General features: G+C 43.3%; 2 protein-coding genes and 1 non-coding gene across 11 annotated transcripts in view; 2 read left to right on the top strand and 1 right to left on the bottom strand.

The window, feature by feature from the left end:
• LOC144501818 (C-Jun-amino-terminal kinase-interacting protein 4-like) overlaps window positions 1-57,073 on the bottom strand; it is a 274,627-nt gene extending 217,554 nt beyond the window's left edge. For all 8 annotated transcript variants that reach the window (XM_078225869.1, XM_078225866.1, XM_078225865.1 and 5 more), the window contains exons 1-2: window positions 56,546-57,073; window positions 11,300-11,420 (exon numbers count right to left, since the gene is read on the bottom strand). In XM_078225869.1, the coding sequence (XP_078081995.1) occupies window positions 11,300-11,420; window positions 56,546-56,842 (418 nt within the window). In that variant the 5' untranslated portion in view covers window positions 56,843-57,073. The remainder of the gene's footprint in view (window positions 1-11,299; window positions 11,421-56,545) is intronic.
• Window positions 28,165-28,238, top strand: trnat-agu (transfer RNA threonine (anticodon AGU)). The gene has a single exon. It is a non-coding gene; the product is annotated as a tRNA-Thr (tRNA).
• Window positions 57,074-77,360: 20,287 nt separating the features above from the next.
• On the top strand, window positions 77,361-139,179 carry mbtd1 (mbt domain containing 1). 2 transcript variants are annotated; one of them, XM_078225858.1, is made up of 17 exons: window positions 77,367-77,450; window positions 90,097-90,298; window positions 93,309-93,442; window positions 94,624-94,741; window positions 96,732-96,814; window positions 98,850-98,967; window positions 101,458-101,592; window positions 102,820-102,908; window positions 103,398-103,632; window positions 108,749-108,804; window positions 113,375-113,479; window positions 114,310-114,457; window positions 116,256-116,338; window positions 119,009-119,243; window positions 127,226-127,300; window positions 134,469-134,554; window positions 136,277-139,179. In XM_078225858.1, the coding sequence occupies exons 1-16, from the start codon at window positions 77,430-77,432 to the stop codon at window positions 134,504-134,506; spliced, it is 1,875 nt and encodes a 624-aa protein (XP_078081984.1). In that variant the 5' UTR covers window positions 77,367-77,429; the 3' UTR covers window positions 134,507-134,554; window positions 136,277-139,179. The 2 variants fall into 2 exon arrangements, with proteins under 2 accessions (XP_078081985.1, XP_078081984.1); XM_078225859.1 differs by lacking the exon at window positions 93,309-93,442 and having other exon boundaries at window positions 77,361-77,450.
• The last annotated feature ends 5,000 nt before the right edge of the window (window positions 139,180-144,179 follow it).

Raw genomic sequence — 144,179 nt, 5'->3', positions numbered from 1 at the left:
GTTCAGGAAATAGATAGAGAATCTGGTGAACTGGTGCGGTGACAATAATCTCTCCCTCAATGTCAATAAAACAAAGAAGATAGTCATCGACTTCAGGAAGCGTAGTGGAGGACGTGCCCCTGTCTACATCAACGGGGATGAAGTGGTCGAGAACTTGAGGTTTCTAGGTATCCAGATCACCAACAACCTGTCCTGGTCCCTCCATGCTGACGCTATAGTTAAGAAAGCCCACCAACTCCTCTACTTTCTCAGGAAGCTAAGGAAATTCGGCATATCCGCTACGTCTCTCACCAATTTTCTACAGATGCACCACAGAAAACATTCTTTCCAGATGTATCACAACTTGGTATGGCTCCTGCTCTGACCAAGACCGCAAGAAACTACAAAGGGTTGTGAACGTAGCCCAGAACATCACAAAAACCAGCCTCCCATTCATTGACTCTGTCTATACTTCCCGCTGCCTCGGAAAAGCAGCCAGCATAATCAAGGACCCCACGCATACTGGACATACTCTCTTCCACCTTCTTCCATCCGGAAAAAGATACAAAAGTCTGAGATCACGTACGAACCGACTCAAGAACAGTTTCTTCCCTGCCAACATCAGACTTTTGGATGGACCTACCTTACATTAAATTGATCTTTCTCTACACCCTAGCTATGACTGTAACATTATATCCTGCACCCTCTCCTTTCCTTCTCCTCTATATTCTCTATCATCGGTATGCTTTGTCTGTATAGCGTGCAAGAAACAATATTTTGCACTGTATACAGTACATGTGACAATAATAAATCAAATCAAAAAGACACAAATTTAGCGTAATTGGTAAAGAAACCAGGGGAAATTTTTCTCTATTCAGTGTAGCCCAATAAATTTCTTCCTGAAAGGTGCTGGAGGCACCGTCTATAGTAATATTTAGAGAAGAATTAATATATATCTAAAAAGAAGAAAGCAGAGGAGTGGGACAAAGAGCTCTTTTCAAAGAGCCAGCACAAGAGGTTGAGCCAAATTGACTCCTTATGCATTGTATGTAGACAGACTTGCATTTATATGTATTTTTCATGACCACCTGACACCTCAGTGCGTTATAACCAATGAAGTGCTTCTTGAAGTGTAGTTAACTTTTGTAACACAGAGAACACGGCAACCAATTTGCACACAGCAAGCTCCACACACTCACAAGGCAATGTGATAATGACCAGTAAAACTGCTCTATTGTGATGTTGATCGGGAGATAAATTTGGCCAGAATTTCAGGAACAATCCCCTGCCTGCCTTCAAAATACTGTCACAGGATCTTTGAACATTAAGGTTAGGGTTGTTTTCATTGGAACAGAGGAGACTGAGAGAATTGAGAAGTATAAGATTATGTGAGGCATAGATAGACAGGAAGAAACTTTTCCCCTTGGTGGAGGGATCAATGATGTGGAGATGCCGGCATTGGACTGGGGTGAACACAGTAAGAGTTTTAACAACACCAGGTTAAAGTCCAACAGGTTTATTTGGTAGCAAATGCCATTAGCTTTCGGAGCACTGCTCCTTCGTCAGATGGAGTGGATCTTGGGTTTATGTCACAATATCGGTAACCCCCACAGCTTGCCTCCTGGACTTGCAGAATCTCACTGGCTGTCCTGTCTGGAGACAATACATATCTCTTTAACCTGTGCTTAATGCTCCCTCCACTCACATTGTCTGTATCTTTAAGACCTGGTTGGCTGTAGAGATTCGCATTCTAAATCAGTATTCTGTAACTTGATTTTGTGTCTCTGTGCCCTGTTTGAGAGCAGATTTCCACTCCATCTGACGAAGGAGCAGCGCTCCGAAAGCTAATGGCATTTGCTACCAAATAAACCTGTTGGACTTTAACCTGGTGTTGTTAAAACTCTTACGGAGGGATCAATGGCCAGGGATATAGATTTAAGGTGAGGGGCGGGAGGTTTAGAGGGGATGTGAGGAAAACCTTTTTCACCAAGAGGGTGATGGGAGTTTGGAACTCACTGCCTGAAACGGTGGTGGAGGCAGAGACCCTCATAACATTAAAGAAATATTTAGATGTGCATTTGCAATGCCAAGACATACAAGGCTATGGACCAAGTGCTGGAAAATGGAATTTGAATGCCTGGGTTGATATTAGAGTCATGAAGGTCTACAGCACAGAAAAGGCCCTTCAGCCCATCATATCTGCACCAGTCAAAAACAACCACCTAACCATTCTAATCCCATTTAATGGTTTAATGTCTCACCCAAGAGGCACCTCTGACATTACAGTGCTCCCTCATCACTGCACTGAAACATCAGCCTTGATTTTTATGCTCAAGTGCTGGAGTGGGACTTGAACCTGGAACCTTGTGACTCAGAAGCAAGAGTGCTACCATAAGACCATAAGACCATAAGACATAGGAGCGGAAGTAAGGCCATTCGGCCCATCGAGTCCACTCCACCATTCAATCATGGTTGATTTCAACTCCATTTACCCGCTCTCTCCCCATAGCCCTTAATTCCTCGAGAAATCAAGAATTTATCAATTTCTGTCTTGAAGACGCTCAACGTCTCGGCCTCCACAGCCCTCTGTGGCAATGAATTCCACAGACCCACCACTCTCTGGCTGAAGAAATTTCTCCTCATCTCTGTTCTAAAGTGACTCCCTTTTATTCTAAGGCTGTGCCCCCGCGTCCTAGTCTCCCCTGTTAATGGAAACAACTTCCCTACGTCCATCCTATCTAAGCCGTTCATTATCTTGTAAGTTTCTATCAGATCTCCCCTCAACCTCCTAAACTCCAATGAATATAATCCCACGATCCTCAGACGTTCATCGTATGTCAGGCCTACCATTCCTGGGATCATCCGTGTGAATCTCCGCTGGACCCGCTCCAGTGCCAGTATGTCCTTCCTGAGGTGTGGGGCCCAAAATTGCTCACAGTACTCCAAATGGGGCCTAACCAGTGCTTTATAAAGCCTCAGAAGTACATCCCTGCTTTTGTATTCCAAGCCTCTTGAGATAAATGACAGCATTACATTTGCTTTCTTAATTACGGACTCAACCTGCAAGTTTACCTTTAGAGAATCCTGGACTAGGACTCCCAAGTCCCTTTGCACTTTAGCATTATGAATTTTGTCACCGTTTAGAAAATAGTCCATGCCTCTATTCTTTTTTCCAAAGTGTACGACCTCGCACTTGCCCACGTTGAATTTCATCAGCCACTTCTTGGACCACTCTCCTAAACTGTCTAAATCTTTCTGCAGCCTCCCCACCTCCTCAATACTACCTGCCCCTCCACCTATCTTTGTATCATCGGCAAACTTGGCCAGAATGCTCCCAGTCCCGTCATCTAGATCGTTAATATATAAAGAGAACAGCTGTGGCCCCAACACTGAACCCTGCGGGACACCACTTGTCACCGGTTGCCATTCTGAGAAAGAACCTTTTATCCCAACTCTCTGCCTTCTGTCTGACAGCCAATCGTCAATCCATGTTAGTACCTTGCCTCGAATACCATGGGCCCTTATTTTATTCAGCAGTCTCCCGTGAGGCACCTTGTCAAAGGCCTTTTGGAAGTCAAGATAGATAACATCCATTGGCTCTCCTTGGTCTAACCTATTTGTTATCTCTTCAAAGAACTCTAACAGGTTTGTCAGGCACGACCTCCCCAACTGAACGACCTCCTACCAACTGAACCATGGCTACATTGAGTCTATGAATCAGCTTTGTTTGTGATTCTTCTGCCAGAGAAACATCAGAAGCTTTTCTGCATCTATTTAAGAAGTTGTTATGGTGACAGTTTGAGTGTCAGAATATTGCTGCTTAAATTATCCACTGTTTCTGGCTTTAAAAAAATAGTTTCAGATGGTAAAAATCTCACACACATATAATCACAGAATGTTACAGCACAGGAAGCATTCAGCCCACTGCACCTGTTCTCTGAAAGAGCTTTCCATTTAATCCCATTTCTTCTTTTTCTCAAATATTTATTCAATTTCCATTCACAATGATTATAAATTCTGCTTCTGTAGGATTTTTGAAAGGGGCATTCCATCACCTCATCTCTGCCTCCTCCTCTTGGTTACCTTGAAATTTATACCTTGAGTCACCAACATGTTATCGAGAGAAAATAGGTTTTCCCATATTTAGCTAATGTTTTGCCTTAATTATCTGCTGTTTTGAAGCATTGTCATCTGAAACATGGCACTTCACTCAGTGCCACACCGAGGTGTCAACCGAGATCATGTGCTGAAGGCTCTGCAGTGAGACTTGAACCCACAAACTTTCGCATCAAAAGCAAGAATGCTATCACTTAAACTCCTTGTTATGTCCCTGAACTAAATCTCTTTGTTCTTCCAAAGTTTGATAATTTAGTGCAAATTTATTTTCTTACTTTTCTTCCTTCTTTAGCCAACAGGGTCAAGGAGAATCCCATATATTGCGAGCAAGAGGGTAGAAACAGCAGGCCCACTCAATGGAGGGAAGTCATGCGTGGACCCACAGGAAGTGGGCGAGATCCTTAATGACTACTTTGTATCGGTATTCACCAAGGAGAAGGACATGATGGATGTGGAGGTCAGGGATAGGTATGTGAACGCTCCTGAGAACATCAATATATCAAAAGGACCAAGTGTTGAGTATCATAAATTGCATTAAGATAGACAAGTCCCCAGGGCTGGATGGGATCTATCTCAGGTTACTGCGGGAGGCAAGGGGAGAAATAGCTGGGGCTTTACCAGATATCTTCACATCTTCTTTGACCACAGGAAAGGTTCCAGAGGACTGGAAAATAGCCAATGTTGTTCCCTTGTTTAAGAAAAGAAGCAGGGATAATCCAGCAAATTACAGGCCGGTAAGCCTGACATCAGTGGTGGGGAAGCTTTAGGAGAAGATACTGAGAGACACGATATATGTACATTTGGAGGAAAATGGACTAGTTAGTGACAAACAGCATGGTTTTCTATGGGGAAGGTCATGTCTCACCAACTTGATTGAGTTTTTTGAAGAGGTGACAAAGATAATTGATGAGGTAACAGCTGTGTATGGACTTTAGTAAGGCGTTTGACAAGGTTCCACCCGGCAGACTGGTACAAAAACTAAAATCACATGGGATTTGGGGTGGGCTGGCTAGATGGATGCAGAACTGGTTTGGTTATAAAAGACAGAGTAGCAGTGGAAGAGTGTTTTTCAGAATGGAGATCTGTAGCTAGTGGTATTCCAAAGGATCAGTGCTAGGACCTCTGTTGTTTGTGGTTTATATAAATGATCTGGAGGAAAATGTACATGGTCTGATTAGTAAGTTTGCGGATGATATGAAGATTGGTGGAGTGGCTGATAGTGCACAAGATACAGATAGATTGGGGACTTGGGCACAGAAATGGATGGAGTTTAATCTGGACAAATGTGACTTGATGCACTTTGGAGGATCAAATTTAGATGTGAATTATAGTGTAAATGGCAGAACCCTTAGGAACATTTATATTAATGATTTGGATGAGAATATAGGAGGCATGGTTAGCAAGTTTGCAGATGACACTAAGATTGGTGACATAGTGGACCGTGAAGAAAGTTATCTCCAATTGCAATGGGATCTTGATCAATTGGGCCAGTGGGCTGACGAATGGCAGATGGAGTTTAATTTAGACAAATGCGGGGTGATGCATTTTGGTAGATTGAACCAGGGCAGGACTTACTCAGTTAATGGTAGGGCATTGGGGAGAGTTACAGAACAAAGAGATCTAGGGATACGTGTTCATAACTCCTTGAAAATGGAGTCACAGGTGGACAGAGTGGTGAAGAAGGAATTCGGCATGCTTGGTTTCATCGGTCAGAACATTGAATACAGGAGTAGGAATGTCTTGTTGAGGTTGTACAAGACATTGGTAAGGCCACACTTGGAATACGGTGTGCAATTCTAGTTACCCTATTATAGAAAGGATATTATTAAACTAGAATGAGTGCAGAAAAGATTTACTAGGATGCGACCGAGACTTGATGGATAGACTGGGACTTTTTTCTCTGGAGCGTAGGAGGCTGAGGGGTGATCTTATAGAGGTCTATAAAATAATGAGGAGCACAGATCAGCTAGTCAATATCTTTTCCCAAAGGTAGGGGAGTCTAAAACTAGAGGGCATAGGTTTAAGGTGAGAGGGGAGAGATACAAAAGTGTCCAAAGGGGCAATTTTTTCACAGAAGGTGGTGAGTGTCTGGAACAAGCTGCCAGAGGTAGGAGTAGAAGCAGGTACAATTTTGTCTTTTAAAAAGCACTTGGATAGTTACATGGGTACAATGGGTATAGAGAGATATGGGCCAAATGCGGGCAATTGTGATTAAATTAGGGGTTTAAAAAAAAAGGACGGCATGGACAAGTTGGGCCGAAGGGCCTGTTTCCATGCTGTAAACCTCTATGACTCTATAACATTAACTTAGAGGGATCTGGGCGTGCAGGTCCACAGTTCCCTAAAAGTGGCAACACAGGTGGCTAAGGTGATTAAGAACCTTCACCAGCTGGGGCATTGAGTACAAGAGTTGGGAAATCATGTTGCAGCTATATAAAACCTTGGTTAGGCCGCATTTGGAGTATTGCGTGCAGTTCTGGTCACCACATTACCAGGAGGACATGGAAGCTTTGGAGAGAGTGCAAAGAAGGTTCGCCAGGATGTTGGCTGGTCTCGAGGGTGTTGGCTACGAGGAGAGGTTGAATAAACTAGGATTGTTTTCAGTGGAAAGACAGAGGCTGAGGGGAGACCTGATAGAGGTTTACAAAATTATGAGAGGCATAGACAGGGTGGATAGTCAGAGGCTTGTTCCCAGGGTTGAAGTGTCACTTACAAGGAGGCACAGGTTCAAGATGAGAGGGGAAAAGTTTAAGGGAGATGTGCAGGGGAAGTTTTTCACAGAGTGGTGGGTGCCTGGAATGCGCTACCAGAGGAGGTGATGGAAGCACATTAGCAACATTTAAGAGGCATCTGGATGGGTACATGAATAGGGAGGGAATAGAGGGATACAGACCAAGGGCAAAAGGGTTTTTTTAAGTTTAGTTAGGGCATCATGATCAGTACAGGCTTGGATGGCCGAAGGGCCTGTTCCTGCGCTATATTTTCTGTTCTAAAATACCTTACCTCACATTTTCCTGCACTACACGTCTTTCAACATCCATCTCCCCAACTGAACTTGGTTTCCTAAAGTAATTTGATAACCATCATTACAGTTAATCACTCTCCCTATTTTTGTATTGTCTGCAGAATTTGATATTCCATCCCCTGCATCAGAATCAGAAAATGTATACATTGAGTTTGTGGTCATGTAGTATTATTGTTTACTTGTGATAACCTGCCTCTTCAATTCTGCCTTTAGCTTCTACTCACAATCCACCGTGACTGTGTCTGATTGCTTTTACCTCTGAAGTACTTTGAGATGTTTCACTATAATAAAAGACACCAACAGGTAGCTGTTGTTTAGGTCAGGTTCTTGTGGAATTAAGCATGGTGGTGCACCAGCTAGGTATTACTGGCATACATATAAAATTAACTTATGATAATATCACTAAATAGGAGAGGAAAAGGATGTAAAATTGGTGCTAACTGGATGTGACTTTGCAAAAGGAAACATTGTAAGAAATGTGTAAATTGTGCTGGGATAGGTAAAAATGGAACCAGTAGCTGGCAATGCAATGAAGACAGCATCATTATACTTACTCGCATATAGATTATCTATTCTGCTTACTGACAAACTATATCCACTCTACATAGCACCGTCCAACTCCCCAAATTCCACACTGTTTTGAAAGTACTTCAACAGCTATGAAGCACTTTGAGAAGTCCTGAGATTGTGAAAGGTACTGTATAAATGCAACTTCTCCTCCTAAATCAATATTAATTGATTTATACATGCATAATAAACGTACATATATTATAATTTCCGAATAATAAATGAATCGTGTCTATAATGTCTAATCTTTCCTCTTGAAACCACAACTTATTAAACGAAACATACATTTTATAATCATCAAACAGGATGTTTGTGCTGTAAATCAGGAATAAGTACGCTGCTATCGATCAAAAATTAATTTGTAAAATCCCAATGACTTATGTTGAACAGCTGGCTGGCTTGTCACACATGGAAGACCATAAATCATACCCAAAGTCTCAAAATTCAGTATGATAACAATCTACATTCACCTACAGTTTAAAGTTTATTCATTAGTGTCACAAGTAGGCTTACATTAACACTGCAACGAAGTTACTGTGAAAATCCCCTAATCGCCACACTCCAGCACCTGTTTGGGTACACTGAGGGACAATTTGGCATGGCCAATCCACCTAACCTGCTCATCTTCGGACTGTGGGAGGAAACCTGAGCACCCGGAGGAAACCCACGCAGACACGGGGAGAACGTGCAGACTCCACACAGACAGTGACCCAAGCCGGGAATCGAACCCGGGTCCCTGGCACTGTGAGGCAGCAGTGCTAACCACTGTACCACCATGCTGCCCAGAGCTCCTGTTCATCCTATATGCTGTCCCCATTGATTTACAACACCCAGGTACCTTAAGGATAACATGGAAGAGCTAAGGCTTAGGAACCCTCAAGTGTGCATGTATCGCTGGAGTTTAATCAGCTAAAACTGCTGAATATGAACAACAGAGAACAGAGACATGGTTTTAAACACAGCTGGTTAAAAGGTGCAAAGGATAGAGGGGCGAATACATCCCAGCGCATGCTCTGTAATTCGGGGAGAGCAATAAGCTCCCAACCCATAAAGTTCAGCCCACTGATACACAGAAGGTAAAAAAAAATGGGCAGCCATAGGAGCCAGATCCTTTATAAATTCTGGGAGCAAACCCACAAATACGAATGTCCCAAATTAAACATTAGTAACGTAGGAGCTTCAATCATAAATTTATAAATTATTTGGGAATGCAGAACTTAAAAGATCACCAAAATATCCACATTTTCTTCAATATGCAAGCACCCTTCACAACTAGTTGATTTCTTTGTTCCCTCTGACACTAAATTTCACGGAGGGTAAATTCCAACAATCCAGCACCTTAAACAGCGGCCAGCAAATAGCAGTGGTGGAAGGAACAGAAAGAGAAAGATAGAGAGAGAATGGAGAAGAAAGTCAACAAAGGTTTCTTCTTCCTGATTAATGTCCAACAACTACTACTGGAAATACAATGTGGGACATCAGTTGAGAACAAGCTTGAGCTTCACTCTCAGATAACCATAGCCAATATTCACCATCAAAACCAATGCAATGTCCGCTTCAGCTAGAGGAGGATACCGGAGACCGTACCAAGGCATCAACTCCTCCCACATTGCAGGAATAGGATAGGACAAGACAAGATAGAAAGAGAAAAGACTATCAAAAGAAATTAGTGAGGAACAAAGACTTGTTTAACTATACCAGTGGGAGGAGGATGGGAGAGCACAAGGCTCACCTGTAATGTTTACTTCATTCACCCCATCAAAAGAGGCACAATTCTCAACAAGAACTCAGATTTCTTGACTGTTTTTATCTTCATAGGGAGCTTGCACTAATTGCAGAATTAACATTTCAAAACAAATAACTGCAGATGCTGAGATCTGAAATAAAAACAGAAAACACTGGGAATAAGTGATTGAGTGTCTGGATGAGGGTAATGCAGTTGATGTAGTTTATATGGATTCTAGTGAAGCCTTTGACAAGGTCCCACATGGGAAACTGATCGAGAAGGTTGAAGCACGAGGAATTTAGGGGAACTTGGCGAGATGGATTAGAAACTGACTTAGTAACACGGGTGGTGGTAGAAGGCTGTTTGAATGTCCAGTGGCGCGTACCACAAGGATCAGTGCTGGGTCCCTTATTGTTTGTTTTATACATAAATGATATAGATGAGAATGTGGCGGGGATGATAAGTAAGTTTGCAGATGACACCAAGATTGTAAGGTGGTTAATAGTGAAGAAGATGATCATAGGTTACAGGAAGATATGGATGGATGGCAGATGGTATTTAACCCTGATAATAATACATGCGAGGTGATGCACTTTGGAAGCAGGATAAGGACAAGGGAGTATTTAATGAATGGCAGGACACTAGGAAGCTCAGAGGAACATGGGGTACTTATTCACAGATCCCTGAAGTTGGCAGAGGTGAATGGGGTAGTTAAGAAGGTATATGGGACATGTGTCTTTGTCAGTTGTGGCATAGAGTACAAGAGCAAGGAGGTTATGTTGGAGCGGAACAGACCGCTGGTTAGGCCACAGCTGGAGTACTGTGTGCAGTTCTGGTCACCTCACTATAGAAAGGTTGTGACTGCATACACGGTGACAAAGTGGTTAGCACTGCTGCCTCACAGCACCAGGGACCCTAGGTTTGATTCCCGGCTTGGGTCACTGTCTGTACGGACAGTGTCTGCGTGGGTTTCCTCTGGGTGCTCCGGTTTCCTCCCACAGTCTAAATTCTCCCTCCGTGTACCCGAGCAGACGCCGGAGTGTGGCGAATAGGAGATTTTCACAGTAACTTAATTGCAGTGATAATGTACTTGTGACACTAAATAAACAGAGGAGATTCAACAGAATGTTGCCCGAGATGGAGCTATAAGGAGAGACTGGATAGGCTTGGATTATTTTCTTTAGAGCAGAGAAAGCTGAGGGACATGATTGAGGTTTAAGATTATGAGGGGTTTGGACAGGGTGAATAGGAAGCAGCTGTTCCCCTTGGTTGAGGGGTCAATCACAAGGGAGCATAGTTTAAGGGAGAGGGGAAGAAGATTCAGAGGGGATTTGAGAGAAAAAAAACATTCACTCAGAGGTTGGTGAGAATCTGGAATGCACTGCCTGAGAAGGTAGTGGAGACTGGAAACCAAGTATCTGGATGAGCACTTGAAATGTCATAACATTGAAGGATACGGGACAAGTGCTGGAATTAGTGCAACTTTACTGGTAATTTTGTTGGTGCAGACTCGATGGGCCAAAGAGCCCTTTCTGACAAGAGACATCTGTGGAGATTAAATCACGGTTAACATGTCAGGTCTGTACTTTCAGCAAAATCAGGTTGAAAGATCACGGATCTGAAACATTAACTCTGTTTCTTCCGCCACAGCTGCCGCCTGACCTATTGAATATTTCCAGCATTTTATTTTTTATCTCAGCATAATCTTTTCCACGCAACAAATGATAATCTTTATTTCCTACAATTTCCGTCTTTATTTTGAATCCACCCCAACCTGAAAAATCCAAACAACATGGAAGTCTATACTGCTGAAATATTAGTCTGGGTGTCTGGATTACTGGCCTAAACTCTCTATTATTCCACAATACCAGCCCCTGTGTACTTACTCTGATCTGCATAATTTTTTGCTTTGAGTTCAAGCTGCCGTGTCTGCGACTCCAACACCTCCACACGAATCTGCAGGTCCTTCTTCTCCTGCTCTTGAGAATCCTCAAACTCGATGAATTTCTAGGATGACAGAGGAAATACATTTTACATTTTTAATTGCTCAGTAGATATTCTATTTCCGATATATTAGAATAACGCAAGACAAATTTGGGTGCCAGACCTTTTTTTTAAATTATTTATTCACAAGATGTGAGCATCACTGGCAAGACCAGCATTTATTGCCCATGGCCAAATAACTGAGTGGCTTGCTAGATCATTTCAGATGGCAGTTAAGAGCTAACCAGATTGCTTTGGCTTTGAGTCAAATGTAGGCCAGACTAAGTAAAGGCAACAGATTGACTTCCCTTAAGGATGTTAGAGATCAGATTTTTCTTGTAACAATCTGGTAGTTTCATTGTCACCATTACTGATAAATCTGGAATAAAACTGAATTTAACTACCTCAGCTGCCATGGCAAGATTTGAATCTCCGAATCATTCATTAAGGTCTCTGGATACTTGTCCAGTAAAAGGAACGCTATCCCATCATACCCCTTATTAAATAAGTGAAAATACATAAATCTCAGAGTTTTACAGAAATGTACGTGGACTGGGTACAGTATTTAATCTTCTTGGTGCCCTGGTAGTAATATATAGATCCGATTCTGTGCCAAACAAGCTTGTCAGTCACCAGAAAAGAGAAGGTATTTCCCCAATAAAACTGGAGATATTGCAAGGCACATCAATGACCCATGGGAATGTAACGTAAAACACAAAGTGATGTCTGGATGCTTTTAACCTTACAAAGTATTACTTACTGTTAATCCATTCCCAGCTGAATGGATTGATAAATTGAAAAATTAAATCAGCCAATAAATTAAACAGAAGATCACCAGCAAAAACATATCTAATGCTGCAAAGTTGAATAGTTATCCAAAGATAGGAAAGGGAGCATGCAAGGCAAATAAATATATTTTTCAACCATCATAAACAGTATTGACCAATTCACAATTTAGGTGCAGTAACCCACACTAGATACTGAAAGCAGAAAGTAGTCATTTTCATTGTAGCAGCATGTATTGCCATTTCCCTCCCAAGGGAACAATGTTGTATTCTATTTATACATACATGTGGCAACTCTGCACGACATTATTAACTGATTTACTCATGTGCTGCATACCTTTGTAGCCAATGATACGCAACCCCTTTCAATTATTCCCATTTAAAGACAATAAATTGGGCAGAAATTGCTCCCATGCCACAGTTTGATTCATTCCTTCCCTTAGGCTAAAGGCATTAAAAGTGGAAAGAAACTCAAATACTCTACCCACTTCCAGAAGACATTACTTATGCAACTTATGTGCACATACTTAGTGCAATCTGCAATCAAATGGTAACATTTCATCATAAAATTATGTCCAGAGATGCACCTTGTGCCGGGTGGGGTAGAGGGTGGTGCTTTTTGAACACCTCTGCAAAAACACAGCAATTCAAGTTTAAAGTTTATTTATTAGTGTCACAAGTAGGCTTACATTCACACTGCAATGAAGTTACTGTGAAAACCCCCTCGTCGCCACACTCCGGTGCCTGTTCGAGTACGCTGAGGGGGAATTTAGCATGGTCAATGCATCTAACCTGCACATCTTTGGAGTGGGGTGGAAACCGGAGAACCCGGAGGAAACCCACATGGTCAGGGGAAGAACGTGCAAAGTCCATACAGACAATGACCCAAGCTGGGAATCGAACCTGGATTCCTGGCACTGTGAGGCAGCAGTGCTAACCACTGTGCCACCCCAATAAGTGAAAACTGGGATCGCTACTAAAAACTCCAGACACTCACAATATGACTTCTGCATTCATCACAGAACATCCAATCATTGGATTGTACAAAACAAATGCATCTACACTTTGTACAAAAGTTCAATGGGGAAAAATGTATTTTTTTGCTTTTCAAGGGCAGATTATGGACTTTAGGAACATCAAAATGTGCCCTTTTTAAAACCTACTAAAGCAAAGCACTTCCAGGTAACTGATTAAGAGCTCAGGTGTCCCTCTACTTTGCCGAATAATGCATCTTACTCCAAACTGCAAAAACCATGAAGGAAAACATACAGTTTGTCATGTTAACCAAGTTCACTGGCTCTCCTCACAGCTCTATAACATTGTCTGCTTCCAGCATTTCTCTGGCTTTTTATTCGTTCACTTGGGTCTCACTGACAAGGCCAGCTTTTATTGCCTTTCCCAATACCCTGCAGTCCTTGTGGATGATTCCTTTAAAAGATGACAAAACATTCTAAGCTTCAACAACCTTACACATACATTTTTTTTTAAAGTTCCCAATTTCTCTCCTAAGTTAATGATCCATAACCATTCACTCCAAACAAAGGATGTCCATACAATTCCTACAGTGCAATAGGCCATTTGGCCCATTCATTCTGCACCAACTCTCCGAAGGAACATCTTACCCAAGCCTACCCGCCCCACCTTGCTCCATAACCCCACACATTTACCGTGGCTAATCTACCTAACTTACACATCTTTGGACTGTGGGAGGAAACCGGAGCACTCGGAGGAAACCCATGCAAACACCACAGTCACCCAGTCACCTGGGTCCCTGGTGCTGAGGCAGCAATGCTAGCCACAGTGCCATCCTATTCAAAATATCAAAACCCTTCATAATGTATAAACTATTAAATCACTACAGTGGTAATAGTAACAGCATCTCAAATCTCTCCATGTAATGATAGTCCCTCAGCTGTGGCTTCCTCTAGGTGAATTCACATTGTATAACTTTGGTCTACTACACATTATAAGTAATAACCAAATGAATATACCTGCAGACCTTAGTTGAAAGGTCAAGGGGGCATAATTTTAAAATGAGGGGTTGGAGGAATAGAGGGGATTTGAGGAAAACCTTTTTCACAAAGGGGGTGGTGGGACGATGGAACGTAAGTAGAATATAGGCGGGAAACTTCACGACCTTCAAAAAGTATGTGGATGAGCACTTGAAATATTCAAGGCAATGGGTAAAGTGCTGGAAAGTGAGATTAGTGTAGATATAGTCCAGTTTTGTCAGTGCAGACTCTCAAGAAGAGAGTCCGAGAGGAAAGGGAGGCTCTGCCTGTGTGTGTGTGTGTGTGTGTGAGTGTCTCTCTCTCTCTCTCTCTCGAGGGGAGGGACTGGTCAGGTCACCCTCATGCCTGCATGGTGTGGGGGAGGGGTGATGTTTTTTAAGTTTAAGTTTATTTATTACCGTCACAAGTAGGCTTAATTAACACTGCAATGAAGTTACTGTGAAAATCCCCTAGTCGCCACATTCCAGTGCCTGTTTGGGTACACTGAGAGAATTTAGCATGGCCAATGCACCTAACCAACACGTCTTTTGGACTGTGGGAGGAAACTGAAGCACCCGAAGGAAACCCACGCAGACACGGGGACGTGCAGACTCTGCATAGACAGTGACCCAAGCCGGCAATCGAACCTGGATCCTTGGTGCTGTGAGGCAGCAGTGCTAACCACTGTGCCACCATGGCCTGCTAATGACATTCAAATGATCAGGTTGTCGCCTGCTCTGGGTGGGAACCTGATCGGGCCAGCCGGACAAGCTGAGTGAATCCCGAGAATCCTCACGCCTGACGGGAATCCCAATTTTCGGCCAACACCCATTCACGGGGACATTGGGATTCCCATGGACCACCTGAAGAAGTCGGGAGAATCAGGCCTTCAATGTGTCAACCAGCCATCAGAAGAACTTCTTTCTGGCATTAAATCAAATTACTGAAACACAAGATTGAGCTCAAAATACAAATATGTTTTTCTTTCAGTTTAACTGGTAGTATTTGTTGCAAAGAAATCGATAAATCAAAAAACACTGCGATCTACACTGCTGAACGTCGACGTTTAATTTTATGTTGTCATTTAAGCAGCGTACCTTGCTTCAAACAACAAATGTAAAAAAGATCTGGTGAGCAATGGGTAAAATGAACACTTTTATTCCCTCAAACAAGCGATTCAAATCCTGAGGGTGGGTTGCACGCAAGCTGTAATCCAGCACAGGCTGATTTTAGCACTTTAACACGTCATGGAAACCACACCATGCTTCTGCAGGGTGCAGAGCTGCACAACATTCATAAGAACCGTAAGAACTAGGAGCAGGAATAGGCAATTCAGCCCTCGGGCCTGCTCCACCATTTAATGCGATCATAGCTGATCTCATCTCAGCCTCAATTCCACCTGTTCACCATAGTCCTTCAAACCCTTAATAATTAAAAATCTGTCCACCTATTCCTTAAATTTATTCAAAGTCCAGGCATCCAGCACACACTGGGGTAGTGAATTCCACAGATTCACCACCCTTTGAGAGAAGCAATTTCTCCTCATCAGTTTTAAATTTGCCACCCCTTTTCCTAAAACTATGAACTCTTGTTCGAGGTTGCCCTACAAGAGGAAACGTCCTCTCCATGTCTACTTTGTCAATCTCCTTATCATCTTGTAAACCTCAATTGATCTCCTCTCATTCTTCTAGACTCCAGGGAGTATAGGTCTAAACTGCCGAATCTATCTCCGTAAGACAAAAACCCCTCATATCGGAAATCAACCCAGTGAACCACCTCTAAATCAACTCCAGTGCAACTACGGGGGTGGCACGGTAAGCACACGGGGCAGCACTGTAGCACAGGGGGTGGCACAGGGGCACAGTGGTTAGCACTGCTGCCTCACAGCGCCAGGGACCTGGGTTCAGTTCCCGGCTTGAGTCATTGTCTGTGTGGAGTTTTCACGTTCTCCCCATGTCTGCGTGGGTTTCCTCCACGTGCTCTGGTTTCCTCCCACATTCTGAAAGACGTGCTGGTTAGGTACATTGACCTAAAAAGGCGCCGGAGTGTGGCGACTAGGTGATTTTCACAGCAACTTCATTGCAGTGTGTGACTAATAAATAAACTTTACTTTTACAGATAAAAGCAAAATACTGCAGATGCTGGAATCTGAAACAAAAACAGAAAATACTGGAAAATCTCAGCAAGTCTGACAGCATCTGTGGGGAGAGAATAGAGCCAATGTTTCGAGTCTAGATGACCCTAGATGGCTCTGATGAAGGGTCATCGAGACTCAAAATGTTGGCTCTATTCTCTCCCCACAGATGCTGTCAGACTTGCTGAGATTTTCCAGCATTTTCTGTTTCTGTTCCAGTGCAACTACATCCCTCCTCAAATAAGGGGACCAAAACTGTGCAATATATGAGCGGTCTCATTAACGCTTTGTACAGTAGCAGCAACACTTCAGTACTTTTATAGTCTATTTCTTTAGCAATAAATGCCAAGATTCCATTTGCCTTCCTTATTACCTGCTGTACCAATATACTAGTTTACTGCAATTCATGCACAAGGACACCCAGATCCCTCTGCACCAAAGCGCTCCGAAGTTTCTCTCCATTTAGATAATTTGCCTTTGTATTTTTCCTACCAAATGGATAACCTCACACTCATCCTTGTTAAACTCAATCTGCCAAATTTTGCCCTATTCACTTAACCTATCAATATCCATTTGTAAATTTCTTATTTCATTATTGCAACTTACTATCCCGCCTATTTTAGTGTCATCTGCAACTTTGGCCAAGGGACCTACTATCCCTGCAGCCAAGCCATTAATATAGATTGTAAATAGTTGGCATCGAGGGCTGAACCCTGTGGCACCCCACTAGTTACATCTTGCCAACCTGAAAAAGACCCATTTATCCCCACTCTCTGCTTTCTGTTGGTTAGTCAATCCTCCATCCAAGCTAATAAATGACCTCTAATCCCATGTGAACTAACCTTGTATATTAATCTGTGTGGCACCTTATCAAATGCCTCCTGGAAGTCCAGATATACTACAGCTACAGGATCGCCATTATTCACTTTGCTTGTTACATCTTCAAATAACTCTAGCAAAGTAGTCAGACATGATTTACCCTTCATAATACCATGCTGACTCTGATGGATTGCATTTTGACTTTCTGAATGTCCTGTTATTCCTTCCTTTATAATGGATTCTAACAATTTCCTAACAACAGAAAACATTTGTTCTTCTTTCTTCCCTATTAAAAGAACAACTATCTTCCCTCATTTTAAAGTTGATAAGTTGAGACTTTTTATCCTTTTAACTCATTCATGGCTGTTTACCAATAAGACTTTTTCACAGAATCATTAAATCAGATTCAGATGATGGCTGCAGTACAGTTCATAAGTCAAACTTGTAGCATAATAATGCATACATATATTGCTTTAGTGTCATATTCGATCTGCAAAAAACCACTTTGTAACAAGATCTTGGCTGGGGTTCTCTGACCTCAGCCGCTATGAATGGAGATTTGGCTAATCTTCAAGTTCTCCATTCTCACTGGCAGCGGCTGCGGGAAGAACGAGATTGGGGAATCAGGAGCTTGTTTTGAATTTTCAAATCCACAGTTTATATGCATTAACCAATGAAAATCTAAGAACAGGCTGGAAATTTTGGATATCTCACAGATCAATATCAATTTGGAAATGTCACAAACGTTGTACCGATTCTTGGACTATTCTGATTTCAGAGGTCCTGAAAAAGTACTTCAACTTGCATCTATGCACCAACCATACTTCAAGAGTTGATGTGGTTAGTCCTGAACACTTACGCTACTTTCGCACCTTTACAGGCAGCCAAATATGTTGGGGAAACGGTATGAAGCATTTGTCATTACTGCAGACATCAATAATAAAGGCACCCCTTAAACTGGATTAAACATGCAGGTTATTTCGGCTAAGTTATGATGCTGTCTGCTGTGAGGGTGACATGGCGGCACAGTGGTTAGCACTGCTGCCTCACAGCATCAGGGACCCGGGTTCGATTCCCGGCTCGGGTCACTGTCTGTGCAGAGTCTGCCCATTCTCCCAGTGTCTGCATGGATTTCCTCCGGGTGCTCCAGTTTCCTCCCGCAGTCCAAAGATGTGCAGGTTAGGTGCAATGGCCATGCTAAATTCTCACTCAGTGTACCCGAAAAGGCGCCGGTATGTGGCAACTAGGGGATTTTCACAGTAACTTCATTACAGTGCTAATGTAACTTAATGTGACACTAATAAACTTTTGAACTTTTAAGATTACATATCGTTCTAAATTCCCAAACGAGGACAAACAAGTGATGTTAGTATTAGGAAGTAGTTTCCCTGCCTTTTAAACTATCAGTAACCATGAAGGAGGTGGCTATTGGAAAGGTGGCAACTTGTGTTACAGTTTTCGCCTGATTCAGGGTGACCTTTCATTCACCCCAGTCACAGTTCCCAATGCTGGCTTCTAAGGTTTCACCTTCAGCAAATGCAACAGATTCATTGGTGCCTTCTTATCACTGTTGGAATAAATTGTTTTGCAGGAATGATGGGTAACACATGTTCGTCAATGATATTTGTTTTTACGATACGGGATTATCAGGTACAAAAATGATCACGTCGAATGCCCTGCCTACATCAATCAAATTGTATTAATATAAAATAAGTAAAAAAGTAAAGTTTATTTATTAGTCACAAGTAAGGCTTACATTAACACTGCAATGAAGTTACTGTGAAATTCCCCTAGTTGCCACATTCTGGCGCCTGCTCGGGTCAATGCACCTAACCAGCATGTCTTTCAGACTGTGGGAGGAAACCCACGCAGACACGGGGAGAACGTGCAAACTCCGCACAGACAGTGACCCAAGCCAGGAATTGAACCCAGGTCCCTGGTGCTGTGAGGCAGCAGTGCTAAACACTGTGCCCCCGTGCCACCCATTTACCACTTGCTAAATGTGGAGGCACTTTCAATCTTTAAGACTAAACTAATGATTTGCATTTATGCAGTCATTTTATGTAGTGGCATGATGTCAGCCATGGCTCAGTGGCAGCTTACTTACCCAAGTCAGAAAGCTGTGGGCACAAGCTCCACTTTGAGCACGTTGGCCAACCTCGTCTGTAGCTGGGATTCTCCGGTGCCGCTGCAGTGAATGGAGATTTGGCTGAGCGACAAATTCTCAATTCTTGCTGGCAGCGGTAGCAGGTCTTGCGAGACTGGAAAATTCTGGCCATTATTCATACTGTCGAAGCAGCCTTCTATCAGATGAAACATTAAACCAAGAATCTGGCTGCTCTCTCAGCTGGATATAAACAATCTCATAGTACTACTTTGAACAGGACAAGAGCTCTTCCACTTTCCTGACTGGGGTAGCTTCAATGGGAATCCTTATTGATAGGGGTGAGACCAGAGGAACCCGCCGCCAGTGAACGGCGTGCTGTCTCCCGCCGCCAGTGAACGGCGTGCTGTCTCCCGCCGCCAGTGAACGGCGTGCTGTCTCCCGCCGCCAGTGAACGGCGTGCTGTCTCCCGCCGCCAGTGAACGGCGTGCTGTCTCCCGCCGCCAGTGAACGGCGTGCTGTCTCCCGCCGCCAGTGAACGGCGTGCTGTCTCCCGCCGCCAGTGAACGGCGTGCTGTCTCCCGCCGCCAGTGAACGGCGTGCTGTCTCCCGCCGCCAGTGAACGGCGTGCTGTCTCCCGCCGCCAGTGAACGGCGTGCTGTCTCCCGCCGCCAGTGAACGGCGTGCTGTCTCCCGCCGCCAGTGAACGGCGTGCTGTCTCCCGCCGCCAGTGAACGGCGTGCTGTCTCCCGCCGCCAGTGAACAGCGCGCTGTCTCCCGCCGCCAGTGAACAGCGCACTGTCTCCCGCCGCCAGTGAACGGCGTGCTGTCTCCCGCCGCCAGTGAACGGCGTGCTGTCTCCCGCCGCCAAGTAAAACAGAGGAGAGGCCAAAGAACAAAGAAAATTACAGCACAGGAACAGGCCCTTCGGCCCTCCAAGCCTGCACTGACCATACTGCCTGATTGAATTAAAAACCCCTACCCTTCTGGGGACCATATCCCTCCATTCCCATCATATTCATGTATTTGTCAAGACATCCCTTAAAAGTCACGATCGTATCTGCTTCCACTACCTCCCCGGGCAGCGAGTTCCAGGTACCCATCATCCTCTGTGTAAAAAACTTGCCTCGTAAAGCTCCTTTAAACCTTGCCCTCTCACCTTAAACCTGTGCCCCCCCAGTAATTGACTCTTCCACCCTGGGAAAAAGCTTCTGACTATCCACTCTGTCCATGCCCCTCATAATCTTCTAGACTTCTATCAGGTTGCCCCTCAACCTCAGTCATTCCAGTTTCTCCAACCTCTCCTCATAGCTAATTTGTCCGGATTAAACTCCATCTGCCATCTCTCCGCCCAAATCTCCAACCGATCTATATCCTGCTGTATCCTCTGATGGTCCTCATTGCTGTCCACAAATCCACCAACCTTTGTGTCATCCGCAAATTTACTAATCAGACCAGTTACATTTTCCTCCAAATCATTTTTATATAATACAAACAGCAAAGGTCCCAACACTGATCCCTGAGGAACGCCACTTGTCACAGCCCTCCATTCAGAAACGCACCTTTCTGCTGCTACTCTGTCTTCTTTGACTGAGCCAGTTCTGTATCCACCTTGCCAGCTCGTCTCTGATCCCATGCAACTTCACCTTCTGACCCAGTCTGCCTTGAGGGACTTTGTCAAAGGCCTTACTGAAGTCCATGTAGACAACATCCACTGCCCTACCCTCATCAATCATCTTCGTCACTTCCTCGAAAAACTCGATCAAGTTCGTGAGACATGACCTCCCCTTCATAAAACCGACCTCCCCTTCACAAAGAATCTCACCCACTGTCTAATTGTGGGTTAGACACAGTCAGTGTGTATTACTTCACAGCAATGAAACAATTGATAAAAGTGCTAGAAAAAATGCTTTGAGAAACAGCTTTACAAAAAGTGACAGAGGCCAAAGGTCCCTTCAGCATTGCTGTAATAGAGAGGGGCTGCAGTAGGGAGCATGACAAATTGAAAATATGCTCCCAATTCATGTCATATGCAGATATTATCGCAGACTTGGTTCTTGTCATGCTTAGCTGGGGTTTAAGAACAATTCCCACTGCCTGCTGTGAAACATGCCTGGTCCCAAATAAACAGCAGAGAGCTCTGAAAGGTAAAGTGCTGAAATATCCCAATATCAACAGCCTTTGATGCTTAATTGGACAAGGTAATTATCATTTTTATTTGCTTTGAAAATAGAGACAGAGCTAACTGCTCACCAAGCAAAAGAAGAATAACCAAGGGCCCAATTCTCCTGAATCGGCACTAAGTGCCCACACCAGTGGGAAAGCCAGTGTTCCCGCTGGCACTGGCAGTGTTTGTCAATGGGATTCTTCCACCTGGTGGATGCAGATTCATGCAGCCTGCGAATCACAACAGCCACCTTGACTTTTCAGAGATTTTTTGAAAGGCTGCCCTGATTTCTGCGGTCTGAGACAGGTCCCCCTCTCCCCAAAAGTCAGAATAGCAACTTTCCAGCTGATCAGGGTAGGACCCGTAACCCATCCTCCCCCTGCCCTCACCACTCAAATAACATGAGTGGTGGAGGATCCAACATGCCAGGTCCACACTGGTCAGCAACAAAGCACACCTGCTGGGGAAGTAGGAGAATGGCGACAATCCAGCCCGATAATTGTTTTATTTGGTGGGAATCCGATCAGGGCCAGTGCTGCCGAACTCCCACGCCCCCAAGAGTCAGGACATCCAATGTAAGTCTGAAACAATGTGCAGCCCAGGTGATGGGATGGAGAGAGAGGTCATTTGATTTTTGATTTGATTTATTATTATCACATGTATCAGTACACAGTGAAAAGTATTGTTTCTTGCGTGCTATACAGACAAGGAACACCGTTCATAGAGAAGGAAACGAGAGAAGAGTGCAGAATGTAGTGTTACAGTCATAGCTAAGGTGTAGAGAAAGATCAACTTAGTGCGAGGTAGGCCCATTCAAAAATCTGATAGCAGCAGGGAAGAAGCTGTTCTTGAGTCGGTTAGTGCGTGACCTTAGACTATCTTTTTCCTGACAGAAGAAGATGGAAGAGAGTATGTCCCGTGTGCGTGGGGTCCTTAATTATGCTGGCTGCTTTTCCGAGGCAGCGGGAAGTGCAGACAGAATCAATGGATGGGAGGCTGGTTTGCGTGATGGATTGGGCTTCGTTCACAATCCTTTGTAGTTTCTTTCGATCTTGGGCAGAGCAGGAGCCATACCAAGCTATGATACAACCAGGTCAATAGCCATGACCACACAAACTATTGAGTAGCCTACATCATTTCAGTTGGTTTCTTGGTCAAATTGAGGAGGAATTTCTTAATTTAAATCCTGTGTTTCAGATACAAGTCCAGATTCAGTGTTATTAGAAAAGATATAGAAAGTTTGCATTCTCTGTGTTTGAAATTGGGAATTGTTAGTTGTATGTTGCAAGTTAATGAAATTTGCAGTTCCAGCTTTATTATTTATGTTAATAAACCTTTTGCATAGATTACAATCTAAATTATAGTCTGCCGCAGTCATTATTCTTTTACGATTCAAACTGTGAGGGAACAAGAGAAGATGCGAGTCATTTCCAGTGAACAGATGATAATGGAAAGAGAGTTCTGTTCAACGCCTAGACAACTCAACCTGATATTATGTGCATATGGTAACATTTCAGTTTGTAGTGAACAAAGACTCCCTTACAAGAGAGCATCTTGCTAATTGGCACTAGAGAAATATCTGGTACAGAACAAAAATCATCTGTGTTCCTCTAGTGGATTACTTAACATATTTGGAGACTAATGGGGAAAGCATGAAAATGCTGAGGGTGGAAATATGGATAAAACTATTCCCTCTAGTTACTGTTCAGAGAATCTACTAGAATGCGCACTACTACTGGCATCAGGTAACAACTGGATCAGGCTCAGCAGTCAGAATATCTACTGGTGAATAATTTGCCAACTGTCATCTCTTTAACTCAATAACTTGCATTTATGTATTTTTTTTAATAAGTAAAATCCACAAGGAGCTTCATAGGAGCAGATAAAAGTTGATGCCGAGCCACTTGAGATATCAGGACAGATGAGTAAAAGCTTATCGAATGGAATCATACAATGATTGCAGTTCAGAAGGAGGCCATTTAGTCCATCAAGCCAGTGCCTTCACTCTGCAAGAAGAATGCCACGAATCCCACAGCTTTCCCTGTAGCTCTGTAAATTCTTTTATTTTTAGGGCAATTATCCAATTGCCTGCTGAAAGTCACCACTGAATCTGTCTCCACCTCACTCTCAAGAATACATTCCAGATTCTAGCAACTTTCTGCAGGAATCGTTTTCCTTCATGGCATTTTTGGTTCTTTTGCCAATTACCACACATATCTGTCTCTTGACCATTCTGCCAAATTCCAAAGGGAATTTTCTCCCCATCTACTCTGTCTATATCCTTCACGATTTTGAACACCTCTATCAAATCTCCTCAACCCTTCTCTTCCCCAAGCAGAACCACCCCACCTTCTCCAATCTACTCAAGTGATTGAAGCCCCTCATTCCCGGGAATCTTTATTCCACACTCTCTAATGCCTTCACGTGCTTACTAAAGTGCAGTGTCTAGCAGTGGACACAATACTCCAGTTGAGACCATACCAGTCTTTTGTAGAAATTCATGATTACTTCCTTGTTTTTCTACACCATGCCTCTATTTATAAAGCTCAGGTTCCTGTCTGCCTTTTCCAATCACTTTTTTGATCTTTATGCCATCTTAAATAATTTGTGCACATTTACCCTCACCTCTCTCTTTCTTGCACCCCCTTTAGATCTGTACCCTTTATTTTGGATGGCCTCCCTTTTCACATCCTACCAAAATGTATCACTTCACATTCCCTTACATTACATTTCACCTGCAACTAAACTGCCCATTCCACCAGCCGGTCTACATCCTTTTGAAGTCTATCACTAACCACCTCACAATTTTTCCAAATTTACAGTCATCTGCAAATTTTGAAATTGTGCCCTGCCCACCCAGGACTAAGTAATTAATATAATTCAAGAAAAGCAACAATCCTAGGACTGAGCCCCAGGGAAAACCACTGTATACCTCTCTCCAATTTGAAAACAATTGTTCACCAATACTTGCTGTTTCCTGTCACACAGCCACCATAATGCATGCTGCTACTTTCCCTTTTATTCCATAGGTTCAACTTTGCTGATAAAGCTATTACGTGGCACTTTATAAAATGCTTTTTGCAAGTCCATAAGTACAACATTAACAGTATTACCCTCATCAACCCTCTCTGTTAGCTCAGCTTGATGGGAGGTAGGTTATAAGCAGTCGTAGAGAGGAAATTCCATAACTGTACAGATAAATGTTCCATTATTGATTGCTGTGCAAAGTAAATCTTGCATGCACAAAAGACTAGAGTTGGAAGAGTACAGTGATGTCAGAGGGCTGCAGGACTGGAGGAATGATGTGGAGATGCCGGCGTTGGACTGGGGTAAGCACAGTAAGGAGTCTAACAACACCAGGTTAAAGTCCAATAGGTTTATTTGGTAGCAAACGCCACTAGCTTTCGGAGCGCTGCTCCTTCGTCAGATGGAGTGGAGGAACTGGAGGAACACAGGAAAGGTGTGGCAATGACTGAAGCTGAACACAAGGCTGAGAATTTTAAAATTGAGGCATTGACAGACTGAGGGCCGGGGTAGGTCAAAAAAGGCAGGGATGATGGGTGAACAAGTGGAGCTGCAAATTATGAAAAGCGCAGGAGTTTTGGACGAGCTGAAGTTTTTGGAGGTAGACATCCACATGTAGCTGTCAGTACCCACTGAACCATAGCCTAGCAGAAGTCACTATCTTTGGGAGAGAGGGAAGAAAAAAACGGCAAAACTAAAGTGGCCACTTCATCACATGACAATATTGCTGGTAATTTGAAAAATATGTTTTTAATTTCATTATATAAGAACATTGAGGCAGCCAACAATGAACAGTCCAACCCAAAAAATAGTACAGTTAATACATTCATATTAAGTTAGTAAATTGGGAGAAAACTATTAAAAACTGGTCATCTGTAGAGGTTCATTTTTATTCACTTAACAGAAAATAGCATCAAAATCACTAGCACATATGCCTATAGGACTTGCACAAAGATGACTCAAGAGCACTTTTCCAGGAATGGAGAGGCAGGGAAGGGTGGCAGTGGAAAGTAGAAAAACAGCAGATGCTGAGCAAGAGAATTAAATGATAACAAGAGTTGAGAGAGAACACCCGAGAGGCAAGATCAAATTGCAGCGTTTTTGAAGGAGGGTTTGAAAGCAAGGAGGAAGGTGGTAACACAGAGCGCAGCACATACTGGTTACTTGTGATAGGGTGGAGACTAAGAGGTAACTTGGTACCAGAGAAGCCAGGCTTGAATGCAAGTCATGATTGTTGGAGATCCTTTCGGAAAGGTTGGTAATGATCCTTGTCATTTCACTGGAAACCCTGTAATATTTTCAAGGATAAGGAAGAGGAGAGTACAAGGCCATGAGAGTGTAGGCAATAGCAGACTAAACCAGCTGTAATTTTGGAAAGTAAAGGCTGGGAAGCCAAATGAGAAACTGTTCCACATCCACAAGTTAAAAGTCTCCCAATCAGCATTCTCATTTTTAAGTTTATTTATTTGTGCCACAAGTTGGCTTACTTTAACACTGCAATGAAGTTAAGATGAAAATCCCCTTGTCGCCACACTCCAGCGCCTGTTCGAGGATACTGAGGAGAATTTATCATAGTCAATGCACCTAACCAGCACGTCTTTCAGACTGTGGGAGAAAACCGGAGCACCCAGAAGAAACCCACGCAGACACAGGGAGAACGTGCAGACTCCGCACAGACAGTGACCCAAGCCAGGAATCGAACCAGAGTCCCTGGAGCTGTGAGGCAGCAGTGCTAACCATTGTGCTACCATGTCGCCCACATCTGCACTCCCATCATTTACTGAACCGCATTGTTTCCTGGGCCTGAAATTAACTTCAAGCTTCTTGCCTTCACTACAAATCCAATGCACCCTAGTGGAGTCTTACTACTAGTCCCAAAAAGAATCAAAATGCCAAGTTGCAAGACCACAGTTGACCACATAGACAAGACAGTAACTGCTCCATGCAAATCTTCAGCAATGACCATAAACTTTTATCACAAAGAGCATGTAGTTCCATTAATGGTCAGGTCAGGGTGAAATATTTCTAAATATCTTCAATTTGAAGTCTTCTGATCATGTTGCAAATTTTGCTGCTGGAAATTTGGAACCAATTAACATTCAAGTTAAAATCTCTTTTAGCAGACCAAACAACTCAGATTCCAAGTATGCATCATATGATGGAATGGATGCAATTCATAAAATGTGTCTGCACTGATCACTTAAACCATGCCAGGGCAGCAGAGTTTAATCACAATATACTTTATTACCTTATAAAGCAATTGAAGATTAGATTAGATTGAAATGAAGCTTGGACACCCTGCAGAAAATAAAACAAAATTCAAATAAATGCTAGGATTCTCTTCAAATAACTGAAAACAGCTGATCTCCATCAGCATACCGCTGTATCTTAATCAAAGCACTTCATCAAAGATTAACACAACAGGACCATACAATGTACTTCCTTACTAACCTTATTAAAAAAAAATCATGTACTGTACAAACCTATGGTCTAAAGTGTATGCCATAGTTAGGATCATCTACTTTCCTTCTTTTATGTGCCTCCAGTTTACCTCTTACACAGTAATGATATCGGAGGCAACTTTTAAACTATTTCCAGTAGATATTTGAAATTGCATTTTCATGAGGTTTTGTCACTTAACTGAATTTCTGAGTTCAGACACTTTGCTATGGGATGTGCCAGAGATAGTTCACTTTAAGATTTGCATGCATGAATACAGTAACTAACTGGGACCTGAAGCTCAGGCAAGAAGTGTAATGGAGTATATTAAATCAACAGACGGCCCTCTATTCTAACATAAAGCACAATGGGATGCTTATGGTTCACATTGAAATAACCTTTTATTTGGTTCATTTCAACTGCTGCTAAATTAGCTATTTTCATAGTATCAATCTTTATTTAACTCTGAAATCAACTGCTGTGTACGACCACTTTTATTTTGCTCCAGTTTTGCACCAGCCTCCCAGCACTTCTCTTTCCAATTTATCACTCAATATCACTCTCCCAAGATACGGGAATCAATTTTCAATGCAGAATTATGGTTTTTATATCAATCTGTCTCTCTTCATCGGTACATTTTTAAAGACTTTTCGCCTTACTCTTGTATATTTTTAAAGATGCACCAACTTCTTATCTGAAATCATAAATAAATTTTATGAACAAACACAATACAAAATAAAGTTTTCCAGTATGTTTATCTTAACATCTTGAGAACCAACTAGCTCATGATAAGGAATTACATTGCATGCTAGATCTGAAAAGCAAGAGTGCATTCAGAATGCCTGGGATGCTGCTTTCTTTGACCTATGTAGGCTTTTCATCTTGGTTGAAAAAGGCAAAAGGGGAGTGATGGTTGGTAACATTTATTTATTCCGAAACAAACTAGCAAACAACCCAAGTAGCATCATGGTGTCAAATGCCCAAATTCAGTTCTATAAATGTAGCTGCCGAGAAGCAAAGATGGTCTCTGCTGTCACTAGAGCAAAGCTAGAGTCCATTTTATATTTCTAAGTGCAGCCAATGGATGTAAAATGTGCATTTGTTATTAGTTACAACACACAAACACATCAAGGGAGTATTCCAGATTTCCACTGCCCTGTGTGAAAACAGCATTCCTAATTCCACTCCTAAATGGCCAAACTATAATTTTAAAAATCATCAGCCCAAAAAACTCAATTATTAAATCATATTATGGTCACTATTTCCAAGACATTCCCTTACCATCAGATTAACAACTAATTAGTTGGCACCGTGGCTTAGTTGGTTAAAATATCTGTCTAGTAAACAGGAGATCCTGAGTTCGAATCTCAGCGATGTCTTGGCCCGGGAGATCTTTGTGATCGGCACCGTAGCACAGTGGTTAGCACTGCTGCTTCACAGCACCAGGGACCCGGGTTCGATTCCCGGCTTGGGTCACTGTCTGTGTGGAGTTTGCATGTTCTCCCCGTGTCTGCGTGGGTTTCCTCCGGGTGCTCTGGTTTCCTCCCACATTCTGAAAGACGTACTGGTTAGGTGCATTGACCCGAACAGGTGCCGGACTGTGGCGACGAGGGGAATTTCACAGTAACTTCATTGCAGTGTAAGTAAGCCTTACTTGTAACTAATAAATAAACTTTAACTTTTCTGGTTCATTTATATAATTCATATTGTTCTAGAAAACTGAATATATTCTAGAAATCCACTGCCTTTATGACTTGAGCTGTTCTACATCAATAAACAATAGTACAACACTGATTTTGCTACATATTTGCCTGATCTCTGTATTCAGAGCCATTAGTTATCTTCACATGTCAATTTAAAACAGCAGACAACTGAAATGTTGGGCTCAGGAAGAAGTTTTTAAAAATTCATGGCATCCAAGTTCAAACCTCACATCTGTTGCACTTAGGTTATGGTGCAATAAGCTGGAAACTACACTTAAATAGTCAGGTGTTGTTAAAGTCACTACCTCACAAAACAAAGTAGAATATCAAACTGCAGAACCTCAAAAAGGAAATATTGTAAAACAACTTTCAATGATAAAATATTACAGTGAAAGAAACCAAGCTACAAGGGTGAAAAAGAAGACACCAAGCCAAAGTAGGCGACATTAGAAACAGTTATTAGAAGCTTGGTCAATAGGGTTTTAATGTGGGACAAAGGATGAAGGCAAAGGGGTTTGGTTTGGAATTCCAAGTGCAGCATATGGTGGCACAGTGGTTAGCATTGCTGCCTCAGCGTCAGGGACCCGGTTCAATTCCCAGCTTGCGTCACTGTCTGTGCAGAGTTTGCACGTTCTCCCTGTGTCTGTGAGAGTTTCCTCCGGGTGCTCTGGTTTCCTCCCACACTGCGAGAAATATGCTGCTTAGGCACATTGGCCATGCTAAATTCTCCCTCAGTGTACCCGAACAGGTGCCAGAGTGTGGCGACTAGGGGATTTTCACAGTAACTTCATGCAGTGTTAATGTAAACTTACTTGTGACACTAATAAATAAACTTTAATCCTGAACTGGAGCATTGGGAGGAGCAAAATAGTGAAGGATTAAGACCATAAGACATAGGAGCGGAAGTAAGGCCATTCGGCCCATCGAGTCCACTCCACCATTCAATCATGGTTGATTTCAACTCCATTTACCCGCTCTCTCCCCATAGCCCTTAATTCCTCGAGAAATCAAGAATTTATCAATTTCTGTCTTGAAGACGCTCAACGTCTCGGCCTCCACAGCCCTCTGTGGCAATGAATTCCACAGACCTACCACTCTCTGGCTGAAGAAATTTCTCCTCATCTCTGTTCTAAAGTGACTCCCTTTTATTCTAAGGCTGTGCCCCCGCGTCCTAGTCTCCCCTGCTAATGGAAACAACTTCCCTACGTCCATCCTATCTAAGCCGTTCATTATCTTGTAAGTTTCTATTAGATCTCCCCTCAACCTCCTAAACTCCAATGATTGTAGTGCTTAAATAGTTTGCAAGGATAAGGAAGGAAAATGCCAAGGAGGGATTTATATACAAGCATAAGAATATTAAACAAAGTCCAGTGGATTAGTGAGCTCTGCTTCCAACAGTTTTAACTCAATTTTTCAGCTCATTGCCTGCTATGAGGAAATGATGCTCGACTTTCTAAGTAAGTGATTAGATGCCAATTCCACGAACACACTAATATATGGCTCATTATTAGTTTAAATCATTCCCAATATAAACTCTATATGTTAATTCACCCCCCCCCCCCCCCCCCCCCCACTACGCTAAAAAATCAATGCAGTGGGATGGGAGAATCATGCCCCAAATATCATAGCATGGAGCAGACTCCATGATCAAACAAGTTACTTAAACTACAGTAACTGGGCAACTGCATTTGCTACATATATTACAGTATTGTGGAATAATGTTTAATCTTGTCATCAGAACTTCCTCTGCACAGTTAAAAACAGTTCCTAATATTTAATTCATTTCGCACCAGACATTGCTAAGCTGAAGAATATCCTTCAAAATTTTCCAACTGGACATTAGATATTCAGAAGAAAAACTCAACGACAGCTCCCAGAGTTTTCATAAGTGCTGAAGATATTTTTTGTCCTATTAATTTGCCAAATATAATTTCAATTGTTTTAGACAATGTGATCTTCCAGTTTTACATAACTGTAAACAAACTTTGTGATGCCAGATTTCCCCAGGGCAGTAGTTACAATAAACAGGGATGCGATAGTAACCTAGCTGCCTGCTTTTCATTAAGAATGATTAGTCCCTGCTGCTAAGTGCACATTTACAGACACCAAGCAAAAACTAAATTGCGTTCTGCTGTAATGTTCTCAGAAACGACTAACCTACCAACATCCACTGACTGAGCTAACAAATTAAGAAAGGTTGTTTGGGATCATACCCAGGACAACTGACATCCAGCATAAACACCCTCAGCAGAAACAGTGGTAACAAAATAAAATGTTCGCCTGGCTAACTGCATAATTCCCATGAAAAACATTCATATTTTCTTTATTAGATACTGAACTTAAATATGACTTTATTGAAGAACACACACCCCAGCTTGTTAGTCCCCTTGATATTTCAATTTCTTCAAATACTGAAGCTTTCAGAATCCATGGAAATTTTAAAAATTCAAATCTCAGTAAAGTTTTGCCAGATTGACTGACCTCTGTGACAAAGAAGATGTCACAGAGAGATTAAACCTATCAGACTTCCTAAAGCTTGACATGCAGATGTACAGAATTGGACTGCAAGCCTTTAAGGTGAACGGCTGAAAGAATAGGCAGAAAAAAGCATTTGTAAGGATCTCCTTGGCTCCCTTAGCCACACATTTGTGGGAATGTAGGTCAATCGATATAAAAGCCACAGTTTTGAAGGATGAAAAATTTCAAAGAGAAATGTTTTTTGAAATCACCTAAAGCAAATGACGTCGAAGTAGAAGGGAAGCTGTGGAGGTTAAACAAATGTTTATGGATTAAATGATGCACTGAGGGTATAGTATTTCTCAGTTAGGTCTGTCTTGCTGAAAGTACGTTGTACTCAGTTGAAAGCAGAAACAGCAATGTTCTACTGGTATCACAAAGACAAACTTGCAGGCATCTTTATGATGCATGTCAATGATTTTCTGTAGGGAGGTTCTGCAAAGTTTCAGCAATTTATTATAGAACATAGAACATAGAAAGCCACAGCACAAACAGGCCCTTCGGCCCACAAGTTGCGCCGATCACATCCCCACCTCTAGGCCTATCTATAGCCCTCAATCCCATTAAATCCCATGTACTCATCCAGAAGTCTCTTAAAAGACCCCAACGAGTTTGCCTCCACCACCACCGACGTCAGCCGATTCCACTCACCCACCACCCTCTGAGTGAAAAACTTACCCCTGACATCCCCCCTGTACCTACCCCCCAGCACCTTAAACCTGTGTCCTCTCGTAGCAACCATTTCAGCCCTTGGAAATAGCCTCTGAGAGTCCACCCTATCCAGACCCCTCAACATCTTGTAAACCTCTATCAGGTCACCTCTCATCCTTCGTCTCTCCAGGGAGAAGAGACCAAGCTCCCTCAACCTATCCTCATAAGGCATGCCCCCCAATCCAGGCAACATCCTTGTAAATCTCCTCTGCACCCTTTCAATGGCTTCAACATCTTTCCTGTAATGAGGTGACCAGAACTGCACGCAGTACTCCAAGTGGGGTCTAACCAGGGTCCTATAAAGCTGCAGCATTATCTCCCGACTCCTAAACTCAATCCCTCGATTAATGAAGGCTAGTACGCCATACGCCTTCTTGACCGCATCCTCCACCTGCGAGGCCGATTTAAGAGTCCTATGGACCCGGACCCCAAGGTCCTTCTGATCCTCTACACTGCTAAGAATGGTACCCTTCATTTTATACTGCTGCTCCATCCCATTGGATCTGCCAAAATGGATCACTACACACTTATCCGGGTTGAAGTCCATCTGCCACTTCTCCGCCCAGTCTTGCATTCTATCTATGTCTCGCTGCAACTTCTGACATCCCTCCAAACTATCCACAACACCACCTACCTTGGTGTCGTCAGCAAACTTACCAACCCATCCCTCCACTTCCTCATCCAGGTCATTTATGAAAATGACAAACAGCAAGGGTCCCAGAACAGATCCCTGGGGCACTCCACTGGTCACTGACCTCCATGCAGAGAAAGACCCCTCCACAGCCACTCTCTGCCTTCTGCAGGCAAGCCAGTTCTGGATCCACAAGGCAACAGCCCCTTGGATCCCATGCCCTCTCACTTTCTCAAGAAGTCTTGCATGGGGGACCTTATCGAACGCTTTATCGGAAAGAAAGATTGGAAGATTGAAAGTCAGGCTTCAGTGGCCTTTAAGTACATCGGGTTAGGTATGAAGCAGAATAGGTCAGAAGTAACATTAAATCAACAATCATGATTAGAAATGGGGTGAGATTCTCACACAGATGATTGTTTATTCAAAGAAGAAACAGAGTAGTTAAGAAGCTTGATTGGCCAATTAAACTGGTTATGCACTGAGACAAGACCCAATGCCAATTATGATGTATTGGAATTTAGTACTATGATGAGGAGGTTATGAGGGTAAATAAAACATTAAAGACATTAAATCTGAAAAAAATAAGCACTCAAGTTTCCAGCTCTGGATGACTCAAAGGACATGAAATTTGTCCTTTTCAGTGATGCTTCCCATGCCAATTATCCAGATGGATATTTGAGTACAACAACTAGGTTTATCATATTTTTGATGAGTGAAAATGGAAAATGTTCCTTGGAAGCCAAAAAAATAAAAAGGATGGCTATATGTACCTTAGCTGCAAAAACACTGGAACTAATGGAAATGATAGATATGGGATTGTTCTTCCCTAACATTCTGAAGGAAATCCTATATGAGGGGCACTCTGAGAAACGTGTTCCCATGGAATGCTATATGGACCATTATCCTCTTTGGGGTAATGCGTATTTGACAAAGAATGTCACTAAGAAAATTTGAAGGATTGGCGTTGCACAGTTGGATGAATTGCTTCCTTATGTGCTGCCAAATTCTACAATTCTACCTTGGGATAACTTAGGAGGTTGTTTTGGCCTAGAGACTTTTCCTCCCACTCTACATTCCTCAGACAACCTCACCTTTCCACAACACAAAAAAACTTTGACATCAGAAGAACATTTTTAGAATTGGTTAGGAAAATTAGTACGATTTGATGTTTTTTAATACTTCCAAGAAGTTTACAGAAAACCATGTTAATAAAAAGATGGAAATAAAGTACTCCAGTGGAAAACTGCAATCAAATGTTGATAAAACAACAACTGTAACCTGGCTATGTTTTTTAAAAAGCACAGAATCAGTAGAAGAACAGTAGCATTATCTTTAGGTGCCCTTTTTTTCCCAGATGATTCTACATTCTCTGGCAAAATTTAAGTTAGATGATCCAGTGTTTGCCCTGACATGCTTGCTTTTCCAGTCATCAGGTTTATGTCCAATGACTCAAGTTATTAGTCAGTCAAACATAGAAGTCAGCTGCTGAGTTCCTGCACTGTTCCTCCTTGACTTGTTTACTCTTAATATTAACAGTAGGAGACAACACCCAATATTGTTGCTGCAAGGAGGGAAGCTAATTATAACATTAAATATTGCTGTAATACCACAAGCAACTTTTTAAGATACAAAAACTGTAGATGTTAAGTTAATAAAAGCAACAAATACAGCTATATACCATCACAAAAAGCTTACTCTACTTCTCACACTATTTTTGTAAAACTGAAAAAAATCAAACTAGATGAGGACGTCAAACTTAACTCCAGCCTGATCTGGCTTCTGGTCTTTGGTGTGGGTCACATTCAACAAATTTTACTGCACATGCTAGGTTAAGATTTAGAATATATTTTTCTCATTCACTGAGTGCAAGACAAACTTGATGTACATTAATTTCAGGGTATGACATACTAGCCCTAATTTATACAGTAGCAGATTAAGTCCATTTGTACAAAAACATATTGGTCCAGATTGTTTTTAAAGCATGTTTTGTAGCTGCCTGAAATCAATATTGGATCAATTTAAATATATAAACAAGGGTCTCGGGCCTCTTTCAGGAACCTTTTGCAAAATGGTTTAAAAACCAGATGCAGAAACTCTTATGCAAGTTACAACTAGTTTTGCCAGTGATGAACCAACCTAAACTAAGAAATGATGGGGAAATTTTAAAAATCCCCTGTCGTGAATGAGTACAGTAAGAAGTTTAACAACACCAGGTTAAAGTCCAACAGGTTTATTTGGTAGCAAAAGCCACAAGCTTTCAGAGCCTTAAGCTCCTTCTTCAGGGGAGTGGGAATTCTGTTCACAAACAGGGCATATAAAGACAGAAACTCAACTTACAGAATAATACTTACAACTAATCAAGTCTTTAAGATACAAACAATGTGAGTGGAGACAGCATTAAGACAGGTTAAAGAGCACAGTGGGCTGCTGCAAGCCTGTACTCAGCCATTCTGCATCTCACTCCTCCATGTACATGTATGCAATGTAAACTTAGCTTACTCCCTTATTCTTAATTCCTTCAGCAGTGGAAAATATTGTTTCATTATTGTTTTTTATTCTTTCATGGGATATAAGCATTGATGGCAACTCAGCATTTGTTGTCCCATCCCTAACTGTTCTTAAGAAGATGGTAAGTTATCTTCTTGAATCACTATAGACCATCTGGTACGGGTACACCCACACTTATCCACAATTTTAATCATCCCTACACCTCTGGAAGAATTTCTCTGCACCATTCCCAAACATCACTCAATTTCCCAGTAATCTGTCCCTTCTTCTACCCCAATGCCCCCACTCCCAATCACATCATCCTTGCTTTCTACTTTTGTTTTAATTCATTTGTGGGATATGGACTTGGCTGGCTGGCCAGCATTTATTGCCCATCCCTAGTTGCCCTTGAGGAGGTGATGGTGAGCTGCCTTCTTGAATCGCTGCAGAGCCCTAATCTCATGACCCCAAAGAGGCAGATTATCAAGAAGTATAGGGAGATGAGACGTGGGGTAAGGAATTCCATAGTGCTGGAACATGACGACTTTTGATTCTGCCACCAATGATAAAAGGCAGTCACACAGCTGCAGAGAGGTTGACTGGGTAGGAATAGATGGGCAGAGGATAGGAAAATACTCTGAATGATGTACAGTCAAGGATGAACATTTTGAAATCCATGTACTGGAGATAGGAAGCAGTGCAGGTCAGGGTGAGAAACAGAGTTAATGTTTTGAGTCTAAATGACTTTCTCTTCACAGATGCTGTCAGGCCTGCTGAGTTTATCCAGCATTTTCAGTTTTTATTTCAGAATTCCAGCATTCACAATATTTTGCTTTTAAATTGAAATGTAAACACAGTTTCCAACCCCTGAACTAATACTGTTCAGGTGGAATAGTTTATCCAAGCTACTATCACTGAATGCAACAGAGTTCACACCAATACTTCACACAGCAAGTTGTTTGTTGATGCAAACACCAAATTAAAGTCAGGTGATTCCCCAGAGCAGGAGAGAGAACAATGAATCATACTTCCTGTCCAATCCCACCATGTCACTAAAATTAAAATAATTGTATTTTCTTCAATTCATGCTGCCTTCTCTAGCTCATGAAGATGATACTAATGCAAAGTTGTCTGATGAATATTAAGTCGACATGTTGAAATTGAAAACTTGACACTGACTCGCAACACTGTCTCTATGGTGTCCGAAGCAAAGAAGAAACTATATTCTCGACCTGTAAGGCAGGCAACGTCTGCAATGATTCACTTCACTTGGTTTAGAAACCATGCCGCTTTTTTACTTCTATCCACAGTGGGGGGGAGAGAAAGAGAGAACAGAATAGAATGGGGAAAGAAAATCCATGTACTAAAAACTTTTCAAAAGAAAGAAAACTAATACAAAAGTCAACTGTAATCATTAATCAACACTTGCAGTAATTTGCAATACTAAAATTGGATATCAGGCGCATGTAGCAGCACAATATGGGAACATCCTGCACCTCAGTAAGCAAACTGTGATGTGATGGCTCAGCAAAAACTGATCACTAGCAAGTGACAATGAAATGATGATATACAACAGGCTTTTAGAAATAAGAAAGAAAAATTATAACTAAAGGATTATACTGGCAATTGTTTGGCATTCTCAATATATGAGGCCCACCAAGTTCAGTGGAACAAAGGGACCTTGGCATGTTTGTCCACAGATCTCTGAAAGCGAAAGGGCATGTTAGTAGGGTGGTGAAAAAGGCATATGGGACACTCGCCTTTATCAATCGGGATGTAGATTACAAAAGCAGAGAGGTCATGTTGAAGTTGTACAGAACTTCGATCAGGCCATGGCTAGAGTACTGTGTGCAGTTCTGGTCGCCACATTATAGAGAGGATGTGATTGCACTGGAGGGGGTGCAGAGGAGGTTCACCAGGATGCAGCCTGGGATGGAACATTTAAGTCATGACGAGAGATTGGATAGGCTTGGGTTGTTTTCATTGGAGAAGAGGAGACAGGGGCGAGGTGTTCAAGATTATGAAGGACACGGGCAGAGTGGATAAGGAGCAGTTGTTCCCCTTAGTTAAATGGTCAGTCATGAGGGGAAATGCGCTGCCTGGAAGGGTGGTAGAAGCGGGTTGCCTCACATCCTTTAAGAAGTACCTGGGTGAGCACTTGTCACATCACAACATTCAGGGCTCTGGGCCAAGTGCTGCCAGACGGTATTAGATGGGAGGTCAGGTGTTTCTCACATGTTGGTGCAGATTCGATCAGTAGACGGGCCTCTTCTGCGCTGTATGATTCTATGATTTTTTTTCCAGCCAAGTCTCAGCTGCCTGCTTTTTCAAAAAAGTAAAAATGACCAGATTGTGTGTTTTCAATATATTGCACTCTTAAAACAATGCTTTGGGATCTTTTATATCCATTGGAACATGCAGATGAGGCTGCAGTTTATTTATTGTGTCAACCGAAAGATAATGCCTCAGAAATTACAGCATTCCCTTGGTACTACACTTGTAAGTGCCAGTCTAGATTGTGTGCCAAGTTCTGGTGTGGGGCTTGAAAACATGACCTGATTCTGAAGCAAGAGTGCCATCACTGAACCAAGTTCAAATACATTTCTCCACTTAAATTTTTGCTATATACTGAATAAAGAGAGTGAGCAGAGGCCAGGAATCTCTGCATATTGAAAAGGAATTTAGAAACAGTCACCTGGTCATTTCCGGATACCAACGTTGCAAAAAGCAATGGTTTAGCAATAGGCTGCAAGCGCTAACTTCTACCACAATAAACTGTTAGCCCATCAAAATATAAGAGGGTAAGAGAACAACTGAGTGAGAGAAAATTAAGAAACAGTTTAAAATTATGCCTTGCAGCCTTTTCAATTTGGTGATGTGTTTTCGTTCAGGCCATAAATGGTGATTTCCTATCATCCAAATCCTAGTTTATAATGATCTTGAAAGATATTCTGCAATCTGAAAGCCACAGAAGGGGAGAGAAAAATTCATATTTAACAAACTCAATGGTATTAATAATTTACATCTAAACTGATTAAATGTTAATTGTCATCAAATTAATTCAATCTATCAATCTGGCATTCATTTCACATTCTAACCCAATGTTGCATCTTCTCTTCTGAATGTCCCAATAGCTTAAAAGAAAGATTTAATTCCCTCAGATTTCATTGCTATTACCTACCTCAACCACAACTTCTATTTTAAAGTGGCTTTTACAGAATAAAACATCCCAAGACACTTCACAGGGGCGTTTTCAAGCAAAATTTTATTGTGCTGCCTATGGAAATATTAGGACAGATGACCAAAAAAAGGGTTGACCGAGCATCTTAAAATAAGGAAAAAGAAATATATTTTTCTCGTTCTGGCTATGGCGTTTATGATTTTAAGATATTGGAAAGTTGCAGATGTATAATCAGAACACAGGAGTGATATTAATTCTGAAATTAAAGTACATGACTTTTAACACCAGGGTGTATTTTGTTAAAAATGTTTTACAATGTTGATTCTTTGTCGGTACTCTGTATTTCTCTTGTTGCTGGACAGTGAAGATGATGTCCATTGTGCCCCTTAGTGGACAGAATCCATATGGACTCTGGGGGGAGTTCTTCAGCCACAGGAAGGCGGCAGTTAAGGAGGACTCTTGCGATGGTCTTCTCTGTGGCCGACACCAAGGAAATGCAGATCAGCAACAGCCCTTGTACATAGCACTTCTTTGGCCTCACAAAGGCCTTCAACACTGTCAACTGTGAGGGATTATGGAGTGTCCTCTCTGTTATGGCTGCCCCCAAAAGTTTGGCACAATTCTCCACCTGCTCTACAATGAGATGCAAGCTGTGATCCTGACCAACGAATCCACCACAGACTAAATTCATTTCAGACTGGGGTCATGCGAGGCTATGTTATTGCACCAACACTCTTCTCGATCTTCCTTTCTGCAATGCTCCATCTCACCCTCAGCAAGCTCCCCACTGGAATGGAGCAAAATTACAGACAAATGGGAATTTGTTCCACCTCTGCCACATGCAGGCCAGATCCAAGGTCATCCCATCCTCTGCCATAGAACTACAATATGCAAACGAGCCTTGCGCTGAGCTCCAAGCCATCATCAACACTTCCATTTGAGAGCATTGATCTTACACTCAACATCCGTAAGACAAAGGTCCTCTACCAGCCGGCCCCCTGGTTATCAAAATCTACAACGTGGCCTTTGACAAGGTGAACCACTTTCCATACCTTGGAAGCCTACTGTTAACAAGGACAGACATCAACAACGAGGTTCAACACTGTCTTCAGTCATGTGAGGAATGGAGTGTTTGAAGACCAGGACCTCAGGCCTATCACCAAGCTCATGGTCTACAGAGCAGTAGTGATACCCATCCTCCTATATAGCTCAGAGACGTAGACTATGTACAGCAGGCACCTCAAAACTCTGGAGAAATACCACCAGAGCTGCCTCTGCAATATTGCATATCCATTGGTGCACCAATGTCAGTGGTCCTGCTCAGGCCAACAACCTTGAACATGTCATCGATGAAGACGAACATCTCGCCAAGGCCATCCCCCACACCCCCACTTCTTACCTTAAACAACCGCACAACCAGGTACACGGTACATACTCTTGCAACTCAGCCAACGTTGTCTACCTGATACGTCACAGGAGAGGATGTCCCGAGGCATGGTACATTGGGAGACCATGCAGACGCTACGATGGCGGATGAATGAACACCGCTCAACAATCACCAGGCAAGAGTGTTCTCTTCCTGTCGGGGAACACTTCAGCAGTCACGGGCATTCGGCCTCTGATCTTCAGGCAAGCATTCTCCAAAGCAGCCTTCATGACACACGACAACGCAGAATCGCTGAGCAGAAACTGATAGCCAAGTTCCGCACACGAGGACGGCCTCAACTGGGATCTTGGGTTCATGTCACACCATCTGTAACCCCACGACTTGCCTGGGCTTGCAAAATCTCACTAACTGTCCTAGCTGGAGACTATACACACATCTTTAACCTGTGCTTAACTCTCTCTCCACTCACATTGTCTGTAACTTTAAGACTTGATTACCTGTAAAGACTCGCATTCCAACCATTATCTTGTAAATTGAGTTTATGTCTATATATGCCTTGTTTGTGAACACAACACAAGTCCTCACTCACCTGAAGGAGGAGCTTGTGCTACCAAATAAACCTGTTGAACTTTAACCTGGTGTTGTGAGACTCCTTACTGTGCTTACCCCAGTCCAACACCAGCATCTCCACATCAGGCCAACATACCCAGCGTTGACCACGTTCAATAATCTTTGCTGGACAGGCCACATTGTCCGCATGCCTGACACAAATCTCCTGAAATAAGCAATCTACTCAGAGCTTTGACATGGCAAACAAGCCCCAGGAAGGCAAAGAAGATGCTTCACAGACACCCTCAAAACCCCCTTGAAAAAGAGCAACATTCCCATCGACAACTGGGAATCGCTGGCCTGAGATCACTCAAAGTGGAAGAAAAGTATCTGGGAAGGAGCTGAACACCGAGTTTCATCACCAAGAGCAAGCTGAAGGAAAACTTTGACAGCAAAAGGCAGCCCGGACACTGCATCCACCCGCCCCTCTGGAGGTCACACATTGAACTCCTCAGTCACCTGAGGATTCATTTTTAGTGCGGAAGCAAATCATCCTCAAATCTGAAGGACTGCTTAAGGAGAAGAAGAAAAAGCTCTATTTAATTTCATCCTATACATACAAGAAAACTGCAATAGTAATAAAACTACAATGTTAATGTTTAGTTATTAGTGTGGGGTGATGCACATTGATAGGAAGAATAGAGGCATAAACTATTTTCTAAATGGGGAGAGAATTGAAAAATTGGAAAACACTGCCAAGAAGTTACTATGAAAATCCCTCAGTCACTCACTCCGGCGCCTGTTCAGGTACCGAGGGAGAATTTAGCATGGCCAATGCACCTAACCAGCACATCTTTCAGATTGTGGGAGGAAACTGGAGCTCCTGGAGGAAACCTACGCAGACACGGGGAGAACATGCAGTCTCCACACAGACAGTTACCCAAGCCAGGAATTGGACCCAGGTCCCTGGCGATATGAGGCAGCAGTGCTAACCACCGTGCCACGCCATGGCTTAACTATATCACAGAAATATCTCTGTCATACATTGGATTTTGTTTAATGTTTTCTGACTGATCGCCAATCTCCTAATGGTGTAAATTAAGATTTTTTCAATCAAGGAACACAAATGAGAATTCTGATTCTATTTCTAAACAATTAAAAACTTTGACGTCGAGAACAGGAAACAAAAGCAGCCAGAATTCCAGCAGTCCATTACTCCCCACTAACCCAGTTGGAAATACAAGTCTGTAGAATCAGCTACCTAACATCAGCCAAATAGTTTTTGAAAATCCACTGCCCAAATCAAGTTCGGAAGAACTGGGTGAAGCACCGGAACTCCTGGAGTCAGAAGAAACAACAAACAACTGAAGTAATGTTCATTCTGGAATCTGACAGGATTCCAGCAAAAAATAACTGTTCACAGATGAAGACACAAATAACTTCCCAGAAATGCTAAAAAATCAAGGATATAGTGTGTGATAAGGAGGAATTGAAGGAAATTAGTATCACTAGAAAAATAGGGTTGGAGAAATTATTGGGATTGAAAACCAATAAATCTCCAGGACCTGATAATCTACATCCCAGGGTCGTAAAGGACATGGCCATGGAAATAGTGGAAACGTTATCTTTCAAAGTTTCGTAGATTTTGGAACAGTCCTGGCAGATTGGAGGGTGGCAAATGTAACCACGCAATTTAAAAAAGGAGGGAGAGGGAATTACAAGCCAGTTAGCCAAACATTAGTAGTAGTGTGGGCGGCACCGCGACACAGCAGTTAGCACTGCAGCCTCACAGAGCCAGGGACCAGGGTTCAAATCCGGCCTTGGGTGACTGTGTGGATTTTGCATGACCTTCCAGTGTCTGCGTGGGTTTCCTCCAGGTGCTCCGGTTTCCTTCCACAGTCCAAAGATATGCAGGTTAGGTGAACTGCCCATTCTAAACTGCACCTTAGTGTCCATCTAATGTATGGGTTAGATGGATTAGCCATGGTAAATGTGTGAGGTTACAAGGATTTTGGGGCGGGGGGGGGGGTACCTACTCTTCTTCAATTGTGAGGGCAGATATTCAATGTCTCATTTGAAATATTATCTCAGTGCTGCATGGTAACACCAGCCAGCATTTTGTGCACAAGCCTTTTGGAGGAAGACTTTGATCCATACCTTCTGAGTAAGAGGCAAAATTGCTATCTACAACTGAACTAAAGCTGACCATTAAACAGATTAACAGCTAATTTAGTTAAAGGGAATATTTTTAATTTGACAGCCGGACACAAAGGTTACTTCTGTCTTTCAGATACTTGGGTAAATATCAATAATTTACCACCCAGCTAACTGATAAAATAAAATCAACTGTCTAAACCCTCATACTCTGCCCTTTCTCCTCCAGCAGAAAGAAGCCGAGATCATCCTGTGAGGTTAGAGGTATAAGGATCTGAGAGGACCCCTGATCCCCTGATTGATCAAGAACCTATCTATCTCTGTCTTAAAGACACTCAATGACCTGGCCTCCACAGCCCTCTGTGGATGAGAAGATGGTTAGAACCACAATCGTTGAAGTGATGCCAGGTACCAAAGAGTTGCAAATGAATGGTAAAAACAAGGTTGGAAACAGATTTGAAGCCAAGGATGAGGATTTTTTTCAGATATCTAGAACATAGAAAAACTACAGCACAAACAGGCCCTTCGGCCCACAAGTTCTGCCGAACACATCCCTACCTTCTAGACCTACCTATAACCCTCCATCCTATTAAGCTCCGTGTACACATCCAGGAGTCTCTTAAAAGACCCTATTGAGTTTGCCTCCACCACCACTGACGGCAGCCAATTCCACTCGCCCACCACCCTCTGTGTGAAAAACTTACCCCTAACACCTCCCCTGTACCTACCCCCCAGCACCTTAAACCTGTGTCCTCTCGTAGCAGACATTTCCACCCTGGGAAAAAGCCTCTGAGAGTCCACCCGACCTATGCCTCTCAACATCTTATACACCTCTATTAGGTCTCCTCTCATCCTTCGTCTCTCCAAGGAGAAAAGACCGAGCTCCCTCAGCCTATCCTCATAAGGCATGCCACTCTATCCAGGCAACATCCTTGTAAATCTGAGGTCATGTACCAACCGATTCAAGAACAGCTTCTTCCCTGCTGCCATCAAACTTTTGAATGGACCTACCTTGCATTAAGTTGATCTTTCTCTGCACCTTAGCTTTGACTGTAACACTACATTCTGCACTCTCCTTTCCTTCTCTATGAATGGTATGCTTTGTCTGTATAGCGCAAGAAACAATACTTTTCACTGTATGTTAATACATGTGACAATAATAAATCAAATCAAGTCAACAACAGCTATCTGCATTTATACAGCACCTTTAATGAAAGACATCTCAAACAGTTTCCCAGGAACATTAACAAACAAAATCTGCCACCGAGCCGCATAGGCAGTTATTAGGACAGGTACCCAAAAGTTTGGACAAGGAAGTAAGTTTTAAGGAATTTAGGGCCTTGGAAACCAAATACATAACTGCCAATGATGGAACAATTGCAATCAGGGATTCACAAAGTTGGAGCACACTGTGGGATGTGGCGCTGGAGAAGTTACGAGAGTCACTGACTTGCTGGAAAATCTGCATATGAACTTCAGGCAAGGTCAGAATTCAGATCAACTCTGATTTCTTTGCACCAAAAAAAAGTCAAAACAGCCCAAAGATACTCAATGGCTAAAACTCATTTTGAAGAATGATGTCATGGACATTGTACTTGAGGGCCGTTGCTACTCATGCAACCAGATCCAGCACAAAAAATATCCTCAAAAGAAGAAAGTAAATGACATAACATTCAAAACACAAAAGATTGTTGTGGTTCAAACTACTAAATCCTCATTTTTTTATTCTAATACAAATTGGCAGAATCACAGAATTATTACATTACAAACCATTCAACCCATCGTGTCTGCACTGGCTCTCTGAATGAGAGTAATTCATCTAGTTCCATTCTCCTGCCTTTTCCCCCATAACACTGCGCATTTTTCCTTTTCAGGTAACAATCCAATTCCCTTTTAAATACCTTCATTGAACCTGCCTCCACCACACTCATGCACTCACAAAAGGTTGTCCTCATGGTGGTTTTGCTTCTTTTGCCAGTTACTTAAATTCTGTGCCCTCTCGTTCTCAATCCTTTCATGAGTGGGAATAGTTTTTCTCTCCACTCTGACCAGGTCCTTCAAGGTTTTGAATACTTCTATCAAATCTCCTCTCAATCTTCTCTGTTCCAAGGACGTAGTTCCAATTTACTCATCCTGGAATCATCCTTTCAAATCGTTTCTGCACTCTCTCCAATGCCTTCACATCTTTTCAGTATGGCATCCAGGACTGGACCACACATTTGATCTTATTCAGTGGTCTTTACAAACACTAGCATATGAATAGTACTGAAAGAATGATGCACCACAGTGATAAATCACAAACAAGAATGCATCTTACTTAAAGATTCAAATTTAGAAGGAAAAATAAGGGGATATACTGCAATGTGCAAATGTCTTAGTTTCACAATTCACTATCTAGGTCCAGAGTGAGTACAAACATAAACCAAGTTGCAATTTTATACCTTCAAGTCTTGGTTAAATATTTTCAAAATGATTTGTACTTTTTTGATGAGTGCTGATTAACACAGGTCAGAAGCGGGGATGTTCGCTGATGATTGTGCAATGTTCAGCACCATTCAAAGCTCCTCAGAGACTGAAGCTGTCCATGTCCATTTGCAGCAAGACTTAGAAAACATTCAGGCTCGGGTTGATGTGTGGCATGAATGTTACTTGCCACTTAAGTGCCTGGCGATGGCTATTTCCAACAAGAGATAATCTAACCATCTCTTCCCCAACATTCAGTGCTATCATTGAATCTCCCACTATCAACATCCTGGGGGTTACCATTGACCAGAAATGAAACTGGACCAGCCATATAACTAACTTGGCTACCAGAGCAGGTCAGAGGTCAGGACTCCCCAAACCTTTCTACCATCTACCTACAGGCACAAGTCAGGAGTGTGATGGGAAACTCTCCACTTGTCTGGATGAGTGCAGCTCCAAAAATGGTCAAGAGGCCCCACCATCCAGGACGAAGCAGCCTATTTGATTGGCACCCCACCCACCACCTTCAACATTCACTCCCTTCACCACTCACGCACAGTGGCAACTGTGTGTACCATCTACTACCTGGAAGTTCCTCTCCAAACTATACACCATCCCAAATTCAAACCACATTGCCATTCCTTCACTGTCACTGGATCAAAATCCTGGAACTCCCTCCCTAATAGCACTGTGGGTGTACCTAAAACACATGGACTACAGCAGTTCATGAAGGCAGCTCACCACCACTTTCTCAAGGACAATTAAGGATGGACAACAAATGCTGGCCTTGTCAGTAACATACATCCCTTTAAAGAATATTAACCATATTGTTGCTTTCTGGCATCTACCAAGATGGGTCGGCAAATCTACATGGGACAAATGGCAAAGGAACTGCCAACTCAGAAACCGATTATTTTAAAATATGTTTCAGAAACTTAAAGCTGTTAAACAAAATAAGTTGAAAATAGGTAGATTTAAATACACAGGAAATGACAGAAGCATTTAATACCATACTGTATAATTTATCAGACATCAAAATTATAGCCTAGTGAAAACTATTTGCCAGTCACATTATAGGTTAGAATTCTGTGACGAATGAAAACATTTGATTTCCTTGAACACGTGACAAGGTATTAAGACTAAGGCACAATAGATGGTTGTCTTTTTTTGCTTGAAGGCAGAGTGAAAACTAAAATTATCAAAGGCATATTTTCCTGTGGATAGCCCAACACACTTTCCACATAAAGAAATGATTTAAGATGTGCTTTCAAATACTGCTTGAAGTTGATTATGGATATGTTATTTTCTCAAATCTATTCAGAATGCAGTATGCTGCAATTTATGAAATTACTAAACTAGCTGCAGAAAAATTGTAATGATTTGAAAGCAAAAAGTAGGTTATGACTTCACACCAAATAACTATGTTATTGAATACTTTCTTCAGTCAGTAACAAAATTACATTCACTAGGTGATTTTATATTGTAAGTTACAATATAAACCATGCAATGTCAGTATGAACCCATGGCTCAGATTTGTAATGATCTTCCAGAGACTTCATTAAGAACTGCACTCCTGCCTTAAAAGGCGCAGCACATTAACACAATGTTTCTGTCACTGAATTTAACCCAAATACAATGCATTGTATTAGTAGTGTCTTTCAATTACACAAAATTCCAACATAAATTTAAATTTAACAAAAGAGTTAACTACTTTATATTTTACATGTCTACAAGAGGAATTAAAATCAAGTTGTAATCAGCACTGTAGATAAAAATTAAGACAATTGTCGATCAATGTGAAACTGAGCTTGTTGTCTAAAGAGCCAGTCTCTTGACTTAAACATTAACTAGGTCAGACTGCCTAAGAAAGAGGAGAAATATACAGCAATCTATCCTCTAGAGTGCACATGTTAGAAGGCAGAGAAATTCTGTTTTAATGGAAGCAGACATTTAAGAGGGGGAAAATGTACTGTTATTTTTGGGCAAGGGTTTCCATCACCAATAACTTGATATCCTTCAGTTGTACCAATTGCATATTTATTCCACTATATGTAAACTGCATTTTACTTTAACGCTGAACATCAGATAAATGAAATCTAATCACAAACTTGCACTTTCAATGATATAACTATCAACCAATCATTGTGCTGATTTAACAAGTTACTGAGAATGACGTTTGCACATTACATGTTTAAAATTGGTTCCAGTTACCCTATGTAAGTATATAAATAAAGCAGGAGGAGTAAACTAAGGCCCATTATTCTGCCACTCAGTAAAATCACGATTGAACTTCTACACCTGTACCAACTCCTCTTTTCACCCTCTCTCTAGATTCCTTGATTCATGATCTTAGCCTTGAATTTATTCATCATCTGGGCATCTGCAACTCTCTGGGGTAGAGAATTCCAAAGACTTACAATCCACTAAATGAAGAAATTTCTCCTCATCTTGGTCCTAAATGGCTAACCCATTATCCCAAGACTGGTACCTCAAATTCCAGACTCTGTAACCAGGAGAAGCAGCCTCAACAAAACCACCAAAACAGTTCATAGTATTCCAGGTGTGGTCCCACCAAAGATTTATATAAACTGCAACAAGATTTTTTACTTATCCTCCAAGTCCCTTGCAATAAAGGCTCATATACATTTACTTTCCTAATTGTTTGCTGTACCTGCATGTTAACCTTCGAGTCTTTGAGTTAACCAAAAGTCTCCGTCCTATTCAGAAGATTGGGATATGAATTAATTAACATCCCAATGTACTCTGAATCTAATCTATTCAAATCGATTCCCTTTTACATTAATAAGCAGAGGAAAATAATATGCATTTATCCAATCTAAAACATAGAATAACATCCAAAGGCACTTTAAAAAATGCATAATCAGACAAAGGAGATATTATTCTATGATTAGAGGTGGTAACTGGAAAATCTTCAAAAAGTTAGATTTTAAGGAGAGCTTTAAAGAAGGAAGGGTGGCAGAGTTGGGTGGTTTGGAAAAGAAATTCCAGAGTGTGGCACTCATCCAGCTGAAGGCATGGCCAGGATACCTAAAGAATCTGAACCAACTGTTGAAACAAAGATGATGTGGGTAAAATGGGAAGATGCTGCTTGACCTGCTGAGCATTTTCTCTTCTTATTTTGCAAAAAGGTGTGTTGTAGGGCCATGGGTCAGTTCACCTACAGCTTAAATCAGTGGTTCGCAACCAACATGCCAAGCACTAAGCTAAAACTAACCTTTGTTTTCAGCTCTATGGTCAGCATCTCCAATATCTGACGAACATCAGGCCTCCCGCATATGTGCTGGCTGGGAAAGACACACACGCGCGGTTTAGCTTTTTTTTTTACGTTGGTCAGGCCCATGTGCATAACCAACAGGACTTGGAGCTGAAAACAAATGCCTCATGTGCCCTCACAAAAAAACAAACTCAAAATGGGTGCAAAATCCCTGGGAGAAGCGAGAGATGATGTGGAGATGCTGGTGTTGGTGTTGTAAGCACAGTAAGAAGTCTCACAACACCAGGTTAAAGTCCAACAGGTTTATTTGGTAGCACAAGCTTTCAGAGTATCACTCCTTCTTCAGGTGAGTGAGGAGTTGTGTTCACAAACAGGGCATATAGAACATAGAACATAGAAAGCCACAGCACAAACAGGCCCTTCGGCCCACAAGTTGCGCCGATCACATCCCCACCTCTAGGCCTATCTATAGCCCTCAATCCCATTAAATCCCATGTACTCATCCAGAAGTCTCTTAAAAGACCCCAACGAGTTTGCCTCCACCACCACCGACGTCAGCCGATTCCACTCACCCACCACCCTCTGAGTGAAAAACTTACCCCTGACATCTCCTCTGTACCTACCCCCCAGCACCTTAAACCTGTGTCCTCTCGTAGCAACCATTTCAGCCCTTGGAAATAGCCTCTGAGAGTCTACCCTATCCAGACCTCTCAACATCTTGTAAACCTCTATCAGGTCACCTCTCATCCTTCGTCTCTCCAGGGAGAAGAGACCAAGCTCCCTCAACCTATCCTCATAAGGCATGCCCCCCAATCCAGGCAACATCCTTGTAAATCTCCTCTGCACCCTTTCAATGGCTTCAACATCTTTCCTGTAATGAGGTGACCAGAACTGCGCGCAGTACTCCAAGTGGGGTCTAACCAGGGTCCTATAAAGCTGCAGCATTATCTCCCGACTCCTAAACTCAATCCCTCGATTAATGAAGGCCAGTACGCCGTACGCCTTCTTGACCGCATCCTCCACCTGCGAGGCCGATTTAAGAGTCCTATGGACCCGGACCCCAAGGTCCTTCTGATCCTCTACACTGCTAAGAATGGTACCCTTCATATTATACTGCTGCTTCATCCCATTGGATCTGCCAAAATGGATCACCACACACTTATCCGGGTTGAAGTCCATCTGCCACTTCTCCGCCCAGTCTTGCATTCTATCTATGTCTCGCTGCAACTTCTGACATCCCTCCAAACTATCCACAACACCACCTACCTTGGTGTCGTCAGCAAACTTACCAACCCATCCCTCCACTTCCTCATCCAGGTCATTTATGAAAATGACAAACAGCAAGGGTCCCAGAACAGATCCCTGGGGCACTCCACTGGTCACTGACCTCCATGCAGAGAAAGACCCCTCCACAGCCACTCTCTGCCTTCTGCAGGCAAGCCAGTTCTGGATCCACAAGGCAACAGCCCCTTGGATCCCATGCCCTCTCACTTTCTCAAGAAGTCTTGCATGGGGGACCTTATCGAACGCCTTGCTGAAGTCCATATAGACCACATCCACCGCTCTTCCTTCGTCAATGTGTTTGGTCACATTTTCAAAGAACTCAACCAGGCTCGTAAGGCACGACCTGCCCTTGACAAAGCCGTGCTGACTACTTTTGATCATACTAAACTTCTCTAGATGATCATAAATCCTGTCTCTCAGGATCCTCTCCATCAACTTACCAACCACTGAGGTTAGACTCACCGGTCGGTAATTTCCCGGGCTGTCCCTGTTCCCTTTCTTGAATATAGGGACCACATCTGCAATCCTCCAATCCTCCGGAACCTCTCCCGTCTCCATCGACGATGCAAAGATCATCGCCAAAGGCTCCGCAATCTCCTCCCTCACCTCCCACAGTAACCTGGGGTACATCCCATCCGGTCCCGGCGACTTACCAACCTTGATGCCATTCAATAGTTCCAACACATCCTCTTTCTTTATGTCCACATGCTCGATCCTTTCTGTCCACCGCAAACCAGCAGTACAACCACCCAGATCCCTTTCCACCGTGAATACCGAGGTAAAGTATTCATTAAGCAGCTCCGCCATTTCTAACAGTTCCGCACAAACTTTTCCCCCTTCACCTTTTAAGGGTCCTATGCCTTCACATCTCATCCTTTTACTCTTGACATATTTGTAGAAAGCCTTGGGATTCTCCTTAATCTTACCCGCCAAGGCCTTCTCATGACCCCTTCTCGCTCTCCTAATTTCCTTCTTAAGCTCCTTCCTACATCCCGTATACTCCTCTAAATCCTTGACACCTCCTAGCTCTCTGAACCTTCTGTACGCCTCTCTTTTCTTATTCACCAGGTTCATCACAACCTTCGTGCACCACGGTTCCCGTACCCTACCAACACCCCCCTGTCTCATCGGAACGTTGTCATGCAGAGCTCCAGACAAACATTCCTTGAAAATCCTCCACTTTCCTTCGGTACTTTTCCCCAAGAATGCCTCCTTCCAATTTACCCGTCTAATTTCCTCCCTGATGACACTGTATTTCCCTTTACTCCAGAGAAACACTTTCCTAGCCTGCCTGATCCTATCTCTTTCCAATGCTATCGTGAAGGAGATAGAATTATGATCGCTATCCCCAAGATGCTCACCCACCGAGAGATCCTCCACCTGTCCAGGCTCATTAGCCAGCACCAGATCAAGTACAGCCTCTCCTCTAGTAGGCTTATCCACATACTGTGTCAGGAAACTCTCCTGGACACACCTAACAAACTCCTCTCCATCCAAACCCCTAGCCCTAGGGATATTCCAATCTATGTTTGGGAAATTAAAATCTCCCATCACGACAACTCTGTTATTCCTACATCTCTCCAGGATCTGTTTCCCCATCTGCTCCTCAACATCTCTGTTACTATTGGGCGGCCTATAGAAAACACCCAGCAACGTTACCGACCCCTTCCTGTTCCTAACCTCCACCCACAGAGACTCCGTAGTCAATCCCTCCACGGCGTCCACCTTCTCTACAGCCGTGACACTATCCCTGATCAACAGTGCCACTCCCCCCCCTCTCTTGCCTCCCTCCCTGTCCTTCCTGAAACATCTAAAACCCGGCACCTGAAGCACCCAGTCCTGTCCCTGAGACATCCAAGTCTCCGTAATGGCCACCACATCACAATTCGAAGCAGCAATCCACGCTCTAAGCTCATCCACTTTATTCACTACACTCCTGGCATTAAAATAGACACATCTCAGACCTTCAGCCTGAGCACTTCCCTTCTCCATCACTCGTCTAACCTCCCTCTTACCCTGTTTACATTCCTTATCTATTTGCGAGCTAACCTCCTCGCTCTCAGTCCCCTCATTTCGATTCCCTCCCCCCAACCTTTCTAGTTTAAAGTCTCTCCAGTAGCCTTAGCCAACCTTCCCGCCAGGATATTGGTCCCCCTGGGATTCAAGTGCCACCCGTCTTTTTTAAACAGGTCACACCTGCCCCTAAAGAGGTCCCAATGATCCAAGTACCCAAATCCTTGTCCCTTGCTCCAGTCCCTCAGCCACGCATTCATTCTCCACCGATTCATGTTCTCACTCTCCCGCGGCACAGGCAGCAATCCCGAGATTACTACCTTTGCATTCCTCTTTCTCAGCTGTCTACCTAACTCCCTATATTCTCTTTTCATGACCCCTTCCCTCTTCCTACCTATGTCAGCAGTACCTATATGCATCACGACCTTCGGCTCCTCTCCCTCCCCCATCAGGATTTCTGGGACTCGACCAGAGACATCCCGGACCCCTGCACCAGGGAGGCAAACCACCATCCGAGAGTCCCGTCTGTGTCCGCAAAAACGCCTATCTGACCCCCTCACCGTAGAGTCCCCAATTAGCACTACCCTCCTTTCCTTACCCTTTTGCACTACTGGGCCAGGCTCAGCTCCAGAGACACTGCCACCGCTGCTTCCCCCAGGTGGGCTGTCCACCCCAGTAGTACTCAGACAGGAGTACTTATTATTAAGGGGCACATCCACCGGGGTGCTCACCATCAACCGAGCTTTCTCCTTCCTCACTGTTACCCAGTTACCCTCCTCCCGTGGTCCCGGTGTGACCACCTGCCGATAGCTCCTGTCAATGACCTCCTCACTATCCCTAACCCGGCGAAGGTCCTCGAGCTGCAATTCCAGTTCCCTAACATGGTCCCTTAGGAACCGCAGCTCAACACACCCAGCACAGATATGGTCGTCCGGGAGGCTAGGAGCCTCCAGGACCTCCCACATCCTACATTGGGAACAACAAACTGGCCTCACACTCATAATTGCCCCTTTCAACACACAGGGAAAAAAAAAAGTGAATGAAAATTTTAAACTTACCTTTCCTCCTCCTGTTTTCTCCAAAGCCCTGCTCTCACTGGGTCTTTTTTTTTTAGGTTAGAGGAGGAGGGAGGGTGGGATACTCTACAAGTGTAGAGTATCGGGATTCCTCTCTGTTCCAATTTATTGGGGGAAAAAAAAAATCTCTCTCTCCCAGACCTCCCTGCGCGACCACTTCCGGGTTTAGATATTTTTTAAGAAAAAACCCGCGAAAAGGTAAGTTAGAAAATAACAGCGCTTACCCGCAGCACTCCTCTCGCGAATCTCTCCCTCTCTGCTGCACTTCCAAGACGCAATGAGGCCGATTCACTGAGGTGAGTAACTTTTTTTTAAAAAAAATCTCTCTCTCCCAGACCTCCCTGCGCGACCACTTCTGGGTTTAGATATTTTTTAAGAAAACACAAACTCAATTTACAAGATAATGGTTGGAATGCGAGTCTTTACAGGTAATCAAATCTTAAAGGTACAGACAATGCGAGTGGAGACAGGGTTAAACACAGGTTAAAGAGATGTGTATTGTCTCCAGCCAGGACAGTTCGTGAGATTTTGCAAGCCCGGACAAGTCATGGGAGTTACAGATAGTGTGACAGAACCCAAGATCCCGGTTGAGGCCATCCTCATGTGTTCGGAACTTGGCTATCAGTTTCTGCTCAGCGAGAGAGACAGTGAGATGTAAAAACTAGCATAAGCTGTTCTGAAAAATCACAGCACTGAAACTATGCCAATAACTTGTATCTATAGTTATGTTTAGCTGATGCTTAAATATGAGATTAGCATTATGCTGAGACTTCTGTCCTGCACTTCCACTTTCTGCTCATGTTCCCATTTTTCTCTTATTCCTCATTTTTCTACCTGAGGTAATAGTGCTCCAAATATTAAAAGCAAAATACTGCAGATGCTGGAAATCGAACATAAGAAGAAAAAATACTGGAATAACTCAAGATAATCAGACAGCATCTGTGCAGAGAATCAGTCGACATTCATTTTTATCACCATTTCAAAATATTAAACCTCGGATAAACTGGGAACATCTGTGAACTGTGTTTATGAGGAAATCAAGGTACCCGTTACACAGTTACATTTATATTGTATTGTTTACATTTTTCCAAGTCAATGGCCCAGGTTGTGTGATAGCTGGAACTGAAGCTAACCATGCTCAGCAATATTGTAGTGAAAATCAGATTTTTGGCATCTACACATGCACAGTAAAACATGGAAACCTGCGTTTCCCCATTCTCTCCGGATTTCCCACCCACATAGTCATTCTCTCCGATGGCGAACATGGGCTGAAAATCGCTCCAAAAGGTAATTTGCTAGAGGGAAGTTCAGAGAAAATAACTTTGCGCCTGAAAATTTTGTTATAGCATAGAGGTGTGCCGTGACACATGAAAGGTGGGGAACCACTGGCTTAGGTACTCCAAAGTTCCAGAATCTCCAAACAAAGGAAAAAGACCCTCAGTATCTACTCAGTGAAATCCTTTAAGAAAAGTCTGTTTCAGTTACATCAGTTCTCATTCTTCTCAACTCCAGTGAGCGTAGGTCCCATTCTAAATCAGTCTCTCCTCATACGACAGCCTTCTCATCCCTGGTATCAATCTAGCAAACCCTCGTTGTACCCGCTCTAAGACAAGTAATGCAAAGATCAACAATTAAACCTGCACATCAGAATTAGATGATGTATGAAAAGTGTTGCATATGTTGAAGTGTTGTATGAAAAATCACAACAGTAGTTCAAATAGCCTTTCTGGGTGATAAAGTGCCGGGTTCTGATAATCTGATTATCACCTGCAGTAAATTAGCAGGTAAGCCGCATCCTATACATTACTGAAGGTTGGCAATAGCACATGGAACATAGTCCAGTGGGCCAGAGCTTAAATCTATCTAGGGAGAGGCAGAAATATAGAGATGAAGGTGTCTAATTTGGATCTTTAGCTCATGTTGAAAGCACAACGCCAAAGCAGTAGAAGTTTAACAAATGACCTCAAAGGTTACCCACAAGTTGTTGCAGCACTACTCCAGCTGCAAGTGAAAAGGTGACAGAGTTAGACCCATCCACAATGACCAACCACCTCACCAAACTTCCTACAAACCCTCAATGTCAAGATACATAATCAGCTGTGTCTCAGTGGGTAGCATCCACTCCAATGAAGGCTGTGTCTTCAAGTCCCACTCCAGCGCACAAAACCTAAGCCGATACTCCTAAGGAGCACTGAACTGTCAGCGCTTTCAGAGATTATATTAAACTGAAGCACCACCTGCCCTCTCAGATGGATGTAAAAGATACCACAGCATTATCTGAAGGAGAGCGTGGGATTTCACCCAAGTCTCCGGGTGCATATTTATTTCACAACCCACATATTACATTGTTGTTTGGATATCAGGCATCAGAGAGGTTAGGCAAACTGACTTGGTACGACTTAAAACACATGCAGAGTTTTGGATGACCTCCAGTTTTGCAGAGGGTAGAACTTCCCAAACGGGCCAGCAGTGCATTGAAATAGTCAAGTCCAGAAGTAAAAAAAGCCCTGCACAGAGTTGGTCGATATTACAGAAGTGGAAATAGCTGGTCTTACAGGTGATACAAATATGTGATAAGCAGTTCCAAGTTGTGGTTAATTATGACAGCAAGGTTGCAAACAGCCTGGGCCAGCTCCAGACAGTTATACCAGGGAACGCAATGGAAATGGTGGCCTGGGAGCAGTTTCTGGTGGAGACCAAAGACAATCTGTGGAATTTTCCTGTCTCGCCCGCCACGGGAATTGAATCAGGTTGTGGGTGAACCATGCAAAGGTCCATCAACCTGAGGTGAGATATTCTGGTCTTGGGGTGAGCACGGCTGGAAAATCCCACCCAATGGCTTTGTTCTTCCTCATATTCAGTTGGAGGAAATTTTAGCTCATCTGATACTAGATTCTACAAGCAGCCCAACAATTTAGAGACTGTGAAAGATTTGAGAGAACTGGTGGTGAAATAGTGCTGGACAATGTCATTGTGCATGTGGAAACTGGTATTGTGTTTTCAGAGTGATGATATATTAATGAAAAAATTCTTCTGGATGGGTGATAGAAGATGATTATTTTAAATGAGAGGCAAAAGTGTGGAACAAAGGAGGATGCTCTAAAGCAGAGCAAGTGTCAGTAGAGTAGAGGGCAAATCAACATGCAATTTGATAACATACTATCCAAAAAGATCATTTAATAAATACTAAAGATGCAGATGATGTCATATTACAACCTGGAATTTCATTCAGCATACCTGTATTTGTGCATGTCTGCTATGATACTGTTTACTCAACACCACATACATCACCATTGGAAGATTCTGAACACCAATACCGAATTTGATGTTCTAAAACAACTCCTAAGTCACAAATATACCAGGAAAACCACAGCAAGCATATTGTTATAAAACTACAGAAACTGTCAACATGGTTTAGTTACATAATTATTTTCCTAGGAAAAAAATGCTGCACTTCCAAATCCTGCCAAGTCTCCTCAAGAATAACTCCATGATCATTGAAACATCTCATGAAATGCAATACCTATAAAACAAGTATAACTACTTCGCTCATTTTGTTTCCCTGTGCTCTCAATATCCTGTTTTAGACAGGATATTATTCTTAGGACGAAGTCCCAAGACCTTTCCTTTGGAATAAAACTAAAGAGGCCATTAGACTCAACATCTTAACAGAGGGAAAAAGGGAGGTCCCATTTTAAGCTCTTAACGAATGCCTTGGTGAACTATGTTTGCCGTAGTTTTGGGGGGGGGAGAGGGGACGGGGAGAGAAAGTTCTACAACATAGACGAGGAGCTAAAAGGCCAAGTAGATTTTATTGTTCGTTTTGGCCGAACAAGAAAGAGTTCAACACTTGAAGATCTTGCTTTTAACCCACGTCCCATGTTGCGCTTATTCATGCAGGATGACATGCAGGAAAACACTACGCCAACACATGCCAGAAGATATTGTAAGGCAAATACAGGATCAAAACAGGTCAGTGTCGGAGCGGCCTCCCGGGGTAAATAACCCCCGCTTCTTTTTAAAGAAAGAAAACACACAAGTTGGACTGTTTTGAAAACTGGGGCCCGTTAGCTTGTCACCCAGTGCAACCTAACGCGCTGGCGGGCTGTGAGTGACAGGTCAGTCAACCAATCAGCGTGCAGGACGGGGAGTGGCGGTCTATAAGTGGAGGTAACTGTCCAATGAGGGCTGGGCTCGGCCCGGAGCCGGCTGAGGTTCGGTTGAGAGGTCTGAGCGGGAGCCGTGCCGCCGCTGGCGGCGGCTCAGTGCGGGCTCGGCCCGGGACACACACTCACCTCCTCGGCGTGCTTCCGCAGGGCTTTCTCCCGCTCGTACTGGGTGATGAGCTGCTCGTTGTCCTCCTTCAGCAGCTCCAGCTCCACCTCGTGCTCCTGGTTCTCGGCAAACACGGCGTCCAGGTTCTCCAGCACCCCGACCACCAGCGGCATTAGGTCCTTCACCACGTCCTCATCGTACTTGCGGATCATCCGCTCGAACTCCCGGTAAATACTGGCCGCCAGGCCTGACACCCGCTCCGACATAACATTAGTGTTGGAGTCATCCTGGTAAACCACCCCATCGTCCAGCTCCATTTCTAAATTACTGCTTTGGATGGGAGTGAAGCATAGAAACAGATCAGTGATTCCCGCCGGAGGAAAGTATTGAGGAATAATAATCTCTATTTCTCCTCAGCCTCAGGTGCTTTCTTCCCTCGGCCGCCTTCAGCTCTCTCCCTGTTGACGCCGCCGCTCGGCTCGAGGCCACTGGCGCCGGCCACGCCCCCTGCGCGCCCCCGCACGCAGGCCCCTCCCCGCCTGGGCTGCGCGCTCCCGCCGGCCGCGCCCCCGCACGCAGGCCCCGCCCCGCCTGTGCTGCGCGCTCCTGTCGGCTGCGCGCCCCGCTCGTGGCCCCTGCCCCGCCTGGACTGCGCGCCCCCGTGCTTCCTCCACCGCCAGGGACAGGAGTCAGGTGACTGTCAGGTGCTGAGATTGGCCTTGGCTGGCTGACTCCTTCCTCCTCCTCCTAGCACATTCTCTTCCACCGCCCCCCTCCTCCTTGTAGGACCAGAGAGAATGTGTGACTTGGGTATTTGCCTTCTTTAAAGCTGGACCCACAGTTTAAGGACAAGCAGGAATCACAAAATTGTTACGGTACAGAAGGAGGCCATTCGGCCCATCATGTGCGCACCAGCTCTCCAAACAAACATCATGACTTAGTTTCATTCTCCTGCCTTTTCCCTGTACATTGTTTCTATTGAAATAATCATTTAATGCCCTCTTGAATGCCTCGATTGACCTACCTCCATTCTGCACTCTCGTTTCCTTCCCTATGAATGGTATGCTTTGTCTGTATAGCGTGCAAGAAACAATACTTTTCACTGTATGCTAATACATGTGACAATAAATCAAATCCTCCTGGTCCAGTGGCTGGACTGCTCCTTTTGATCTAGCAGACCTTAAGATCACTTCGGTATAGTGATTATAGACATCTTCCAATCAACATCTTCATTCCTGCCTAATTCCTATTACTAAAACCCAGAATTCAATGTGCTTTAGTAACTGCTCTCTCCACCTGACCTGCCATCCTCAATGATATCTATGTACATATAAGCCCAGTTCCCTCTGCTCCTGCATCCCTTTAAAAAATGTATCCCTTATTGTATCATCTGTGCTCTTCCCAGCAAAATGCATCACCTCACACTTCACATTGAACTTCATCTGCAACCTATCTGCCCACTCCACCAAATTGTCTGTCCTTTTGCAGTTGTACACTGTCCACTTCAGTTTACAATACTTCCAAGTTCTGTGTCATCTGCAAACTTTAAAATTGTCCCCTACACACCAAGATCTAGATAATTAATATATATTAGGGAAAAACAAGAGTCCCAATATGACATCTGGGGAACACCACTACAAATCTTCCTCCAGACTGAAAAGATATCCATTGACCATTACACTCTGCTGCCTATTATTCAGTAAGAAGTCTCGCAACACCAGGTTCAAGTCCAATGGGTTTATTTGGAATCGCGAGCTTTCGGAGCGCCACTCTATCAGGTGAGCAGAGGTAGGTTCACAAACATGGCATATATAGGCAAAGACACAATTGCAAGATAATTACAAATTGGAATGTGTGTCTCCACCTCATGCCTATTATTCAGCCAATTTTCTATCCTCATTGCTATTTTCCCTTTTATTGCATTAGCTATAACTTTTCTTAGTCTGTTGTATGACACTGTAACAAATGCCTTCTGAAAGTCCAAGGGCACCTCATCAACCCTTTCTATTACCTCCTCAAAAACACTCCACCATTTACTCTTTAAAAAGCTATGCTGGCTCTTCCTGAACATCCTACAATTTCCATGTGACAAATTCTATCCCAAAGCTTACCCATCATTAATGTTAAGCCAGCTGGCCTGTAATTGCTGGGGCTATCCTTGCAACCTTTATTGAACAAGGGTATAACATTTGCAATCCTAAGCCCTCTGGCCCCTCACCTGAGTCTAGGGTCAGCACCCTTTCAATTTCCATTCTCACTTTCTCCAATATCTTTGGATTCATCTCATCCGGCCCCAGTGCCCTGTCAACTTTCAGTACCGATGTGGAGATGCCGGCGTTGGACTGGGGTAAACACAGTGAGAAGTCTCACAACACCAGGTTAAAGTCCGACAGGTTTATTTGGTAGCAAAAGCCACTAGCTTTCGGAGCACTGCTCTTCATCAGGTAAGTGGGAGTTCTGTTCACAAACAAGGTATATAAAGACACAAACTCAATTTACAAAATAATGATTGGAATGCGAGTCTTTACAGGTAATCAAGTCTTAAAGGTACAGACAATGTGAGTGGAGAGAGCTTTAAGCACAGGTTAAAGAGATGTGTATTGTCTCCAGACAGGACAGTTAGTGAGATTTTGCAAGCACAAGCAAGTCGTGGGGGTTACAGATAGTGTGACATGAACCCAAGATCCCGGTTGACTTTCAGTACTTTCAGTAGCAACAGTCTATTCAACACTTCCTCTTTATCAATTTTGAATTCTCCCAGAGAAAGGGATTCCTCATCTGTCACCATGACCTGAGTAGCATCTACCTCCTTGGTAAAGACAGATGCAAAGTATTCATTTAATATCTTAAGTCGTGCCCCAAGATCCTGACTTTATATTCCCTCCCCAGTATGGTGTTCGGGTCTTAAGAATTACTGATGGAAAGTAGACCATGATTTTATCTATTTAACCTTCTACCAGACACAGTGGAGCTCCTCCCAAAAACTCTACCGCATGTATCCAGTTAGTGTCACCTTTAGGTCAATTGGTAGCATTCTCCCCTCTGAGTACTAAGGTTTTTAATAGATGTATTCAAAATCATGAGGGGTTTGGAAAGAGTAGATAGGGAAAAACTATTCCCACTCTTGAAAGGATTGAGAAGGAGAGGGCACAAATCTAAAGTAATCAGCAAAAGGTGTGAAAGTGATTTGAGAAAAAGCTTTTTCACGCAAAAAAAACCAACAGACCATCTTCACATTGCTGTTTGTGGGAGATTAGTGTATGTAGATTGGTTTACTATGTTTACTGTCTTCCTACATTTCAAAAGCTCTTTTATTTGTTATAAAGTGCTTTGGGGGAAGTTCTGTGATCAGGAAAGAAGTCTTGTATGCAAGTCTTCTGACTTGTGTGTTGGCCCAAAGTCACATGTTCCTCACAAGCACAGTACGTTCGCTGCACCATGCCTCAATTCATATATTGTGTCCCGCAGTGTTATTTTCTGAAATTAATCAAACTAATTAGCATTTGAACAAATTAGTATTAAAAGTTTCACAGGTGAGCTGGCTATTCACCTCACAGCTGTTGGTAGGGTCTTGTGTACAGAATGGTTGCCACGTTTGTCAATATAACAACTGTGACTGAACAACAAAGAACAATACAGCACAGGAACAGGCCCTTCGGCCCTCCAAGCCCGTGCCGCTCCCTGGTCCAAACTAGACCATTCTTTTGTATCCCTCCATTCCCACTCCGTTCATATGGCTATCTAGATAAGTCTTAAACGTTCCCAGTGTGTCCGCCTCCACCACCTTGCCCGGCAGCGCATTCCAGGTCCCCACCACCCTCTGCGTAAAATATGTCCTTCTGATATCTGTGTTAAACCTCCCCCCCCCCCCCCCCCTTCACCTTGAACCTATGACCCCTCGTGAACGTCACCACCGACCTGGGGAAAAGCTTCCCACCGTTCACCCTATCTATGCCTTTCATAATTTTGTACACCTCTATTAAGTCTCCCCTCATCCTCCGTCTTTCCATGGAGAACAACCCCAGTTTACCCAATCTCTCCTCATAACTAAGCCCTTTTGGGGTGTGATAACTATAGAAGATTCAGCTCTTTCTTATCTGAAACATTAACGTGTTTTATCTTTCAAGTTCAGAGGGATAATCTTTTACTTAGAATGTCCAACATTGGCAGCTTTTATTGTTTCTGCTGTAGGGATTTATGTAAATACAATGATAAACATGCTTTTAAGAGTGCCCTGAATTGTGTATGTGGAATTAAAAAGTAAATTGTATATTTTTCTGTTAAAACACTTTGTTTGTAGTGTTTTTCTCTCCTCTCGTATGTTGGTGTAGAAATCAATGGTGTCCACTATTCCCCTGGGAGCTTGTCCAGCTGAACATTCCTAATATATTAACTGTAACCTTTATTTGCATTTTGTTGCAATATTCTCAATCTCCACAGTGTCAAAGTCATGAAATTTCTGCAGATAATCTGTCTTGAATTAACTCCAATTATTTTACATTTTTAATTATCTTTTTAAAAATCTACAATAGTTTAACATTTTAAATGCAACCACAGGATGTGGGCATCATTGGTGTTATGACAGCTGGATTTTATATGACGGTTATATTTAAAAATGTCTATTTTAAGTTGAGGTGGAGTGGGATAACGGCATGAGGTTACAATGAACTCCAGATAACAACAAGCTCAGTGACCTGATTGCAATGGGGACAGAGGCTTGGGTTAAAATGTATTCAGAGTCTGGTCTGGGTTTTAACACCTGGACACAAACAGAACGGCAGCTGGCCTTGCTACAGAAGATTCTCCAGAGGCCGTCAGACTGAAGGAATTGTGGAGGGAAAAGAACACAACGCATGCTGCCCTGCCAAGAAGGAGTAAAGGTCTGGTGAGAATTGAATCCATGTTCAAAGAAACAAGAATTGTGAGAAGTTGGAGACCATGGAATCCCCAGAGAGATCCTTTCAACAAAGAATCTGTTTGATTATGTTCAAAGGGCTGAGTGAAGAGGTCTTGGCTTTGAAGGACACTGGAAGATTCACCTTGGCGAAGCAGGGAGAAGGATTCCTGTTAATTCTGGAGGAGTTGGACTTCAAACTTAAGACTAGAAGTTTATGGAGAGTGCAGTATAATATATAACTGGGGCTGACTAAGTAATATTTAGTCGATCTTGACTTTAGTTTGTTACAGTAAATGCCTTAATATGAAATTTTGCTGCGTGATCCTTTGAATTTGTCACTCGGAGTATTTGTTGTCCATTACTAATTTCCCTTGGGAAGGTGGTGGTGAGCCGCCATCTTAAATATAACTGAGTGGTTTCTAGGCCATAGGACAGTTAAGCTTCAACTACATTACTGTGAGTCTGGAGTCACATGTAGGTTAGACCAGATAAGGACAGCAGATTTCCTTCCCTAAAGGACATTAGTGAACCAGATGGGTTTTTATGACAATCCAGTAGTTTTTTTGGTCACCATTTCTGATATTACCTTTTTATTCCGGATTTATTTTATTGACTGAATTTAACTTTCCCAGCTGCTGTGTTTGGATTTGAACTTGCATCTCCAAATCATTAATTCAGGTTTCTGGATTATTAATCGAGAGGCACAGCCACTATGCTACCATACCCCCATTGTAGGCATTTGAACAGAAACAGAAAATTTTGTAGGGTGGCAGTGGGTAATGAAGGATTTAATAAAAGTCAGCTCTATAATATCTGAAAAACAACAGCAACCCACGGGGTTTGAGGCTTTCAGCTTGACAGTGGGGGAGTTTGGGGCATCAGCCAAGGAGTACTGATGAGACCAGCAGGGTGGAGATTGAAGCTGGGGGGGTTGGTGGAATGGGGTGTTGAGGAGGCATAGAAGTGCCAGCTAAACTCGGTTAATAACACTGACACCACGCCCATTCAAGAGTGTAAATGGACAGCCTAGATTAACACTCTTAGGCAGTGCAGAGGAGTTTGAAAATGTTGAATGTTAAACCAATATACACAACTGCAAAGTTCTAAAAAGTGTATGGGGGCATAAGGATATGTGCTTAAACCTTTGAAATTGACAGGACATATTGACAAGGTAGTTAGCAAAGCATATGGGATCTTGGACTACACAAATAGATGTGTACAAAAGCAAGGAAGTTATGCAGAACTAACTCTGGTTAGTAGTGCAACTGATATGGATATATAGAAATAAATATTATGTTTAAGGTGAATGTTTGAAAGTTCAACTTAATGCTACAGGCAGTTGGTATCTGTGTAGAGAAAGCAGCTCAGACTCTGGGAGGACAGAATATTACTCACTTCAGCCTTGCAAATGGTTATGTTAAGTAGAGTTGATGGAGCTTTGTTTACATAAGTTCCCCTGGGATTTCAGATTAGAATGATTGACGGGGTCATGAGATGATGTGGTTTATGTGCATTCCTGGGTCAGTAGCAGAGAGAAACAGCTTTTGCAGAAAGTAGTTTAATTGGCAGCTGTAGCCTGGTTGAAACTAGAAGAATTTTGCAGGCTTCTGAAAGCTCTGTATTTCTCTGAAAACTCCAATGCTGTCTACACTTATTATAGCAAGTATATGTGTGATTGCTAACTATATTTAAAGTGGCCTTTAAGTCTGTAGGAGGAATGTTGCTTATTTGGAACTGAAACTGTGATAAGTTAGAAATTAAAGTTGTTTCCTTTTCATTTTTAAATATTATTCAACTGTTAATAGTTAAGTTGCTTTATTTGTTGGAATTAATTTAAACTGTGTTATCAAATAAAGTTTGTTTCATTATTTAAAAAGAACCTACTTTGTCAGTGGAATCATTCCTGGAAGGAAGTATTCTTTCTTTACATTTATGCCAAAAAAAGAAAAAATATTGGGGTCTAGTCTAGCTTCATAATATATTTTGGGTTTCTGGTCTGGGACCCTAGCACAAGCTGTTGTATCTTGAACCTACATGTTTCTAATTTGCTTGTGATAGCATTAGCAACTGTGTCAAGTTAACCCATGTATTGTCACCAACTCTGGCCATGTGCAGAGTACCTTCAGCTTCAAACTTGACTTCTTGCTGATTAGGAGGCTATTCTCTCTCAAGTTGTTAATCCAACTTGTTGTTATGGATGGTATGAAGCATTTTGTCACTGCAAGAAATATAAATGTTGACATTTTACTTTGCATTCACAAGACAAGGTTCGAATGGCTTGGGAAAAACGAGTAAACTGATGAAATAAAACTGGTTCATCCAGAGAGTGGAGGCCAGCTGACGCAGATCTGTGTGACATGGACACACTTTCATTCTGAGGTCATGAGACAGCAATCTGGAGCAGAAACCCCTGCTGATTTTCCCAGCTTTGCCCATCCCACTGCATAGCTGCGATCAGTGAACATAATGTGGAGATGCCGGCGTTGGACTGGGGTAAACACAGTAAGAAGTTTAACAACACCAGGTTAAAGTCCAACAGGTTTATTTGGTAGCAAAAGCCACACAAGCTTTCGAGGCTCTGAGCCCCTTCTTCAGGTGAGTGGGAATTCTGTTCACAAACAGAACTTATAAAGACACAGACTCAATTTACATGAATAATGGTTGGAATGCGAATACTTACAACTAATCCAGTCTTTAAGAAACAAAACAATGGGAGTGGAGAGAGCATCAAGACAGGCTAAAAAGATGTGTATTGTCTCCAGACAAGACAGCCAGTGAAACTCTGCAGGTCCACGCAACTGTGGGAGTTACAAATAGTGTGACATAAACCCAATATCTCCCACAGTTGCGTGGACCTGCAGAGTTTCACTGGCTGTCTTGTCTGGAGACAATACACATCTTTTTAGCCTGTCTTGATGCTCTCTCCACTCCCATTGTTTTGTTTCTTAAAGACTGGATTAGTTGTAAGTATTCGCATTCCAACCATTATTCATGTAAATTGAGTCTGTGTCTTTATAAGTTCTGTTTGTGAACAGAATTCCCACTCACCTGAAGAAGGGGCTCAGAGCCTCGAAAGCTTGTGTGGCTTTTGCTACCAAATAAACCTGTTGGACTTTAACCTGGTGTTGTTAAACTATCAGTGAACATAACCAGGATACTGTATAGACCTTCCTGCTTTGAAGCATGAACAGAGAGTGGATTGCAGCTCAAACATCCCTAAGAGCAAGTTGGGTTCACTTTTCATGTGGGATGCTTCTTTAGAACAGAGAGAGAACAGCCCGGTAGTAGATCAGAATTTCTCACCCATCTTTTGAACAACACACTAGCTTCCTTCAGCAATATAGTGGTGAGTTAGATCACAGGCTAATTATATATGGCATGGAGTGTTGTTCAAGCACAAGGCACTATTCAAGCATGCTGAGCTCATAGAAAATGTGTACACAAAAATCAACTGCAAAGTAAAAGTGTTGAACACTTTCCAAAGATAGCTCAAGCTACAGAAGTGGAAATAGTATATGAAATCACTAACACACACTGGGCTGAACTGTACTTTAATTTGTTATTGTTATTTTCTGATTCCTTGACGGGGAGCCAGTGTAGGTCAGTGAGCACAGGGGTGATAGGGGAACGGGATTTGCTGCAGGTTAAGATATGGGCAGCAGAGTTTTGGGTGACTTCAAGTTTATGGAGGATAGAATGTCGGAGACCAGCAAAGCGTTTCCTCCGGGTGCTCCGGTTTCCTCCCACACTCCAAAGATGTGTGAGTTAGTTGGATTGGCCATGCTAAATTACCCCTTAGTGTCAGGGGAATTAGCAGGATAAATATATGTGGGTACAGGGATAGGGCATGGGTGAGATTGTTGTTGGTACAGGCTTGATGGGCCAAATGGCCGCCTCCTGCGCTGTAGGGATTCTATGATTCTATATACATTATCTCAAACTTTTTTCCAAACTTACCAACAGCCACCACCAACTACCCTGCCATCCTGTGCTTTGTTCCAATCACAAAAATGGTCAACAAATATGAATATAGCATAGATTACGTTAGGGCAGTGTTATCCAGTAGTTAGCCACTAGCCACGTGTGCAGATCCTGATGTGATTTCTGATTAGTAAATGCTAAACCTCAGTTGGAGTATTGTGTCCAATTCTGGACATCTTAGCGGTTGGACAGGGTGCAGAGAGCACAAATTTAAGATAATTGTCAAAAGACCAGGGAGGAAATGTGGAGAATGTTTTTTAATGTAATAATTATAATCTGGAATGTGTTGCCTGAAAGAGCGTTCGAATCTGGTTCAGCAGCAATGTTTAAAAGGAAATTGGTTAAATAAGTGAAAAGGAAAAAAACTTGCAGGTTATGGGGAAAAAGCAGGGAAATGCGATCAAATGGATATCTCTCTCAAAGAACCAACAAAGGCACAATGGGCCGAGTGGCCTCTTCCTGTGCTGTGTGAGTCTATGAAATAAACAATTTATCTCAATACGCATATTTGCAAGGCATATGTGAGCCTTGTTCAGAATATAAGAAATAGGGGCAGGAGTGGGCCAGACAGTTCCTTGAGTTTGCTCCACCATTCAATAAGATCCTGGCCAATTTTGTATCTTTTATGTATTTATTAGTGAAATGATTAAATGAAAAGCAGAGTGTTACTGCTTTTTAAATTAATGTGAGTGACTTAGTTCCTTGGCTGGTTGATCTTAGTTAAGTAAATGTACATGTTTGATTTGATTTATTATTGTCATATGTATTAACATATTGTGAAAAGTATTGTTTCTTGCGTGCTATACAGACAAAGCATACCGTTCAAAGAGAAGGAAATGAGAGAGTGCAGAATGTAATGTTACAGTCATAGCTAGGGTGGAGAGAAAGATCAACTTAATGCAAGGTAAGTCCATTCAAAAGTCTGACAGCAGCAGGGAAGAAGCTGTTCTTGAATCGGTTGGTACATGAGCTCAGACTTCTGTATCTTTTTCATGATGGAAGAAGGTGGAAGAGAGAATGTCCGGGGTGCCTGGGGTCCTTAATTATGCTGGCTGCTTTGCCGAGGCAGCGGGAAGTGTAGACTGAGTCAATGGATGAGAGGCTGATTTGTGTGATGGATTGGGCTACATTCACGACCTTTTGTAGTTCCTTGCGGTCTTGGGCAGGGTAAGAGCCCATACCAAGCTGTGATACAACCAGAAAGAATGCTTTCTATGGTGCATCTGTAGAAGTTGGTGAGTGTGTGAAATGCATTTATCTGTACTGAGTATTCGGCATTTGCTATTAAAATTAGTCCATGATATGAAAACAATGTCACTGCCAACACAGCAACGTCTTCAGCTAGCCAGCTAATTCTATTGGACAACACTATTCGTGAAACTGTTGTACATTGAAAATCTGTTCACAGGAAGTTACATGTCTGATACATCTATTGAAACTCTAGATGTTCTGTTTTCACGTAATTAAGGTCCTAGCTCAAGTTTCATTGTCTGTACTGAACAGTATATGTGTTAGTGGATTTTTTATTCATTCGTGGGACATGGGTGTTGCTGGCTGACCAGCATATGTTGCCCTTGAGAAGGTGGTGATGAGCTGCCTTCTTGAAACACTGCAGTCCATGTGCTGTGGGTTGACCCACAATGCCATTAGGGAGGGGATTCCAGGATTTTGAGCCAGTAACTGCGAAGATACAGCGATACATTTCCAAATCAGATGGTGAGTGGCTCGGAGGGGAACTTGCAGATAGTAGTGTTCCAATGTATCTGCTGCCCTTGTCCTTCTAGATGGAAGTGGTCATGGGTTTGGAAAGTCTAAGAATTGTTGGTGAATTTCTGCGGTGCATCTTGTAGATAGTACACACTGCTGCAACTGAGCGTCGGTGGTGGAGGAAGTGGATGTTTGTGGATTGGTGCCAATCAAGTGGTCTGCTTTGTCCTGGATGGTGTCAAGCTTCTTGAGTGTTATTGGAGCTGCACCAATCCAGGCAAGTGGGGAGAATTCCATCACTCTCTTGACTTGTGCCTTGCAGATGGTGGACGGGCTTTGGGAGTTGGGAGGTGAGTTACTCTCCACAGTATTCCTAGCCTCTGATCTGCTCTTGTAGCCAGTGTGTTTATGTGGTGAGTCCAGTTGAGTAACCCTAAGTATGTTGACAGTGGGAGATTCAGTGATGGCAACACCATTGAATGTCAAAGGGTGGTGATTAGATTGTCTCTTGTTGGTGATGGTCATTGCCTGGCATTTGTGTGGCGCAAATTTTACTTGCCACTTGTCAGCCCAAGCCTGGATATTGTCCAGATCTTGTTGCATTTGGATATGGACTGCTCCAGTATCTGAGTCGTCGTGAATAGTGCTGAATATTATGCAACCGTTGGCGAACAATTCCACTTCTGACCTTATGACAGAGGGAAGGTCATTGATGAAGCATTTGAAGATGGTGGGGCCTAGGACACTACCCTGAGGGACTCCTGCAGAGATGTCCTGGAGATGACTGCCCCCGCACCCCCACAACCACAACCATCTATGACTCCAACCAGGGGAGAGTTTGGCCTCTGATATTCATTGATTCCAGTTTTGCCAGGGTTTCTTGATGCCACACTGAGTCGAATGCAGCCTTGATGTCAAGGGCTGTCACTCTCACCTCACCTCTGGAATTCAGCTCTTTTGTCCATGTTTGAACCAAGGCTGTAATAAGGTCAGGAGTTGAATGACCCTGGTGAAACCCAAACTGGGCGTCACTGAGTAGGTTATTGCTGAACAGGTGCTGCTTGATAGCACTGTTGATGATCCCTCCCATCACTTTACTGATGTTTGAGAGTAGAATGATGGGGCAGTAATTGGCCGGGTTAGATTTGTCCTGCTTTTTGTGTACAGGACATACCTGGGGAAAGTTTCCACATTGTTGGCTAGATACCAATGTTGTAACTGTACTGGAAGAGCTTGGCTAGGGGATCAACAAGTTCTGGAGCACAAGCCTTCAGTACTATTGCTGGAATGTAGTCAGGGCCCATTGGCTTTGCAGTATTCAGTGTCTTCAACAGTTTTGCTATCACGTGGAGTGAATCGAATTGGCTGGAGACTGGCATCTGAGATCCTGGGGACCACTGGAGGAGGCCGAGATGGATCATCCACTTGGCACTTCTGGCTGAAGATTGTTGCAAATGCTTCAGCCTTATCTTTTGCACTTATGTACTGGGCTCCTCCATCACTGGGGATATTTGTGGAGTTCCCTCCTCCAGTGACTTGTTTAATTGTCCACCACCATTCATGACTGGATGTGGCAGGACTGCAGAGCTTAGATCTGATCTGTTGGTTGTGGGATTGCTTAGCTCTGTTTATCACTTGTTGTTTGGCATGCAAGTCGTCCTGTGTTGTAGCTTCACCAGGTTGACACCTCATTTTTAGGTATGCCTGGTGCTGCTCCTGGCATGCCCTCCTGCACTCTCCATTGAACCAGGGTCGATCCCCTGGCTTGATGGTAATGGTTGAGTGGGAGATATGCCAGACCATGAGATTGCAGATAGTGCTGGAGAACAATTCCGCTGCTGTTAATGGCCTACAGCCCCTCATGGATGCATAATCATGAGTTGCTAGATCTGTTCGAAGTCTGTCCCATTTAGCACAATGATAGTGCAGTCCACCAAAGCTCTGTTGAATTAAGGAGAGGAAAATTAGATTCCTGTCCACTCTTTTAATTGCAAATCCAATACCACCTTGTTTAAGGAAAGGGAATCTACATTTATGTGATGCATTCCATTGTTGATGTGTCTCCTGCTGTTATGTCCTCCACAATCAAATAGCCAATCATAAAGACTAGCCATTTGTGCAAGGTGTTGGTGGGTGGCCCAGGGAATCAAATCGCAACAGGAATCAGAATAGGAGAGAATTAGGTAGAATTTTACAACACAAAAACAGACCATTTGGCTCAACTGGTTCATGCTAGTGTTCATATTCCAAAAGCATCTCCTTCCACCCCCCTTCACCTTACCCCATCAACATTTCCTCCTCCTTCTTTTCTCCCTTATGTTTTATCTTGCTTTCCTTTAAAATAATTGGTAGCATGTTCCATTTTCTCACCACTCTATATGTAAAGAAACTTCTCCTGAATTTCCTATTGGTTTAATATTGACGATTGAATATTCATAGCCCCCTTGTTTTGGACTCTCTCATGATTGAAAATATCTTCCCTATGTACATTTGGCTTTGTCTGCTGCCTGGTGTATATATAGCCTTTCTGACTGTTTCACAGCACCAACACTTAGACATATAACGTGGGAGAGAAAAAACAGCTCCGATAGAAACCCTACAGTTCAGAAGGAGGCCATTTGGCCCACCAAGCCTTCACTGACTCTCCAACAGCGCATTCCACCCACCCTCAATTTCCATAACCCCACATATTCAGCCCGCTAATTCTGTTCATCTACACATCCCAGGACACTAAGGGGCAATTTAGCATGGCCAATGCACCTAACCTGCATATCTTTGGACTGTGGGAGGAAACCCACGCAGACACACTGAGAAGGTGCAGACTCCACCCAGACAGTCACCCAATCTGGGAATCGAACCCAGGTCTCTGGAGTTGAGGCAGCAGTACTAACCATTATGCCACCATGCCGCAGAAACAGTTAACCAATCTGAAACAATTTTTGAACTGTGAAGCAACTTTTCCCATTTGATCTCTAAATCTTATGCATTCCCTCATCATATGAGGCAAAACATAAAGGATGCAATTTGCTATAACATTTCCTGATATTTTACTGAACCAGTGACCCCTGGTACATGCTGCCACTCAGTCCTGTCCACTCAATTAAACCCCTCTTTTTGAGTCATTTTCCCAATGCTCAAACTCTTCTCTCTCCAAACCTAATTCCCATCAGCCCACAACTAATTACTCTAACTCTTTAGAAGATGTGCAATCTATAGTTAAAAATACAGAAACATATTATAACTATCTAAGTGATCCTGTTTTTTTTATAAATAGAAGTAGATTACAAAAACATATAACACTAACCCAAAAGCAAAATACTGAAGATGCTGGAAATTTGAAATAAAACAGATGATGCTGGAAGAACTCACCAGGTGAAGCAGGACCTGTGGAGAGAGAAACCGGGTTAAAGTTTCAGCTTGTTCCGACGAAAGGCCAAAACCTTGAACATTAGCTCAGTGTGATGACTTTTGACCCTCCTCCACAGGGTCAAAAGTGGGGATGTTTTCTGATCATTGTGCAATGTTCAGCTCCACTCACAGCTCCTCGGATACTGAAGAAGTCTGTGCCTATTTGCAGCAAGACCTGGGACGGGATTTTCTGCACGACCCGCCACAAAATGGCTCACCATTGACTGGCGGTGGGATCTTCTGGTTCCACTTATCAAGGGGGTTTCTAGTTGAATGCAACCCCTTTTGTCTAGAAAAGAGGAGGCTGAGAAATGTCCTGACGGAGGTGTTTAATACTCTGAAAGGGTTTGACAGGATATGCATAGGGAAGATGTTTCCACCAGCAGGGTTGACCAGAATTAGTTTTCATAAAGAATGTCACTAATAAATCAGTGTCTCTCTGACCAGAATTCTCCAGCCCCGTTATGGCAGAATCCCCTTTGGCAGATACAGCAAGCCATTCAAATGTTCATTGACTTTGGCGGAGCCAGAATATCCCGCTGGCAGGATATGGAGACCAGAACTGTTCACAATTTTAAGATGATTGCTGTTGCAAGGGAAGGTTCTTGAGATCAGTTAGAGGTTAATTGCTGTTACTGAAGAAATAAGATCAGTTGGAGGCTAATTGCTGTCACTGAGGGAAGTTTCTTGAGGTCACTTAGAGGCTAATTGCTGTTGGTGAGGGAAGCTTTCAACTTGCCAAGTGCCTGAAAACTTCCAGCTCCAGGTTTGAAGAAACCAATTAAAAATCTTTATCTTTTCTAATACGTTTCTCACTGAAGTGTGACGGACATGTACAAGACCTTTTCAGATCTTCCCTATGTATGCTAGGATCCCTTAGTGTTGTTATTGTGAGAGGCTGCAATGGCACAGGGAGAGGGTGATGTTGAGAGTTTGACGACAATGAGACAGGAGATGATCAGTTTTGGAAACCTGTGAAGAGGAAGTTATAGTTTGGTGGCTGTGGAAAGGGGAAGAACATGGGGTTTGGCAGCAGCTGGGAGATGGGACAGGTAAATAATTACATATTTACATTTTTAAAATGGAAGCATGAAGAGAAGAAAGCTCTGGTGTAATTGTATACCGTTATCTCTGAGCTTGGTTCAGGTTTGCCTTCTGAACAAGAAATTTGCCACGAGTGAAGAACAACCAACACATATTGTACAATTATCAACAAGAAATTCAGATAACTGAAAGTGTTAACCAAATGTGACAGAACTGCACATTGATGTGTCATTTTTATATTCTACCAACCATTTCCCATGGTGACTTGGAAGGCTCAGACATGTTATCAAACAAGGTGTGAAGGAGAAGGTGTGATATGGAAGACTTTTAATATATTCTAGGGCTATAGATGAGTATTACTAGAGTGTTAGAAAACTAGCCCTTTTATTTGAATTAGGTCAAATAAATAATATATAGTTGTTTCCCAGGATTTATGAAAAAACCTCAGTGTTGTTGAGCATATCTCTTACTAACTTGCATCTCTGGTCTCTTGTGCGTCCATTCACCATCCCTTTGTCCCACCTATGACAATGATGTTTTCAGCTACTGTGGTTCTACACATTGGAATACTCTCCACTAACCTCTTCACTTCTCCTCTTCCTTTAAAGCCCACTTCTGTGGGCAAGCTCCTTTCAATATATTCTTTGCCTTGGTATCCATATTTGTTCGATTTTGCTTCTATGAAATGGCTTACGAGATATTTATATCCTAAAGGCACTACATCAGTACAAGCTGTTTATATCTTTCAGTCCAAAAATAGTGATTTTAATCTTTGTGAATTGATGCTGGAAAAGAGTGCACTGCGGTATGGGAGCTAGGAGAGAATTCAATCTTCACTGAAGGATGTGTTTCAAAAGGTACATTTAGTTCCAATGAAATAAGTGCTTTTCATTTTTGGAAAATATGTAAAATGTGTTTTCATTACCCACCTTAAATAACTCCGTTTATTCCCTCACATACCATAGCATCAAATAAATTGACCAGAAACTGAACTGGACCAGCCAAATAAATACTACGGTGACAAGAGCAGGTCAGAAGCTGGGAATCCATCAGTGAATAACTCATTTCCTGACTCCCACAGACCTGTCCACAATCTACAAGGCACAAGTCAGGAGTGTGATGGAATACTCTCCACCTACATGGATGAGTACAGCTCCCACAACACTCAAAGCCCAACACTACCCTGGACAAAGCAGCCCGTGTGACTGAAACCCTTTCCACCACCTTAAACATTCACCCCCTCTACCACTGATGCACAGAAGCAGCAGTGTGTACCATCTATAAGATGCACCGCAGCAACTCGCCAAGCCTCCTTCAACAACACCTCCTAAACCCAAGAATTCTACCACCTAGAAGGACAAGGGCAGCAGATGCATGAGAACACAACAACGTGCAAATTCCCCTCCAAGTCACTTACCATCCTGGCTTAGAACCATATGTGGAGATGCCGACATTGGACTGGGGTGAACACAGTAAGCAGTCTCACAACACCAGGTTAAAGTCCAACCGGTTTATTTGGTAGCAAATACCATAAGCTTTCGGAGCACTGCTCCTTCATCAGATGGAGTGGAAATGGTATGGCACTGTGTATGACAGAGTTTTCCCATATTTAACCTAATCTATGACCAGAATGGGAGTGCTTGTGTATGCCCAAAAATATGAAAATTGTGGCAACATCTTTCTACTGAACACACATCCATAAATGTAAAAATAAAAATGTTTTGGAATATGTATTGGCGAATTCTTGAGTTTCACTGAATTACCTTTTGCGTATAAGTTTTGACACTCAGTCAAGCATCTGTCAAGTGCTGACCAAAATTAATTTGTGATGGTAATGTTTTCTGTGCTGAATTAGCCCCAGGGGAGTCATTTCTGCTTGACTGCATGTCTTGCTGTACCTGGAGCTCATTGATTAGCTTTCTATGAGCTAGTGTGCTCAAATCAACTCTGTTCTGCCTTGTTTGAGCACATGTGTTGAGCAGTCTCACTTTCAGGAAGTGGTAGATACTTTATTTTAATTGAATCTTCTCCGCTCCTCTGTTGAACACATCAGCTGTTTGCAAAGATTAGGTTACACTTGCTGTTGGCCACATTTTGGTCCCTCGTCTAAGTGACTGTTCTTCCAACATGATTTAAGGCAGCGAATGTTGTAAGCTTCTTTCCCATGGGGAGGACATGACAGCCGAACTCAATCCTGATCCTTTCCATACTTAATATATACACACTTATTTTCCAGTGGCTGGTGTCACTGGATACTAATCATGAAAAGCGACCCTGTCCAATTATCATCTCCCAAGCCCTTGCATACTACTAACCTGACTAAGATCGGCAAACTCATCAGTGATAATGTTATGGTAAGCATCTTCCAATTTGAATGTATATACTGATGTCTTTAGTGGATATGAACATGCGTGTGTGATGGCATAAGTAATGTGGGCTTTTGCGGGTTTAGTCTTCCAATGAGGGACCTGTGTAACTAGCTGCCTCCATTCTGAGGCCATGCTGTACGGTAATTCAATATTTTGAGAGGTAAAGAAGATTGAATATCACAATGTGTTGGACTACCTTTGTGTGGCTAAATTACCACATCATCCTTGACTCAAAATCAAATCTAGGATTATCTGTTGAGTGAAAGAGTGAATTTACCAAGTTAACTGTTGGGGGGACACTGGATTAACCCTTTAAAATAAGTCTTGCTTGTTATGATGGTGATGCTTAAATCTAATTGTTTTAATGTAACCTGTTAATGTAATGAAAATGTTCGATTTGTTTGCATTTCCTATCAAGCTCAATCATTGGGAATTCCTTTGTGCACTTATACGGAAATTGCATGTGGACATTTCCTCTCGAGTTCTCTGCCTGACCCAAGGTGCCATGACATCCACCAGAGTTAGGGCAAGGAGGCAGACTCAAAATCCACCCCAGCCAAAGTGGCAATCAAACTCTGCCGTTGGCACCTGTATGATCCATGCTGGCCATCAGGCACTCCAAGGAGTCAAAGTAGCATACACTTTTGTATATGTGTTGTAACCTGGAGCTATGGATGGTGATGGTTGAGGCTCCAATATTTTTCCATCACTTTGTTGACCAGAAATTTTAAGTCTTATTGTCCTCCATTGGCATATGTAGGAAGGATTTACAAATTGCTACTCAACCTGTCTGGCTGCATTATGAATGTGCCTTCCTTGGTCAACAGTCCTGGAGAGGAACTCAAACCTGAAGCCTCTGCTCAGAGGCAGGGAACATTACTCACTGCACCACAAGACAGCTCTACAAACATTTGTCACATGGTAATTACACCCCACTATCATTTGTGGTGCTGTATCTCCAAGCTCTCTGAATTTCATATGTCAGAACTCCAGTTGCTGTAAAACCAAGCAGTTATGAATATAATGTGATTTAATAAAAATAAGTAGAGAAGGTTTCCCCTTGTGGGTGCAAAAAATCAGGTGAGTTTCAGATAGTCACGATTAAATTCAAGAGAAGCGTCTTTACCTCCAACATGGTGAGAATGTGGAACTCACTGCCACAGGGAGTAGTTATGGTGAATAGCGTAGGTGCATTTAAGGGGAAGCTAGATAAATGCGAGTATATAAAAATAAGAACAAATGCACGACTTTAGAATGAGGGTACTCCCTGATCTCAAACCCCACTTTACTTGATGAGACTTGGTGCTTCATGTGCAAAAGCACTAGAGATTGCTTAGTAGTTATAACATTCTAAAGTTAATGATCTCCATGATCAATTATTACCTTCTTGAGGTGTTCCACCTTTATTTGCCCTTAAGACATTGGAGTAAGTTTACCATCGTACAGTTTCTTGTGTGTTTACCAGTTGATTGTTTATGGTGTTGATAATTGAAAGGCAAATCCAAGCTGGGTAGGGGTATTAGGATGTGGAAATGCCAGCGTTGGACTGGGGTAAACACAGTAAGGAGTCTAACAACACCAGGTTAAAGTCCAACAGGTTTATTTGGTAGCAAACGCCACTAGCTTTCGGAGCGCTGCTCCTTCGTCAGATGGAGTGGAAATTATAAATTTCTTTAACCTGGTGTTGTTAGACTCCTTACGGGGTATTGGGATCAGGGTTTAGTCTGTGGTAGAACACATGGTTCTGAATTGTAAGGCTGTTGCTTGAAATCCCCTTCTGAAGAGTCTAGCATATAAACTAAGCTGCCACTTTAGTGCATGACTGGGGCAGTGCTGTATTGTCAGGGGTATCATTATTTAATTGACATGATAAACCAGGGCTATGTCTGCCTGTCAAGAGGGCATAAAACGATCCCAGGACACAATTGAGGAAGAACTGGTGTTTTGGTCAACATTTAGTACTGAACTGGTGATGTATCACATTGATGTTTCTGGGACCTTGGAGCAGCTGCTCCCACTGGTGGGAGGACATAATTACCATGTAATAAGTTTACATAGATTCCATTATAAATGTTGACTTGGGTGGCTTATAATGGATGAAGTGAGTACACATTTTCAGGAGTGTTGCAGATGAGATTGGGTAGGCTCGAGTTGTATTTTTGGAATATGATGTGGAGATGCCAGTGTTGGACTGGGCTGGACAAGATGAGAGCTCACACGACACCAGGTTATAGTCCAACAGGTTTATTTGAATATACAAGCTTTCAGGGTGCTGCTCCTTCGTCGGGTGAAGTGGAGAGAGGCGGGACTATAATCTGGTGTCATGTGACTTCTTATCTCGACCTTTGGAACAGTGGAGACTGGGAAAAGATCTAATTGAAGAGTATAAAAGTATGAGGGGTCTAGGTAGTATTTCGGAATACTCTTTTCCCTTTAGCTGAAGGGTCCATAACCATGGGGCAAAAAATGTTCATTTGTTTTTAAAAGGAGCAGGTTAAAAGGGTATTGAAATGGAAATCTTTTCACCCAGAGGGTGGTGGGGGTTTGGAACTCACTGCTTTAAATGATGATAAAGGGTGGGACAGTGGTTAGTGCTGCTGCCTCAAAGCACCAGGAACTTGGGTTCGATTCCCGGCTTGGGTGACTGTCAGGGCGGAGTCGGCATGTTTTCCCCCATGTCTGTGGGTTTCCTCCATGTGCTCAGGTTTCCTCCTACAGTCCAAAAGATGTGCTGGTTCAGTGCATTGACCATGTTACATTCTCCCTCTGTACCCAAACAGGTGCCGGAGTGTGGCGACTAGGGGATTTTCACAGTAACTTCATTGCATATAAGCTTACTTGTGACATTAATAAATAAACTTTAAACATTTAATCTAAGGAGATGGAACCCTTCCTTTTCATAGAATCCCTACAGTGCAGAAGGAGGCCATTCGGCCCATCGAGTCTGCACCGACCACAATCCCACCCAGGCCCCCCTCCCACATATTTTACCCACTAATCCCTCTAACCTACGCATCTCAGGACTCTAAGGGGCAATTTGTTTTTAACCTGGCCAATCAACCTAACCCGCACATCTTTGGACTTTTGGGTCACTACTTTAATGTAAACCTACTTGTGATACTAATGAATAAACTTAAGAAAGATTTCCTTTTAATCTTTAAAAAAAGTACTTGAAATTTTCAAGTCTGCAGAGCAGGAGCCAGAAAGTGTGATGATGGGCTGAATGGCCAGTTCCTGTGGCTGAAAGTGAGAGTGCTGGCTGCGCATGCGAGGTGACCTTCCTCCAGTTAAAGCCCCAGGGGCCACGTGACCCTGGCGGAGGGGGCGGGGCCGGGTGTGCGCAGGCGCACTGGGCAGACCGATATGCTAATTGTGTTGATATTCCGCAGCGGAGTTTTGAAAAAAAACCGGAGGGAGCGCGAGCGGCGGGGCCGGGGGAGCGGAGCCGGGAGAGCGGCGGGGCCGGAGCCGGGGGCAGCAGAGCGGGGCCGCGGCCTGATGGACAATACTCGCGACCTGGTGAGTGCGGCCCGGGGGGGGGAGGGGACTGAGGCTGGGGCTTCTTTGTTGTGATGGTTCCCAGGCCTCAGGCTTCCCTGGGACTCGAGTGAGTGCTGGAGGGGGGCTGGCCCCACAGCCGGCTGTGGGGAGCTGCATCTTCCCCCTTCCCCTCTCCCTGCCTCCGGGAGCTGAGGCCAGGCCCAGGTTGTGCTGCAGCTTCTGGTTCCTCTCTCCCCGCCGCCTAGGCCCAGAGTAAACTCGGGCTCTGCGGCCGCCTCTGCAGCGACTGGCAGGCCGGCCTCCAGCCCGGGGAAGGAGGCAGGGAGCTCAGCGGCGCTCCAGTGGCTCTCCCCCGGCCATTGTCTCCCTCTTATCCACCCTCCCCCGCGCCTCCTCCTTGTCCCTCTTTGTCTCCTTGTCTGTTTTTTGTATGTAAGCTGGGTCCAGTGTGGCTGGGTATTGCTGCTCCTGCTATTCAGAAAAGTAAACGGAATCTATAAACACTGGAACAGGGAACATTTGATAGAGGTGTTAGGAATTATAAATGACATTCTTTATTAGTGTTACAAATAGGCTGACATTGACACTGCAATGAAGTTACTGTTTTCACACAGTCGTCGCCACACTCTGGCACCTGTTCGGGTACACTGAGGGAGAATTTAGCACGGCTAATGCACCTAACCTGCACGCCTTTTGGACTGTGGGAGGAAACCGGAGCACCTGGAGGAACCCACGCAGGCATGGGGAGAACGTGCAAACTCCACACGGACAGTGACCCAAGCCGGGGATTGGGAACCTCAGGATCCCTGGCACTGTGAGGCAGCAGTGCTAACCACTGTGCCACCGTGCTGCTCCTGTCCTGGAGTATATGTGCATAATTCGTTGAAGGGCCATTTGAGAAAGTGATTCATAAAGGATATAAGGTTCTGGGCTTTATAAATAGGGCAGAGTGTACAAAAGCAAGGAAATTATGTTTAACTTTGTATAAATCTAACACTGGTTCAGCATCAACTGAAACAGTGTTTTCAATTCTGGGCACCACAGGAAGAATTTAGGAAGAATGTGACGACAATAGAGAGGGTGCAGAAAAGATTCACAAGACTAGTGCCAGAAAATATGAACTTTAGTTCATTTGGAGAAGCTGGGGCTTGGCTCCTCCCTCTGCGACTGGATCCTGAACTTCCTAACCCACAGACCGCAATCAATAAGGATAGGCAGCAACCACGATCATCTTCAACATTGGTGCCCCACAAGGCTGTGTCCCCAGCCCCTTAATATACTCAAAGACCTATGACTGTGTGGCCAAATTCCCCTCCAACTCAATTTTCAAGTTCGCTGATGACACAGTAGTGAGTGGGATCTCAAACAATGACGAGATGGAGTACAGGAAAGAGAAGCTGGTGAATTGGTGCAATGACAATAATCTCTTCCTCAATGTCAACAAAACAAAGGAAATAGTCATCGACTTCAGGAAGCGTAAAGGAGAACATGCCCCTGTCTACATCAATGGGGACGAAGTACAAAGAGTCGAGAGCTTCAAGTTTTTAGGTGTCCAGATCACCAACAACCTGTCCTGGTCCCCCCATGCCAGCACTATAGTTAAGAAAGCCCACCAACGCTTCTACTTTTTCAGGAGACTAAGGGAATTCGACATGTTCGCTAGGACTCGCACCATATTTTACAGATGCACCATAGAAAGCATTATTTCGGGTATCACAGCTTGGTATGGTTCCTGCCCTGTCCAAGACCGCAAGGAACTACAAAGGGCTGTGAACAAAGCCCAGTCCATCATGCAAACCAGCCTCCCATCCATTGACTCTGTCTACACTTCCCACTGTCTCGAAAAAGCAGCCAGCCTAATTAAGGACCCCATGCACCTGGACATTCTCTCTTCCAGCACCTTCTGTCGAGAAAAAGGTACAAAAGTCTGAAGACATGTACCAACCGACTCGAGCAGCTTCTTCTCTGCTGCCATCAGACTTTTGAATGGACCTACCTCGCATTAAGTTGATCCTTCTCTCCATCCTAGCTATGACTGTAACACTACATTCTGCACCCTCTCCTTTCCTTCGCTATGAACAGTATGCTTTGTCTGTATAGCACGCAAGAAACAATAAATCAAATCTTTGTATGAAGCTTAGGTCAGGAGCATGTTGGAATACTTGCCCCTTGCCCGAAACTGTACTACACAATTTGAGGACAGCAGTTTATTTTAAAGTCCTCAGCATTGGACTTGAATATCCAATCCCTCCAGCATTGGCACAGGGTGGCTGCAGTTTGCATTTCATAGAATTTGCAGCATGGGCTACAGGCCACTATTTCCATTTAAAGTTAAAGTTTAAAATTTATTTATTAGTGTCACAAATAGGCTTACATTAACACGGCAATGAAGTTACTGTGAAAATCCGCCAGCCGTCACTTCGGGTACACTGAGGGAGAATTTTAGCATGGCCAATGCATCTGACCAGCATGTTTTTCGGACTGTGGCAGGAAACCGGAGCACCCGGAGGAAACCCACGCAGACACGGGTAGAAAGTGCAGACTCCACACACACTGACCCAGGCCGGGAATTGAACCTGCAAGGCAGTAGTGGCAACCACTCTCCCATAATTATCTACAGGAAATGCTGCAGCGAGATTACTACTGCACACCCCAGCTTCTGAAGCCAAGCATCAACAGGGAACAGAGCAACAAAATCATGGGAATGAGAGCTGTCATTTGCTAAATCACGCATAAAGAACAGTTCAGCACAGGAACAGGCTCTTCAGCCCATCAAGTCTGTGCTGACACAGATGTGTCTCTAATCTAATATATTCTTGCCTCTACATGGTCCATATCCCTCTAGTTGCTGCCTCTTCATGTATCTACCCAGATGTCTCTTGAACATTGTTATAGAATTTGCTTCCACCTCCTCTGGCAGCGCATTCCAGGCATTCATCATCCTCTATGTGAAAAACTTGCTCCTTACACCTCAAACTTTCCCCCTCTCTTTCAACCTCTGCCCCCTGAGAAATTGACCCTGGAAAAAAGACACAGATTATCCACTCTGTCCAAGCCTGTCATAATCTTGTCAACCTCTCCTCGTCCTCTGACTCTCCAATGAAAACAATCCCAACTTGGCCGTTTCCGGCTTTTCCTTATTTGCCTGTGAGTTTATGATCCTGGAATTGTTGGAACAACATGAGCACAAGGATTACAGCAATTCACAGAGAAGGCTCGCTACTACCCCAGCAAGGATGGGCAATATATGTAGTTTTGTCTATGTTCTTCACATTCCTGAGAACAGCTAAAAGCCTTTGAAAGTGAAATAGTTATGTAAAACTCCATTCCTACCTTCCTTCTGCAAATACATTCTTTTAGTAACCAGATTCCTGTCAGTTTATATGGCACTGCTTATGAAGGCGGCCTTCACAACACACGACAGCGCAGAGTCGCTGAGCAGAAACTGATAGCCAAGTTCCGCACACATGAGGACGGCCTAAACCGGGATGTTGGATTTAGGTCACATTATCAGTAACCCCCACAGCTTTCCCCCTGATCTTGCAGAATCTCACTAGCTGTTCTGTCTGGAGACAATACACATCTCTTTAACCTGTGTTTAATGTTCCCTCCACCCACATTATCTGTACCTTTAAGACCTGGCTGGCTGTAGAGATTTGCATTCTAATTAGTATTCTGTAACTTGATGTTGTGTCTCTCTGCACTGTTGGAGAACAGATTTTCACTCCATCTGACGAAGGGGCAGCGCTCCGAAAGCTTATGGTATTTGCTACCAAATAAACCTGTTGGACTTTAACCTGGTGTTGTGAGACTTCTTACTGTGCCCACCCCAGTCCAACGCCGGCATCTCCACATCATGACTGCTTATGAAAGCCATGGGCAATCAGTCTTGGTTTTTCTTAATTCAAAAAGGAACTATAGTTATGTAGTGTCACTGAGCTGTAGAATCATAGAAAAGACGTGTGTAGGATGTGCTTTGGCAGTGCTATTGCTGTATATTTTTACATAAGAATAAACATGAAATGCTATGAGGCAGCACCTGTGGAGAGTGTGTTACATTTCGGGTCAATAATCTTTCTCTTCTAAACTGCTGAGCATCCAACTTGCCCTTGCGTCCTTATGTTAGCTGATTTTGTTCATCTCCATAATGCTGTACAACTTCACCCATCTTGTCTCATCTGCTGCTGAAACTCTCACCCTCTACTTAAATGTTCCAAAACTTCTGGCTGGCCTCCGACATATTGCCCTCTAAAGTTGAGATCGTCCAAAACTTTTCTGTTCCATTCCTCTGTTGCCTCTGCTTACTGACCTGCACTGGCTCCTGATCCAGCAATGCCTTGATTTTAAAATTCTCATTCTTTTTAAATCGCTCCGTGGCTCCACCTTTCTCTAATCCCCTCGGCCCTGCAACAATCAGATTTCTAATTCTGGATTCTTGCACATCCCCAATTTTAATTGCTCCACTAACGGTACTCATGCTTTCTCTGCCTTGGCCCTAAGTTTTAGAATTCTCTCCCTTTATACCTCACTTTTCTTCTTTAGGATACTCCTTTAAAAACCTCCTCCTTTGTCCAAGAGCTTGGTTACCTGACACATCTCCCTTTGGTGCTCCAGTGAAATGCCTTGGGATATTTTATTATGTCAAAGGCACCATACAAAAAGATAAGTTGAAGCTGTTGGGGGCTGCAGTTGTGCTGCTTTTTAATTAATTTGCTGCAGCTCAGCATTTGTGGAATCTTGGGAGCAGGCTGCTTGCCATTGCATTCACTGAAAGAATTGTACCTTCATTTCAGCTTCATATATTATTCTGTGTCTTAGTCATAGAGTCATAGAGGTTTACAGCATGAAAACAGGCCCTTCGGCCCAACTTGTCCATGCCGCCCTTTTTTTTTAAACCCCCTAAGCTAATCCCAATTGCCCGCATTTGGCCCATATCCCTCTATACCCATCGTACCCATGTAACTATCTAAATGCTTTTTAAAAGACAAAATTGTACCCGCCTCCACTACTACCTCTGGCAGCTTGTTCCAGACACTTACCACCCTCTGTGTGAAATAATTGCCCCGCTGGACCTTTTTGTATCTCTCCCCTCTCACCTTAAACCTATGCCCTCTAGTTTTAGAGTCCCCTACCTTTGGGAAAAGATATTGACTATCTACCTTGTCTATGCCCCTCATTATTTTATAGACCTCTATAAGATCACCCCTCAACCCCCTACGCTCCAGAGAAAGAAGTCCCAGTCTCTCCTTATAACTCAACCCATCAAGTCCCGGTAGCATCCTAGTAAATCCTTTTCTGCACTCTTTCTAGTTTAATAATATCCTTTCTATAATAGGGTGACCAGAATTGCACGCAGTATTCCAAGTGTGGCCTTACCAATGTTTTGTACAACTTCAACAAGACGTCCCAACTCCTGTATTCAACGTTCTGACCCATGAAACCAAGCATACCGAATGCCTTCTTCCCCACTCTGTCCACCTGTGACTCCATTTTCAAGGAGCTATGAACATGTACCCCTAGATCTCTTTGTTCTGTAACTCTCCCCAACGCCCTACCATTAACTGAGTAAGTCCTGCCCTGGTTCAATCTACCAAAATGCATCACCTCGCATACAGTTCTTCAAAATTTCAGAGTTGATTGGGGAAGAAATGAAATAAAAGTTTATTTATTAGTCACAGGTAAGTTGACAACGCTGCAATGAAAATCCCCTAGTCATCACACTCCAGCACCTGTTTGGGTACACTGAGGAAGGATTGAGTATGTCCAATGCACCGAACCAGTACGTCTTTCAGACTGTGGGAGGATACCCACACAGGCACGGGGAGAATATGCAGACTCCGCACAGACAGTGACCCAACCCGGGTCCCTGGCGCTGTGAGGCAGCAGTGCTAATTACTGTGCCACATTGAAAATAAATATGGTAACTTGTCTGTTCTATAAGCACAGTACTTGATATGTATATATCCAGTAATATGTAACGTCTATGTGGTGTGACTTCTCTTCCATTGAGTTTAGAGTTAGTTAAATATTAAAACAGATGTTCATGATCAAGGCAGACCAGTTGTAATGGAGTTGTAGCAGCTATTGTATCTTTGCAGCCCCTGATCAATGGTTTGCAGCTCAAGTGAGTCCTGAAAGTAAATTTATCTGCACATGTTGTATCAATTTGAATTGAAATGATCCTCTTCAGTTATAAACTTTTTCTGGATGTATGCAGTGCGCAGGTTGTAGAGAGCAAGAATGAGTGTTACTAAGCATTTTTGTGGATGGCCTGGTTCTTGGGAGCAGTTTTGCTGATATTGTCCAGTTGTTTTGTGCTGTGGAGCAGGTTATTCTGCATGTTAAGTTTGTTTATAAGTCACAAGTAAGGCTTACATTAACACTGCAGTGAAGTTACTATGAAATTCCCCTAGTCGCCACACTCCGGTGCCTGTTTGGGTCAATGCACCTAATCAGCACGTCTTTTCGATTTGTGAATCGGAACTGGAATTGCACTCTGAGCAAAATCTTTTTTCTCTCTTGCCTTAGCCATCCTGTCCCTAATGTGTGATCAACAGGAGAGCATTAATCTGCTTAGGTAAGCACCTTTTGTGCTAACAACTTCTTTATAATTTCAGGAATGAAGGATTTGGGTTTTCTGGTTTTATAAGTAATTCTGCAACTGAATGAAAGTACATTTTCTTGATTAAATGCACATTAACTTTACCTGTTAATGACTCTGAAGGTTTTGATTCTTGTGATAGAAGTTTGGTATGCTGACACTTTTGGTGGAAAAAATGCATCTATCCAACTGTCTATTGACTGTTAGGGCAGGTATTTTGTTCTTGTGCCTCGACAGGTGTCTGGCAGTTGGGAGGTGAATGACACAAAGCTGAAATAACTTGAGTGGTTCCTCTTTGAGAAATGTGTGGCTTTCACTACTTGCTGCTTTTCCTTCTGCTTTTCCATCCATATTCCCTCAAGCTTCAGTGTGTTCAGGTACCGATGGCCTCAAGCTGTGTTTGTGCCCTTGGTCTTGGAATCGTTTTGATGTGAGAGCAAATTCAGTGAATGGTCAGCAGAGCCAAAGGCTTTCTTTTTCTGAGTGAGACTAATTTGAACTCCCTTGTCACATAGCTCAAAAGCTGCCGAATTGATCGTTTGTGCTGCAAACCTATTTCACAGCACAGTGTGCAGCCTGCTCAAAGAAATAGAAATGTTTGAGAGAAAGCAGGTGAAAATAAGGGATGAAATAAGGGTCACTGACAAAACCAGTCCAACTGTATTAACTTCCCAAACATCAGGTTCCAATGCCGTATCTGGTAGATCAATCCAAACATTTTTTTAACCATCTCGGGTTGTATCCTATTGTTTCTATTAGCCTGACTAACCTTACAGTAATATTCTAGGTTCATATCATCTGTGATGTTTGATGCTTTTATGTACCTCAATGCCTCTTAACCTGTTCCTTTCTAGACAGTACAACTCTTTCACTACAGCCACCTTGTTTATGATGGAGATCATTCTTGTTTCTCTTGTTTGACATGCAATGGGTATCCGAGGTAAAATTTTAAAGTGGATAAGAAATTGAGTGAAGGAGAGGAATCAGCAGCAGGTACTAATAACAGGACTAACAGTACAGGTACAGAATTCCCTAAAAGTGACGTCACAGGTGGATAGGGTCGTAAAGAGTGCCTTTGGTACATTGGCCTTTATAAATCGGAGTATCGAGTATAAAAGTTGGAGTGTTATGGTAAGGTTATATAAGGCATTGGTGAGGCCGAATTTGGAGTATTGTGTACAGTTTTGGTCACCTAGTTACAGGAAGGATGTAAATAAGATTGAAAGAGTGCAGAGAAGGTTCACAAGGATGTTGCCGGGACTTGAGAAGCTGAGTTACAGAGAGAGATTGAATAGGTTGGGACTTTATTCCCTGGAGCGTAGAAGATTGAGGGGAGATTTGATAGAGGTGTATAAGATTTTGATGGGTATAGATAGAGTGAATGCAAGCAGGCTTTTTCCGCTGAGGCTAGGGGAGAAAAAAACCAGAGGGCATGGGTTAAGGGTGAAAGGAGAAAAGTTTAAAGGGAATATTAGGGGGGGCTTCTTCACGCAGAGAGTGGTGGGAGTGTGGAATGAGCTGCCGGATAAAGTGGTAAATGCGGGGTCACTTTTAACATTTAAGAAAAACTTGGACGGGTTCATGGATGAGAGGGGTGTGGCGGGATATGGTCCAAGTGCAGGTCAGTGGGACTAGGCATAAAATGGTTCGGCACAGACAAGAAGGGCCAAAAGGCCTGTTTCTGAGCTGTAATTTTCTATGGTTCTATGGTTCTAATGTGGGACAAATCTGCTGGGACTCCTACTGCTTCTGAATTGTATTCAAGTGCCCAGATTTGCAGCTGATGCCAGACTAATGCAGTCTGCTAGTTGTTTTGTATGCAGGTTCCACTTGTTCTTGAATGTAGGCAGTGTTCCATTTATTGATCATTGATGGATACCCGCGTTGCTGTGGGATTGGGATATAAGGTAAAGTGACCTGTTTCCCTGCCCTGGAAGGCAGGTGGGTTTTTACAAGGAGCGGTTTTGATGCTTGTTCTATTTTTCCCCTTGTGTAAGTCTATAAATTACCAGATTATTTCAAAATGTGCTCTGGTGGGATCTCGACTCTCAATCTCTGGATTGCTAGTTCAGTACCATAACCACACTATCACATCACTTTGTTCCCATTTAGTCATTGTTTAATTCTGTTGGTTGCATTTATATTGCAATGGGCAGTAGATACTTGTCTATTTTGTTCTTTGGTAACTGCTCTATTAGGCACTGATATCGCTCATTGAGCAGATCTTGTAGGAATATCATGAGACACTGTAGCCCTGGTTAATATGTGGGATTTGTTTTCTTGAGCAAGTACAAAACCTGTGAATTTTTAGACCCTTGACTCACTTTGGCTCAGGTGGAGAGTGACCTGATACCAAGCCACAAAACCAATGAGGTGCCAACTTGATGCTGCATTAGTTGACCTTGGGTGTAGCTGCTACCAATAATTTTGGGAGTTGGAAAAAGGATCCAGAGTTTGATTGCATAATGTTTAGTACAAAAATGCATATTTGAATTTTGATTGAGTAGCCTGCAGGTTTTTGCTGAATTTTTCTCATGTAGCATGAACATTTGATTGATGTTTGTGAGGGTGAAATGAACACCAACAGAATTTGACAATGTCAGGAAAAACTATTCAGGAAAGAAAATTAAACTTCTTTATTCAGGGCCACCCCTTGCGTGTAGTTCTGGTTGCCAGTATATAGGTAACTAACTTCCCAGCCATGGAGCTTCAGTGAAGAACTGGTCTGGGTAACTGAATCGTGAAGTTAAGACTAGAAAAACTTGGACTGTTTCACCGAGTGGAGATTTGATGGAAGTAGTGATGGGTGATTTTAAATTAAACTGGATGGCAAGAGTTACAAATTGGTAAAAGGTAAGTTCAGGGATCAGGGATTTATATCTGAATGATATTGTGATAAGGATGACTGGGACTTCCCCAGGCACGTTGAGCTCGACGAGCTGATTGTACTTTGTGACGAAGGTATAAAATATGCACTTCAGTTTCTCATATCTGCTGGGTGGCTTTTAAAATGTGAAGTGGTCTGCTTGCTGCTCTTGGCAAGCTGGAGGACTTTCACTGCCAAGTTTGCGGATGATACAAAAATAGGTAGAAGACAAGTGGTGGGGCTGACACGCGAGTCTACAGATGGATTTAGGCAGGTTAAGTGAGTGGGCAAATACTTGGCAGATGAAATATAATGCAGGAAAATGTGAAACTATACGCTTTGGTAGAATAAAGGAGCTGAATGTTTTCTAAATGGAGAAAAACTGCAGAAAGCTGCAGCAATGAGGGATTTGGGGGGGCCTATGCATGAATCACAAGCTAGCATGCAAGTTCAGGTAACAGGAAGGCAAATGGAATGTTGGCCTCTATTTCGAAAGAGAATGTAGTATAAAAATTGGAAAGTCTTTCTAAAACTATACAAGGCACTAGTTAGACCACACCTAGAATGCTGTGTACAGGTTAGTCACCTTATCGAAGGAAAGGTAAAGGTGCCAAAGTCCCTGATGACCATTGGCTGCTCTGCCCTTTGGGGGTGGTGATTTTAACCTGAGGATCACCTCACGTCAGGCAATGGGTAAGGTTGAGAAGACAGGCCTTCATGAATAACCTCAGCTGATATGGGAATTGAACTGTGCTGTTGGCATCGCTCTGCATCACAAACTAACTGTCCAACCAACTGAGCTAACTGACTCCCTGGCATTGGAGGCAGTCCAGAGAAGCTTCAGTATGTTGATCCCGGGCATTGAGGGGTTTTCTCGTGAGGAGAGGTTGAGCAGGTTGGGCATGTACTCATTGGAGTTTAGAAGAATGAAAGGTGATCTTACTGAGTCATATAGAATTCTCTGGGGGCTTGACAGGGTAAATGTTGAGAGGTTGCTTCCCTTTTGTGGGAGAGTCCAGGATCAGAGAACATAACCTCAGAGCAAGAGGCTGTCATTTAAAACGGAGATGAGGAGGAATTTAATGGAGATGATGGTCGAGTGGTCTAATTCTGCTCCTATGTCATATGGTCTTGATTTGAGCCCCTAATATGATCCGAGGTCATGTCGCAGACGTCAGATCGGCGTTCTTGAAAGTCAACCCACGGAAAGTGGCTCGGATGGAGTACTCGGATAAGCACTCCGATCCTGTGTGGGCCAGCTGGCAGAAGTATTTGCAAATATCTTTAACATCTCCTTACACCGATCTGAGGTCCCTCCTTGCTTCAAGAAGATGAACATCCTCCCTGGAAAATCCAGGCAGCGTGTCTTACTGATTATCGCCTGGTTGTTCTGACATTCATTCTATAAAGTTAGTCTTAGCATGGATCAACTCTGGCCTCCCAGATAGCCTGGATCAACTACAGTTCACCCATCACTGCAACAGGTCCATAGCAGACACCTACACTCAACCCTGGAACACTTATGTCAGACTTCTATTTATTGATTGCAGCTCAGTCTTCAACACCATTATTCCAACAAAACTTATCTTCAAACTCTGTGACCTGGGGCTCTAGACTTCCTAACCCACAGACCACAATCGGTAAGGATAGGCAACAACACCTCCTCCACGATAATCCTCAACACTAGTGCCCCACAAGGCTGTGTCCTCAGCCCCCGACTATACTCCTTATACACCTGTGTGGCCAAATTCCCCTTCAACTTGATTTACAAATTTGCTGATAACACCACTGTATAGTGGGTCGGATCTCAAACAATGATGGGATAGAGTACAGGGAAGAGATAGAGAAGCTGGTGAATTAGTGTCTAGATCACCAACAACCTGTCTTAGCCCTTCCACATCGATGTTATAGTTAAGAAAGCCCACCAATGCTTCTGCTTTCTCAGGAGGCTAAGGAAAATCGGCATGTCCACTACGACTCTCCCCAACCTTTACAGATGCACCATAGAAACATTCGGAAAGGATGCTTTCATGCTTTTTATGGCTCCTGCTCTGATCAAGGCCACAAGAAACTACGTTAGCCATGTCCATCACACAATCCAGCCACCTATCCATTGACTCTGTCCACACTCCTGCCTCGGAAAAGCAGTCAGCATAATCAAGGACCCCATGCATCCCGGACATACTCTCTTCCATCAGGAAGAAGATACAAAAGTCTGAGGTCATGTACCAACTGACTCGGAAAACTACTACTTCCTTGCTGCCACCAGACTTTTGAATGGACCTATCTTATATTAAGTTGATCTTTCTCTACACCCTAGCTATGACTGTAACACTACATTCTGCACCCTTTTCTTTTCTCCCCTATGTACTCTGTGAACCGTATGCTTTGTCTGTATAGCGCGCAAGAAACAGTACTTTTCACTGAATCCCAATACATGTGACAAATCAAATTAATTCCTGCTTGGGATGGATCACATGCTGGGGAACTCCTGTACTAACAAGTCCCCAAAGATTCTGTCTTTTATCAAGTTCTGATTGGCAATTGCACGGCCTCTGTACCTTCGGTTGTGTAATTAAATGGGGTTTTGTACATTGAGAAGTGTATGACCAACCACTGAGCAGAGAATTCCATTGAGAAACAAAATGGGCAGAATTTATAGATTGTAATCGCAGTATTTTGTGCCGAGTAATGAGCTGTGAAAGGTTATTGGTGATTATACATTTTTAAACTGGATGTATGTGTGTAGGTAATGTTTCATCAGCTCTGCTCATTGTTAGGCTGTTCCCCTAGAGTTTTGTATGAATATTACTTGGGGAATCCTTGTTTAGAAGTGTGCCTGCGATATCCTGGAGTGACCTGTTTCTTAGCAATGTAAACTGGGCACTCTTCGATCTGGTGGATTCGTGACTTCCTACTGCCCTAATTCACACTGAGTCCAGGTACATGCTGATACCTTCCTACTGTGCACTTGTGGGGATTGGCTGTGTAGACAAGAAAAATGTAAGGTTTCAACATTCTAGGCGCATTCGACAGCTTCCATATGGTTGGTTTGCATAAGGTTAGCCAAGTTGGGAGCAAGTCATTCAGTCTTGATACATAAAGCACCCAAGCAAGGAGTGCAAAAAAGATTTTTGCTTTCAGACATGTGATGCCTACCGCGATGCACATTAACATGTTTTATAATTTGTCTGCAGACTGAGCATTCCCCACGATCAGAGAGGAAGAGGAGGGACTCATTTGGAATGTTTGACGGCTATGACAGCTGCAGCGAGGATAGCAGCAGCAGCTCGAGCTCTGATGAGAGCGAAGAGGAAGTTACCTCCATGCCAGCCAGTCTTCCACTTATCAAAACCAATGGACAGGTCTACACGTATCCAGATGGCAAATCTGGAATGGGTCAGTCAGTGACTTGTGTATACAATTAGTCTTTCTTATAACCTATTACAAGATGTACAAAGAAGTACATTGGTGTTCACTTTATAAAACATGGTTGGACCTAGCTCTTTCCATTCACCTTATATGGGGTGCTTAGTCCAAATAAACAGTATTACCCAGTTACCTAATTTTGACGGTTTTGCCTAGATTTCCAAATACCACCCAAAGCTATACTGATTGATACAGTAAGTCGTCTCACCAGGTTAAAGTCCAACAGGTTTATTTGGTGCTACCAAATAAACCTGTTGGACTTTAACCTGGTGTTGTGAGATGACTTACTGTGCCTAACCCAGTCCAACGCCGGCAACTCCACATCATACTGATTGATATCAGTGGGTAATTTCCTTTGTAAAAAATCTATGATGTCTGTCTAATCAGAATGAATGAATGAGGCAAGATTTGCCAAATATCTCATTTAAAAGAAAACTGTTTTCTGACCTCCTGACAGAACATTAACTCTCTGGGCAATTCAGCTGTTTGATCAGCATGCCCTGGTGATCTCTCACACAGCAAGTTTTGGGAGTGTCCCCATTGGACCACTTGGGATCTCATGGGTACAAAGATTTCAATGAGGAAACTTGAACATTGTTCCCAAAGGTGAAAGTAAAGTTTCTAACCCTTTCGCAAACATGAATGAGCATTGAGGGCTGATTTCATGGGGATCAGACTTTGGGTGGATGGGCTGATGTTCTTGTGGCTGCCTGAGAGAGCTATGTTTTCAGCGGAAAAGCAAAGCAGCATTGCTGAGTTGATTACCTGAGTCTTTTTCATCTGAATTCAAAAGCAATTTCACCAACCGGCTGCAAGGATCCAAACTGAAACTGTTGTGCTGTTGTCTCAACCAATTGTTTTGTGGATGCTAGTCCACATCAGGCAACACTTTACGTTATTTGCTTTCCTTGTTTGGAAACCATAGGAGGGTTAATGGGCAAAAATAGTTGGTACAACGGAATTGATGATTGAAAAACATTAGTTGGTTTTGAAGGGGCTTTATGCTGCACCCTATCTGTGTTTGAGCTGTATCCAGGCCGCTGATGCTAAATTCCTGAGTATATTAGAAGCTGTTAGCAACTGGGGGGAAGAAAAGAATCGGGTTGTATTTGATTCCAGGGCACTGGTGCACCTTAGTTATTCATGTTTAGTTTATTAAAACTCTAAGGTCCAGTCACTTGAAAGCTGATGAGAAATAACTTTATTTGCGCCATTGTCACCGTCTTTTGCACAGAATTCAACTGATTTGGATCCTATGATCAAGTAACTGAATGTGATTGCAGGCTTGTGCATGTAAATTGGCTCAGGTGTACAGAACCTTCCCAATTTTCTACACAAAATAAAGGCTACCTTCCTTTGGCAGCACTTGGGCCAGCTCTTGTGTATATATAACAGGATTTTACTGTAAAAATGTCCAACTTGATGTGAAATTTTAAATCTCCCATTATAGTGAAATAAAATAAATTTCAAGGTTTAATTTTAAAATAAGCACTGCCCCTTTTTAGCAGGGAGGGAGGAAATAACTTGTTTACTTATCAAAAGATTGGGCCCTTCTAACTATGCACCTAATTCTTCTGAGCAGTTGCTGTTAGTGGTTTAGTGCCTTGGCAATGCTGCCAGGTTCGACAAATGGGCCGCCTTTGGTAAGGTAGGGGTGCTGGTAGTTTTTTAAGGCTCGTGGTCAGAAAACCTTGATCTTTAACTGTCACCTGGCCTAAAAAATACACAACCATGGAGAGAGATCTGGCATTCAACCAATATAAAAGCTTTATCAGTTTGGAAAGTACAGTTTATTGTAAAGTAACATTTTTTCCCCATTCTTATGGCTTATCTGAGTAAGATTGGCCTGTTAGGAGAATGTGTGCTGTCAACACATGGCCACTTGTTGCTGGATTGAAGCTGCTCCAACTCACTCACCTATGGAGCCTTCTGTAACCAGCATTGAGAAGGCTCTCCCTCAATTAAACTGGGATGGATATGGACTTAGCCCCGAGTGTGACCCAGGGTGAAGCAGAGTCCAATTTGTTTGTGGTTTGTAAGAATATGATTGGTTGGAGACTTGGGCGGAAAGATGGCCGATGGAGTTTAATCCGGACAAGTGTGAGGTAATGCATTTTGGAAGGTCTAATACAGATAGGAAATATACAGTAAATGGCAGAACCCTTAGGAGTATTGATAGGCAAAGGGATCTGGGTGTACAGGTCCACAGGTCACTGAAAGTGGAAACGCAGGTGGAGAAGGTAGTCAAGAAGGCATACGGCATGCTTGCCTTCATTGGCCGGGGCATTGAGTTTAAAAATTGGCAAGTCATGTTGATGCTTTATAGGACCTTAGTTAGGCCGCACTTGGAATATATCAATTCTTGTCGCCACACTACCAGAAGAATGTGGAGGCTTTGAAGAGGGTACAGAAAAGACTTACCAGGATGTTGCCTGGTATGGAGGGCATTAGCTGTGAGGAGAGGTTGGAGAAACTTGGTTTGTTCTGACTGGAACGATGGAGGTTGAGGGGCGACCCGATAGAAGTCTAAGATTACGAGAGGCATGGACAGAGTGGATAGTCAGAAGCTTTTTCCCAGGGTGGAGGAGTCGATTACTAGGGGGCACAGGTTTAAGGTGCGAGGGGCAAGGTTTAAAGGAGATGTATGAGGCAGATTTTTTACACAGAGTAGTGGGTGCCTGGAACTCGTTGCCGGGGGAAGTAGTGGAAGCAGATACGATAGTGACTTTTAAGGGGCGTCTTGACAAATACATGAATAGGATGGGAATAGAGGGATATGGTCCCCGGAAGGGTAGGGGGTTTTAGTTAAGTCGGGCAGCATGGTCGGTGCAGGCTTGGAGGGCCGAAGGGCCTGTTGCTGTGCTGTAATTTTCTTTGTTCTTTGGTATTGCTCCACTTAAATGATGCAGCAGTGACTAATTGATTGTATATCAGAGTTTCTTGTCATTGCTTTTGGATTGTTCTCTGCTTCTGTCTTCAGCCACCTGTGAAATGTGTGGGATGGTTGGAGTGAGAGATGCATTTTATTCCAAGACCAAACGATTCTGCAGTGTTTCCTGCTCCAGAAGCTACTCATCCAATTCAAAAAAAGCCAGCATTTTAGCCAGACTTCAGGTATTGTTTCAATATCTTATATAAAATCTGCATTGATCCATTTTCTGTCTCTTGTACATCACCTACCATCTTAAATCTCTTTCCCTCCCAGCTTTCCCTTGAGTTCAGTTATATGAAAGCTCTTCCTTGAACAGCTCTCCATTTGAATGAGAGCCAAACTTCTGGCTTGGCAGAAATATGTGGACAACAGAGTCTATTTTTGAGCTTGGATGGCTCTCAATTGGCTGGCTTGAAATTTTCTGACATCGTCCTTATAAGCGGCATTAAGGCAGTTCAACAATTGGTTTAGCTTTTCAGTGGCATTCATAAACTGTATCTATAATTATAGTTCATAGAATCCCTACAGTGCGGAAGGAGGCCATTCGGACCATCAAGCCTGTGCTGACAACAATCCTACCCAGGCACTAACCCCTTAACCCCACTTATTTACCCTGCTAGTCCCCTGACACTAAAGGGCAATTTAGCATCGCCATTCAACCTAACCCGCACATCTTTGACCTGTGGGAGGAAACCAGAGCACCCGGAGGGGAAACGTGTGGACACTGGGAGAACGTACAAACTCCACACAGTCACCCAAGGTCGGAATTGAATCTGGGTTCCTGGCACTGAGGCACCAGTGCATGCCACCATCACTCTCCACCATCCCTCAGTCTTCTCACTGAAGCTCTCGTATTGATTATTCATATAAAATTGAATATTTATACTGCATGGAAAGACTGTGCTGATTGGTAGAGGCATTGCCATGGAGAATGCACCAGAGTCCATTTGCCAACTGATTGGCGCATTCTTCTCCTGCAGTATAATTATAATTCTCTTCACAATTGATATCCTTGCGAATATCTGCTGATGAGCGCAAGGCAAAAGACTTTGGCAACATCTCTCTTTCAGCAATATTTAAGTTTCTGTATAACCAAATTATTTTTTCTCTCCACACAATGTTTAGTTAATGTTTTTTGGAAGAGGTGTTGAAATTGTGGTGGGCCATGTTTTTGTTTCATGGCAATCGAAGGAATCTTTCATAAGGTGTTGCTTGCTAATATTGGACAGTGTGATCTCAACTCCCAGGTTTATTAATACAGAGGAATACAGATGCTCACAGTTGCAGTGGAGAAGTGTATTTATTTTTATGTGCTAGAACAGGCAATTTATCTGTCGCATGTTCTTATTTTTGCTTTCAACAGGGAAAACCTCCGACAAAGAAGGCAAAGGTTTTGCAGAAACAACCTTTGGTGGCTAAATTAGCGGCCTATGCACAGTACCAGGCGAGCCTACAACAGAATCAACCCAAGAGTAAAGCAGGTGACATATTTCTAATACCTTGCATCATGTTGAAAACTGCGGGGAGGAAAGCCAGTTTGAACACCCTTGAAAAGCTTGGCTGAATTTTTGAACATTTTCCATTTATTTATATCTTTTTAACAGTTTAACAGTGTATTGTGAGATTTAAAATATGTGATATTGTTTTTAAAGTAAAACCTGCGACCCTCCTTTCTGTCTTGTTCTCATTGATCTTGTGACAATGAGTGACCAGAAATAGTGATGCCTTGGCACGAACTGCTGGTAACACACCTCCCTGGGCTTATTCAGTTCCATGGCTGGTACAAACTTTCAGTTCCCCCTCTAATGTGTGAACACAATTCAATAAACATGCTGCCCCTCCCTGTCACTGTCACCAAGACAATTTGGTGGCAAAGTGTTGAGATATAATAGGTCTTTATTAAGTTGAGGCACTTTTTTATTTACATACCCTTTTGAATGGCAGCATCTATTTATGGAATTGTGTAGAGTATATAGCACAGAAGATGATCATTTGGGCCAATTACTCCATGCTGTGTGCATGCTTCACTTGAGCCTCATCTAGTTCAATCAGTACAACCCTCTATTTCCTTTTCCCTCAAATGTTTATCAAGCTTCCCCTTCAATCTATATTCAATTACTTTGTGTGGTAGTAAGTTCCTCATTCTCGCCATTCCATTGTAAAGAAGTTTGTTTTAAATTCCCTACTTGATTTCTTGGTGACTATCTGGTATTGCTTTCCTCCAGTTTTTGCTCTTTCCCACAAGTGGAAAATTTTTGTTTCAATTCTATCAAAACCTTTCATGGTTAGAAAGATCTCTGAGATCATCCCTCAACCTGCTCTTTTCAAGAGAAAAGACAGCCAGCTGTTTGATAGGTAAAACCCCTGAGTTTTGGCATTGTTCTTGTAAACGTAGATAATTGTGAGATATTACATTTTGAAACATATCACTTAGAAAATAAGAATCAAAACGATGTGAAGAAGCAGAGAGTTCCGGGAGTACAAATACACAAATCAGTTGGCGTTGCAAACTTCTACGTTTGCACAGTCTCCAGCCCATCGATGTCCTTTTTAGAAAATCATGAGCAGAGCAGGACATTGAACTCCGTGTGATCAAACCAAGGTTCAGTAGAAATGTTGTATAACTTCTCCACTTATCAATTCTGCCCCCCTGCAAAGCCCAGTGATTGAATGTTTTGAATTTCTTAATAAGTTGCACCTCTACTTTTACTGATTTGTGTATTTGTACTCCCTGAACTCTTTACTGCTTCACATTATTTTGATCCTTATCTTCTAAGTGATATGTTTCAAAATGTATTATCTCTCAATTATCTACGTTGAAACTCATTTTCCAACTGATATCTTGTAGTTTGTTGCAGTCCTACTCAGTATTGACTATAATCCCCCAGCCAATTTCTCCCACAAATTCAAAATTGTATTTTTGATTTCAATTCATTTAAATTCTGAACAACATTTGTCCCAGCACTGTTTTTTTTTTTTGGGCTCCAACTGTCCACATTCTGCCATTTGAGGGAGCACAAGTGTTGAAGGATTCTGTTGCTTCCTTTGTGACTGAACCATTCAGTCGAATATGATCCCAAGTTTGGCTTCTCAGCACAGGTGGAGGATCAATCTCTGAGGTGGCAGTGGAGGAACCACAATAGGCCTCGACATACCTGGGTTAGCAGAAAATACCCAGCAAGAGTACCTGCTGCTGTTTGCAAGCTGCTGATCTTGTGGTGGAAGTGCGTGACTGATGAGGGGATGGGTTGGCTAGGCTAACTTCTACACCCACAGCCAAACTGGATATTGCGTTAAAGTGACTGATATAACCACAACTCAAGCTTTGAATCAGTTAAATGTATGAGAAAACCAGTGCTGCTTCTAGCCTGTTAGCGTATGCTTGTACCATTGCTATCTTGGCCTGATATTGTTAATTGAGAGGCTGTTGCTGCAGTCACCATTTTCACCATTTATGTAATAATTTTACAGCAGTCACAGTGGAAGGCTTTGACTGGGGTCATTATGTTTGGAGCAATAAATTTACTGGGGCACCTGTCAGCTGCTTCAAACACGTGAGTGGAATTTTATTTCACTGAATTATGTTGTGCCAATCACTATCTAAATGTAGAGTTTTCCCAAAGATCACAAATGTCATTTGAAGATGAGCTTTTAATTTAAAAGCTCACTCGGATCACAGGGCTAAGGACAGTATATCATATATCAGCCCAGAGGGAATCAACTCGTGATATAGCTTTCCTGTGAATGTTTGGGTACAGTGTAGAGGGAGCTTTACTCTGTATCTAACACCATGCTGTACCTGTCCTGGGAGTGTTTGATGGGGGACAGTGTAGAGGGAGCTTTACTCTGTATCTAACCCCGTGCTGTGTCTGTCCTGGGAGTGGTTGATGGGGACAGTGTAGAGGAAGCTTTACTCTATATCTAACCCCGTGCTGTACCTGCTCTGGGAATGTTTGATGGGGAAGTGTAGAGGGAGCTTTACTCTGTATCTAACACCATGCTGTATCTGTCCTGGGAGTGTTTGATGGGGACAGTGTAGAAGGAGCTTTACTCTGTATCTATCCCTGTGCTGTACCTGTCCTGATGGTTTTGGGTGGAGTACTGCAGGGTGAGCTTGATATTGTATCTAGTTGTCTTTGAAGTTGATAGTGTTGATTCACCAGAATGATGTCTGGGTTTAAAGCGTTGAATTATGAGGACAGGTTGTGTAAACTTGATTTGATTTTAAGTTTAGAAGGTTGATGGGTGATCTAATTGAGATATGTAAAAGAATAAAGGGATTGAATATGGCAGATGCATTGAAGCTATATCCTGTGGTAGGGGAATCCAGAACAATGCCACATGATCTTAAAATTAGAGATGGATTAGTTAAGAGTAAAATCAAGAAACACATCTTAACACAAATGACAGTGAAAATCTGGAGTACTCCAAACAAATTTGAAATTTTCAAGACTAAGATTGCTAGATGTTACATATGTGACCGGAATTGAAGTTGGATAAACAGATAAGCAGATAAATCATGACTTAATTCCATGGGAGAACATTGTTGAGTGGTTGAATGTTTGTAACCCATGTTCCTGACTGGAGTTTGGATGGAAAAATTACACGTTCACCATGGCTTTTCTCTAGATCAGATACCTAAGCACAAACTTTATTCACTCCAGGTGTTGATGGCCATTTTTCTTTGAATATAGATTATTGTGTTGTAATTCTCCTGGCGATTGTACTGAGATTGCAGGATTGTATCCTATTTAATTATGGCGTGTTGTTCATGCTGAGGGACCTCTCTGTTGGATGTAATTGTTCCCTCTGGAGTTTTAATTGTAAAATACAGTTAGAGGAATCTTGAAAGGATATAATCAGTACGTGGCTTAGTAAATGGCTGGCAGTGAGCTCATTTATCATAAGACCAGTAATTTAACACAAGCAGATTGAGAGTATTTAAAACATCTTAAAAATATCCTGTTGATAAGGCTGCAGTATAATCAAGTGGACTCTGATGTCATCTGCACCCTTCAATTATGGCTCTGTCTTGTGATCACTCTTTGTCAATTTACTTTTTTTTTAAAGCATTTGGTGTCCTGTGGCATTGGTCATAGACATGAACCTCTTTCTGTAACTGTTTGTCTGCTGCTTTCAGTTCTCTACCTCTCCCCTCTTCTGTCTTTTCTCCAATCAATTGCTGTCTTTCACCATCACTTCTTTTTTCCCAACTCTCTCCAAACTCACTTTGATTCCTGTTAGTATCACTTTACTGATAGTCACCTTTTATGACTAACCATGTTAAAGTCCAGTTGTGTGCTTATAACCTAGGGCCTACTGAGAAGAATAGTCTGCTTATTTTATTTGTAGTCATGTGTATTTGTTTTCTTTTAAGTTGAAAGAGGCTGATAGCATTGACTTTGAATCCTAGTGTACTTGTGTGTTTTCGATACTGAAGAATTATAACTAGTAACATCTAAAAATAAATGAAAGTTAGTCAAAAACCAATGTGTTTAATTGTGCAGATTTGTATATCTAGAGCATATACATCTACAAACATAATTTGACTGCAGCATCTGTAACACTGCTTTCTTTTATATCAAAAAGGTACCTATGGGGACTCACTGGGGAGACATTGCAGAGGGTGTAAGAGTGGAAGTTCCTAACACTGATTGCAACCTGCCTACCAAGGTCTTTTGGATTGCAGGCATCATAAAGTTAGCAGGTATAACCAAATGCTTGTTCTGACAAGTGATATTAAGACATTGCTGCTGATATTACTATTTCGCTTTCCCACCTCTAGGACACTCCTTAAAACCTACCCCTTTGACTAAACCTTTAGTCACCAAACCTAATATCTCTTTATATGGCACAGTGCTATACTTTGTTTTATAACTGTGATATGAAGTGCCTTGTAATATCTTTTATTATGTTAAAGATGCTCTATGAATTATTCTTGTATACAAATTCCTGCTGGCTAGGGCAGTGTCTGAGTGATGATTGTCAGGTTTGCAGCCTACTCACTTCAACAGTGTTGTCTCTATTTGAGTTTTGGCTGGTTCTTGCTGGGCAAATGCTGTCCTTTGAGAAAAGGTGCTTGTCTCCAGATGATAGAGTAAACCATTGAGAGCAGCTGTCGAGCAGTGTCTGTCCTGTCAGATTTGAACACAGTAAGAAGTCTCACAACACCAGGTTAAAGTCCAACTGGTTTATTTGGTAGCAAACGCCACTAGTTTTCGCAGCGCTGCTCCTTCGTCAGGTGAGTGGGCGATCTGTTCCCAAACAGGGCATATAAAGACACAAAACTCAATTTACAGAATAATGATTGGAATGCGAGTCTTTACAGCTAATCAAGTCTTAAAGGTACAGACAATGTGAGTGGAGAGAGCATTAAGCACAGGTTAAAGAGATGTGTATTGTCTCCAGACAGGACAGTTAGTGAGATTTTGCAAGCCCAGGCAAGTCGTGGGGGTTACAGATAGTGTGACATGAACCCAAGATCCCGGTTGAGGCCGTCCTCGTGTGCGGAACTTGGCTATCAGTCTCTGCTCAGCAACTCTGTGTTGTCACTGCGGGAAAGGATGTCCCGAGGCATGGTACATTGGGGAAACCATGCAGACGCTCCGACAACGGATGAATGAACACCGCTCGACAATCACCAGGCAAGACTGTTCTCTTCCTGTTGGGGAACACTTCAGCAATCACGGGCATTCGGCTTCTGATCTTCGGGTAAGCGTTCTCCAAGGCGGCCTTCACGACACACGACAACGCAGAATCGCTGAGCAGAGACTGATAGCCAAGTTCCGCACACATGAGGACGGCCTCAACCGGGATCTTGAGTTCATGTCACACTATCTGTAACCCCCACGACTTGCCTGGACTTGCAAAATCTCACTAGCTGTCCTGTCTGGAGACAATACACATCTCTTTAACCTGTGCTTAATGCTCTCTCCACTCACATTGTCTGTATCTTTAAGACTTGATTAGCTGTAAAGACTCGCATTCCAATCATTATTCTGTAAATTGAGTTTGTGTCTTTATATGCCCTATTTGTGAACAGAACTCCCACTTATCTGACGAAGGAGCAGTGCTCCGAAAGCTAGAGGCGTTTGCTACCAAATAAACCTGTTGGACTTTAACCTGGTGTTGTGAGACTTTTTAACTGTGTTTACCCCAGTTCAACGCTGGCATCTCCACATCATGTCAGATTTGAAAGCAGGAATGTTGAGACTTGGAGCTGCAATTTGAGTAATTTTTAAAAATTAATTTTACATCTTAAACGACTCTAACCAGTTAGGAAACAAATGTCTAATGGTGGTGCTGTGTACTGGGCTGTACAACAGCATAAGAGCTGCAGGATTCGAGTGTAAACAGCATGAAATCTTTGCTTTCTTGTCATACAGATGAGTCATTTAATTTTTCTTATTTTCTCTATAATTATGGCCAGAGATCCACTGCTTTCCGGTTAAAGACTGGAATAGTTCAGATCGACCATGTCTCAGTTGGTAGCACTCTTGCCTCGGAGTCAGAAAGTTCTGGGTTCGAGTCCCTCTCCAGGAATTGAGCACAATAACTCAGGCTGGCACTCCAGGTACCGTACTGAGGGAGTGCTGCACTCTTGGAACCGCTATCATTTGGATGAAGTATTAAACTGAAACCCCACCTGCCGCCTCAGGTGGCAAAAGAAATCCTATGGCATTATTTTGACAAATAGCAGGGAAGTTATCCCTTGCGTTCTGGCCAATACTTTTCCCTCAATCAACACCATAGACACAGATGATCTGATCATTATCACATTGCTATTTGAGGGAGCTTGCTGTTGGTAAATTTACTGCTGCATTTGTAAAAATATAGTGGTGATTTTCCCAAGCTGAGGTGTATTTGTTTGACCCTCTGCTGTCACATACCTTCTCCACGATGAGGGAAAGAAGATGCAAAACATGTACTTTTTTCCCTCTAGCAGGGCCGATATAATGTGGCGCACTTGGGCAGACTGGCTCTGAAACAGATACTAGGTGTCAGCAGTCGCTCGGGAGTGGATTTTGCTCTCTTTTGGAAGGGATCAGTCCTTTCTGGTCATCACATTGCTGTGACTGACATCTTGGCTAGGTGGGGCGAGCTGTGAGTGCAAATCGCTGCACATGGGTTGGTTCAGTGTGCACATATCCTAACTGATAGAATTTCTTTCTTGGACTCAGATTTTATTCTCTTGCAGGTTACAAAGCGTTGCTCCGATATGAAGGTTTTGACAATGATTCTAGTCTTGACTTCTGGTGCAATGTATGTGGTTCTGATGTTCATCCAGTTGGTTGGTGTGCAACTAGTGGCAAGCCTTTAGTTACTCCTCGCAGTAAGTTTTATATGACAATTACTCTTTTAAAAATATTTATTAGCCTCTGTCATTCACAAAATCTAGGATCATCTTGGAATACAAAGAGCTCCCAGCTTTTCTCTGCTACAAACCTGTCTTCTTAAACCCTTTTTCCTTGTTACCTTCTTTCCCAATGTCAGCAATAAGTGCAAGGCACTCATTTATGTATTTATCATTAATTAGCTGCCTTTGCTTCTTTCCTCCTCTCCTTGGCCAACTGGGCCAAAGTTCCTCTTAAACCCCTAGCCCTGACATGTGTTTTTTTCTCTTATCTCAGCTAATGTCCTCTCTGAGGAGCTTTTGTCAGCAATATCCACATCCTGCTCCCTCAGCCCATACTCAGAGCTGCTGGCCACCCAACTTCTCTTCCTGGTCCTCATTTAAATTTATTGTCATCGTCCCCCCTCCTCAAAAAAAAAACAGCCTCCACCCCATCTCCCACTTTCCCTTCCTCTTCAATCGTCTCCTTGAATAGGTTCTCACTTCCCAAGTTTATGCTCATCTTTCTCGGCATTCCATGTTTCAATCCCTCTGATCAGGCTTCCTTCCCTGTCGTAGGATTGAATAGACTTACAAAGTCATAAATGCCATCCAATGAGGCTGTGACAAAGGGGAACTATTACCCCTCATCCTTCTCAACCTGACTGCAACCTTTGACACAGTTGACCCACACCATCCTCCTCCAACACCTCTCCATTGTTGTTCAGCTGAATGGGACAGCATTTTATTCCAAGAAAGTCCTTCACCTGAGGCATTTGGAACCAGTCTCTCTTTATTGCTCATTTTTTTTCTGGAATAGAGGTGGTTTGTGAATACTTGGTCTGTTTGAAGCTGCAAAATTCTGCATTCCAAGATTCAGATTGATATGGTCAGATGGAATTTCAAACAGCTCCTGCTTTTCTTTGGTAAATGGTTCACCAGCATTAAGATGCTTTCTTGTCCTGGTTGATGATGATGTGTTCATTGGGATGTGTGTGCAAGTTGGATTTCCACCTTCTGGAGTGTATCCAGATGTCAACACTGCTTCACGCCTTTCTTTAAACAGTCATCGCCATCTTGTAGCTGTGCGTGTATTTGGTGAAATTCATTTGGACATTCTGTGTGGAAACTTTAGTCAGAATCTGATCCATTTTCTGCTCCAAGTGCTGTGGGTTAATGTTTGCTATTGTCTTATTAACGTACATTTAGTGTGATTTTCCTTTGCAGCTATCCAGCACAAATATACAAACTGGAAAGCTTTTCTTGTGAAAAGACTAACTGGTGCCAAGACTCTTCCACCTGATTTCTGCCCCAAGGTAAGATGCCCAGTTCCTGATTCCCCACTCTTTCCCATTGGTTTCATTCTTCTGTCTGTTTTAATTTTATTTAATGTCATGCTCCTACCAATGTGATTGGTCTGCAGTTTTTCCTTTTATTTCCTTTGCAAGTGTTAACTGCTGCTTGGTCTGATCACAAGGGCGCCAGTTGTCCTTTTGAAATCTTGTCCAACAGGTTTAAACATTGACCACGCTTGTTGCTGAACACAACCATAAAGGATACTAATGCTTGGTCTTGTCCTTACTCATTCATCACCTCCATACACACTGCAGGCCCAACATCAGTTATTTATTGCCTGAGCCATCAGGAGATTTTCTTATTTGTGATCTGAAACTGGCCATAGATTTCGGCTTACTACTCAGGGCAGGCAGTATTGCGATTCCATTATCTATCATAATTATGCTTCAGAATCAGAAGTGCAGTTAATGCCAGCCACTTCCCTTTGATAATGTAAGGCTATTTTACAGGTTGTTGAAAGCATGCAGTATCCTTTCAAAACTGGCATGCGTGTAGAAGTTGTTGATAAAACGCACCTCTGCCGAACAAGGATAGCAGTGGTTGAAAGCATCGTGGGAGGTCGTTTACGGCTCATCTATGAAGAGTGTGATGATGGGACAGATGATTTCTGGTGTCATATGCTGAGCCCCCTCATTCACCCTATTGGTTGGTCTCGAAGTATTGGACACAGATTCAAACGAACAGGTAAGTGTAGAGTTGAGAATTGTTTTTGTATGAATGTCTGGTCAGAATAGGATCAGGCTCAGCTCTGGTTCCCTTTCATGGTCAGGTAGCTTGATAGTTCTGTACCCCTTTGGTTAAGATTCTGAAGGGCAGCTGCATGCATGTGATGGTGGGGATAATGGCAGCTATGCTTCAAGAAAGTAGTTTATCATTGAAAAGTGAGCAGGTGTGTGTTTCATGTTTTCCTTGATGTCTATTCCAGGAGGATAGAATCAGTGCAGCACAACAGGAATTTAAATACAAACACAAATGCTGCAACCCTTCAATCAAAGTGTAAACAGAACAGCCCCCCTACTGTAGCATAATGACACTGGGCCAGTAATCCAGAAGCTTGCATTCATGATCGGAGATTGGTTTCCTTTGGGTGCTCCGGTTTCCTCCCACAGTCTAAAGGATGTGCTGGTTAGGTGCATTGGCTATGGTAAATTCTCTCCCAGTGTACTCAAACAGGCGCCAGAGTGTGGCGACTAGGGGATTTTCACAGTAACTTCATTGTAGTATTAATGTAAGCCTACTTGTGACACTAAATAAATAAAATAATAAAAGTTGAAATTCCATGATGGCAACTGGGGAATTTAAATGTTGTAATTAGCTAATGCTGGGATTAGAAAGCTAGTACCGTTGATTTTCAAGAAAATTCATCTAGTTCAAATCTGCTGCTGTTGCCTTGGTTTAGCCGAAATGTGATTCCAGACCCACAACCATGTTTGCCACCCTCTGAAACAGCCTAGCAAATCACTCAATGAAGGGCAGTTGGGGATCGGCAATAAATGCTGGCCTTGCCAGCAATGGTTATATTGTGTGAGTGAGTAGAAAAATGTAATATTGTATGTACCTTCTTCAGAACTCAAACACAGAAGACACAAAAGTACATTCTTATTATAAACAGGAATGCCGAGAGGGAATTGTGTGTATGTGCACATGTTCTATCATCAATAGAACGAAGCAACATATTTCTTCAAAAATAAACCCAAGTACTAAAGTAACAGAAGATACCAGAGAAACAATGGGGAGATGGTGGGGTTGTGGTATTGTCACTGAGTAATCCAGAGACCGAGGGTGGAATTTAAATTCAATAAAAGTCCAATGAGACCATGAAACCATCTAGTTCACTAATGTTCCTTGGGGAAGGAAATGTGCCATCCTTATCTTGTCTGACCTTCATGGGCCTCCAGACCCACCATAATGTGGTTGACTCTTAAATGGCCTAGCAAGACACTCAGTTGTATCTGACTGTGACAAGTGGAACAAAAGGGAATGAAACTGGATGGACCACTCAGCATCAATATAGGCACCAGAAATGACAATGGCATACCCAGCCCTGTTGACCCTGCAAGGCTCTCCTTATTGATGTCTGGGGGGCTTGTGCCAAAATTGAGAGAGCTGTCTCACAGACGAGTCAAACAACATAGTAGTACCCGTAGAATCATACCTTACAGATAATGTCCCAGAAATCACCACCATCATTCCTGGGTAAGTCCCGCCAGTGAGACAAGACATAGCAGAGCGAACAGCACCATGTATATGTGAGGAGGTTGCCCTGGGAGTCCTCAACATGAAGTCACATGGCATCAGGTCAAACATGGACAAGGAAACCTCCTGCTTAATATCACATATAGTCATCCCTCAACTGGTGAATCTGTACTCCTCCATGTTGAACACCACTTGGAGGAAACACAGGGTGGCAAGGGTGCAGAATGTACTCTAGGTGGGGGACTTCAATGTCCATCATCGTATGGCTCGGTAGTACCAGCACAGACTGAGCTGGCCGGATCCTAAAGGGCACAGCTGCTAGATTGGGACTGCAACAGGTGGTGAGGAACCCCAAGATGGAAAACCATACTTGACCTCATCCTCACCAACCTGCCTGTCCGTGACGTATTGATAGGAGTTACCACCACACAGTTCTTGTGGAGACAAAATTCTGTCTTCACATTGAGAATACTCTCTGTTATGTTATGTACAAAGAAAAGTATTGCACAGGAACAGGCCCTTCGGCCCTCCAAGCACATGCTGATCATGATGCCCCAACAAACTTCAAAAAAAAAAGCTTCTGCCCTTACTCGGTCCGAATCCCTCTATTCCCCCTCTATCCATGTACCATCCAGATGTCTCTTAAATGTTGCTAATGTGCCTGCTTCCACCTCTGGAGCGCTTTCCAGACACCCACCACTCACTGTGAAAAGATTCCCCGGCGTATCTCCCTTAAACTTTCACCCCCTCACCTTGAACCTGTGCCCCCTTGTAACTGACACTTCCACCCTGGGAAAAAGCCTCTTGACAATGCATCCTGTCTATGCCTTTCATAATTTTGTAGACCTCTATCAGGCCTCCCCTCAGCTATTGTACTAAATGGGTTGACTTTGAATAGATCTCGCAACCCCAGACTGGGCATCCATGAGATGCTGTGGGCCATCAGCAGCAGTAGAATTGTGCTTGACCACAATCTGTAACCTCATGGCCTGGCATATCCCCCACTCTACCATTACCACCAATCCAGGGGATCAACTCTTATTCAATGAAGAATGCAGGAGGGCATTCCAGAAGCAGCACCCAGGCAAACCTGAAAATGAGGTGTCAACCTGGTGTAGCTACACACAGGACTACTTGCATGCCAAACAGCATAAGCAGCAAGTAATAGACTAGAGTTAAGCAATTCCACAACCAACCGGATCAGATCTAAGTTGTGCAGTCCTGTCACATCCAGCCATGAATGGTGGTGGACAATTCACCAACTCACTGGAGGAGAAGGCTCCATAAGTACACTCATCCTCAATAATTGAAGAGCCCAGCACATCAGTTCAAAAGATAAGCATAGAAAATAGGAGTAGGCCATTCAGCCCTTTAAGCCTGCTCCACCATTCATTATGATTATGGCTGATTCTCCAACTCAGTAACCTGTTCCCAGTTCTCCCCCCATATACTCTCATCCCTTTGGCCCCAAGACCTATATCTAACTCCTTCTTGAAAATGAAAGCTGAAGTATTTACATCAATTTTAAGCCAGAAGGGCTGATCCATCTCTGCCTCCTGCAAAGGTTCCCAGCATCACAGATGTTAGTCTTCAGCCAATTCGATTCACTCCACGTGATATTAAGAAACTGCTGAAGGTGCTGGATACTGCAAAGGCAATGGGCCCTGACAATATTCCAGCAATATTACTGAAAGCTTGTGTTCCAGAAGTTGCTGTACCCCTAGCCAAGCTGTCCCAGGACAGCTCCCACAGTGGCAGTTACCTGCCAATATGGAAAACTGCCCAGGTATGTCATGTACACAATAAACGGGACAAATCCAACCCGGCCAATTACTGCCCCATCAGTCTTCTCTCGATCATCAGTAAAATGATGGATGGTGTCATTAACATGCAATCAAGCGGCACTTACTCAGCAATAACCTGGTTGGAGTCGCACCTGGCACAAAGGGGGATTGTTATGGTTGGAGATCAATCATCTCTGTTCCAAGACATCTCTGCAGGAAGCCCTCAGGGGAGTGTCCTAGGCCCAACCATCTTCAGCTGCTTCATCAATGACCTTCCTTCCATCATAAGGTTAGAGGTGGGGATGTTCGCTGATGATTGCACAATGTCCAACACCATTCGCGGCTTCTCAGATACTGAAGCAGTCCATGTCCAAATGCAGCAAGAACTGGGCAATATCCAGGTTTGGGCTGACAAGTGATGAGTAACATTTGCGCCACACAAGTGCCAAGTAATGACCATCTCCAACAAGAGAGAATCTAACCATCGCCTCTTAACACTCAATGGCATTACCATCCCTAAAATGTCCAACTATCAACATTCAGGGGGTTACCATTGACCAGAAGCTGAACTGGGCTAGCCATATAAATACTGGCTAGTAGAGGAGCTTGGAGGCTAGAAATCCTGTGGTGAATCACTCACCACCTGAGTCCCCAGAGCCTGTCAGCCATCTCCAAGGTACAAGTCTGATGGAATACCTTTCACTTGCCTGGTTGAGTGCAGGTCCAATAGCACTCTAGAAACTTGATACCATCTAGGACAAAGCAGACCACTTGATTACTATCCCTTCGACAAGCATTCATTCCCTCCACCATTGCGCGCAGTGACAACAGTGTACCATCTACAAGATACACCTCGGGAACCCCCAAGGTTCCTTGGGCAGCATCTTCCAAATCCACCATCACTACCATCTAGAAGGACAAGGGCAGCTGATACTGGGACAGCTATTACCTGCAAGTTGCCCTCCATCTTACACTTCCAAGTTATCGCTGTTCCTTCGCAGTCACTGGGTCAAAATCCTGGAAATCGCTCTCTAGCAGCTCTGTGGGTGTACCTATAGCTTGGAGTGCAGCGGTTCAAGAAGGCAGCTCCCCAGCACTACCTTGATGGCAACTAAGGATGGGCAATAAATGTTGGCCCAACTAGCAAAGCCCACATATCAGGTTATTATTATATTGCTCTTTTTGGGATCTTACTGTGCACAAATTGGTTGTCACATTTCCTACATTACACTGTTTCCTACATAACTACACTTCAAGAGTACTTCACTGACTATAAAGCACTTTGAAGTATCATGAAATATGTTTTAAATTCACTACATGTGATATTAAGAAATGTCTGAAGGCACTGGATATTACAAAGCGTATGGGTCCTCACAGTATTCCTGCAATACTTCAGTGACTGCAACGGTTCAAAAAGACAGCCCACCAACACCGTACCGCGGGCAACTAGTGATGGGCAATAAATGCTAGCCTAGCAGGCGACATCCACATCCTGTAAATGAATTTTTAAAAGATATAAATAGCCACAGCTTTAGAAGTTGAGAGAAATATGAGGGATTGAAAATCTAGGAACAGCTATGGAATTTTATGCAGGTTTAAAAATGAGGATGTAGCTGAAATCTGAAATTGTTTTGACCATTGATTTCTTCTTGCCTGTAAATTTATTCTGAAGACTAATGCTAAACATTAGCCTAGTTTGGATTTGCCTTCGACTCTGCATCTAAATTTAGTGTCCATCACTGATACCTCACCTCCTGTGTTGCTTGACTGCATTCCTTTTTATATATTCAATTACTTTTACAACCTTCCTTAATATTTAGATGGTTCAAAGAAGCAGGAAGGACAGTGTGATGCTGCACCACAATTATTTGCAAAGGTAAGCTTATAGAAGTGAGGCATTGTACCCTTGTGGTGAACCATAGATGGTTACCACTATGGGTACTGAACCATAGATGGTTAGCACTATGGGTACTTGTACATATGTTACTGTTGTTACTGTTGGGGTTAGGGTTGGGGTGTTCTACCTGTTGGTATTGTTCTGTGGTACACTCCGGTTGGCTCCGCCTACCTGTAGGAGTATAAAGGTCACTGCACTGCCGGGTGACCCTTTAGTCTGGGATTGTATTGTTAAGCAGTATGCTCCATTCTTGTTACTAATAAAAGCCTTTATTTCCCGGGTACGATCCAGCCTCCCGAGTGATTTAATCGCGCATCAACCCTTAATAGAGCAATGTAGAATATTCCAGGGAAAAGTTATTTATTTTTGTTTTGGGTCATCTGAAATCCTAAAAGCCCTGTGCTTCCTGGCTACATATAGTTTTTTTTTCTGGTTTCTCTCATTAATAGATTTAGAAGTGGGATGTGTCTTTCTAAAAAGAAAACTGCCAGAGAGCACCTTTGCTGAGAGTTACTTTGACTAAGTGCTTATTACTTCATGCAGGAGGGAATTGACATAAATACTGTTTAATCATGCATTACAAAATCAATGGGGTGGAACTGGCTAGATTAGGTAAATATGATTTACTAACAGACTCAAGACATTTGTGGTCAAATTAATATCTCTATTGCAACAGTGCTATATATACAGGATTTCTAGTTATTCGTAAACCAAGCACTTTAACTGAACCAAAATTCTCACTCTGGAAAAAGCTACATAAATCTGTGTAAAAACAGGCCTGGGCATATGGCTACATTTTTTTCAAGAGTCTAGCCTTGTATCTTGTCTGTAGTCATAAAATGTGAAAGCCTAATTGTTTTCTCTTGAGTTGAAAAGATAGGTTTATATCTCCTGGGCTCAGTATTGTTCGATGAATAAATACATGATTTCCTTGAAATCTATCTATTAATTTTATCATCTAACACTGAGAGAAGCTCCCTAACTACCAATTTTGTTCCAGGATTAAATCCTTGTTCAGGAATCAGGTATTATATCAACATTATGACAACGCCTTCCTTGAGTCTATCTGTATAATGGCACGTCCATTAGAATTTGATTGTGTAGAAACACTGGAGGGTTATAGACTGTTACCATCGTCACCTTTGTTTATAGAATCAATGGTGATGTATTCTTTTAATTCACCTGATAGCTTCCTGAAACATTTTCATTCAAATCTAGTGAAGCTTCATTTTTTTGCACAAAGAATAGTTTTCAATTATTTGCATCAAATGGTTGTCCTTTTTACTTTGCTGTAATGTCCCAACTATGTTAGGGGTTATGGATTTTAACAAAATGAGAAGAACATGGTTTGTGCACGTGATTCAAAGTAACAACAATAAGGCTTATTGAAGAAACATTCTCTGTACAGAGTACAAACTAAAAGTAAAATAGTAGCCTCTACAAACACCCAAATGACAGCACCAAATCACGTGATCAGCTGTTAAAGCAACCTACAACCATTTAAAATATATAACATCCCTCCCACTTTACTTTCTGCGGTCATGACAAATTACTACGATGTTATACATTGGACCAAAAAAATTCTAGACATAGTACTATGCATCATTAATCATTATACACAGTCATGCTGCAAGTCGATCAGGAGGACATCTATCCCTCTTTTGTTGTATACAGTGAACTGGAATTTGGCTGTCCTTGACCCTAAAAGTCTGACCTGGAACTTCAGTAGACATTTCTTCTCTTGGAACTAATTCTGCATCATTCTCACATGGTATAGTAGCAGAGACACAATCATTGGGCAACTCAGATTCAATTATATCCTCCGCAGTAGTATTCACAACATTAGGGACTAAAGTTGGTAATTTTGGAGATGATTGTGAAGAATAATTTTGAGGTGACAACAATTGATCAGCATGGCATCGCCAAACCAGTTCATCTTTGGTTTAAATCGTGTAAGAATTGGACCTGTTTTTGCTAAAACTATGGCTGGTACCTATTTCTCACTCGTAACATAATTACACACTAACACTCGATCTCCTTGTTGAAATGTGTTATTTTGCCCTGACTTCTCGTCTAGCAACTTGAGATTGTTGTAGACACTCTACTATCTCTGAGGCTTTGGGTAGCAATAGCAAATCAAATGTAGTTTTCAACTTTCTGTTTCAGAATAATGCAGGTGAACTTTGGTTGCATGAGTAGTGTTTCTAATAGGATGCCAAAAAAACTATTCATACGATGTGATAATGAAACTTGCTCTTTTGAAGCTTTTAAAGATGTTTCAAGGATTGTATGAATCTTTCAACTAATCCATTGGTTAATGGACGATAAGGTGCCAATTTTATATGCTGAATGCCATTTACTTTGAGATAATCCTCAAACTCCTGGGAAGTAAACTGAACCATTATCGTTAACAATCTGTTCCAAATCTTGCAAAAGTTTTGTCAAGTTTTTCAGTGGTTTGTTAGGATGTAATCGATCTCATGCACTATAGGATCCCTACACTGCAGAAAGAGGCCATTTGGGCCATCGAGTCTGTATTGACTCTCTGAAAGAACATCTTATCCAGGTCCGCCCTATCCCCCTAACCCTATGCAGGGGGATAGTTTTGGCCACTGAATGTGCATCAATTATGACTAAGCCCTCAAATGGACTAGCAAAATCTACATGCAATCATCGCCATTGCCAATGGTGTAAATGAGGCAACGATGGTCTATTTCATATTTGTGCACAGGATTGACACACTCCCACTTTTTCTTCAATCTGAACATCCAGACCCTGCCACCAAAAATAATGTGCTAAATCCTTCATCCTGACGATACCAGAATGACCTTCATTTTGTTCACGAACTCTTCCATGCAGACTAGGAGGAATGGTCACTCTGATTCCCCACGATAGACGCACACCTTGGACGGTCAACTCAAGCTTTCCTGACATTCAAGACATTGAATGTATTTAAGAGGCGCCTAGATATAGCACTTGGGGGCGAATGGGATCAAAAGTTATGGGGAGAAGGTAGGATTAGCCATGATCGTGATGAATAGCGGAGCAGGCTAGAAGGGCCAAATGGCTTCCTCCTGCTTCTATCTTCTATGTTTCTATGACACACACAGTTTCAGATCAGGATGTGGATGATGCGTTCCAGCTATCATTCCTTTCAAGACCATATCCATCACCTTCCCCATCACTGATCATTTCTGGTATGTCTCTGAACTTCAGAATCTGTCACAGGCAAATGATCTACTCATGAAAAATGAAGAACGCTAGCAAAACTAGTTAATGGTAGCTGCTTAATAGGTAAAGGTAAGCGTGATAATGCATTAGAATAGCACTCTGTTGATGGTGTGCCTTTATAGCCCCCTTTTTACCCTGGAGACTAATGACTTAATGCATTTCTTTTTTTTTTTCAAACAACCCCAACTGTAGAGCAAAGCATTCCTTTTTAAATGTGCCAGATACTGTCTGGAATCTTCTCTGATCAGATGGGAAAAAAACCTTTTTTATGACCACGCAGAGAGTTTTTTTAAAATCTGAGTCTTCCTTCACTGGCATTTCAATCTATTGTTGCTTCTCTTTGGGGGCTGACTAACTTAGTTGGCTGGACAGCTGGTTTGTGATGCAGAGTGATGCCAAAATCACTGGTTCAATTCCTATACCAGCTGAGGTTATTCAAGAAGGCCTGCCTTGCTCTCCGCTCAACGGGGAGTAGCCCATGGTAATCTGGGACAAAGGCGGCTTTACCTGCTTCTCCCCAACCTTCTAATATTCACAGTGTGAGGACCCACAATTTTTTTCTTCTTGGGATTTTGTTTTATGTTCTCGATGAAACAAAATTCCGACTCGCTGACAGTTTTCTTTCTGTAATGTCAGAGTGAGAGACGTATATGGCGCATAAAAGGCCCTTCGACCCATTGTGTGTGTCGGTCAAAGACAAACCACTTAAGTATTCTAATCCCATTTTCCAGCTCCTGGTCCATAGCCTTGTCTGCCTCGGCATTGCAAGTGCACATCTAAATACTTAAATATTGTGAGGGTCTCTGCCTCCACCACCCTTTCAGGCAGAGTGTTCCAAACTCCCACCACCCGCTGGGTGAAAGTTTTTCTTCACATCCCCTCTAAACTTCCTGCCGCTGACCAAAGCAAATAATGTAGTTTGCATACATGGGTTCAAAGTAACAACAAGGTTCATTGACGAGATGTTCTCTGTACCGAGTAAAACAACAGTCTCTGCAATACCCAAATTACATCATCAAATCATGTGATCAGCTCTTAAAACAACCTGCAATTCTTTTAAATACACAACATTTGCCACATACAACGAACTCCATCTTCTTTTCCCATACAAATGTGTCTTATTAATTGGCCTTAAAGTGGCTGAGCAAATACTCAGTTGTGTCGTGCAGTGGTTCAGGATGGCAGTTTGCCAACAATTTCTCAAGGTAATGAAGGATGGGTAATATATGCTGGCCTGGCAAAGCTCGCATCCTGAGAATGAATCTTTTGAGAATGGTTTTCTGGTTGTTGTGATCATGCTGAATCTCTTGATCTTCAGGTGAGGGATGTGGACCAGAGTGGAGAGTGGTTCCAGGAAGGGATGAAACTGGAAGCAATTGATCCACTGAATCTTTCTGCAATTTGTGTGGCCACCGTTAGAAAGGTATTTTGTGCTTGGACTTGTCAGTTTCTACTTGGCCCACAGAGACAATATCGTCTTGCTGCCAAACCTGCATCCTTTGTACCATCCATTTATGAAAGGTGGAATTACAATAGTTATTGCTTAACCTGTTAACCAGAACCCAAGAGTATAGTGTTCATAAAAGCAGCTAGTCTTGCCTAGCCCTGGTAAAAACCTATTTTGCATATCTGTAAATTCAAATGATCAACCTAGACTTTTTTTAATATTTAAAGCATTTGCATATATTTGAGGTTTAAAACCACCATGCTAATTAGTTAAGCTATTTCCGGATTACTTTGTTCATGAAGGTTGGATATGATCCCCTATTGCCCGTTGTTGGAGTCTTATAACCAAGATCAAAAGCAAGCAAACACTCTGATTGCAGTAATGAAATATAATCTTTCCATTAATCTGTTTTTGTGAAAGAAACAAAAAATTCCCCTTTTTGCTGGGTGAAAGACCTCAGTGTTGACACTCTGAATATACTGCAAATCTCTGTGTTTCTTTACTCAGAAGTGGAGCCAACAAGGTCTCAACCTGTAGGAGTGTATCTCTTCACTGAGATGGTGTAGTTTTCTTAATCCTGCAATAACCTTGCTCATTTGCTCTGCTAACCAGAGCTGCAGAAATGTTTTGGCTCCCAAGTTGAATTTGTTGGTTTGGGTTTCCCTGAGTTACACAAGGAGGAGAAATTATCACTGCCAAGTGTTCTTCTGCATCCAACTGCATGGGGCACCTATGTGAATTTTTGTGGGAGTGTCGTGTGTTTTTCTCATCTCCTGACTTGCTGACTTTTCCATTATCTTTCTCAGGTATTGGCTGAGGGCTACCTGATGATTGGTATTGATGGCTCAGAGGCAGCAGATGGCTCGGACTGGTTTTGCTACCACTCAACTTCGCCGTCAATCTTTCCCGTGGGGTTCTGTGAAATTAACAAGATTGAATTGACGCCTCCCAGAGGTAATGCCGTTTTCATTGGCTGTTTGTAACAGTTTGTTACACTTTGTACCTATCTTCAAAATAGTGTGAAACATTGCGTTGGGATATGTTTGGGTGATGCAGTGTAAATTAATTTTATGCTGGGCATTGATGCCCATTGTCTGCTTTATGTTCCATTAAATTCAACTTCTCTTGTAAACTTACTGCCACTGAGTTGGTTGATGATGTGATTCCTTCAGAGTAGCTCCCAGGTCAATCGAAAGCAGAGCTGCCCTTGAAACCCAAGTTACTTAATGATGTGAACATCATTGAGATGATTTGGGGATTGGTGTGAAATGTTGCAGCAAAATCAGTTCAGAGTTGATCCTTGTCAGAGAGCTTGTATTAGACACATTATTTTTCACGTTTAGCCTTGCTTTTAGCCCATGTAAGAGTGTGCCTATCTCCACCTCATGGTTTGGTGATGGGTGAAACTGAAAAGGGGAATTTATGAGGCTGCAGGTTGCCAGTCTAGTCCACACTAAACTAGAGCAACTCTGCAGCAACTTACCACTGATAATGGACCCTGTGTCTTCCATTGTACCGTATCTGCACTGCCCGTGTAACTCACATGTGCCATCGTTGTTCAGAGCTACCTTTTATTCATTCTGCTGTAAAACAATGTCTTGTCTAACCCTTCAGTGCAGTTGAAAGTGCCGTCTTCAGCAGGAGACATCAAACTGAGGCCCCATCTGCCCTCTGGTGGATGTGAAAGATCCCATGGGCCTACTTCAAAGATGAAAAGTGACGTTCTCCCTGGTTACCTAGCTAATATCTCTTCCTCAAACAGTGTCACTTTTAAAATAAAGCCGATCATGGCTCCAGAGTGGCACTGTCCCTTAAAAATTGAGGAGACTTGCTATGTATCTCACAGAATATAAAATCCCAAGGATCAAGAAGGTACCAGAACAGATGTCTGGTCTGAGTTGAGTTACCTGGATCTTGATCAGGAAGAAATGAGTCTTTTCCAATTAGCTTTGGCGTCCCTGGGCTAAGGAGAGGAAAAACAATTTGAGTTCTTGCTTCATGTCACCATCCACTCACTCTGACAAAGTGCAGATGTGCGTAATGAATATCCAATGGGATTGGGTTCAGTGGTAATGCTGCCATGGATGAATAGCCAGTTAATGGCCATATGGATCAGATACATCTCCAAAGCCATGCAAAACGTGCAGTCGTTGCCTGCAGAAAGGAGGGAAGAATAATAAATGGGGACGGGGGGGAGGCATTGAAGTCGCTTTTGTTTTCTTTCCCTCTACTGGTTTATTATTTGAAGCAGGAATGTGGACTGATATCCTGCCATTTTGAGCCATTATACTTTTTTTTTATACTTTTCCAATTCAATCAAATCAAATCCAATTCAGAGTCTCAACAAGTTGAGACATTTCAGATCCAGGCTGACAAGACAGGGCGAGCGACCAAACCACCCTGTCCTGGGCCTGATCTACATGAGCCAAGCTGATTGGAGAAGGGGGAGGTTCCTCCTCCAAGACTTGAGCTCATCTGCATCTTAGCCAAAAGGCCGAGATGCCGCTTTAAAAAATTGCTTCATATGAAACATATGAAGCTTCAGTATAACCTAATGACCTCAACCAAGTGCGGCCAACCATGGGCTGCCGACCATACTACTCTTGATCTTAGCCAAAAGGCCGAGAACTTGAGCCATTATACTGTTCCACCAGTTGAACCTAAGAGGTAGATGTCTGGATCACAGTTTCTGATTCAGGAGGCTAAATGAACATGTCACTGCTGCATTAAGGTAATGCTGCCTATTTTACAGGTTACTCCAAAATTCCTTTCAAATGGTTCGATTACCTTAGGGAGACTGGATCTGTTGCAGCACCTGTCAAACTATTCAACAAGGTGAGAACATAAAGTTAAAGTGAAGTTTATTTATTAGTCACAAGTTGTTGTTGTTCGTCCATCGTCGTCGATGAGGACCTCGACACCATTAGTCATTATGAGGCTGGATGCAGTGTGTCCGAAGAAGACTGATCAGGCCAATTCGGGCACGGAATGTCCTGGCACATATTGGGCAGACTTGTGTAGGCGCTGTAGTTGTTGCGCTGGTGGCTCTGGACTTGCGCAGCTCGCGCTTAAGTTGTGCTTCAGCATTGCACCTTGCTTCATAAGCTTGACAGCCCTTGTGGATGAGGCAGCGCCAGGTAGGGCGGTTTTGTGCCAGCGTTTCCCAGATGGTCGTGTGTATGTCAAGCGACTTCAGGGAGGCCTTGAGTGTGTCTTTGTAACACTTCTTCTGCCCTCCATGCGAGCGTCTTCCAGCAGAGAGTTCCCCAAAAAGGAGCTGCTTGGGGATGCGCTCGTCCGGCATACGGATGACATGACCTGCCCACCGGGCCTGTGCTCTCATCAGCAGTGTGTGGACTGATGGTAGACTTGCTCTAGAGAGAACTTCAGTGTCTGGTACTTTGTCTTGCCATCTGATGCATAATATTCTGTGAAGACAAGTCATGTGGAAATGATTGAGCTGTCTTGCATGCCTTCGATACACAGTCCACATTTCACAGGCATACAGGAGGGTAGTGAGTACCATGGCGCTGTAGACCTTCAGTTTTGTTGCTGGGCTGATTCCTCGATGTTCCCATACAGTGGAACGCAGTCTACCGAAAGCAGAACTTGCCTTTGCTATTCTGCAGTTAACTTCTGTATCAATAGTCACTGCTCGGGAGAGGGTGCTGCCAAGATAAGTGAACTGGTCCACTGCCTGTAGTTTCTGCCCTTTGATTGTGATTATGGGCTCTGTGTACGGTACATGAGGAGCAGGCTGGTGCATGACTTCAGTCTTTTTAATGTTGATGGTGAGTCCAAAGTTGTCCTCAGGAACTTAAAGATGCTTCCATTGTACACCTCTACAAGAGGAAGGGCAGTCGGCAAGTATCCGACAACCATCTCGGAATCTCGCTGCTCTCCATCGCAGGAAAAACCCTCGCAAGAGTCCTGCTGAATCGTCTGGTCACTCATCTGGAGCTGGGCCTGCTTCCAGAGTCACAGTGTGGCTTCCGCAAAAGTCGCGGGACTATTGACATTTTTGCCGTGCGCCAACTTCAGAAGTGTCAGGAGCAGAATCGCGAGCTCTACACAATCTTTGTTGACCTCGTGAAAGCCTTCGACACTGTCAGCCGACAAGGCCTGTGGAGGATCATGTCAAAGTTTGGCTGCCCCCGCAAATTCATTCAGATGGTACGCCAGTTCCATGATGGCCAGAGTACTGGATGGCGGAGAATCCTCTGAGGCATTCCCAGTCACCCATGATGTCAAACAGGGCTGTGTGCTCGCACCCACACTGTTCAGCATGATGTTTACTGCCATGCTGAATGATGCCTTCCAGGACAGTGTTGCTAGAATCAGCCTTAAGTATAGAGTGGATGGGAAGCTCTTCAACCTGAGGAGACTTCAAGCTATCACCAAAGTGAAGGAGACTGTTCTGAGTGACTTCCTCTTTGCCGATGACTGCGCCCTGTATACTGGCTCAGAGCCAGAGATGCAAGTCGGTATGGACAAATTTTCCACGGCTAGTCACAAGTAAGGCTTACATTAACACTGCAGTGAAGTTACTGTGAAATTCCCCTAGTCACCACACTCCAGTGCTTGTTCGGGTCAATGCATCTAACCAGCACGTCTTTCAGACTGTGGGAGAAAACCGGAGCACCCGGAGGAAACCTAAGCAGACACGGGGAGAATGTGCAAACTCCACACAGACAGTGACCCAAGCAGGGAATTGAACCCGGGTTCCTGGTGCTGTGAGGCAGCAGTGCTAACCACTGTGCTACCGTGCCGACATAAGGTGTCAGAGATGAAAATACTTCCGCTTCCTCCACTCTTTCATACTTTCTCTCTTTAAAAATTGGGGAACTCCTTTAAAAAGCAGCTTGGGTCTTGGAGAACTCCTGGTCATTGACACTTGGACCTATTTTAAGCTGATACAGATTGTTCCATTAAAGGTCCCTTGTATGACGTGGCCTTTGTTAGTAAGCTGAGATTGCTGTCACGTTTTCAGCCACTCTCACTGCTCTGAGATTCTAAATGCATCCATTAGATATTGGTTTGTGCACAAATGAGCTGCTTTTAACATTTGGATAGCAAACATCACATTCTGAGTTTGTTGAGTCAGGTGTGCTTTGATGAAGCACTGACCCACACAATGACTAGGTGGGACCCAGGTTTAATCTCTTGACAGAGTTTGTTAATCCCAGCCAGGGCTCCTGAGATGTTGCAACTGGCCCCCACACTGTAGGACTAAATGAAAGGCAGAGCTGCCAGGTTACCAGCTCCTAATGGCTGTTGAATAATTCCTGCTGGAAATTGCTTATATGCGGTTGTTGAGATTCCATTGTGATCCTCCTCTTTGAGTTCATTCTGCTTCTACTCACTGAAACATAAGTGTGATGTGGCCCCTGTGGTGTGCTATCAGAGGGCAGCCCGAGTTGACCCTAGCACTAGGCACTGCCTATCGGACTGTTATTTTGATGAGTTTTCAAATTTTCTGATCTTTAACTTTCTCTTCAAACACAGGAAGTCCCAAACCATGGCTTCCGAGTGGGAATGAAACTGGAAGCCGTGGATCTAATGGAGCCACGCTTGGTGTGCGTAGCGACTGTTACCCGCATTGTCCACCGCCTCCTCAGGATCCACTTTGATGGCTGGGAGGATGAGTATGACCAGTGGGTGGATTGTGAATCTCCTGATCTCTATCCTGTCGGCTGGTGTGAACTGACGGGCTACCAGCTTCAACCTCCAGCATCGCAGTGTAAGTGACCAGGATTTTTTTTTAAAAAACCAATTGGCAGCATGGGGTGTGTGTCTTTCTGTGTTCACGGTGTGGGTGTTACTGCCAAGCCCAGCATTCATTGTCCCTCCCTAATTGCCCTTGAGATGCAGGTGACAGCCCAACTTCCAGGACAGGCACACCTGAGCCTGAAGGAAGCCACATATAATTAAAGTGGCAAGTATATCCTTTCTTGGGTAAGGAGACCAAAATTTCACACAACAGTCCATATCAAGGCCCTGTACAGCTGTAGTAAGATATCCTTGCATTTGTAATGATGCCAGACATACCATTTCCCTCCTTGACTGCTTGCTGTACCTGCATGTGTGTTTTTAGTGACTGGTGTACAAGGATACCCTTCACGTGTCAACATTTCCCAATTTGAATCGAATTATAGAGTTAAAGTTTTTACAGCACAGAAAGAGGCCTTTGGGCCCATCGTGTCTACTCTGTCCAAGTACCGGTCTATGCCAATCCCTTTTTCCAGCAACTGGCCCATAGCCTCTAATGCCATGGCATTTCAAATGCTCATCGCAATGCTGCTTCAATGTATGAATACTCTGCCATTCTGTTTTTGGCCAAAGTGGATATCTTCATATTTATCCACGTTATGCTGCACCTTCCATGTACTTATCCACTCTCACAACTTGACTAAATCACATTGAAGCCTCTTGACATCCAACTCACCACTCTCATTCCCACCAAATTTTGTGTCGTCAGCAAACTTGAAAATATTACATTTGGTTCCTTCATCCAAATCATTGATGTGTATTGTGAACAGCTGGGCCTCAAGCGTGGGACACCACTAAACACCACCTGCCACTACGAAAAAGACCCATTTCTTCCTATTCTGTTTCCTGTCTGCTAACCAATTCTCAATCCATACCAATCCCATGTGCTTTAGTCTTGCACACTAAACTCTTATTTATGTGGGACTTCTTCAACACTTTTTGAAAATCCAAATACATCACATCAACTGGTTCCCCTCCATCTATTTTGCAAGTTACATCCTCAATCCCTAGCAGGTTTGTCAAACTTGATTGCCCGTTCATAAATTCATGCCGACTTTGTCTAATTCTGTTGATAATGTCTTGGTGTCCTCTTAGCGCATTGTTTACAATAGACTCTAGCATTTACTGATGTTGGGCTAACCAGTCTAATTCCCTATTTTTTTTAAATAGCGGGGTCACATTTGTCACCCCCCAATCTGCTTGGACTATTCCAGAATCAACAGAGTTTTCATAGTCATAAGAACGAAGGACAGGAGTAGGCAATTCAGCCCCTCGAGCCTCCTCCGCCCTTTAATACGATCATGGCTGATCTCAACTCGACCTGCCCATTCACCCATAGCTTTTCAAACCCTTACTAATTAAAAGTCTGTCCACCTCTTCCTTAAAGCTACTACTTAAGTTTATTTTATGATCCAGCTTTCCTCCTCTTGTACAAGTCTTGGTACAATATAACTTTATATTTGATTTAATTATTGTCATGTGTCAGTATACAGTGAAAAGTATTGTTTCTTGCACGCTACACAAACAAAGCGTACTGTATAAGGAGAAGGACAGGTGAGGGAGCAGATTGTAGTGTTACAGTCATAGCTAGGGTGTAGAGAAAGATCAACTTAATACAAGGTAGGTCAATTCAAAAGTCTGATGGCATCAGGGAAGAAACTGTTCTTGAATTGGTTGGTACGTGACCTCAGACTTTTGTATATTTTTCCTGATGGAAAGTGAGTATGTCCGGGGTGCATGGGGGTCCTTGATTATGCTGGCTGCTTTTCCGAGGCAGTGGGATGTGTAGACAGAGTCATATGATTGTATGTTTGTTTGATCTGTCACTACCTTTTGCTTTCTCTTGACACTCGGACTCATCACGAATCCTCACCCCCACTCTTCAGTTTAAAGCCCTCTCTACTTCCCTAGTTATATGATCTGCAAGAACATGGGTCCCAGCATGGTTCAGATGTTGGCTGTCCCAATGATACAGCCCCCACTTTCCCCAGTATTGATGCCTTTGAGAGCCACGTATTCATAGCTCTAATTTTATGTACCCTTTGCAAAGTTGCACATGGGGCTCGGGTAATAATCCAGAGATTATGACCTTGGAGGCTCTGTTTTTTCAATTCTTGTGCCTAACGCCTCAAACTGCCAACACAGAACCTCCTCCCTCATTCTACCTGTGTCATTGCTACCGAGATGGAACACGACTACAGGATCCTTTCCCTCCCATGCAGGTTCCTTTCCAACCCCGAGTCAATGTCCTGAACACTGGCACTGGGTAGGCAACACAATCTTTAAGACTCTCGATCCACAGAGAACAGTGTCTATTCTCCTGACTATCCTATCCCCAACTATGACTACATTTGTCTTTTCTCCCCCCACTTAAACAGCTCCCTGAACCACAGTGCTATGGTCAGTTTGCTCAACCCAATAGTCCCCGCTTTCATCCACACGGAGCAAGAATCTCAAACCTGTTGGATAAGGACAGGGGCTGAAGCTCCTGCAGTGCTCCCTCTTGGATCCCTCTACCTGCCTCACTCTCAATCTGACCCCTGACAGAATTTAAGGTAGTTAATCTAAGGGGGTGTGACTGCCTCCTGAAACTCAGCATCCAGGTAACTCTCCCCCTCCCTGATGTGTCGTAATGTCTGAGACTCAGACTCCAGCTCTCAAACTCTGAGCCAAAGTTCCTTGAACAATGAACTTGCTACAGATGAGGTTGCTATGAACCACAGTGGTGTCCACCAGCTTCCACTGTGATCCACCTGCTCCCACATGTTGCAGCTACAACATATCACCTGGCCCTGCATCCCTATTTCATTTAATTAGAATTTATTTAATTTAGAATTTTAATTTGTTTTTACTTGTATCACTAATCTTTCCACAATTTCTGTTTCCCTACCTAGCCTTCACTTCCAAAGTCAGAAAGGTAGAAGAGAAAAGGACCCACCTACCAGGCACTTAGCTGTGATATCACACAGATATGTCCACTCATCGTGCCGTGGCCTATAACTGCTCCCACTTTCCTGTGGACACAATAAAGGAAAACGAGACACAACAATACCCCCTCCCCCAACTTCCTAATCATCCACACTTGCCTTAACTCCTAAGCACTCGGAGCAAAAGGCACTCTGTGATAAGGCACTGGCAAGCTTGTTTTTATAATCTGTCTCCCCTGTTTACACATACCAGTCTGAACTTGCTTCCTAACTGCCCTAAATTAATCCTCTGGCTAGTCCCCCAAAGGCCCCTTGTTTTTACCACCTCTAGATCTGAAGGATTTTCACATTTCCAGCAGCAATTTGTAAACCAGAAAATTTACTTGCAATTTGTGTTAGATTTCAGAAAAAAAGGTTAATTCTCCCACACTTGAGCACTCTGAGCAAAATGGAAGCTGAGAACCAACATAACTGCCACTTTTACTTCCCTGGGATGTAGATTATCAGGCCCTGGGCTTATCAGTTTTCAGTCTAATTAATTTCTCCAGCACTATTTTTTAGCAGTACTAATTTCCGTCAATTCCTGGCACAGTGGTGAGCAGAGCTGCCTCACAGCGCCAGGGACCCGGGTTCGATTCCCGGCTTGGGTCACTGTGTGGAGTCTGCATGTTCTCACCGTGTCTGCGTGGGTTTCCTCCGGGTGCTCCGGTTCCCTCCCACAGTCTGAAAGACATGCTGGTTAGGTGCAGTGGCCATGCTAAATTCTCCCTCAGTGTACCCCAACAGATGCCGGAGTCTGGCGACTAGGGGATTTTTACAGTAACTTAATTGGGGTGTTGATATAAGCCTACTTGTGATTAATAATTAATAAACTTCACTATACCCTCGGTTCCCTAGTATTTCTGAAAAGTTACTTCCTCAGGAGCCTTCCTCTGTGAGGACAGAACTAAAGTCATTGTTTAATTGTTCTGTCAAGTGCTTGTTCTCTGTTATAAGTTGTCCTGTTTTAGACTATACATTTGTATGCTAATCTTTTTCTTTTTACTTATAGAACGTTTTACAGACTGTTTTTATTTATGTTCATTACAGGTTTACTCTCCCTCTTAATCTTTAACTGCTCCCATTCCCCAGGCTTGTTTCTTTTTTCGAGCAACTTTATATGACTCCTTTCTGGATCTAATAATATCCTTAATTTCTTCTGTTAGCCATGCTTGGGCTTTTCTTCTTTTTTTTTTGTTCATGAGCTGTGTGCATTTGTTGCCTGTCCTAATTACCTCTTGAACTGAATGTCTTGCTCAGCCATTTTTGAGGGCAGTTAAGAATCAACCACGTTGCTGTGGCTCTGGAGTCACAAGTAGGCCAGATGAGGATGGATTTTTGGAACAATTGACACTGGTTTTATGGTCATGGACTTTTAATTCCAGATTTTTATTGAATTCAAATTTTACCATCTGCTGTGGTGGGATTTGAGCCTGGGTCCCAGAACATTACCCACTAGTCCACTAAGCCACCACCTCCCCAGAAAGGAAATGTATCCCTGTTTCTTAAATATTCTCCATTGTCTATTCACCACCATGCTTATTAATGAAGTTCCCCAATTTATCTTGGCCAACTGACACCCATACCTTTGTAGTTTCCTTTGTTTCGATTTAGAACCTTTCTTTCAGAGTGGGCTAATTCACTTTCCATCCTAATACTGTATTGATGGCAACTCCCATTTTGAAACCGTCAACTGGTATCCAAATCTACCGCCTCTCAACCTACATCCCTGACCTCTTGTTCTAGATTGCCCCATAACAGGAAACATTTGGTCTACATTTACTTTATCAATCCCTGTTTAAAATTTGATATGCCTTGATCAGATCCCCCCTCCTCCTTCTAAACTCCAGCGAGTACAAGCCCAAACTGTTTAATCTCTCCTCATACGTCAACCTTTCATCCCCGGAATCAATCTGGTGAACCTCCTCTGAACTGCCTCCAATGCCACCGCATCCTTCCTCAAATAAGGAGACCAAAACCGGACACAATACTCCAGATGTGGTCTCACCAACAGCCTATACAATTGCAACAACACTTCTCTACTTTTATACTCCAGTCCATTTGCACTAAATGCTAACAGCCCATTTGCCTTTTTTATTATGTGCTGCACCTGCAAGGTGGCATGGTAGCACAGTGATTAGCATTGCTGCTTCCCAGCGCCAGGGACCAGAGTTCGATTCCCGACTTGGGTCACTGTCTGTGTGGGGTTTGCACGTTGTCCCCGTGTCTGCGCGGGCTTCCTCCCACATTCTGAAAGATGTGCTGGTTAGGTGCATTGACCTGAACAGGCACCGGACTGTGGCGACTAGGGGAATTTCACAGTAACTTCATTGCAGTGTTAATGTAAGCCTTATTTGTGACTAATAAATAAACTTTAACTTTAAACCTGCATACCGACTTTCTGTGATTCATGAACATAATCACCCAGATTCCTCTGCCCCGATGCATTTTGAATCTGCTTTCCATTTAGGTAATAATTTGCCTTTCTGTTTTTTCTGCCAAAGTGGATAACCTCACACTTATCCGCATTAAACTCCATCTGCCAAATTTTGTCCCATTCTCCTAGCCTATCTATATCCATCTGTAAATGCTTTATATCCTCTTCACCGCCTGCTTTCCCACCTATTTTAATATCATCCACAACTTTTGCTATGTTACACTCCGTCCCTGCTTGCAGATCATTTATTATGTAGATTGTAAAGAGTTAAGGTCCGAGGACTGACCCGTGTGGCACCCCGCTCGTTACATTTCGCCAGCCAGAGAAGGACCCATTTATCCCGACCTTCTGCTTTCTGTCAGTCAGCCAATCCTCAATCCAATCTAGTGCTCTACCCCAATCCCCTGCGATGTCACCACCTGGATCAGTCTTTTATGTGGCACCTTGTCAAATGCCTTCTGGAAGTCTAGATATACCACATCCATAGGCTCCCCATGATCCACCTTATTGGTTATGTCCTCAAAGAACTCGAGCAAGATTATCAAGTATGACTTACCCTTCATAAAACCAGGCTGACAATGGTGGATTGAGCTTTGTCTTTCCAAATGCTCAGTCATCCCCTCAATGATTGATTCCACATAGGTCAAGCTAACTGGCCTCTCATTTCCTACTTTTTGCCCCTCCCTTTTTTGAATAGGGGTGTCACATTAGCGTGTTTCCAATCCATCGAGATCTTACCAGAATCCAAGGAATTTTGAAATATCACAACCAATCCATCCACTACCTCTGCTGCCACCTCCTTTAAGAAAGAAAAAGTAGGCTTGCATTAACACTGCAATGAAGTCACTGTGAAAATCCCCTATGGTGCAGACCATCAGGTCCCAGGGATTTATTTGCCTTTAATCCCATTAGATTATTCAATACCTTCTCCCTGGTGATGGTTATTGCACCAAGTTCCTCTGCATTAACTACAGTTTTTGGAAAATCTTCTCCACCGTGAAGACAGAGGCACAATATTGGTTCTGCCATCTGTGTTCCCCATTAATACCTCACCAGTATCGTCCTCTAAAGGACCAACATTTACTTTAGCTATTCTCTTCCTCTTTATATACTTACAGAAGCTATTGGTATCTGTGTTTGTTTTCTGCTAGTTTCCTTTTTTAGTTCATCTTAGCTCTTTTGATTCTATTTTTAGTAACCTTTTGCTGAACCTTAAAGTTCTCCCAATCCTCCAGCTTACCACTGGCTTCTGCAGTTTGGTCTGCCCTAGCTTTTGCCTTTGTGTCCTCTTGGACTTCCTTGTCTAGCCATGGAACATTTTTTTCTTCCTTTTGCAATTCCTTTTCCTCTCAGGAATATACTTTTTGAGAAATATTCAATATCTCCCTGAACATCCGCCATTGTTCCTCAACTGTCCTGCCCTCAATTATTTGTGCCCAGTCTACTTGGACCAACTCTTTCCTCTGTATAATTACCTCTGATGTGGAGATGCCGGCGTTGGACTGGGGTGAACACAGTAAGAGTTTTAACAACACCAGGTTAAAGTACAAATACCATCTTGCTATCAAATAAACCTGTTGGACTTTAACCTGGTGTTGTTAAAACTCTTACTGTAATTACCTCTGCCCAGTGCTAAAACTCTAGTATGGTACTCTGTCTTCTCGCTCAATCTGAATCTGTAATTCTAGCATCGCATCACCTCCTGTTCTTTCATAAGACCCTTTTAAAACCCACCTCTGTGACCAAGCTTTTGTAAGAAGTTTAACAACACCAGGTTAAAGTCCAACAGGTTTATTTGGTAGCAAAAGCCACACAAGCTTTCGGAGCTCTTAGCCCCTTCTTCAGGTGAGTGGGAATTCTGTTCACAAACAGGGCATATAAAGACACAGACTCAATTTACATGAATAATGGTTGGAATGCGAATACTTACAACTAATCAAGTCTTTAAGAAACAAAACATTGTTTCGTTTCTTAAAGACTTGATTAGTTGTAAGTATTCGCATTCCAACCATTATTCATGTAAATTGAGTCTGTGTCTTTATAAGCTCTGTTTGTGAACAGAATTCCCACTCACCTGAAGAAGGGGCTAAGAGCTCCGAAAGCTTGTGTGGCTTTTGCTACCAAATAAACCTGTTGGACTTTAACCTGGTGTTGTTAAACTTCTTACTGTGTTTACCCCAGTCCAACGCCGGCATCTCCACATCATGACCAAGCTTTTGTCCATCCCTCCTAACAGTTCCTAATTTTGCATGGCATCTCAGTGAACAACCTTGGAAATGCTTTCTATCTCTAAAATAGGATATTCAAAACATGAGTGGAAACAGTGAAGTGGGAAACAGCTGCTTTGTTTACATTACACCTGTATTTCTGTGAATCTAGTATTGCTCTTGAACTCCTCAACTGGATTGCTTCTTTGTACTTCTGCCAGTGGTGTGTGAGTCCTTTGTTCTGTGCTATGTACTTTAGTAGTGGGAATGTCTAAATCCAGGTGAGTGAGCTGCGAGTTACTCTTGCCTCACTTCTCAAGTTGCTTTTCTGTTTCATCTCCAGCCTCGAGGGAGAATCAAACTAATGTGATGAAGAAGAAGAAAGCAAAGTCCAGCCAGTACAAGGGGCACAAAAAAAGTAGGTCGTCTGGTTTTGCTGAATTTTCTGTCATCTTTGGTTCGTATTGTTTAACTGGTGTTAATGCCATGACAAATATCCTGAACACCTCGAAGGTACCTTGTTTCCCAGGAATTTATTATTCATAAACACCTGGATGTGAAAAGATAACATTCTTCCAAAGCTTGTGTGGAGATGAATCCTTGGCAGGAGTGTTTCTGGGGCACAAGTGGGCAGAATGTGAGGCGTGAGTCACTTTCCGGCAAGGAAACAGGAGGCCTGTTGCTTCCAAACATTGCCTTTCGTGGCCGATCTTGGTCTTTGAGCAGCTCCATTCATCGTGGAGCTTTCCATTGCAGTATTTTAATCACATCCATTTCACCAAGAAGCCAATCAGTATTGGCTTTGAAACACATGGAACTATCCTGAGGATGTGCACAGACATTTGTCCTTGTTGCATTTTTCTATTGTGATCTGTTTGATATTGTTTAATTGTCTACGTGCTGGAATGTGTTTGAAACGTACACACAACACGACTGCCCAATTCCAGCTGGAATTTGGGAAAAGGATGCTCACTTGTCGAATGAATTATTGAGATTCAATTCATAGAACATAGAACAGTACAGCACAGAACAGGCCCTTCGGCCCACGATGTTGTGCCGAGCTTTATCTGAAACCAAGATCAAGCTATCCCACTCCCTATCATCCTGGTGTGCTCCATGTGCCTATCCAATAACCGCTTAAATGTTTCTAAAGTGTCTGACTCCACTATCACTGCAGGCAGTCCATTCCACACCCCAACCACTCTCTGCGTAAAGAACCTACCTCTGATATCCGTCCTGTATCTCCCACCACGAACCCTATAGTTATGCCCCCTTGTAATAGCTCCATCCACCCGAGGAAATAGTCTTTGAACGTTCACTCTATCTATCCCCTTCATCATTTTATACACCTCTATTAAGTCTCCCCTCAGCCTCCTCCGCTCCAGAGAGAATAGCCCTAGCTCCCTCAACCTTTCCTCATATGACCTACCCTCCAAACCAGGCAGCATCCTGGTAAATCTTGGGACTAAAGGTGATAGCTGTTTCTTCCGCGGTTTGGAAGCCGGGGCGATGGTGGGTGCCCATGGTTTGGAAGCCGGGGTGACGGCAGGTGCCCGCAGTTTGGAAGCTGGGGTGATGGTGGGTGCCCGCGGTTTGGAAGCCGGGGCAATGGTGGGTGCCCATGGCTTGGAAGCCGGGGCGATGGCGGGTGCCCGTGGTTTGGAAGCCGGGGCGATGGTGGGTGCCCGCGGTTTGGAAGCTGGGGCGATGGTGGGTGCCCGCGGTTTGGAAGCTGGGGCGATGGTGGGTGCCCGTGGTTTGGAAGCTGGGGCGATGGTGGGTGCCCGCGGTTTGGAAGCTGGGGCGATGGTGGGTGCCCGCGGTTTGGAAGCTGGGGCGATGGCGGGTGCCCGCGGTTTGGAGGCTGGGGTGCCGGCGGACCCCCCCGCGGTTTGGAATCCGGGGTCCGGCGGATCCCCCCAACTCTGGTTTGAATTGTTGACCTTTGTGTCATTGAACTACAACTTTTCAGAAATGTACTCTTCAATCCTGGCGTGAAGATTAACCCGTGAAGCTATTTCCAGGAATCCTGTCGGCAGCAGCCCTCTCAATCACTCTCTACCAATGATAGCATAGTGTTTTCCACCTTGGACATCCCGGATATGTTATGTGTCTGAAAACAGCATATCCCTCAGGGTTTAGTTTAAATCTCACTTCCAGTTCACTGAATACCTAAAAGAACTTTCTAGTTTTCCTTTTCAGGGTGTGGGAATTGAAGGAGTAGACTAGATTGCTTATATGGAGAAGGATGCCAGCGCTGATTAAGGATCAAGTGGCCTGTTTCTAAATTAGTACATGTTTCTTGTCCTGTTAAAAGGACTGGAACTATCTAATAAGTATCAAAGAATGAGCTACATTCCAGTAAAGTGACTGGTTGGTAACAACTTTGAGATTCTCTGTGGAGTTTTTGTTTGAAAGATTGTCTAAAATCCTATCTGTAACCATGCTTGGAATGCAGCGATCATCTGCTTTTGAAGCCTCTATGCTGTGAAATCCTGAGAAGCTAACAGGAGAGGTAGTGACCCCTGTCTGTGCTCCAGTAATTGCCCAGTTATTATTTTGGGGAAATCACACTTGTGCAATGCAATTTGCTTTAACTGTAGTGTTTTTTTTTTTTTACCCATTTGTGCCACAGCATTACCTTGCAATCGTACAGGTTCCATTGAACTTGCCAGTTTGAGAGAGATTTTTGGGGTAAGGGTCAGTGGGCATTGGCAGCAGCCTATGCCCAGACACTGGTGGCATTTTGACCTGACTGGCCATCGTAATTCTCAAGGAGACTCCCTGTTGCAACCTGTGGCATTGTGAATTTTGCCACTTCTGGCCTCTGTTCCTTTCTGTTGGCAGCTGCATGCACAAACTCAGCATTTGCACTTTATTCCTTGTGACTTCAGAACAACTACAAATTTCCAGTCTGCATCTGTCAGCCTCACTAAAACCACTTGCAGTAAAAGTGGCTGCGGAGTATTGAGGAAGAGAAATGTTGTGCCATGTAGGTGAAAGTAAAATGTGTTTTGGAATGCTTATCATTAAAATCTTTTACTTCACAACTGGAGTTGGTGGGTGTTAACCTGCTTTGTAATAATGGTGATTGAGGGTTTTGTGAAGTGAAATGGAAGCTTGATACCATGGTCACTTCCAAAGAGCAAGCCAACATGAGTGAAGGATTGGCTATGAACGTGATTCCTGGACGGTTGCTCTCTCTCTCTCTCTCCCTCTCTGTCCCTGGGTATGTTAAACAACACCAGGTTAAAGTCCAACAGGTTTATTTGGTAGCAAAAGCCACACAAGCTTTCGAAGCTCTAAGCCCCTTCTTCAGGTGAGTGGGAATTCTGTTCACAAATTCCCACTCACCTGAAGAAGGGGCTTAGAGCTTCGAAAGCTTGTGTGGCTTTTGCTACCAAATAAACCTGTTGGACTTTAACCTGGTGTTGTTAAACTTCTTACTGTGTTTACCCCAGTCCAACGCCGGCATCTCCACATCCTGGGTATGTTACACAGATTTAGCTCTATGATATGGCTGAGTTCAGTAAGCTCCCTGAGCCAGTTCTCAAATGTTTTGTTGTTCACTGCTGGTGAACAGTTTTGCTTCAATAAAATGGGCTGCAGGTTGGAGAGGATGCCTCATTTAAGGAGGTGTTTACTCCTGAATCTTGATGGTTTGCAGACTGTTGATTGGGGTAACATCACAGCCCAGCCTGATCCTGTCCTCATCCAGGAGGGTTAAGGCTTGAGCTGGAAGAGTGGTGAGATCCATCAGGGAACTATCCTGAACTGTGAAAAGATTTGGCTAGATGGGTTGAATGGCCTTTTACCACAATCTGTTTCTGTTCTTAAAAGGAAAATATGACCATTCTTGAATAGAACAGGCCGGAGCGTGGCTGAGTTGCTGTCCACCAAGTGATCTAACAGAGTCAGTGAAGGCACCACTGAGTGGGGGCTGTTTTTTTCCCCCCTCTTTGCTTGTCCAGATACACTGGTGTGTGCGCATACAGAGATTATTCAGCATTGACAAGGAACTGAACCTGGGCTTTATGACCATGTGTTTGCCTACTTGAATGTCAAGGGAGTTTGGGCAGGGAGGTTGAGTGGAAGTTGAGTGTAATGTTGAAGACATTGCCTAGAAGCAACCAACTGGGACCAAAACAAAATCGTGTTGAGCTTCCACCAGGAGCAACTGGACCCAGTAATAGGTCAGGTACATACTCGAGCTCTGCTCCTGCCATGTGTTTAATAAGATAGTGAATTTAGTGCCAAAGTTTAGAACGCTATAATGAGAGCTTAACAAAGTTTGACCTGATGTTTAGAAAGGAAGAATCCGGTTGGGAAGAAGCCAGTCAGTCTGCCGATCCTGCCCATGAGTGGCGGGACGCGCAGCAGTTTCTCTGCGGATGATGAGTTGACTCCTCCATACAGAACTTTTCCAGCCCCGGAGGCCCTCGCGCCTCCCAGCACTAGCAGACAGGTCAATGCCAGGCTCAGAACAGGTAATCTAACAACTGTAATATGAAAGGAGTTGTGTTTGATGTAGTTAATCCCACTCAGAATGCCCCTGCTTCAAGGTCAAAGTATACGTTTGGCAAATTTATCGTGCTTGTTTTCCTGCGTTTCTGTCAAGAACACAATGAGCAGGAGTAGACCGTTCAGTCCCTCCAGCCTGCACTGCCTCTCAATACCATTATGGCTGACCTACTGCCTCAACTCCATCCTCCTGCCTGTTCCCCATATCTCTTGATTCCCTGAGACAGCAAATAGCTGCCTGTCCCAGCCTGAGTGTATTTAACAAGGGAGTATCAAAAAACCCTTTGGCACAATGGTTAGCACTGCTGCCTTACGGTGCCAGGGGCCCAGGTTCGATCCCTGGCTTGGGCATTGTCTTTGCAGAATCATGTTCTCCCCCTGTCTGCATGGGTTTCCTCCGGGTGCTCTGGTTTCCTCCCACAGTCCGCAAGATGTGCTGGTTAGGTGTATTGGCCATGCTAAATTCTCCCTCTGTGTGCCCGAACAGGTGCTGGAGTGTGGCGACTCAGGGATTTTCACAGTAACTTCATTGCAATATTAATGTAAGCCTACTTGTGACACTGAGCACCAACTAACTTCATATTTCCCAAGTAATACTCCAGCTGCTATCTTGTCCACTAACAACCTGTCTATATCTCTGCAGCATTTGTGTCTTCCTCACAGCATACATTTCCACCTCGTAGTGTACTGTCAGACAGAGACTGAATAATGTGTCTAAGCTTGCTAAGTCACTGATATGGATTGTGAAGAGCAGAGGCCCCAGCACTGATCTTTGTGGCATTCCACTAGTCACAGTCAGAAAAAAAACATTTATTCCTGCTCCGTTAACTAATATGTTACTCTAACTCCACGAGGCCCAGTCTTGTGTGGCACCTTGTTGAATAACTTTGGAAATCCAAGTATACTACATCTACAGTTCCCTTTTATTTACCCTACTAATTACATCCTCAAAAAACTCTAATTTGTCAGACATGCTCTTTGATCTATAAGGAGTCAAGGATTATGGGGGACAGGCAGGAAAGTGGAGTTAAGGTCGGAGTTAAGGTCACAGTCAGGTCAGCCATGATCTGATTAAATGGCTAGGAAAGCTTGAGGGGCTGAATGGCCTGGACCCTGCTATCTCTTATGTTCCTATGGTTTCCGTTTTGTGTAACCATGTTAACTTTGATCCTGAAGGTGAGGAGCCTTGCTGAGATTCTGTTCGTCTGTGATCCTGTAATGTGATGGTTATTTGATTGTGGGTGCCAGCATTGCCAAGCCTACTCAGTGTCCGCTAAGCAGGATGGGTATTAATAAGGAAAGGAGGTCCCTGGCTGTATTGTTTATAAACCTTAACTATCCACCTCACCATGATCAGAGACAGTCCTTAAATCAAGCACAGCACCAAGCCATCCTGCTGTACTTGGCTGACTGCCACAGTGAACCTGCCCCCGCCCCACTCTGCCCTGTGGGGGTTACAAGTGTTTCCTTTCAGAGCGCACTGTTCCTATGTATTTTAAACCTTTATTTACGATGCCGTCAATAGGCACCTGGGTCTCAGCTGATCTTTCAGTGTCAGTTGATGGCTGATTATGTACAGGAGGAGCAGTCATGTGTCTGAGGTTTGATAGTCAAATGTTGCTCAGCTCTGTCCCTAGATTCTCCTGTAATACCTGCTCTCTGACTAACTTTGAAACTCCCTGACAGGAAAGCAGGGCGTGTTGTGGTTTCATCGTTCTAAAATCCTATCCTGACTGAGGTACACAGGTTCTGTTTGTGAACAGAATTCCCACTCACCTGAAGAAGGGGCTCAGAGCCTCGAAAGCTTGTGTGGCTTTTGCTACCAAATAAACCTGTTGGACTTTAACCTGGTGTTGTTAAACTTCTTACTGAGGTACACAGTACAATTCAGCCATAGAAACTAGAAGCAGGAGTAGGCCATTCGACCCTTCGAGCCTGCTCTGCCATTCACCTTGAACATATTCAATATCCTGATCCCTTGAGCCCCAAGAGTATATCTCACTGCGTCTTCAAATCAGACAATGTTTTGGCCTCAAATACTCTCTATGCTAGTGAATTCCACACATTCACCACCCTCTGGATGAAGAAATTTCTCCTGACCTCAGTTCTAAAAGGTTAACCTCTTATCCTCAAACTATGACCCCTAGTTCTGGACTCCCCCACCATTGGGAACATTCTTTCTGAATCTACCCTGTCTAACCCTGTTAGAATTTTGTAAGTTTCTATGAGATTCCCACTCACTCTTCTCAACTCCAGTGAATATAATCCTAACAGACTTAGTCTCTCCTCATATGACAGACCTGCCGTCCCAGGAATTAACCTGGTAAATCTTCGCTGTACTCCCTCTATAGCAAGGACATCCTTCCTCAGATAAGGGCACCAAAACTGCACACAGTACTTCAGGTGTGGCCTCACCAACGCCCTATACAATTGCAGCAAAACATCCCAATCCCTATACTCCAATCCTCTCGCTATGAAGGCCAACATACCATTTGCCTTCTTTACTGCCTGCTGTACCTGCGCGCTTACTTTCAGCGACTGATGCACGAGGACACCAAGGTCTCGCTGAGTAGCCACCCCTCTCAGTTTAGACCCATTCAAGTAATAATCTGCCTTCCTATTATTGCTACCAAAGTGTATAATGTCGCATTTATAACGTTGGATAGGCATCGTTTAGCAATTGTCTGTAGCATTACTGTTTTGCTGCTTTTTATTTGTCCAGTCCTTTTCCACTATCTGACCCTCTGGAGGTGGGGAATATACCAGCCAGAGGTTGGCCTAATGGTCCCTGCAAATCCAGCAATTCTAGTTTGTCATCGTTGCTGCTTAGCAAGATGCCTAATACTCAGTAACTGGTTTGGTAATATGGACTGGCTTTACTGCCTTGTGCTGACCCCTCTTCCTCGCTTTTCTCGTGCAACTTGAGGTCAGGAGCTGCTTTGATCTGTAATAATACTCTCCTTGAGCAGAGAATTGAAGTGGGGCTGTTCCTGTGTTTGGTAGTCACTAGCTGATGGCTGTTGTATGTGGTGTATTGACCTGTATCATTTCCATGTATATTTCAGCCAGCAGCAGTAAGCACCGAGACATCATCATCTGGTGACCTAAGGCTGCCGGCCATCTCTCCACAGCGTTTACTGGCAGCTACCAGGTAAGTGGAAACCTTTCCCTTCTCCTTACTGTGTAAGTGTTTCCACTGGCAGCTACTAGCCTCGTTCTACAAACTTTGCAATGCCATGTCTATAATTAACTCTGTGATGGGGAGGGGCATTGAATGAGTGATTTCCCCCAGGCTCTGCTCATGAACTTGTGGTAAGTAGACAGGGAATGAGGTGCCTTGGAGCAGGTAACGAGGCAGAAGAACTGATATGTGGGGCTTCCAATGGGAGTGGATAGGGGGGAGGGTGTGAGAAAACAACTGGAATGTAATTCTTCTGGAAACTGGTTGGAGACGGGGTGGGACTGGCACACCCGCAGCCTGAGCTACGCACAGGTGAGTAAATGGTTTATGTGGCTTGACCAGTTTGTTGCCTCGTCATATGTCGTGTTAGCACAATCCTTTCTCCTTTGTGCAACAGAAGTCGCAATCTGAGCTGGGGTGGGGGGGAGAGCAGGGTGAGGGGAGGGTCTGATGGCTGCTGGAGATGTGGAGAACTCGAGAGAGTTGAGAATATAAATCTTTCACTGCTGCTTTATAAAGTGGCTACAGACGTGATGCTCCTGATAACCATGCCCTCTCTTCAACACCTCCCTGTCTGCTGGGTGCCGTCTCTTCAATTGTTTAGTTTATTTGAACGGATTAATCTGATCTTGTGCTGGCAGATGTTATGTGTTTTAAAAATAAATTTACTCTGTAATCCTTTAAATAAAATTGGGATAATTTTAAGAAGTTGAGTGGGCCCTTGTTAGTCTCAGTCTGTGTTGATCTGTCCTACAGTGCCACCATCAGGTTACCCGTGAGTAGGTCTTGCAATCTATTTACATTGTGCCTGAAGAGTTGTGTCTTGAGCAGACAGTTTGGTCTTTAGTTTTTGCTGCTCCTGAGAAGAATTTCCAGGTGCTAGCATTGATTTCCCACCAGAACCCATTATTGTCTCGTATGAACCTACAAATTAAGAGCAGGAGTGGGTCCATTCTCCCCCTGAACCTGCTCCACCATTCAATAAGATCATGCTGATTTGATATGTCAATTCCACTTTTCCACCTATCCCTCAATAACCTTCCACCCTGTTGTTTATCAAGAATCTATCTAACTCTGCCTTAACAATATTCAAAGACTCTGCTTCCACTGCCTTTTGAGGAAGAGTTCCAGAGACTCACCACCCTCTGAGAAAAATTCTCCTCATCTTTGTAAGTGGGCAACTAATTTTTAAACAGTGACTCCTAGTTCTAGATTCTCCTGCAAGAGGAACCATCTTTACCCCATCCGCCCTATCAGAAACCCATCAGGATCTGGTATGTTTCAGTCAAGTTGTGGGTTAATCTTCCAAACGCCAGCAGATACAAGCCTAACCTGTCTCTCTCCTGTATCTACTCAAGTGTTTGTTTCACTTGTACTGTATCGTCCAGTTCACTCATGCACCTCATCATTGGCTCTTTGTGGTCACAGCAAAGTCTCATCCTCCAGCTCACCCTCATTTGGTCTCTCTCCTCCCCTTCCCATGTCTGCTGTGTACAGAATTAGACATGTATCCCATTGCCTTGTTCAGTGCTTCAGCCGAGCTTGTATACCCTGGGTTATGAAGTCTCAGGCATGTCTAAATTTCAGACCTCCCCACAAGGAGCAGAGGTAATGGAGAGAGTTGCTCTTGAAATCATTTGTATTTTAACACACTCTCTGAACTTTTATAACCTTGTCCTTTTCTGTCTGCAGTGACCTCACTGGAGCATGAGGTGAATTTTATGGATGTCACCGAATTCTGGTTCCTTCATGATGCCTCCTAAGCAGGACAGCATGGTGACGTGGCAGCTAAACCAGCAACCTCGAAGACACGGCCTCCACGCTTGTATCAAGCAGGGACCCTTGATCGAAGCATCTGCTCTTTTTAATCAGTTGGATCACCAACATTGGAGCAGTTGATCGCAGGGCCAACGGGCTGTGATTGCAAGGCAGTTCAATGGTTATTTTTTATTGTACATTTGGACAGTTTTTCTGGTTCAGGGTGGGTGAAGAAAAGACTGAGTTTTCGTTTCCCATGTTGGACATTCTTGTATATTGTACTTGAAGTGACTTTGCTGGTGGGATGGGAGGGGAGAATGTCTGTTTTTGGTGTTTAACTTTTTTTGGTGAAATGCTCATGAGAGTGTTCTGTGACTACATATTCAGGTGAAGTTATGTTAACTTCCAATGCTTCTGCGTCCTCCATAGGCATCACACACCGGACTCTTTCACCTCATTTCGTCAATTGAGGTTGAACTTGGTTGTTTTTTTTAAAGTATAAACTTTAAAACCAGAAGAAAACCCCCTCTCAGGAAGTTGATGCCTGGTCTCGCGGATTGCCTGTGTGTGTGCATGTGTATCTAGGGTGCAGCCAATTCTCATCCTCTGAGCCAGTAGTGTTTTATTGTCGAGTGTGGTGTGGACCCAAGGACTGAAGTTCTGATACGTGACAACATTTATTAACTTAAATTGATTTTTGTGTCGCTTCTGGAGCCTCACGAGTGACTACGTTGGTACTCTCTCACTGTTGGCATTCTTGTGCTCAACCTGGTTTTTGACTGCTATTTAATTTTCCGATTATTTAACGCTAATGAGGGAATAATTGAAGTGATTGGAGGTCTGGTGCTAAAGAGAACATCTGAAAGCAGCAGATTGTGGGCGGATCTCACACGCTGGCCTCCGTTTGTGCTGCAGCTTCAGGGTTTATTTCACCCTTGGTTAGAGTTTGAAATCCAAGTCCATTTTCCTCCTAACACAACTCCTGCCTCACCTGGATGATGATATTCACAGTGGTAACTTCTGCAAGAGACACGATTGAAGTGTATTAAGTCTTTTGCCCTGGGCCAAGGATGCAGGCAGGGAGTTTGCTTTACCAGTGCCCTGGAACCAGTTACTTGCTGAGCATGCGGGAGGAGGAATTCTGTTCCATACTCACCACCCCCCCCCCCCCCTCCCAGCATCCAGGGAGCGGTGGGCAAGCATCTACAAACTGCCATTCACCACTTCAACAAGCTGGGCCCTGTTTCACTAGCTGAGAGAAGAAAGATCCCACTCTGTTTGAAGTACATAAATAAACAGACACCCACCTTCTGATTTTGTCACTGTTATCAACCCAAACACTAGGTCTTTCAAACACTGACAGTCAGTCCACCTCCTGATCCCGTGGATCGATGTCCCTGAGCCCATGCAGGGGTAGATGTAGGTGTGGTTAGAAGGAGTAAAGGTGCACAAAAAGGACTTGCGTCCCACCACTGCGCTCTCCGCCCTTTCTGCTCTGCTGTGATTTATCTGTGAAGCTGATTTTAACGGGGAGATGATGGTCTGCCTCCATGCAAGCCCTGAGCTCAGTGCAGTGCATTGGAATCCAATGTTCTAGGATCCAGGTTCCATCAATGTTTTCCATTCTTCCTTTGAGTAGCTGGACATGGGGCCTGTGTAGCAATGTTAGGTACTGCCTCGTGACAACACAGCAGCTACAGGCCCTGGGTGTCTGCAGGAGAAAGGAGCAGGTGCTCTCTGAACTCCCCTACTACCCAGAAACCAATGCTAAAAGCTGGCTTTCCAGCCAGCTTTTAGCATTCGAGAGTTGTCCCCAAGGTGTGATTATTTTTTTTCCCTTATTAAAGTGGGAGGTCATGGATTAAATTTAGCAACATTATTTCCCGACTAGCATCAAAATGTAAACTTTGAACTTAATAGTAAACCTTACAGGCTTGAACCTGACTGATAACTATACTGTCATCTCCTGAGCATATTGTTCACAGAGTGTGAGACACTGCAACCACCCTCCATATCTCCCACCAGCTGCTGTTTCTGATAGTGACTGGAACCAGTGTCATTGCCCTCACCGATCGTTGTAGGTGAGAATGGTTGGTGTGTAATGCAGGTTGCAGGGAGAATGGGGACTGGATGGAATTGCAGATCCCTGTCTGCCACTCCCCCCATCCCTCCCAAAACCAGCAATCTGCTTTGCGGCCTTCCCTCCAAAATATTGGTTCTTTATTCAGAAGCCAGATAATCTAGTGTTGCGCAGAAAGCCCTGGTGACCCCTGGGTGTGCTGGGGTAAACACGAGTGTCAGCAGTTTTTTTTTACAGAATGTGAGCTCATCCCTGATCTTTGTAATATGGTGCTACATGAATCTTTAATATGGATCATCATTTCTTATCAGAGGGATTTTGAGAAACTGTGATTTGAAACTTCTTTTCCTGTTCTACAGTCGCACGAATTTTGATAAATTTGCAAAAAGGGAAAATAAGATATACATAGTTCCTAGAAATTCTTTCCCTGCTCCCTGCCACATCACGCAGGGCAGCAATGTTGTAGCTAAAGGTGGGATTTGTATATTGTTTTCGCTATGTATTTTGATAATCCAAATCAATAATTGTACAAATGTAATTTTTCCTTTTTACTTAGTACAGTGGCTATAGGCAAGAAGCTGCCAACTCCTCAGCATCTGTACATCCAAACAGAGAACTTTTCTTTGTCTTTTTTCAGAGAAATACTTTTCACTAAACATTAGATGCATTAGTCACAGCTTTGTGTAAAAAGAAAATTGTTCACTAAATGGTCATTTTTTTACACTTAATAAAACGTTTTCAATGGATTGAAACTGTTCTTCAGTTTGTCCATGGACCTGCTTTGTTTGAACGTGGGAAATGTATAAATTTCATCAGCAATTATTTGTATGACTGGTGAGCAAAATTACTCAATTGGGTCAGTGGGCTGACGAATGGCAGATGGAGTTTAATTTAGACAAATGCAAGGTGATGCATTTTGGTAGATTGAACCAGGGCAGGACTTACTCGGTTAACGGTAGGGCGTTGGGGAGAGTTACAGAACAAAGAGATCTAGGGGTACATGTTCATAGCTCCTTGAAAGTGGAGTCACAGGTGGACAGAGTGGTGAAGAAGGCATTTGGCATGCTTGGTTTCATTGGTCGGAACATTGAATACAGGAGCTGGGACGTCTTGAAGTTGTACAAGACATTGGTAAGGCCATACTTGGAATACTTTGTACAGTTCTGGTCACCCTATTATAGAAAGGATATTATTAAACTAGAAAGAGTGCAGAAAAGATTCACTAGGATGCTACCGGGACTTGATGGTTTGGGTTATAAGGAAAGGCTGGATAGACGGGGACTTTTTTCTCTGGAGCGTAGAAGGCTGATGGGTGATCTTATAGAGGTCTATAAAATAATGAGGGGCACAGATCAGCTAGACAGTCAATATCTTTTCCCAAAGGTAGGGGAGTCTAAAACTCGAGGGCATAGGTTTAAGGGGAGAGATACAAAAGGGTCCAGAGGGGCAATTGTTTCATGCAGATGGTGGTGAGTGTCTGGAACAAACTGCCAGTAGAGGCGGGTACAATTTTGACTTTTAAAAAGCGTTTAGACAGTTACATGGGTACGATGGATATAGAGGGATATGGGCCAAATGTGGGCAATTGGGACTCGCTTAGGGGGTTAAAAAAAAGGAGCGGCATGGACAAGTTGGGCCGAAGGGCCTGTTTCCATGCTGTAAACCACTATGACTCTATCTCTTGCTGACGCTGAAAGTTGGTGCCAGTTATATAATCATAGGTTACAGCATAACAAAGACAAGTTTTTATTCCCCAAATCCTCTGTCTCAGCAGCTTTTTATGCGGTGGAATTAATGTTGCTTTAATATGGAAATATTTTATTCTCTCTCGTATTATTCGGTTACTAATTCAAACTCTTTCCAAGCATTCCAGTTTAGTGTGAGAAACCAGGGCAGGAGTTGACTCTTAATTTTCTTAACAATCTTCCTTTATTTAACACTTTGGGTACCAAACTCAAACTTGCAACACTTTAGCTCTTTCACTGAAAATTAGCTCCAATTCTTGAACTGAAAACTACCTGGCTTAGAATGAAATGTAGTAAGAAGTCTCACAACACCAGGTTAAAGTCCAACAGGTTTATTTGGTAGCAAATACCATAAGCTTTCGGAGCACTGCTCCTTCTTCAGATGGAGTGGAAATGTGCTCTCAAACAGTGCAAACAGACAAAATCAAGTTGCAGAATACTGATTAGAATGCAAATCCTACAGCCAGCCAGGTCTTAAAGGTACAGACAATGTGGGTGGAGAGAACATTAAACACAGGTTAAAGAGATGTGTATTGTCTCCAGACAGAACGGCTGGTGAGATTCTGCAAGCCCAGGAGGCAAGCTGTGGGGGTTACTGATAATGTGACATAAATCCAACATCCCGGTTTAGGCTGTCCTCATGTGTGCGGAACTTGGCTATCAGCTTCTGCTCAGTGACTCTGCGCTGTCGTGAAGGCCGCCTTGGAGAACGCTTACCAGAAGATCCAAGGCTGAATGCCCGTGACTGCTGAAGTGCTCCCCCACAGGAAGAGAACAGTTTTGCCTGGTGATTGTCGAGCGGTGTTCATTCATCCGCTGTCGTAGCGTCTGCATGGTTTCCCCAATGTACCATGCCTCAGGACATCCTTTCCTGCAGCGTATCAGGTAGACAATGTTGGCCGAGTTGCAAGAGTAGGTACCGTGTACCTGGTCGATGGTGTTCTCACGTGAGATGATGGCATCCGTGTCGATGATCCGGCATGTCTTGCAGAGGCTGCTGTGGCAGGGTTGTGTGGTGTCGTGGTCACTGTTCTGAAGGCTGGGTAGTTTGCTGCGGACAATGGTCTGTTTGAGGTTGCGTGGTTGTTTGAAGGCAAGAAGTGGGGGTGTGGGGATGGCCTTGGCGAGATGTTCGTCTTCATCAATGACATGTTGAAGGCTTCGAAGGTGATGCCGTAGCTTCTCCGCTCCGGGGATGTACTGGATGACGAAGGGTACTCTGTCCACTGTGTCCCGTGTTTGTCTTCTGAGGAGATCGGTGCGGTTTTTCGCTGTGGCGCGTCGGAACTGTTGATCGATGAGTTGAGCGCCATATCCTGTTCTTATGAGGGCATCTTTCAGCGTCTGGAGGTGTCTGTTGCGATCCTCCTCATCCGAGCAGATCCTGTGTATTCCCAGGATCTGCTTGGATGAGGAGGATTGCAACAGACACCTCCAGATGCTGAAAGATGCCCTCATAAGAACAGGATATGGCGTTCGACTCATCGATCGTCAGTTCCGACGCGCCACAGCGAAAAACCGCACCGACCTCCTCAGAAGACAAACCCGGGACACAGTGGACAGAGTACCCTTCGTCATCCAGTACTTCCCTGGAGCGGAGAAGCTACGGCATCTCCTCCGGAGCCTTCAACATGGCGAGATGTTCGTCTTCATCAATGACAAGGCCATCCCCACACTCCCACTTCTTGCCTTCAAACAACCACGCAACCTCAAACAGACCATTGTCCGCAGCAAACTACCCAGCCTTCAGGAGAACAGTGACCACGACACCACACAACCCTGCCACAGCAGCCTCTGCAAGACGTGCCGGATCATCGACACGGATGCCATAATCTCACGTGAGAACACCATCTACCAGCTACACGGTATCTACTCTTGCAACTCGGCCAACATTGTCTACCTGATACGCTGCAGGAAAGGATGTCCTGAGGCATGGTACATTGGGGAAACCATGCAGACGCTACGACAGCGGATGAATGAACACCGCTTGACAATCACCAGGCAAGACTGTTCTCTTCCTGTGGGGGAGCACTTCAGCAGTCAGGGGCATTCAGCCTTGGATCTTCAGGTAAGCGTTCTCCAAGGTGGCCTTCACAACACACGACAGCGCAGAGTCGCTGAGCAGAAACTGATAGCCAAGTTCCGCACACATGAGGACGGCCTAAACTGGGATGTTGGATTTATGTCACATTATCAGTAACCCCCACAGCTTGCCTCCTGGGCTTGTAGAATCTCACCAGCTGTTCTGTCTGGAGACAATACACATCTCTTTAACCTGTGTTTAATGTTCCCTCCACCCACATTGTCTGTACCTTTAAGACCTGGCTGGCTGTAGGATTCTCATTCTAATCAGTATTCTGCAACTTGATTTTGTGTCTGTTTGCAAGCACATTTCCACTCCATCTGAAGAAGGAGCAGTGCTCCGAAAGCTTATGGTATTTGCTACCAAATAAACCTGTTGGACTTTAACCTGGTGTTGTGAGACTTCTTACTGTGTTCGCCCCAGTCCAACGCCGGCATCTCCACATCATGACTAGAATGAAATGGCCAGGTTCATTCCCGATGTAGTATCTGTCCTCATGGCCCTTCTGTTATTCTTCAGGGCACACTTCTTGCGATGGTTGATCTCTAGAGTTATCACAAGAGCCAAAGGATTGAAGCACCTCTTTTACCCACATTGTTTCAACTTTCCAGAAGGTTCTCTGGCACCCAGCCAATGATGTAACTGGAAACTGATCACATGACTGGAAGAGTAAATGAAATTTTAAACAATTCCATAACGCTCATCTAAGTCAGCATGTAAGACACATAACAATCTATAAATCTGGGTGCCAGAGTCTAGTTCCAACTGAACAATTCCCCGTATTTGGTCAACACAGGAAGCTTCAGGTCACAGCTCCCAGACCTGGTCATAGCTCACAGTGACTCTGCAACCTGCATCTGTTTTTAATCACAGCTTGACCAAAGGTCCCAGCATGCTCAACTGTCACCATTGCTTTGTAAAGCTAATATTACCATTCTTCTTGTAGCTGATCTTTCTCCATCTACACCCAATACCCTCTTTTTCCCTCAGTTGTTGGAATCTGTTCCAATTAGCACAAAATATCAATCCACAAAGTATCTTTGTGTTTGTAGATGGTGCTGTAATTAGGGTTTTCACTTGTGTAACTGATATCTCTCCAGTTTCTACCTTGCCTACAAGACTTCCACTTCTTGCTACCTTGATATTGTTCCCACTGAAATACTAACCACAACCGTTTCTGGCTCCATACCAGTCTATCACCATTCTTTTAGGTGGGGAGGGCACAGTTATGAAACAAAATTAATTAGTCCCCTTGCAAACTTCAAAAGACAATAGATGTTTACTCCACCATTCAACTTTATTCGTTCGAGATTGGGGGTGGGAGGGAAAAGGTGGAAAGTTAGATTTACAAGTGGACAAATGAAACAATTGAAATTAAAAATAGTAAAGTAATAAAAAGTACACTATACAGCCAAAACATACTGTACATAAGGGAGGCTGCAGAATATAGTTAGTCATAGCTAGGGTGTAGAGAAAGATCATAAAATGATAGGTCCATTTAAAACTCTGATGGCAGCAGGGAAGAAGCTGTTCTTGAGTCAGTTTGATTTGATGTATTGTTTTGTGTGCTAGCCAATTGGTACACGATTTGACTTTTATATAGCAAGGTGCTGAGGATGATCATGGAGGTGGTGGGTTAGTTACAGAGAGAGGAGCTATGCCCCGAGGTAGAGGTTGGAGCTGAGTTTTGTCAGAATAATGGGGTTGAAGGCTGAGGTATAGTTCAGCAGGTTTGTTGCCATTGTGGAAATTCTTTTAGTTCAGTTTTTAGTGACAAATGTTTCTAGTAAATATATTCACATCCCAGGAATTAGCCAGACTCTGGGAAAGTAGATCCAATTTATAAACAAGATGGTCTTCAGGTGGGTAAGATAACTCCAAGCTTTTGTTCACCCATAACTCTGGGTTTTGACCTACAAAGCTGCTCCA

The sequence above is a fragment of the Mustelus asterias genome, chromosome 12 (assembly GCF_964213995.1).
Source record: "Mustelus asterias chromosome 12, sMusAst1.hap1.1, whole genome shotgun sequence".
NCBI classification, from domain to species: domain Eukaryota; kingdom Metazoa; phylum Chordata; class Chondrichthyes; order Carcharhiniformes; family Triakidae; genus Mustelus; species Mustelus asterias.
Note: the sequence above shows the minus strand (reverse complement) of the source record. Positions and strands in the feature narration are given on the sequence as shown.

What these genes read in the sequence shown, in the direction of transcription:
- mbtd1 (XM_078225858.1), top strand. Translation starts at nt 77,430, where the DNA reads ATGGACAATACTCGCGACCTG. An exon ending in CACCTGATTTCTGCCCCAAG is followed by an intron (nt 102,909 to 103,397) that starts GTAAGATGCCCA and finishes GCTATTTTACAG; the next exon opens with GTTGTTGAAAGCATGCAGTA. An exon ending in CACCACAATTATTTGCAAAG is followed by an intron (nt 108,805 to 113,374) that starts GTAAGCTTATAG and finishes CTTGATCTTCAG; the next exon opens with GTGAGGGATGTGGACCAGAG.